We start from the raw sequence: 131,148 nt of genomic DNA, 5'->3' as shown, positions 1-131,148 counted from the left end.
GCAGCTGGCCCCTTTCCTGGAGCACCGCGACTTAGCAACGGTGATCCACGCTACAGTCACCTCGAGGATAGACTACTGTAATGCCCTCTACATCGGGCTACCTTTGACTCTGACTCAGAAACTGCAGCTAGTGCAGAACGCTGTGGCGCGGTTGTTAATGGGGCTCCCTCGATGGGAGCACATTCAACCGGTGCTGAGAGAGCTGCACTGGCTGCCTATTGTGTATCGAACCCGCTTCAAAGTGTTGGTATTGACCTTTGAAGCCCTATATGGCCAAGGACCTGTCTAAGGGACCGCCATTCCCCATATATACCCCAGAGAGCACCTCGTTCAGGAAGTCAACATCTGTTATCCATCCCTGGACCAAGAGAGGCCAGATTATACTCTACATGGGAGAGGGCCTTCTCGGTGGCAGCCCCTAATTTATGGAACGCACTCCCAGAGGCCACGAGAGCCCTGCAGGATCTCTCCCAATTCCACAGGGCCTGTAAAACCGACCTGTGTAACTAATGCATGAGGAGCTGCCACTGCTTTGCCGCTGAATACTGCCATCTATCTATATGACACCTAATAAAGTTATGCAGAGAATTAAAAACTGAAATGAAGCTGGGCCGCCTTTGTGAGGAATTTTATAGCACCATTTTTAAGTTTTAAATTATAAATTGTTTATACGTGTTGATTTTATAAATTGTTATTGTTGTATTATGACTGTGAGCCGCCCAGAGTCCGTATTTGGAGCGGGTGGCATACAAATTTAAAGCAAAGAAATAAATAAATAAAATTCTGATGACACTGAAGTGGGGAAAGACCCTCCAAACCAGGAAATCCCCTGCCCCCAACTGGGGATTGGCAACCCTAAGTCTTGCAAATATGAGGGCCCAAAGCCATGAAGGGCTTTGAATGTGGTAACTAATATATGCTCACCACTATATCATGTGCTATGCTCCCCGTCGATTTCTTTTTCATCGTCACAGGAACATACTGCAACCACGGTTGGATTTCCAATGAATTTACCAAGTGCTATCTCAGCATGCTTTATGACAGTGCTCCAAGAGAGATAACTTCTATTCGTCACTTGTCGCTGAAACACGAAGACTCTAGGTTAGATAGAGGCGGGATCTGGAACAGACGCTTTCCCTGCAGTTGAACATATGAACATACGAAGCTGCCTTATACTGAATCAGACCCTGGGTCCATCAAAGTCAGTATCGTCTTCTCAGACTGGCAGCAGCTCTCCAGGGTCTCAAGCTGAGGCTTTTCACACCTGTTTGCTTGGACCCTTTTTTGGGACCCAGGGATTGAACCTGGGACCTTCTGCTTACCAAGCAGATGCTCTACCACTGAGCCACCGTCCCTCCCCTTCTGCTTCCTGGGGCAGATGCCTGAATTTGCTTTAGCAAATTCACTGGCCCTTGTGGTTCCCCTACTCCCTTTGGGAGCACAGAAGAGTCTTCCAGCTGAATTAACCTGGACCGAGAACACTCTGTGACAGGAATGCAGGACCTGTGGGACCATCTCTCCCCATATATGCCCCGGAGGTCGCTTCATTTGGCCTCCCACAATCTTTTGATTGTCTCCGGCCCAAGAGATGCCCATCTTGCCTCTACCAGGGCCAGAACCTTTTTGGTCCTGGCCCCGACCTGGTGGAATCAGCCCCCTGTGGAGATCCGGGCCCCACCTGGCTTGTTAGCCTTTCATAGGGCCTGTGAAATGGAGCTGTTCCGCCAGGCTTTTGGATGAGACAGTGGGCATCTATCTGTTAGATTGGTTGGCCTCCCCTGCTGTACCATATTGCTGTACCATTTTACTATACCATCCTGCAGTAAAAAAGGTAAAGGTAGTCTCCTGTGCAAGCACCAGTCATTTCCAACTCTGGGGTGATGTTGCTTTCACGTTTTCACAGCAGACTTTTTAAGGGGTGGTTTGCCATTGCCTTCCCCAGTCATCTATACTTTCCCCTCAGCAAGCTGGATTCTCATTTTACCGACCTCGGAAGGTCCTGCTGTACTATTAACTAAATATCGTAACGGAGTTTATTGTGATTTTATTATTACCTATATTGATGTACTCCACCCTGAGCCCCATGGGGGAATTGGCAGAATATAAATAAACTAATAATAATAATAATAATAGGCACGAACCGATTTACAAACCAAAGTTCGTGACAAATTGGGCTGGTTCATTGGTTCACTTTTTTTCTTTTTTGGTGGCAGTTCACAGGTGTCTTTAAATGCTTTCCCTTCATTACCTCAGTGAGTGAATGAAGGGAAGGCATTTAAAAATACCACACACACCCCTCGGTAAAAATTATAATCTTCCCCAGTTGATTTTACCAAGATGGTAGTGGTATTAAATTATGCTTCTTTTTTTTCCCTCCAGGAAGGTTTAAGTAGATAGATATTTCCAGTAAGGAAATGGTGTGAGGTGTGAGAGGCTTGGTGTATTTTTAACATGTATATCCCACCTCTAATTGCGCTGCCAATTGTGAAAGGCAAGATAGCAAAAAACAACTGCCTTGAAGGAACGCATGAAGGCTCCAAAACCAAAGTGTTGCCTAAACATCAGAAAGGAAACATTAAAAAAAACCCACAGATCAGCGGACTCAAAATAGTAAGTGTTGCCTAAACATTAAAACACACACACACAAACATGATCCAGAGTCCCAACAAACTAGAAAAGAAATGAGCAGTTTGGAATTATGCAGCCTTATCAACTCCGTGGAGCTGAATCCAAATAAGGTCAGAGGGTAAATTCTTGTGAGGAGGCCAGTATTCTTATGGGCAAGCAAATGAACTTCCCACACAGAAAGAAAGAAACTCTTGAAAAGAGATGCTGGACTGATTGAAGGTGGCAAGCAGGTGAACAGGTGGGAAAACCGGACTACCTTTGGACCTGCTGAATAGGGCAGGGGATCCCCCAGTTTGGAGTCCCTCCCCCCACTTCAGGGTCATCAGAAAGCTGGGGCGGGGAGAGAAATGACTGCTGGGCACTCCATTATTCCCTATGGAGTCCGATTCTATAACGGAGAATTGATCTGTATCCGGGCAGCTCTTTTTTGAGTTTAGAGGCACCTAATTTTCAGCATAGTATCCAGTGCCTCTCCCCAAAGTACCCTCCGAGTTTCAAAATGTTTGGACCAGGGTGTCCAATTCTATGAACCCCCAAAGAAGGTGCCACTCATTATTTCCTATGGAGGGAAGGCCTTTTGTGCGGTCCCTTGAAATGTGATGGCCAGAACACCCTTTGGAGTTCAAGTATGCCTGTCACAAATTTGCTCTTGGCTCCACCCCCAATGTCTCCTGGCTCCATCCCCAAATATTTCTTGCATTGGGTTCGGCAATCCTACTGCTGAATGAGATCTGGGGCCAATATCAAGCCTGGCCTGACAGTGCCCTTTAGCACAGGCTGAAGGGAAAGAGCTCTTGGTGCCAGCCCACGGCTTGTGGAACTGTGTCTCTGAGGAAGGTGACTTAGTAGATCCAAAGCCCAGTTTCGGAGTGCTGTTATATTTTTTTGCCCATCTGGATCAAGGGTCCCCCAATCTTCTTGAACCTGTGGGCATCGCTGTAATTCTGATATGCAGTGGTGGGTGCAGAAACAAAATGGCTGCCATCAGAGGTGAAACCAGCCACAAAATGGCTGCCGGGGCTTACCTTTAGTCATCCAGTAGGGTTGCCAAGACCAATTCAAGAAATATCTGGGGACTTTGGGGGTGGAGCCAGGCGACTTTGGGGGTGGAGCCAGGAGACATTAGGGGTAGAGCCAAGATCAAGGCTGTGACAAACATAATTGAACTCCAAACGGAGTTCTGGCCATCACATTTAAAGGGACGGCACACCTTTTCAATTCCTTCCTTCCATAGGAAATAATGGATAGGGGCACCTTCTTTTGGGGCTCATAGAATTCGACTCCCTGGTCCAATCTTTTTGAAACTTGGGGGGTATTTTGGGGAGGCACTAGATGCTATACTGAAAATTTGGTGCCTCTACCCCAAAAAACAGCCCCCTCAGAGCCCCAGATACCCGCGGATCAATTCTCCATGATTTTCTATGGGAATAAATTTCCATAGGGAATAATAGAGTTCCCAGCAGACATTTCCCTCCCCTCCCCCCACTTTCTGATGACCCTGAAGCGGGGGGAGGGTCTCCAAACCGGGGGATCCCCTGCCCCCACCTGGGGATTGGCAACCCTATCATCCAGGGAAGATCCTTGTGCCGTGGCGGCAGCTGCTGCCAAAACAATGTTTTTAAAAAGCTTGCACAGCCAAGCAAATGTCCATTTAAAAAATGTTATTGCTAAAAACATGAAAGATACACAAGTAAGTAGGAATACAAGGTATCACCAAGACACAGATTATAATATAACTCAGCAGCTACAAATAAGTTGTTCGTCTTCCAGGAAACTTAAAAAAGTATAACATTTCAGTAAATAAAAAGGTTACATGGAATTACATCCTGTCTAGCTAAATATTCCACTATAGGAAACCAAAGAGATACAAAATAGGCTTCATATCTATCCGCAGAGGATAAAACCATAGAACTAGCAAGCTTAGCCGTAACAAAGTGTTCCCATAGGCGCTGCTGCCATTCAACAATCCTTGGTTTGGTCTGTGCTACTCATCTTGCTGCTATAGGCTCCAACCGCTTTCTAAAATCACTCAGTAGGCTCAAGAGAGGTGTTTGCAGGAACCCTTGTGCCCAAGGCATGATGTTGGGGGTCACATTTTTCGGTTTCTTTACAAGTCGCTTTTGTCTTTCAAAAGCAGGGAGAAAAGTGAGACAGAAATACTTAAATTCCATATACAGATAGAGACAGACCTTCCAGAAAGTGATCCTCTAGCTGTGAAGGACTTTAAAGGTTAACACCCCCCCCCCAACCCCATTCCACGGTTGCCAGTTTCAAAAGCTCCTGGAGATTTGGGGGTAGAGCCAGGCAAGAAGGCGGAGTTTAGGGGAGGAGTAGTTGCCAGCCCCCCTTGGGCACTAGGTGGGGAAGGAGGGGTAGGGTTGCCAGATCCAGGCCGGGAGGGGGTGGAATTTTAACAAGAGCTCCTTTGCATATTAGGCCACACCTCCCTGATGTAGCTAGGGTTGCCAAGTCCAATTCAATAAATATCTGGGGACTTTGGGGGTGGAGCCAGGAGACACTGGGGTGGAGCAATGGTGTGACAAGCATAATTGAACTCCAAAGGAAGTTCTGGCCATCATATTTTAAGGGACGGCACACCTTTTCAATGCCTTCCTTCCATAGGAAATAATGAAGGATAGGGGCACCTTCTTTGGGGGCTCATAGAATTAGACCCCATGGTCCAATCTTTTTGAAACTTAGGGAGTATTTTGGGGAGAGCCGCTGGATGCTATACTGAAAATTTGGTGCCTCTACCTCAAAAAAACAGGGCCCACAGAGCCCCAGATACCCATGGATCAATTTTCCATTATTTCCTATGGGAATAAGTCTCCATAGGGAATCATGAGTTCCCAGCAGACATTTCCCTCCCCTCCCCCCGTTTTCTGATCACCCTGAAGCGGGGGGAGGGCCTCCAAACCGGGGAATCCCCTGCCCCCACCTGGGGATTGGCAACCCTAGCCTTGTAAGCTCCAGGAGGATTGGCTACATCAGGGAGCTGTGGCCTAATATGCAAAGAAGCTCCGGCTAGAATTCCACCTTGTAAGCTCTTGGAAGATTGGCTACATCAGAGGGGTGTGGCCTAATATGCAAAGGAGCTCCTGATAGAATTCCACCCCAGAACTCCTGGAGATTAGGAGATGGGGCCTGGGGATGTCAGGGACCCTAGAGGGGTCCAGTGCCCTAGAATCCACCCCCTCAAGCACCCATTTTCTGCAGGTGAACTGATCTCTGTAGTCTGTAATTCCAGAAGGTCCCCAGGTCCCATCTGGAGGTTGACGTTCCTAACAGGGGAAGGAGCTCAGCAAGGTGTAACGCCAAGGAATCCAACCTTTGAAGCAGCCATTTTCTCCAGGGGAACGGTGCTCTGTCATCCAGATATTAGTTGTAAAAACTGAGAGCTCTCCAGGCCCCGCCTGAAGGTTATGAACCCAGCCTCCCCACATACGCAACGGTCCCTACTCAAACTGAAGCTCCAGTATATACATTTTATTCATGACAATACATTGATGGTTGTCGATTTTCTGGGCTGTGTGGCCATAGTCTTGGGCTTGGCATTGTGAGACCCGACATTTCGCCAGCAACTGTGACCGACATCCTCAGAGGTGTAACCCAGAAAACCGAAGTTCTCTCTGGATAAAAATTTTACAACCAATGGACTCCGCCGTGAAAGCCTTCGACAACATATCGCAATGACAATACAGTCCTTAAAAGGGAAACACAATCAGGAGTCCCACCCTGAAACCTCAGGACCAACTAACCCATTCCACAAGAGAATGGAGTGTTCTAGACCACTCCCAGCTGAAGTGTAAACACACAGGCCTGTTTCTCTGTCCCCTTTTCACCCCGAAACCATGGAATTAAGCTTTTCCCGGCAGAAAGACAAGCCGAAGGGAGTTCTGCCAGGCTGCTGGTACAGACATGGGAATCCCTTGACCCTTGAGGTCTTCTTCCCTTGCAGACTAGGCAAAAAGAGCCCTGGGGGAAGCTGGCCTCAAGTGACCCCAGTGATGTTGGCTCTGCAGGGCCTGTTTTTTTAGGTAGAAGCGCCAAATTCTCATGCTTAGCATCCGATATCCTACCAGGGGGGCCCTCCAGAGCAGCAACCTGCTGGGGTCTTCACTAAGAAACTGAAGAGAAAGTCTTGTCCCTCAGCATCAAACACCGTTGTTGTTTTTTAAATGGTGCAAAAGAATCCAGAGAAAAAGCTGCAGTTTTAACACCAGCAAAAGAAAACAAACTCAGCTCCTCCATCAAGTTTCTGACAAAATTTGCATTTGACCTCTTATGGATGCCACCCTCCACAAGTGGGGCCTGGAGATCTTAATGACAGTGAATTTCTGGGCTACAGAGAGAAGCTCCCCTGGAGAAGATGTCTGCTTTGGAGGGTGGATTCTATGGTGCGTTATTTTCTCACCCCCTCATCCTCCCCAGGCTCTACACCCAGATCTCCAGGAATTTCTGAACCTCACTATGCTGAAATCACTCTTATGGGCTTTCCATCCTTTTACATTTGTACCCCAAAACTTCGTTGTTGTTGTTCAGTCGCACAGTCATGTCTGACTCTTTGCGACCCCACGAACCAAGTCACGCCAGGCCCTCCTGTCTTCCACCATCCTCCGAATGCTCAAATTTGTATTAGTCACATCAGTAACGCTGTCCGGCCATCTCATCTTTTGCCATCCCCTTCTTTTGCCTTCTGTCTTTCCCTTTCTGTCTTGCCTTCTGTCGTACCCTAAAACAGGGGTGGCCAAACTTGCTTAACATAAGAGTCACATGGAATACACATCAGAGCCACAAGATGAGGGAGGGAGGGAGGGAGGAAAATAAATGGGGGAGAGAGGTGGAAAGAAAGCAACTTGAACTGTAATGCATTCTCCAAGCTTCCAATTGGCTTGACTTGGTGAAGTGATTTAAAGAGACAAATGCCTTCTCCAAGCCAGCCAGCAGGTGGGGAGGGGGGGCTTTGAGAGCCACAGAATATATGTGAAAGAGCCACATGTGGCTCCCAAGCCTAGAGATGTGAAGGCCCGGAAAAAAAACGGAAAAATTCGGGGGGGGGGGGGGGGGGAAACAGTTTTCTTCCGTTTTTTTTCCTGAAGCCCTTTTGAAAAGAAGAAAAGAAACTGATTATGGAACGTTTTATTTTAATATGATTGATAAAATATTTTAAGACAAGGTGTTCAAATATTTTCCAATTAATTTCTAAGAAATATGTATGGTATCAGATTATTCTAATTTCTGTGCACTGAGGACAAGCAAGTCCTAGGTCATGCCCATTCACTGAAACTTAGTCCTGCACTCCCTTCTATACACTTCCCCCATCTTCAGTTCTTTTTATGAGAATGAATTTTTTATTTTTTATTTAATACGCTGCAGCGGAAATGAATAATTGTTACTTCTGGATTTTTAAAAATTGTTTTGTGGAGGTTTTTTTTGTCCGTTCCACATAAATCAGTAAACAGTTCAGGAGACTCTTGCTCCGTTACAATAACAAATAAACATTATTTTAAAAGTAAATTATCAAAGATTTCAGGTTTTCACGGCTGGTAACATCATTAGGGTTTGTAGAATCTTTCGGGCTCAAGTGCCGTGTTCTACTGGAGAAAGTTTTCCTTCCAGACGTTTTGTTCTCAGCTGCGGAGAACATCCTCAGTGGCGTTGCAACCGGAGCAGGCGCTCTGACCTTCTTGGCTGCTGTGCATTGCACAATGCACTCAATGCACAGCAGCCAAGAAGGTCAGAGCGCCTGCTGCGGCTGCAACGCCACTGAGGATGTTCTCCGCAGCTGAGAACGAAACGTCTGGAAGGAAAACTTTCTCCAGTAGAACATGGCACTTGAGCCCGAAAGATTCTACAAACCCTAATAAAAAAGTAAATTATTTTTGTAAAAATTGTTTGGATACACTATATTTTTAATATGCTAGTTGTGATAATTTCATGCCAAGTAAAATTGTCCATAATCATATTTTATGTTCCTAAAGTAACAGAATGACTTTCAATCTGGAAAAGAAAAAAAGTCCTAATGTAGCTTTTTTTTCAATTTTTCAAAAACGTTGTTTTTCTTGAAAAAACCCCCCAGAAAAAATGGTTTTTTTCCTGAGCTTCAAAATTTCTAGAAATTTTACATCTCTACCCAAGCCACAGTTTGGCCACCCCTGCCCTAAACCATTATTTCTTGCAGGAGGCTGCATATCTATTTTCTAAAAACAGAATGCCAGCATTGAAACCAGTGCTCTTAAGGATAGTCAATTCTCTATGATTTTTACTGCTTGGAAACTGAGGTGGAGACCACAGGAGGGCTGGGTCTTCCCTGATAAGAGCAGGGCCTTTGAAGGCCATTCCAAATTTAGGACTCGGTCGGAACACTCTCTCCAGGTGCTGATATCGGTTTTGCTTCCATTTGCTTTCAGCTTCCTGAACTGGAAGAGAACCTAGGAGTGGCTTCAAAATGCAAACAACATTTCCTCCCTATCTGATTAGGCGGGATTTTGTGCCACTCGGTCCTCTGGGAAACCTCGATAAAAACGTTAAACTGGCGGGAGCCTGGAAAAGAAAGGCAGCGATTCCCAACGATTCTTTTCAAAGGATTTCAGTAGTCTGGAGAGTGAAAAAGAACATCTGAGGGACCGTTGCTGTGGTGCTGATGATCTCTGTAACATAACCTTCAGCTCACAACCAGTGTTCCCTCTAAACTGAGTTAGCATGAGCTAGCTCAAAGTTCTTTTAGCCTCTGGCTCACACATTTTTGCCTTAGCTCAGGAAAAACAGCCCCAAGGCAAACTGATTTAAGCAGTAGCTCAAAACTTTAATGCCGTTAGCTCAGGAGGTAGAATTTTGGCTCACAAGGCTCCACAGCTTAGAACAGGGGTGTCAAACACCCGCCTGCATCCGCCCAAGGCTTTGATCAGGCCCCCAGGGCCCTTTCCTCCCCGCCCCTTCTGTCCTTACTCTTTGAAGCTCCCAGGTTCTTACAGCTCCCAGGCTCTTTGAAGTTTGCAGGCTGAACTCTTTCAGTTTCAGCCTGGGAGCTTTAAAGGCTCTTTGAAGCACCCTTTGAAGCTTGCAGGCTGAGTCCCAGGCTCTTCCTGCTTTTTTTTCCTGGCTGCTGCAAGGAAAACCTGGGGTGGATTTAAAGATCCATTCTGCATTTTCCTTGCAGCTTTGTCTGTACTCTGCAGTGGTTTCAAATGGAGTGGAGATGGTTACATTTTCAGCGTTCTTATAGCTAGCTGAAACTCATGCTTCCTGCAGTTATACCCTTGCAAACAAGGGTTGATGCTTTCAGCCAGTTTATCTCTCCTGACTGGACCTAATCTAGTGAGTACTCTAATGCAGGAATCCACAGCCAAAAGGGAGATATTATACTGGAAAGGCTTTGCCAATCTGAGTAGACTGGTGGGGAGAAGTTTGCAATGCCATTTCATTGTTTCCACAGAGTCAGAGCCTTGGGCTTTTTCTTGACGTTTTATTTTAAAAACTGCATTACCAAATTCCACTAGTCCCCCATCTTTCCAACTTTAACTATTGGAAGAGTATTTGTTTTTGTCTTAATTTTACTATTGGAAGTTTTAAGCATGTTTGTATCTTAAGTTTTAAAAAATACCTTTAATTGGGTTTGTCTGTGTCCATTTATAAAGTTTATATCTCCACTACCTGGCATTATACTTTATGACACTCGTGGCCGGCCCCACAAAGTCCCATTTGTGACAGATCCGGCCCTCCTAACAAATGAGTTTGACACCCCTGGCTTAGAGGGAGTATTGCTCACCACATCTCTCTAACCCCTGGTTCTCCAATGTGCCTGCCGCCAGTACTTCCTTTGGGGCCCTCTGATCTTTTTGAAAAATGGCAGGCAGGGCTTGTGACTAACTGCTGTCATTCAAATGAGGAGGCATGTAAGCACTGAGGCTTTCCTTTAGTCAGTGTGTGGTTCCATTCCCCTGTCAGGTTTTCCTTTGGGGATTTTGCTGTCTCCCGAGGAAGCCATTTCTGAGGTAGATCCAAATGGGCAGATGTTTGGTCTGAAGCAGTTGAACAAAGCAGGAGTCAAGTTTCACCTTTAAGTCCAGCAAAGTTTTATTCAGAACGTACGCTTTCGTGTGCTAAAAGCATACTTCTTCAAACGAGGGGATCAGGTACAAGAGGCTGAAATACAGAGAAATTTTGTTTAGTTTCTGAGGTAACATTCATCACCTTCTCTCAAAGTGTCAAATGTGCCCACAGGGTTAAAAAAAAAAAATAAGTTGGGGACTTCTGCTCTATTTCAGAGCTGGCAACTGAAATGAGACACATTTTAAAAAGAAAAGTGCGTGTCTTCCTGAAGCAAAGAGCCAAATGTATGTAAACTGCAAATCCCAGACATTGTCTTTTATGCAGCTGAAGTAGGAGAAAGGGCAGGCTTATAGATCCTTCCACCCATCATTCTATGGCCCTGCTATTTCCCCACCTTTATGGGTCTGTTATTTCCTGGTTGTGAGCAGGTGTAGAGTTTAGACGTCTGAGTCCAGTGGCACCTTTAAGACCAACAAAGTTTAATTCTGGGTATTAGCTTTCATGTGCATGCACACTTCTTCAGATACATTAAAACAGACTTTGCCAACCATCACGTATAGGTGTTGCCAAGAAAGGCTAATTAGTCAAGAGACGCTTAAATAACTGAGCGATAAGTGTAGCTAGGTTTGGATAAAGCAGTTGGTAAAATCTGTGGATAGCAACAAATTAGCACAGAGAATAAAACAGCTCACAGATGCGAGTGACTTAGCATGTGTGCTGAGATAAGAACCCGATATCTCTCTTAAGCCCTGGGGGTTCCATTGTCCTGAGTGTTGTATCAACTTGCAGATCAGCAATCTCCCTTTCGAGTCAGTTTCTGAAATTCCTTTGCAAGGAAACAGCTACGCCCCTATTGAGGGAGGGGCAGATGTCTGAGGAAACGGTGAGAGAAGCCACGATCTTTTCTTCCACTTTGGCTACCAGGTTTAAGGGACCAGAGGCAGCTGGAAGATAGGCAAAGGAGTTCCTGCTGCAAAAAAAAGCCCTATTAGGCCACACACCCTGATGTAGCCCATTCTCCAAGAGCTTACAGGGCTCTTAGGACAGGGCCTACTGTAAGCTTCAGGAGGATTGGCTACAATCAGGGGTGTGTGATCTAATATGAAAAGGAGTTCCTGCTACAAAAAAGGCCCTGCATTCAGTCATGTAGGCCTGTACTGGAGGTCAGGAGAGACACCCATGGCCGGTGCGTGGGAGTAGGCCAAGTAGGCAGCCACCTAGGGTGCCACCTAGCCTAGGGGACACCACCAGGAACCCTCCCTCCCCACGCACAGCATGCGTTTCTTGGAGCCTGCCTTCCCCAATGGAAAGCGAGCTCCATGGAGCGCAGATGCTGCCTGGCGGGTTTCGTGTTCAGACCCAGGAAACGTGAAAGCGGATGGTGCCTGCACAGTGCTCTCCTCAGAGCCCGGCAGGGATAAGTTAACCAATTGTAAAAGCTGAAGAAGAGCCAATGACAGTTTCTAAAAACTGGCTCCTGTTGAAGTTGTCTGCTGCCCCTCATCCTTCCTGCTCTGCTTTCACAGAGCCATGGGGTGGGAGCCATAGCTCAGCGGTAGAGCACCTTTCTCGCATGCCCAAGGTCTTGTCCCTGGCACCTCCAACTGAAAGGATCAAGTCGAAATGGCCATGTGAAGGTCTTGTCCCTGGCACCTCCAGATAAAAGGATCAAGTCGCATTCTCACCATTTTTATTGCTTAATTTCACATTTCTTGTTTTTTAAAAAAATAAAATTTAAAATAAAAAAACCACTGTAAGTTACAAATGTAAATAGTTTCAAGTTTCTTAATTTCTTCTACAATTCTCCGTTTTAAAATTTGTGCAGGGGTGGGCAGTTTGTCTAGAGCACCAAAAACCCTCGCCCCAGCCCATACAGGCAAAGGGGAGCTCCTGTCTGCATGGTGCTTCTTTTAAGAGACACCCACTAGCAGCTTCCTCAAAGGGATTTTTTCCCCTGCATGGAATGCATGCGGGACACTCCCAAATTTAATGGGAACGTCCGCACAGCATTTTTGCTCACTCTGGGCACGACTACTGGGCTTCCCCCCTTCAAAGCAATTTTTTTAAAAACCCCTTGTGCGAGCCAGTTCAAAAGAGGAACTGCAGGGCAGCTTCAGGTGGGATGTTTATTCGGATGCTCCACCATGGAGCAGCAGGGGGCAGAGAGAGCTAGGCTCTGCTTTCAAAATGGCCCTGGGTAGCCCGTTTTTGGCCCTTTAAAGGGCTCCCCCCCCTTTTCCAACTGAGCCATTCAGAAGCGTTTACAGTGGGCGTCCCTGGCTTCCTTGAACCTAGTGTTGTCAAGTCCAACTCAAGAAATATCTGGGGACTTTGGGGGTGGAGCCAGGAGACTTTGGGGGTGGAGCTAGGAGCAAGGGTGTGACAAGCACAATTGAACTCCAAAAGGAGGTCTGACCACCACATTTAAAGGGACTGTGCTCTTTTTAAATGCCTTCCTTCCATAGAAAATAATGGAGGACAGGGGCACCTTCTTTGGGGGCTCCTAGAATTGGACCCCCTAGCCCAATCTTTTTGAAACCTGGGGGATATTTTGAGAATAGGCACCGGATGCTATGCTGAAATTTTAGTGCCTCTGTATAAAAAAACAGTCCTTCTGGAGCCCCAGATACCAACAGATCAATTCTCCATGATACCCTAAGGGAACTGATCTCCATAAGATATAATAGAGTGCCCGCAGACATCCGCCCCCGCTTTCTGATGACCCTGAAGCAGGGGGAGTCTCCAAACCGAGGGATCCCTTGCCCCCAATCTGGGGATTGGCAACCCAACTTGAACCTGTGGGCAGCTCTGGAATCTGGACACAGCTGCATGCCCAACACAACATGGCTGCTGCAGGAGCTGAAGCTGACCACAAAATGGCTGCCACAGCTTACCTGAGAGCCAGTCTGGTGTGGTGGTTAAAAATGTGGACTCTAATCTGGGAGAAACGAGTTTGATTCCCCACTCCTCCTCCACATGCAGCTGCTGGGTGACCTTGGCTCAGTCACAACTCTCTCAGAGTTCTTCTCTCCAGGCTTCCTGGGGGGGGGCTCTTCTTCTTTGGAGGTTTTTAAGCAGATGCTAGATGGTAAACCTGACAACAATGCTGACAAAGAACATCAGAGAAGCCCTGCCGGATCAGGCCAATAGCTCATCCAGTCCAACGAAACCCAGGTGCCATCAGGAGATCCACCAGCAGGGTCAGAACTCTAGATGCCCCCCCACTGCTGCCCCCCAAGCTCCAAGAATACAGAGCATCGCTGCCGTAGACAGAGAGTTCCATCTACACCAGGGGTAGCCAAATTTGCTTAATGTAAGAGCCGCATCGAATAAAGGTTAGGTGTTTGAGAGCCACAAGACATGAACATCAGATGTTCAAGAGCACGAGACAGGAAAGAAGGCAGGAAAATAGATTAGGAGCGAGCGAGGGGAGGTGGAAAGAAAGCAACTTTAAATGCCTTCTCCAAGCCGTTGACTGGCTTGGAGAAGTGATTTAAAGAGAGAAATGTCTTTTCCTAGCCAGCCACGGGGGGTTCGAGAGCCACACAATATGTATGAAAGGGCCACATGTGGCTCCTGAGCCACAGTTTGGCCACCTCTGATCTACACCCTGTGGCTAATAGCCGCTGATGGACCTCTGCTCCAGATGTTTATCCAATCCCCTCTTGAAGCTGTCTCTGCTGGCAGCTGCTGCCACTTCCTGCAGTGGCAGTGAAGTCCACGTGATAACAACTCTTTGGGTGAAGACTCGTTATGAATTTAGGCAGATCTTGAGAGCGAAGGCAGGAAGGGGTGAGCCAGTGGCCTTTTCTTATACACCCAGGGTAATACCGTTCGCCATTCTGGGGTCAGGAAGGAATTTTCATCCCAACCAGACTCACTAGGGTCTCCAAGTCCAATTCATGAAATATTTGGGGACTTTGGGGGTGGAGCCAGGAGACATTGGGGATGGAGCCAGGAGACATTGGGGGTGGAGCCAGGAGAAAGGTGACAAGCATAATTGAACTCCAAAGGGAGTTCTGGCCATTACATGGAAAGGGACCACACACCTTCTAAACGCCTTTCCTCCACTAGAAATAACGAAAGATGGGGGCACCTTCTTTCGGGGCTCATAGAATTGGACATCGTGGTCCAATCTTTTTGAAACTTGGAGGGTCTTTTGAGGAAAGGTGGGGTATACTATGCAGCAAATTTGGTGCCTCTACCTCAAAAACAGCCCTCCAAGAGCCCCAGATACCCACAGCTAAATTATCCATTATTCCCTATGGGAATCAGTCTCCATAGGGAATAATGAGTGCCCAGCAGACATTCTTTCCCCCCCCCCCGCCGCTTTCTGATGACCCTGAAGGGGGAGGAGGGCCCCAAACCAGGGGATCCCCTGCCCCCACCTGGGGATTGGCAACCCTAAGATTCACCCAGGGATCCTGGAGGGTTTTTTTGGGGGGTTGCCTCCTTCTAGGCATAGTGCAGGGGTTACAGAGGGGTTTAGACGGGGTAGCTGTGAATTTCCGGCGTTGTGGAGGTGGTCAGACTAGATGATCCTTGGGCTGCTTTCCAGTTCTGTTTTTCTAACCCCTAGATCAGGGGTGTCAAACTCATTTGTTACGGGGGCCGGATCTGACATAAATGAGATCTTGTTGGGCCAGCCATGTGTGTTCCTATTTAAGATTAGGTAGCAGAGATATAAACTTTATAAAAAACAGAAACACAATTAAACATTTTTAAAACCAAAAATATTAAAATAAAACAGGTATAAAACGTTAGTACCCGTTGGTCTTAAAGGTGCTTTCTTTGTATTTCTGCCACGGGATCCTGGGAACTGAGCAAAGGAAGCTCTGGCTTTTTCTTTCCTTCCCCAGGGGACTGGGGGAGTAAGAGCCTCGGCCAATAGAAGGAAGAGAGGCTTGGCTCAGTAATTCTGCTGTGACTGAGAGAGCCTGGAAAAACAAGCTCTGCCTCTCCCCCTTCTTCCCCAAGGGGGGAGCCTCAGCCAATGGAGAAAATAAAGGTTTTGCTCCATAGCTCCTGTGCGATTGAGCAAGCCTGGCAAAGCAAGCTGTCATGCAGAAGGAAGCAAGATATAGGGAGAAGGAAGCAGATGACAGCCAGTTGCTTGGGGGCCTGATAGCATGTTTGACACACCTGCCCTAGATGCTCCAGTTACTTATGTCATTGCTAACAATTTGGACCTTGGAGTGGAGTGCCCTGAAGTCAGGGAAAAACCTGGAAAGAATGTAATTAGAAGATGACATCATGAGAATACTCCAAGTTTGGAAAATGAGGCAGCCAAAAAAACTTATTTGTGGACGTAGCAGGCTGGGCAGGGTGGCAAGAACAGCTGCAGCTCTGCTTTGAGTAGTGCAGTTATTCCACACCCACAGAATAGCTGGGACTACCAATACCTGAAGAAGTGTGCGTGCACATGGAAGCTTATACCCAGAATGAAACTTTGTTGGTGTTAAAGATGCCACTGGACTCATGCTTTGTTAAGAACATAAGAAAAGCCCTGTTGGATCAGGCCAATGGCCCATCCAGTCCAACACTCTGTGTCACATAAGAACATAAGAGAAGCATGTTGGATCAGGCCAGTGGCCCATCCAGTCCAACACTCTGATTCACATAAGAGAAGCCATGTTGGATCAGGCCAATGGCCCATCCAGTCCAATACTCTGTGTCACACAGTGGCCAAAAAAACCCCAAGTGCCATCAGGAGGTTCACCAGTGGGGCCACGACATGAGAAGCCCTCCCACTGACTCCCCCCCAAGCACCAAGAATACAGAGGATCACTGCCCCAACAGAGAGTTCCAACAGTACCCTGTTGCTAATAGCTACTGATGGACCTCTGCTCCATATGCTTATCCAATCCCCTCCTGAAGCTGGCTATGCTTGTAGCCGCCAGCTCCTGTGGCAGTGAATTCCACGTGTTAATCACCCTTTGGGTGAAGAAGGACTTCCTTTTATCCGTTCTGACCCAACTGCTCAGCAATTTCATTGAGTGGCCACGAGTTCTTGTATTGTGAGAAAGGGAGAAAAGGACTTCTTTCTCTGTCTTCTCTATCCCATGCATAATCTTGTAAACCTCTGTCATGTCACCCCGCAGTTGATGTTTCTCCAAGCTAAAGAGCCCCAAGCGTTTTAACCTTTCTTCATAGGGAAAGTGTTCCAACCCTTTAATCATTGTTTAATAATTGTTGTAGATAATAAACACCATTCCTCATACCCAGAGGAAGCAGACAGAAAGCGCTGCACCTGTTGAGTTTTGCCTGTCCAATCCAAGTGGTAGTTATTGGCAGGGGGAGCTTTTGAGTCTTTAAGAACTGCAGGGCAGGAAGGAATTCAGTAGGCGTACAAAACCCCTCCTCCAATATTCTGAGATGAAAAAAAATGGACTTGTTGCAACCTGCTTGTTGCAATCTGATACAAGCACCAGAACCCTTCTTGCGGGTGGGGAGCAAAACATGATCATGAAGACAAGCTCCAAAGCTCATGCTTTGTCAGACATCCCTGCCCGCCACCATTGTGTGTGCCGGTGTGTGTGCATATCTATATCTATCCATGCCAATGAGTTCCTGCTGGGCTTTTTGTAAAAAAGCATATTAAGCCACATCCCGATGTCACCATTGTTTCACACAGGGCTTTTTTTTTTTTAGAAAATGCCCAGCAGGAACTCATTTGCATATTAGGCCACACACCCTGACACCACCATTATTTAGTCATTCAAGCATGTGCTGCATCAAGGGAGGGGTCTTACTTCTAGGAAAAGGGGCACAGAATCACGTAGTTGCAGCTGGAGGTTTTATCAAAAGCAAATACCACTGAAGAGACCGACAGTAAACGCTTACTCAGAGAGCCAGTTTGGTGTAGTGGTTAAGTGTGTGGACTCTTATCTGGGAGAACCGGGTTTGATTCCCCACTCCTCCACTTGCACCTGCTGGAATGGCCTTGGGTCAGCCATAGCTCTGGCAGAGGTTGTCCTTGAAAGGACAGCTGCTGGGAGAGCCCTCTCCAGCCCCACCCACCTCACAGGGTGTCTGTTGTGGGGGAGGAAGATAAAGGAAATTGTGAGCCACTCCAAGACTCTTCGGAGTGGAGGGCGGGATATAAATCCAATATCTAAATCTAAATATCTAAATCTCAGGAGTAGAACTTCCCATTCGCTGGGCCAAAATGCCACGGTTGTACAGACACAGGATTGCAGCCTTGGTCTCTGTACTTCAATGAGGATATTGGATTTATATCCCGCCCTACACTGAATCTGAGTGGCCACAATCTCCTTTACCTCCCCCCTCCAAGACATCCTGTGAGGTGGGTGGGGCTGAGAGAGCTCTGACAGAAGCTGCCTTTCAAGGACAACTCCTACCAGAGCTACGGCTGACCCAAGGCCCTTCCAGCAGGTGCAAGTAGAAGAGTGGGGAAATCTAACCGGGTTCTCCCAGAGAAGAGTCCGGGCACTTCACCACTACCCCAAACTGGCTCTCGCCACTTAACTAGCCACGCTACTTCCAAGTTGTACAGCGGGGAGTCCCCGACTTTTCTCAGCCTCTGGGCACCTTTAGAACCCCGGCGCAGGTTGGCAGTCGTGGCCACAAAACGGCCCTTCAGCCACCCCTTGCAGACTCTTGAAACTTCTGCACGGCTCATCAAATCTCACAAGGGCCAATGAGAAATCTCACTGGGGAGAAACCCCACCTACTTAAAAAAAAAAAAACTTGACGGGTGCCAGAAAAATGCATTAGGGCACATTAGCAACTGGCAACGCGTTGGGGCCTCCTGCTCTCCAGGCGCGCTCCGTTCCCTTTGCGCTTTTCTTGGCGCGGGCGCCTCCGCCCTGCCTCCGAGGGGCAGTGCCCGTTACTCACCACCAGGCCCTGCCCAGCTCGCCAACCAAACTCCACCCCAGCCGGGGAGCTCCCTCGCCAGCAGCCGCGCTTGACAGAGGGGCGGGCGACGAAAGCGGCGTGTCTCTCTCGCTCCGTTCCCGCAGCAGGGCTGCCCGGCGCCATGGAGTCCTCCGGCGGATCCAAAGGGTGCATGGAGCAACTGGTCACCTTCATCCGCACGCACAAGGGGATCTTACTCACCACCGAGATAGTAAGAGCCGCGCGATTGGAATCGGGGCGGAGGAAGGCGGGGGTTGCGCGCCTTGATCCGGGGTTGGAGGGAATCGGACCCCACTGGGGGCATGCAAGGCATATGGGTGCAAACCCCAAACCCACCCACCCCTGGCCTTTAGAGGCTGGGCAAATGTCGAGTTAGGTGGAAGGGGTAAAATTGCTGGGGTGGGGGTTGCTTTCTTTCTCTAAAAAGGAGCCCCTTCCCGGAGAGGAAAGGACTTTGGCATCTCTTAAACAACCCCTCCCCTGGGGGAAAAAAAAAAAAACTTTGCAACGTGCCGTGCCCTCTAAACTGAGTTAATGTGAGTTAGCTCACACCTTTTTGTCTCCGCTCAGGAAAAATGGCCCCCGAGCCAACTTAATCGATGCAGTCACTCGCAACGTGATTGCCAGTAGCTCACCAAGTAGAATTTTTGCTCGCAAGATCCCACAAGTTAGAGAGGCGGTATTGCTTGCATATCAAAGCAGCCTCTTCTGGGCTCCGATTCGACTCTAGCACGTGGCGCCCGGAGCGGGGGGAATTGGGAAGGGTGATCCTTCACTTGCTGTTAACTCCCCGTCCCTTTCCCCAAGGAGGTGGGAGTCCATAGAGGGGTGCATCATGAAACCCCCAGACGTCCGGGAACGTTTTGAATGCTGGCTGCTTTATTTTTGGCGGCGCTCCCTGGAGATCGCTGGCCGAGGAAACGCCCTATTTGGGGGGAAAGCCGGCGACGTTCTAGCGCGGAAAAGGTTAAAAAGGGGCGGACCGGCGGTGGAGACGGACGCGTGTCCCACCAACCGCGGGAACGGGGTTCGAATTCGGAGGGAGACGCAGCGGGCGGATCTTGGAAGCCTCGTTTAATGCGGAGTGAAACGGAGGGAGTGGGGTGTCGGAGGAGGCTTCCTGGACAGCTCAGAATAGGGGTTAAAGGAAGGGTGTGTTCATCCTACCCTAAATAAGGTATTTTGCAACTGGATTTTTGCTGTGTAAAAATAGCAAAAATCCAGTTGCAAAATGCACCAGTCAGTGTAGTGTGAACGCACCCGAAGATAAGGCGGGAGGGAAAGGGGGTACCCTTTGGTGTATCCAAACTGTTAGAAGAGGATGAACAAAGCAGGAGTCAAGCTATACCTTTAAGACCAACCAAGTTTTATTTCAGAACGTAACCGTTCGTGTCCTAAAAACACAATTCTTCAGACGAGGGGATCAGGTATAGGATCCCTTCGTCTGAAGTGTGTTTTTAGCACACGAAAGCTTACGCTCTGAATAAAACTTGGTTGGTCTTAAAGGTGTCGCTTGACTCCTGCTTTGTTCAACTGCTTCAGACCAACACGGCTGCTCGCTTTGGATTTATCTGTTAGAAGAGGAGCAAACGCCCGCTGGCAGGCTTTGGCAACTTTTCTTAAAGAGGAACAAATAGGCCCAGACACGCGTCTGCAGCTACCGTTTGACCCTGCCCTTTCCTCTCGGCCTTTCGTCTTCGGGAAGGTCCAAAACCCATTTTGTTGTGGCTCACACTGGTGGATCAATGCACAGGAAGCGAAAACCCTGCTGCGATTTCTGACCATCCCCCCCCTTCTGCGAAGGAGGCCCGGCTGGAAAAGTAACGCGAGGCCAATCACTTCCAGTCCTCCAAATGTCACCAAAAGCGCCTTTCATTTCCCTCCAAAGTATATAAAACTCTGCGGGACGATCCGTCAGTCTAACGCGCAGCCCGCCGGGACCTCCTGGTTTCCAAAGCCCATTTTTGGAGAAAGGAGGAGAAAACATCATGATGCAGTTTTAAGTGCCACTTCCTGTCAATGTACTTAGAGCAGCGCCCTCCATGTTCTCTCAAGACTTTCCTGAGTATTTTCCCCCCTCCTCTCTCCCTCCCTCCGGCCATGTTTTTGGGTGCGGCTGAACGTGCGCAGCGGTGTGTGCGCGCACGAATGACTCACCGTGGCTGGCCGGGCGCAGACAGATCGGGCTCTGTGTGGGGCTGGCCGGTGAATTGGAGGGCGGGCCTCCGTCTCTGGGGCCGGGAGGGGCTGCATGCCGTGGGGTTGATTTATTACACGCGACCCACCGTGGTTACAACCTCTGTTGCAATCGCTCCCGCAGGTGTGCTGTGCATGCAACGCCTCCGTATTTACCCTTGCATGCGAGAACGGGGCGGGATTCTCTGGGTTGCGAAGTCGTTCAGTTGTCCCCCCCCCCCCCAGGCAGGGCTCCAAATAAGTTAACTATTTTTAATTAAAGCTGCGTTTTGAGGCTTCTAGCGGCCCGGTGGCGCAGAGTGGTGAAGCAGCAGTGCTGTGATCTGAACTCTCTGCTCACGACCTGAGTTTGATCCCGGCAAAAGCTGGTTCAGGTAGCCGGCCCAAGGTTGACTCAGCATTCCATCCTTCCGAGGTCGGTAAAAGGAGGCCCCAGCTTCCTGGGGGGGGAAGTGTAAAAGACTGGGGAGGGCAATGGCAAACCACCCCGTAAAAAGTCTGCCGTGAAAACGTTGTGAAAGCAACGTCACCCTAGAGTTGGAAACGACTGGTGCTTGCACAGGGGACTTTTCTTTTGAGTCTTCTGCAGACCTTTACGTCATTTCTGGAGAACTCAAAAGCGTGCATAAAGTTTACGGGTGGGGGATGTCTGGGATGGACTTTGGTTTGGCACAGCTGCCTGCAATCTCGGCACTCCTGTAGCCGAAGCCACCACCTGTTGGATTTCTGCTCCCTTTCCTCCCCCCCCCCCCAAACCGCAACGGAGGCGAGCATGCTGCCGGAACAAAGCTTTGTCCCTTGCTCGCTCAGACACGGGGACGGAGCAGAATGTAGCTGGAATGGAAACTTTCGGTCCTTGCAGCTTGAGGAAGGGGGTGGCGCTTCCAGCTTGTCCTAAATAGCAAAGTCAGTCTGCACATTCATCTCAGGGCTGGATTAACATATAGGCAGAGTAGGCCCTATGGAGCCCCACGCCTTTAGGGGCTCTGGGGTGGCTCCCCCTCCTTTTCCTGGGTTGTTAATGTTTGTTTTGTGTAATAAAATTGGTTTACTACAATTGTTGGTAAAATTAAAAACATATTAGGGGATAATTTGCCATGCCCCCCCCCTGAGATTTTGACTGCCTAGGAGCCTCCACGGGCAGTGCCAGATTAAACCCTATGGAGGCCCCTAGGTGGTCAAAATTCCAAGGGCCTCCTCACAAATTATCTGAGTTGAAGCACCCATCCTGCCACCTGTGGCCCCATTGCAGCCTGCAGGCACCTTCTCAACAGCCCCTCTGACAAAGCTGCAGGGGAGAGGCAAACTTGGTGACGTCAGCAGCAGCCACGCCCGGCAAGTTGGGCAGAGGGTGGCTCAGGTGCAGGCTGAGTGTCACACCCATGACGTTGGGAGGGCCGCAAGCAGGGAAAAAACGGGAGGGGGAGAACTGGCCCGGGGCCCCTAAAGGCATGGGGGCCCATAGGCCAGTGCCCATTTTGCCTAATTGTTAATCCGGCCCTGTCCACAGGATTTAAACCAGCACTGATTCACATAGAACAGGGGTGTCGAATTCATTTATGAGGGTTGGATCTGGCATAAATGAGACCTTGCCCAGCCATGTGTCATAAAATGTAATGCCAGGTAGTGAAGATATAAACTTTATAAAGGATTCAGGCAAACACAATTTCTTAAAAAAATATATCCTTAAAAGAGTTGCACTCTTGCAGCATTTTGCCTGTTTAACCGTTTCTGATAACTGACAACTCTTGCTCTGAATTATTGCATCAAAATCAGGAGACCATGTCTGTGCTGTAGCAATCTTGAGTAGGCTGTTCAGGTGTGTGTCTGTAAATTGCAAACCTACTTTTGAGTTCCTGACATTCATCACAGAAAAAGCAAGAGAGGGAGAAGAAAGCAGTTGACAGTGAGTTGCTCGTAGGCCTGATAGGAGCCCTTGGGGGCCTGATCTGGCCCTTGGGCTGCATGTTTGACACCGCTGACATAAAAGTTCTGCTACTGAGGCAGGTGTGCTGGTTGTCCCTCCCTTTTGGATAAAACATAAAACCAGTCTGTTCTGGTGATTGCAAATTAGGGTATTGTCATTTACAATTAATTGTGGTTTAGTGCTCCTAGCTTATGCGGTTTACTGGGGTTTTGTGTTGCCTAATTAACCAAGCACCAGAACTTTATGATGGATATGGACAAAGGAGCTGATCTGAAATAAATTGAACACCGTTTGTCATCCGTCTTTCCTAGAACACCAGACTTGATCTTGACCCCAAAACAGCCAGTTTGGTGCGGTGGTTAACTGTGCCGACTCTTACCTGGGAGAACTGGGTTTGATTCCCCACTCCTGCACTTGCACCTGCTGGAATGGCCTTGGGTCAGCCATAGCTCTCGCAGAGCTGTCCTTGAAAGGGCAGCTTCTGGGAGAGCTCTCTCAGCCTCACCGACCTCACAGGGTGTCTGTTGTGGGGGAGGAAGATAAAGGAGATTGTAGGCCACTCTGAGATTTGGAGTGGAGGGCAGGATATTAATCTGATACCATCTTCTTTGAGGTTGCTGTTCCCCAGCGTTTTACAATGTTGTGAGAGAGAAAGAGTGTGTTGTGAATTTTACTTATTATTATTGACTCCCGGTTCCTTTCCCTGATATGGATGGCCCAAACTAGCCTAATCTCCTCAGATCTTGGAAGCTAAGCAAGCCCTGGTTAGTACGTACACGCAGGCCTCGGATTCAACAGGAGCTCACAGGAGCACAGCTCCTGAACCTTCCTGAGGGTTCCCCCTCTTCCTCCCCGCCTACCTTGTCCATTGAATAGTAGGTGCAGCTGCATAACAATCCCTGGATTAGGAGAGCGGGCAGCCAGCCAGCCAGACACCAGGGGCTTTGCCACGCCCCCCAGCAGCCCTCATTAACCCCTGGAGAAGCCAGCAACACCCTTTCTCCACTTCTTATGTGATTTGGGGCGGCAGGTGGCTTGCTGGCCTTTCGACTGTGGGGCGGGGCGGTGGCCAAGGAGAGCCCCAGGTGAGTGAGGCCTTCTTGGGCTGGCTGAATCTCTAGCCAGCCCAAGCAGGCCTCGCTGACCCAGGGTTCTCCTTTCTTGCATCGGGTTGCTTTTGGTGGGGAGGGGGGGACATATGCTAATGAGTTATGCTAATGAGCTCCACCACCTATTTTTCTACAATGCAACCCCTGCTTACATGGGAGACCACCAAGGAAGTCTAGTCCAGAGTTGCAATGAAGAGGCAGGCAATGGCAAAACACCTCTGGACGTTTCTTGCCTTGAAAACCTTAAAGGTAAAGGTAGTCCCCTGTGCGAGCACCAATCGTTTCCAACTCTGGGGTGGCGTTGCTTTCAAAAGGTTTTCACGGTAGACTTTTTATGGGGTGGTTTGCCATTGCCTTCCCCAGTCATCTACACTTTCCCCCCAGCAAAGCTGGGTGCTCATTTTACCGATCTCAGAAGGATGGAAGGCTGAGTCAACCTGGAGCCGGCTACCTGAATCCGCTTCCGTGGGATCGAACTCAGGTTGTGAGCAGAGGGCTCTGACTGCAGTACTGCAGCTTTACCACTCTGTGCCACGGGGCCCTTGAAAACCTTACAGGGTTGCTATAAATCGGCTGCAACTTGAAGCTTCCACCACCTCAGCTCTCAGATCCTGCGCACGACAACGTGCCAGAAGCAGTGTTCCCTCTAAGCTGTTAGTGTGAGGTAGCTCACAGGTTTTTAGCCTTTAGCTCACAGACTTTTTGTCTTAGCTCAGATACAATAGCCCCAGAACAAACTAATTCATGCAGTAAAAAAGGTAAAGGTAGTCCCCTGTGCAAGCACGAGTCGTTTCTGACCCTGGGGTGATGTTGCTTTCACAATGTTTTCACGGCAGACTTTTTACAGGGTGGTTTGCCGTTGCCCTCCCCAGTCTTCTACACTTTCCCCCCAGCAAGCTGTAGTTAACGCCAGTAGCTCACGAAGTAGAATTCTTGCTGACAAGACTCCACAGCTTAGTGGGAGTATTGGCCAGAAGGCGTTGTTGACATTGCGGAGAGAATATCCATTTTATAAATATTAGATAGGCAACTGCTTGTAGTAGCTGCAGCCTTCCTCAGTACACATTTGTGTGGCTGTGTCTTTTCATGACCTGCCCATTGTTTGCACGTTCTTTTTATTGGTCTGCACGCCGACTGTTGAACATGCAAGTAAAGCTCATTATAACTTGTGTAGATAATTTGCAATGCGTATAGGTAATTTGCAATGTACCACTTATGTACAGCAGATGAACGTACGGAATGCGTATTGCAGTGCCCTACTGTGGTTCTGGGCAAATGTGTCTTAATTATATCTGAGGCAGCGTACAGGCATGCGAGTATTTTGGACGTCCCGCCCCACCCCTGGGAAGAGGCATTTGCTGCCGCTTTGCCCAGACAGGCGAAGAGGAGAACAGCCTGTCCCTGTTTCAGTTAGAGGCGCAGCTGCGGCTCTGCCCACTGTGCAAGGGCGGTCAGCTGGGCCCGTCCATAAATCTCTCCGCTTGCGTTAATGATTAAACCTCTTCCCCATCCAGGTGCAGGTCTGCAGGGGCACTGCAGAACCTTCGTCTAGCTTCTTGGGAAGGCAGTCAGGTTAGAATGGATAAAAGGAAGTCCTCCTTCACCCAAAGGGTGATTCACACATGGAATTCACTGCCACAGGAGGTGGTGGCGGCTGCAAGCATAGCCAGCTTCAAGAAGGGATTGGATAAACATGGAGCAGAGGTCCATCAGTGGCTATTAGCCACAGCGTATTGTTGGAACTCTCTGTCTGGGGCAGTGATGCTCTCTATTCTTAGTGCTTGGGAGGGGCAACAGTGGGAGGGCTTCTAGTGTCCTGGCACCACTAGTGGACCTCCTGATGGCACTTGGTTTTTTTGGCCACTGTGTGACACAGAGTGTTGGACAGGATGGGCCATTGGCCTGATCCAACATGGCATCACTTATGTTCTTATGTCTGGAGCAGTGAAGCTCTGTATTCTTGGTTCTGGGGGGCACAGTGGGAGGGCTTCTAGTGTCCTGGCACCACTGGTGGACCTCCTGGTGGCACTTGGGGTTTTTTGGTCACTGTGTGACACAGAGTGTTGGACTGGATGAGCCATTGGCCTGATCCAACATGGCTTCTCTTATGTTCTTATGGCTGGGGCAGTGATGCTCTGTATTCTTGGTGCTGGGGAGGGGCAACAGTGGGAGGGCCTCTAGTGTCCTGGCCCCACTGATGGACCTCCTGATTGCACCTGAGGTTTGGCCACCGTGTGACACAGAGTGTTGGACTGGATGGGCCATTGGCCTGATCCAGCATGGCTATTCTTCTATTCTTACGTTGTGGGCAGTGCCGGATTAAACCCTGTGGAGGCCCCAGGCAGTCAGAATCTCAGGTTCCCCCTTGCAAATTATCTCAGAGTCAGAGGATCCACCCCACCACCCGTGGCCCCTGCTGCAGTCTGCAGACACCTTCTCAAAAGGCCCTTTGAGGGGGAGAGGGAGAGAGAGGCAAATTTGGTGAGGATGCCAGCAGCAGCCTCACCAGGCAAGTCAAGCAAAGACTGGCTCAGTTGCTGGCTGAGCATGCAGGCTGGGAGGGCTGCAAGCAAAGGGGAAACGGGGAAACCCAGCCCGGGGCCCCTAAAAGCGTAGGGGCCCATAGGCCAGTCCGTACTTGGCCTAATTGTTAACCTGGCCCTGGTTGTGGGATCCTCTTGGCCTCCATCTTGGAACGCCATTAGCAAGCCCTTTCAGATGAGAACTGGTCCCACCCTGTCCGACTTCACAAATTGGAATTGCAAAGCGGCGGGTGGCTCCTTTAAAGGTTGGGTGTGTGATATCAGCTAGGAATGATAGATTATTTTTTTTTATTGGATTGTGAACAGCAGGTCCCAACAAGACCCATGAGGACAGCGAAGAGGAAAAGGGAAGGCATGCTGCCTATTATGCTGTACCACACCCTTTTGCTCAGAAGACTCTGGGACCAGTTTTGCTCCAGACCTTTACTCCTGGTTTAGCCCTGTCCCCAAGCTGACATTCTACACTAAAATCTCAGAACCATAGAGTTGGTTTCTCTGATTCTAATGTAGAATGTCCGTTTGGGGACAGGGCTAAACCAAGATTAAAGGTTAGTGCAAAATTGGTCTGGGCTTTGCAGCTAAGGGTGCTGTGTATTCTCTAAATCACAAAGACCACTCTGTCTGTCTCTTTTTTTAATTGCAACCCTTGCTCTAAGGCAGGGGTGGCCAAACTGTGGCTCAGGAGCCACATGTGGCTCTTTCACACATTTTGTGTGGCTCTTGAAGCCTCCACCACCATTTTGGCTGACTTGGAGAAGGTATTACTTTGCCAAGCCAGCCGGTGGCTTGGAGAATGCATTTAAAGTTAAAGTTGCTTTATTTCCATCTCTCCCTCCTCCTCCCTATCTATTCCCCTTCCTTCCTTCTCTCAAACATCTGACGTTGATGTCTTGCAGCTCTCAAACATCTGATGTTTATTTTGTGTGGCTCTTACATTAAGCATGTTTGGCCACCCCTGCTCTAAAGCATGGTTCCCCAATGTGGTGCCCATGGGCGCCATGGCTCTCGCCGGTGCTTCCGTTGGTGCCCACCAAGCTTTTCAGAAAGTGGGTGGGGCCACTGTAGGGCAGGGCTTTTATTGGCTGCTCTCACTCAAATGTAAAAGTTTTTCTAGGGAGGCAGAGGTGAGCTGATAAGCATCTGGGCTTTCCTTAGTCAAGATGTCATTCCATTCCCCCTATTAAGATTTCCTTTTTCCTAGGAAGTATGAGGAGAAAGGCATTTCTGAGGTGAACATGTTGAGTTTGGCGCCACACCTACGGCAGCCATTTTGGGATAAAACTCATCATCCTCTCAAAATTCCAGAGGTGTCCATAGGCTTAAAAAGGTTGGGGACGCCTGCTCGAAGGGCTTAGGCTGCATACACGGGTTCCCCTTGTCCATTATATGACAGCAGTCCTGTGAGGTAGGTTAGGCTGAGAATGCGTGACTGGCCCAAAATCATCCACCAAGCTTCAGGGATGAGTGATTTGAACTTTGGTCTCTCATGTCTTGATGCTGTAATGGCTGTACCACACTTGGTCAGCTTCTGTTGTGCCAAGAATTGTGAGGTGAACAAGATGATCATCCTTGAAGACTGACCCATAAAGACTTTTATGAGTTGGCCCTCAGCTACCTGAAAAGAAATCCCTTTGTTAACTCCAAACTAATTAACTGTAAATAACTATCATTGGGTTGGGTCCCACACAGAATGTCCACAAGACAGGATTTCCTTCAGTGGAGCAGGACTTCCCTGACCCCCATCTTCCTTCAAAAATGTCCACCTAAACGCTTCTTCTTCTGGATGGGGGTGTTCAGGGACAGCACAAAGGACGGAACTGGCCAAAATAATCTCTTCCATTTGTTACAAGCTCTGGTAACTAAAGGGCACCTCCATGTTTAGAGGTAGTCAACCTTTGAATCCCAGTACCAGGCAGCAAAATCAGGGGAAGGTCTCATCCTCTCTGCTCTGTAGATGGCCATCTAGAACAGGGGTGACCAACGGTAGCTCTCCAGATTTTTTTTGCCTACAACTCCCATCAGCCCCAGCCATTGGCCTTGCTGACTGGGGCTGATGGGAGTTGTAGGCAAAAAAACATCTGGAGAGCTACCCTTGGCCACCCCTGATCTAGAGGAACTGGTTGGCCACTGTGTGAGACAGGATGCTGGACTAGATGGACCACTGATCTGATTCAGCAGATCTTCTGATATTCTTAGAAGACTTTGACCTCTCTACCCTGTTGTTGGTCCTCCAGAGGACCTGGTTGTCCCCTGTATGAGACAGGATGCTGGACACTAAATGGACCACTGGTCTGATCCAGCAGAGCTGTTCTGATTTTATGAAGTCCTATGCCCTTTTATTGGACCTCTATAGTAGCTGGTTGGCCGCTGGCTGGACTAGATGAACCACTGCTCTGATCTATCAGGGCTCTTCTGATGTTCTTATGAAGGCATCAGCCTCTCTGCCCTTTTGTTGGTCCTTGAGAGGAAATGGTTGGCCACTGTGTGGGGGGAGGATGCTGGACTGGATGGACCACTGGTCTGGTCCAGCAGGGCTTTTCTTATGTTCCACTGGATCCAGTATACTTTTTATTCCGCAATTAGCAGTTCAGAACTGATTCCTTCTTCACACGTTTGAAATGGACAAAGCGGGAAAGTGGAAAAGCAACTCTCTTAGCTTGGCTTAAAACCCCTTTAACTCTTTGCTCATCCTTTCCTGAATCTATTTTGTGTACGGGTGTCACTGAGGGCAGCTCTGAAGCAATCAGTGTCTGGCCTCCGCTCTGTGTCTTGTTTTATCACAGGGGCTCCTACAGTAAGCTGCCTTGCCTGAGCAGGGTGGTTTTTCTATCTTCCTGAGGAAAAACTAATCTTGCAGAGGAGTTTTTGTTATTGATTTTAAAGACAGCACACAGTGGTTTGCCCCGACCTGGCTGGCCCAGACTAGCTCAATCTTGTCAGATCTCAGAAGCGCTAAGTAGGGTCGGCCTGGTCAGGATTTGGATGGGAGATCACCAAGGAAAACTAGGCCTGTGACACAGAGGCAAGCAATGGCGAATCACCTCTGAACGTCTCTCACCTCGATAAAGCTGTGGAGGTTGTCATAAATCAGCTGTGACTTGACAGCAGTGTTCCCTCTAAGCTGAGTTAATGTGAGCTAGCTCACAGTTTTATAGCCTCCAGCTCACACTAGTTCAGGAAAAATTGCCTCAGTGAAAAGTAATTTATGCAGTAGCTCACAGCTTTAATGCCAGAAGCTCATGAAGCAGACTTTTTGCTCACAAGACTTCACAGCTTGGGGGGGGGGGGAGTATTGCTTGACAGCACGACAAAAACAGGGCAGTCCACAAGAGAATAGCCTTAGTGTCTTCATATCGCCTTCCCATTGAGAATAATGTGCGTTTCAGATATAAAGCTACAATCTGTTGGGGGGTTTTTTTTTGGGGGGGGACCCTTGCTCCTTAGGAGTGTGCTGGATTTCTCCTTCAGACTCAGACCCTGCCAACACCCATTGTACTACACTCGCTCAAGTTTGATCTACCTCACAGGGTTGTTTTGAGGATAAAATAGAGGAGAGGAGAAGGATATAAACCATTTTGGGTCCCGGCAGGGGAGAAAGGCAGGGTATAAATGAAGTAAATAAGTAAATATCCTGTGAGTGTTAGGGCTCTGATTCCATCCCCTGTGCCCTAACACACACAGGATATTTATTTATTTACTTCATTTATGTGGGTGTGTTTGTATGTATTCAAATGTATCTTTTAGTCAAAATACGTGTGATCTTGTACATACACCTCTCCAGCACTTTCGAGTTGGGAGGGGAAGAAATACGGGAAGAATAAGGACCATGTAAAGCCATAAAACCAAGAGAACAGTCCAGTGTCACCTTTAAGACCAACCAAGTTTTAACACACACTTCTTCAGATAGTGAAACAGAATTTCCTCAACCATTAAATATTTTTTTTAATTTTTATTTATTTATTTATTTATTTATGATTTGTATCCCGCCCTTCCCACAAGTGGCTCAGGGCGGCTCCCAACAAATAGTCATACATAAAATTAAACAAGTATTTAAATATATAAACAATTAAAACATTTAAAACAGTTAAACCTTAAAACCATTAAACATTACAAACATTATAAATGTAGGAAGAGAGAGAAGAAGACTGCAGATTTATACCCCGCTCTTCTCTCTGAATCAATCTCAGAGCAGCTTACAATCTCCTATACCTTCTCCCCCCCGACAACAGACACCCTGTGAGGTGGGTGAGGCTGAGAGAGCTCTGACAGAAGCTGCCCTTTCAAGGACGCCTCTGCGAGAGCTATGACTGACCCAAGGCCATTCCAGCAGCTGCAAGTGGAGGAGTGGGGAATCAAACCCTGTTCTCCCAGATAAGAATCCGCACAGTTCTCCACTACATCAAACTGGCTCTCCAGGAGGGGTGTTTAGTTGCCTGGAAAGGCCAGTTAGAATCAGAGAACCACAAAGTTGGAAGGGACCTCTGGGGTCGTCTTGTCCAACCCTGTGCACAATGCAGGAAATTCACAAATACCTCCCCCTGCACACACCCTGCTCCAAACCCAGAAGAGCTCCCCCCCAAAAAACCTCCCCCCTCTCTAGGATCCCTGGCAAAACTGGCCTAGAGAAGAATTGCCTAACCCCAAAAACTCGAGTCAAGACAGAAACAGAAACTGCAATAGAAAGTACCAGTCTATACACATAGGTGGAGGGTGAATTGTAAATTATCATACAGCGTAATGGATCTTTCAGACCAATACTTGGAACTGTCTCCAGGCCTGTCCACCTCGATCTGTCTTCATAAAACCAGGAGTTAGCACTATGGTTTCACAGAAACTGGTTTGGTGTTGAGTAAGTTTACACATGGGAGACGCAGATGTATCGATAAGAGGGTACGAGGAGATTCATTGCGGAAAGGAATTTGGGAGCAGTAAAGCTGCAGTCCTGCAGTCAGAGCCCTCTGCTCACGACCTGATTTCAATCCCAGTGGAAGCTGGTTCAGGTAGCTGGCTCCAGGTTGACTCAGCCTTCCATCCTTCCGAAGTTGGTAAAATGAGTACCTAGCTTGCTGGGGGGAAAGTGTAGATGACTGGGGAAGGCAATGGCAAAGCAACCCGTAAAAAGTCTGCCGTGAAAACATTGCGAAAGCAACGTCACCCCAGAGTCAAAAATGACTGGTGCTTGCACAGGGGACTACCTTTTTTTATGTATTGCTTTTGCAATAATTATAAGTATCCCAAACGTACGATATCACAATCACGAGTTAATGATTTTTTAAAAACGCTTTCTCTTAATCCTAATTAATGTAAAATGCTCATTCCAGCAGTTGCTGAATTAAATCAGTTTCTGAGCCAGGTGTGCTAGAGGGAGACGCTTCTCCCATGAACTTCGTTAATTTATCACTTTACACCAGTGCTGAAACTTTAACCAGTCCAAGTGTTCTTTGGAATCAAGAATCATTCCATTGTCTGACCCAGACTATTTTTGCGGCAATTAAGTTTTAATATAAGCAGGCTAGAATTAGTTTGATCTGCATTGCCAATTCAGCAAAATGGAGATCGAATCTAGCTTCAGAAAGTACTTTGCAGCCTGATTATGTTAGTTTCTGCCTGGGCGAGATGTATTAGATTGCACCAAGGCTGGGAGAAAAATGTAAGAGATACTCCTCTTTTATTTGAAAAGAGAATGCCAGTATTATGTTATTACCTAGTGGCTAGAGAGCACAGAAACCCCTGGCTAATACAATCTTGCCAGATCTTGGAAGCTAAGCTTGTTTATTCTACGTGGCTCTTCCCCCAGACAAAAACCTGATAATAACACATCTGTACCATTATCCCAGGATCAGATTTAGACAGGCAAAGTTCAAGAGGCAGATACAACAAGACAATATGATCAAAATAAAAAACTGCAAAATAAATGCACTATGTAAAGAATACATACTGACGAGTTCAGCTTATGGAATGCACAGGGTGAACTAACTTCCCAGAAAAGGAAGGGAAAAACGGAAAACAAACAAACAAAAATATATACACAATAAAGCCAAAATGCAACAGTAAAGGAATGTCACTGCTTTTAGAAAAATATCAGATTATGATAAAATTTGTGGGGTTTTTTGGCAAAATGTCAAGATCAGAGAGGAATGTAACCATAGGAACCCATAGCTGAAAGCGTAAAAGTATTATTGTTTGAGCCAGGGGGTGGCCAAACTTGCTTCGTGTAAGAGCCACGTAGAATCAACATCAGATGTTTGAGAGCCACAAGACATGAACATCAGACGCTCGAGAGCTGGAAGGAAGGCAAATGGATGGGGGAGGGAGAGGTGGAAAGAAAGCAACTTTTAACTTTAAATGTATTCTCCAAGCCTCCGGCCGGCTTGGCTTGGAGAAATGATTTAAAGAGAGAAATGCCTTCTCTAAGCTGGCCAATGGGGCAGTGGGAACTTTGAGAGTCCCGCAATATGTGTGAAAGCACCACAGTTTGGCAAAACCTGGTTTAATCCCCCTCTCTCTCACACACGCGCGCACACCATCCAGGGAGGGGGGGGGAAATCCCCCTTTATGATTTCTAACATGATAAGCAGCTACAAAGAAGAGAGAGGCTGGGCCGTTTCTTTGAACCTAACTGTCCAAAAGAGGCCAGGATACAACTAGGAATGCTAAGTTTAGTTACCGCTGTTCCGCTGCTTTGGAAATGTCTCTTCTGTCTGTGGACCCACAAATAGTCAGTCCTTCTGTGAAACATCCATCCCTTAACAGCTCGGAATCTCTGTTGGAGGACAGACCAGCCCTGGCTAACACAACAGTAGTACCCCTCCTTCTTTGTTTTGTTCTTGCTAGAAATATGCATAGTCTTTGTACAGTAAACAGGAGTGGACTTGACTGTTCATCCTGCTACAGGGAAATTTAGCCATTAACCTAGGGGGCTTCCAGTGTCCAGGAGCGAGTGTAACTGAGCCCTAGCACAGGGGATGGGGTCCCCCCAACCTTTATTCCCCGGAAGAAAGAGCCAGCCCCATTGGGCTATTTCCAAAGCAGACGGCTGTGTTGAGGCCAAAGCAGAAAATCCAAACCCCAAAGAAGAAGACGACTGCAGCTTTATACCCCGCCCTCCTCCCTGAATCAGAGATTCAGAGCGGCTTACAATCTCCTTTATCTTCTTTCCCCACAACAGACACCCTGCGAGGTGGGTGGGGCTCAGAGGGCTATCACAGCAGCTGCCCTTTCAAGGATAACACCTGCTATAGCTATGGCTGACCCAAGGCCATTCCAGCAGCTGCAAGTGGAGGAGTGCGGAATCAAACCCGGTTCTCCCAGATAAGAGTCTGCGCACTTAACCACTACACCAAACTGGCGCTCTGCCTGAGATCAGTTTGTTCCAGTTGGTTTGGTCCAGTTTGCCGTGTGCTGCAACTCTTGATAACAAGAGGTGTTAGAACAGGGGTGTCAAACATGTGACCCGAAGACCGAATCAGACCCCTCCCCCCAGAGGGCTCCTGTCAGGCCTCTGAGCAAATGGCCATAATCTGTTTTCTTCCTCCTCTCTCTTGCTTCCTTCTGCACCACAGCTTGCTTTGCTGGGCTTGCTCAATTGCACTGGAGCTACAGAGGAAAGTCTCTGTTTTCTCCTCTGGCTGAGGCTCCTACCTTTGGGAGGAAGGGGGGGAGGGAGAGCTTGCTTTGCCAGGCTCAGTCACCCAGCCAAGCTACTGAGCCAAGCCTCTCTTCCTTCTATTGGCTGAGCCTCCTCCCCCTCCTGGTCCCTGGGAAATGGAGGAAAGAGCCAGAGCTTCCTTTGCCCAGTTCCCTGCAACCCCACGTGAGAGATACAAAGAAAGCACCAGTAAGAACAACAAGTGCTAACGTATCAATAATGTTTTATTTTAAGGTTTTGGTTTTTTAAAAAAATCTTTAATTGTGGTTGTGTCCTTTATAAAGTTCATATCTCTGCTACCTGGCATTATATTCTATGACACACACGGCCCGGCCTGACATGGTCCCATTTATGTCAGATCTGGCCCTCATCACAAATGAGTTTGACACCCCAATTTTAGAAGGATGACATCTGCCTGAGATCCTGGAAAGCCACTGTGCAGGACAGGCAAATAGAATCCGCCCTTAAGCCAGGGGTCCCCAGTGGGGTGCCCACAGATGCCGTGGTGCCCACCGATGCCCTTCCTGACGCCCATGAAATGTTTTGAGAAAGTAGGTGGGGCTTTTGCCCAGCAAGGCTTCAGTTTGGCCACTAGGGATTTTGCTTGGCTGTGAAAGTTTTTAAACATAGTTTGGGTAGCAGTTGCTACCAACGGCACAGGGTTCTTCACTGTCCCCACCAGGGCTGGCCCCAGACTGTCTGGCACCCTAGGAAAGGCTAACTTCTGGGCCCCCCCCTGCACTGATAAAGTCACTGAGTCATGTGGGGGGGAGTGCCCAACTTAGCACCCCCAGAAGGCTGGCGCCCTAGGCAGTCACCTAGTTTGCCTAGTGGCAGGGCCGGCCCTGGTCCCAACCATTTTGTGGCTCCACCTCCTGGGGCATTCATTCTGTGGCAGCCATTTTCTGGCTGTGCCCACCACCCTGAGCCAGTCACTGCTCTCTCAGAGCTCTCTCAGCCCCACCTTCCTCACAGGGTGTCTGTTGTGGGGAGAGGAAGGCAAGGAGACTGTAAGCCGCTCTTAGTGAAGGGCAGGATATCCAATCTCTTTTCTTCCTGTTCTTTTACTGTGTTGGAATTCCCAGGGTGCCCACGGGATCAAAAAGCTTGGGCATTGGGCAACCCCAGATTTGCCCCCTCAGCTATTCATTCATTATAAGAACATGAAAGAAGCCATGTTGGATCAGGCCAGTGGCCCATCCAGTCCAACACTGTGTCACACAGTGGCCAAGAAAACCAGGTGCCACCAGGAGGTTCATCAGTGGGGCCAGGATACTAAAAGCCCTCCCACTGTGCCCCCCTCCCAAAGCACCAAGAATACAGAGCATCACTTGCTCCAGACAGAGAGTTCCATCAATACACTGTGGCTAATAGCCACTGATGGACCTCTGCTCCAGATGCTTATCCAATCCCCTCTTGAGGCTGGCTATGCTTGTAGCTGCCACCACCTCCTGTGGCAGTGAATTCCACATGTTAATCACCCTTTGGGTGAAGAAGGATTTCCTTTTATCCGTTTTAACCTGTCTGCTCAGCAATTTCATTGAATGCCCATGAGTTCTTGTATTGTGAGAAAGGGAGAAAAGGACTTCTTTCTCTACCTTCTCTATCCCATGCATAATCTTGTCAACCTCTATCATGTCACCCCTCAGTCGACGTTTCTCCAAGCTAAAGAGCCCCAAGCATTTTAACCTTTCTTCACAGGGAAAGTGTTCCAAACCTTGAATCATTCTAGTTGCCCTTTTCTGCACTTTTTCCAATGCTATAACATCTTTTTTGAAGTGCGGTGACCAGAATTGTACACAGTACTCCAAATCTTTCCATGCTGCTCTTGATTCCTTCCCACCTTGCTGTTTTGCTCTGCTCTCCTATGATGTGCGTTCCTTCTCTCCCTTTCCCTCTGCCGGCTAAACCGTGCCTGTCCCTTTAAATCTTTCTTCCAGGCCTGAGGATCTTTGGCTGCCACCTCCTCGTTTGTTTAATGGTTGCCTAGCAATGCCTCCTCTCCTGCTCATGTGTGCTGTTTCCTCTCTTAGGCTCCGCAGACACTGCTGGGCATTTGTCTCTGCAGCTGATATTTTTAGCTGCCAGGTGTTGTAGACAGAACCAGTGTTCCCTCTAAGCTGCAGTGTCTTGTGAGCAAAAATTCTACTTTGTGAGCTGCTGGCATTAAAGTGGTGAGTTGCTGCGTCAGTGAGGGTGCTCTGGGGCCATCTTTCCTGAGCTAAGACAAAAAGGTGTGAGCTGGAGGCTAAAAATCTGTGAGCTGGCTCACGCTAACTCAACTTAGAGGGAACACTGGACAGAACCAGTGGTGGACTAGCAAGGGTGTCAGCTTTCCCGATGGCAAGTGGGTCCCTGATGAAGTGGGCCCCCTTAAACATAAGAACACAAGAGAAGCCATGTTGGATCAGGCCAGTGGCCCATCCAGTCCAACACTCTGTGGTACACAGTGGCCAAAAAACCCAGGTGCCATCAGGAGGTCCCCCCGTGGGGCCAGGACACTAGAAGCCCTCCCACTGTGCCCCCCCAAGCACCCAGAATACAGAGCATCACTGACCCAGACATAAGAACAGAAGAGAAGCCATGTTAGATCAGGCCAATGGCCCATCCAGTCCAACACTCTGTGACACACAGTGGCCAAAAAAAAAAAAGGAGGTTCACAAGTGGGACTAGAAGCTCTTCCACTTTGCCCTCCCCAAGCACCAAGAATACAGAGCATCACTGCTTCAGACAGTTCCAATAATATGCTGTGGCAAATAGCCATTGATGGACCTTTGCTCCATATTTTTATCCAAGCCCCTCTTGAAGCTGGCTATGCTTGTAGCCGCCGCAACGTCCTGTGGCATTAGGCAATATGTTAAAAATGTTAATGTCCTTTCAGTAGCTTGAAAATGTAATAGAAGTTCCAGTATTATTACTGTAATGCAACTAAAAATGACAGTAGATCTTAAATATTTACATCTAATACCTACTGCATAGGAAAGGAAAGGTCCCCTGTGCAAGCATCAGTCGTTTTCGACTCTGGGGTGACGTTGCATCACGACATTTCCACGGCAGACTACTGCCAGTGAAATGTACAATATATGTACACTGTAATTACTAAAAATACATATACATTTATTTTGCAAAAGTTTTAATTGTACCTTTTTTCCACTTATGTATTTTTTTGAAAAATTTACTTATTTCTTCTAAAAATCAAATGATAGCCTTATAGTTGTGGGTGGCACCCCCTTTGTCTCCTGGCAACCGATATTTTTAGACCCAGTCTGCCACTGGACAGAACATTCTCATAGCTGCCCCTCTGTTTCCCAGGAAGCAGCTTGGGAGACAATGCCAAACCTCTTCTCCACCATCACCCAGTTACCTTGGAGGGGAATGGATTACATAACTCCCACCAGCCTGGCTTTCCACAATCCAGGCAAACACAGAATTATTCGAGAGGGCTTCTTGCGCAGGTTACATGTAGGACTGTGCTGTAATGAAACGGCCAAAAAGTTGCCTTGAGGAAAGAGGCTATATAGCAGGGGTGGCCAAACTAGCTTAATGTAAGAGCCAGACAGAATAAACGTCAGATGTTTGAGAGCCGCAAGACAGGAACGTCAGACGTTTGAGAGCTCCAAGGAAGAAAGGAAGGTGTAAAGAAAGCAAATCAGTGGGGGGGGGGGGGGAGAGGTGGAAAGAAAGCAACGTTAACTTTAAATGCATTATCTGAGCTGCCAGCTGGCTTAGCTTGGAGAAGTAATTTAAAGAGAGAAATACCTTCGCCAAGCCAGGCTGGCAGGGTGGTGGGGGCCTTGAGAGCCACACAATATGTGTGAAAGAGCCACATGTGGCTCCCGAGCCACAGTTTGGCCACCCCTGCATATAGCTGTGGCTGCAGTTCTGGATATTGCTCCCGATCAGTGTTCCCTCTAAGCTGAGTTAGTGTGAGCTAGCTCACTGTTTTTTTAGTCCCCCAGCTCATGCATTTTTGCCTTAGCTCAGGAAGGAGGGCCTCAGAACAATTTGGTGCCAGTTCGGTGTAGTGGTGAAGTGCGCGGACTCTTATCTGGGAGAACCGGGTTTGATTCCCCACTCCTCCACTTGCACCTGCTGGAATGGCCTTGGGTCAGCCATAGCTCTCGTAGGAGTTGTCCTTGAAAGGGCAGCTGTTGTGAGAGCTCTCTCGGCCCCACCTACCTCGCAGGGCGTCTGTTGTGGGGGAGGAAGATAAAGGAGATTGTGAGCCACTCTGAGATTCGGAGTGGAGGGCAGGATATAAATCCAATATCATCGTGATTTATGCAGGTAGCTCACCGCTTTATTGCCCGTTGCTCACAAAGCAGAATTTTTGCTTGCAAGAATCCATAGGAGCATTGCTCCCGATTATAGCAAATATGCTTTAGACTGGGTAGTTTCTATACCACATAACAGATCATGTTTAGAAGCTCATGTTTTGTTTAAGCTATTTTTGAGATTTCAGTGGTTAAGGGTTTCGGACTGGTATTTTCAGGTGGCCGGCTGTGTTGGCCTGAAACAGGGGTGGCCAAACTTGCTTAATGTAGGGTTGCCAAGTCCAATTCAAGAAATATCTGGGGACTTTGGGGGAGGAGCCAGGAGACTTTGGGGGTGGAGCCAGGAGACATTGGGGCGGAGCCAAGAACAAGGGTGTGACAAGCATAATTGAACTCCAAGAGAGTTCTGGCCATCACATTTAAAGGGACAGCACACTTTTTAAAATGTCTTCCTTCTATAGGAAATAACAAAGAATAGGGGCACCTTCTTTTGGGGCTCATAGAATTGGACCCCCTGGTCCAATCGTTTTGAAACTTGGAGGGTACTTTGGGGAGAGGCACTAGATACTATATTGAAAATTTGGTGCCTCTACCTCAAAAAACAGCTCCCCCAGAGCCCCCAAAACCTCCAGATTAATTCCCCATTATACCCTATGAGAATTGATCTCCACATAGGGAATAATGAAGACGTTTCCCTCTCCTCCTCCCTCCCCCCCCCCCTTTCTGGCAACTGAAGCGAGGGACTGGCCTTTCTACTCACGAGTTGCTGCCAGCTTCTTTACAGCAGCAGTCACACCATCCCAAAGTGGAGCCTTGCAATCAAGCCTCCGGAGGTGCAAAGGCACATGGTCCTTTGCAGGCGGGGCTTCTCTCCTCCCCCCCCCCCCCCCCAGCCAGCTGACTGGGCGCGGGAAGCAGCTTGCGAAAAGGAAGAACGGCTGCTGCAACGGGGCTGGGTGGGAAGGGAAGGGAGGAGGAGAAGCATCGGGCATTGGAGTCCGTCAAGACCCGCCTGCGTTCGGCAGCCACCTCCACCCGCTCGCTGGCGAGCCAGCCTCCCTTCTCAAGATTTCCCTTGCCAGGCTCAGCACCTCCTCCCCGGACGACGCAAATGCTCCTTGGCGCCATTCCCCCCTCCTCCCCCCGCTTCCAGAGTTATGGAAAGCGGGAAAAGAGGCTGAAAATCCAGTATTCTCCCGCCAGGGCGGGAGGCTTGGGAAGGCTAGCTTAATGTAAGGGCCACACAAAATAAACATCAGATGTTTGAGAGCTGCAAGGCATGAATGTCAGATGTTTGAGAGCTGCGAGGAAGGAAGGCTGCCAGTAGTATACTGGATTCGCTACAAGGTGCTGGTTATTACCTTTAAAGGCCTATATGGCCAAGGACCTGCTTATCTTAGGGATCATCTCTCCCCACACATTCCCCAGAGAGCACTTAGATCTGGATCCCAAAACCTATTAGTGATCCCTGGGCCGAGGGAGGCAAGACTAAAATCCACCAGAGAGAGGGCCTTCTCGGTAGCAGCCCCCTACTTGTGAAACCAGCTACTGGAGGAAGTGAGGGCCTTGTGGGACCTCGCCCATTTCTGCTAGGCCTGTAAAACCACACTCTTCTGGTTGGCCTTTAACCGATCTAGAGTTACCATCATTGTGGGAGAAAATGTGGGAATACTGAAGCCATCAGAAGTGATACAACTACATATGATATCAGCACCAAATTGTTTTAATGATTGTTTTAATTATTGAATTTTACATTGTCGTATTAATGTTATGCGATTTTTAAAATGATTGTTTTCATTTGTTAGATGTGAGCCGCCTTGAGCCTGCTCCGGCGGGGAGGGCAGGATACAAATCAAATCAAATAAAAAATAAAGGAAGAGAAAGAGAGGTGGAATGAAAACAACTTTAACTTAAATGTATTCTCCAAGCTGCTGGCTGGCTGGCTTAGCCTGGATAAGGGATTTAAGAAGAAGAAGAATTGCAGATTTATACCCTGCCCTTCTCACTGGATCAGAAACTCAGAGCGGATTACAATCTCCTATATCTTCTCCCTCCCACCCCCCGCCACACACACACACAACAGACAGCCTGTGAGGTAGGTGGGGCTGAGATGGCTCTTGCAGCAGCTGCCATTTCAAGGACAACTCCTACGAGAGCTATGGCTGACCCAAGGCCATTTCAGCAGGTGCAAGTGGAGGAGTGGGGAATCAAGCCCGGTTCTCCCAGATAAGAATCCGCACACTGAACCACTACACCAAACTGGCTCTCTTTGTCTCTTAAGAGACAAATGCTTTCTCCAAGCTTGCCGACTGGGCAGTGGGGGCTTTGAGAGCCACACAGTGTGTGTGAAAAATCCACGTGGGGCTCCTGAGCCAAAGTTTGGCCACCCCTGGTCTGAAGTAACAAAAAATTATTTGCCCAGTGGCACTGTTAAGACCAACGTGGTTTGGCATCCAAACTGGAGTAGTTTTAGGGGGAGGGGTTTGCGGGGGAGGGAGGAGGGGGACATCCACATAGTATCATGTTGGTCTCCATATTTTCCTCTGCTTTGCTGCACTCAAAGCGGGTTTGCAAAGACGATCTTTTTGAAAAGATTGACATTTGCATGTCATGTAGGCAGGAAGGTGTGAATTTTTACAGCACGCAGATGGGTACTATCTTTCCCTGCCCCCTCCCCGCCTGTTGGCTGTCATTTCTCTCCCCATCCCCACCCACCACTAGAAGTCTTTTGGGAGACTTTGCTTAAAATCAGAAATTCCTGGGTCTCCATAGTGTTACGGCAGTCTCTTGCTGTGCTCTTGCTAGTTCCTAGCAGTTTGGAGAGCCAGTTTGGTGTGCGGACTCTTATCTGGGAGAACCGGGTTTGATTCCCCACTCCTCCACTTGCACCTGCTGGAATGGCCTTGGGTCAGCCATAGCTCTGGCAGAGGTTGTCCTTGAAAGGGCAGCTGTTGTGAGAGTCCTCTCAGCCCCACCCACCTCACAGGGTGTCTGTTGTGGGGGAGGAAGGGAAAGGAGATTGTGAGCCCCTCTGAGACACTCGGGGAGTGGAGGGCAGGATATAAATCCAATATCATCTTCTTCTGAAATCTCGCCTTTTGTTTTGTTGCATCAACGGAAAAGATCTAAAGAGAGTCACCACTTCTGCATAAGTTATTCATCCTGGCTTCAGTGCTGTTGAGAAGCAGGTTTTTCCTGCACATCCCCATTATGGTACATTGTGCCCCTCTCGCGCTTTCCCATGGCTTTTCTCCAATTTTCACCCAGCTTTACTACGAAGTTTTCAAAAAGATTACCAAAAAGCCTATAGGGCTACCATGCGGGTGGAAAAATTTAGATCTTCCTGGTCCCGTCGACATCTCAGATATATTCCCCTGCCCCGTGACAGCCATGTCCCTCATCAGGCTTCTTCATAGCAGCACAGAATCATAGAGTTGGAAGGGACCTCCAGGGTCATCTAGTCTAACCCCCCCTGCACAATGCAGGAAACTCACAAATACCTCCCCCTAAATTCACAGGATCTTCATTGCTGTCAGATGGCCATCTAGCCTCTGTTGAAAAACCTCCAAGGAAGGAGAGCCCACCACCTCCCGAGGAAGCCTGTTCCATTGAGGAACCGCTCTAACAGTCAGGAAGTTCTTCTTAATGCTGAGTCGGAAACTCTTTTTATTTCATTTCAACCCATTGGTTCTGGTCCTACCTTCTGGGGCGACAGAAAAGAATTCCACACAATCCTCAATATAATAGTTCTTCAAGTACTTGAAGATGGTGATCCTATCACCTCTTAGCCGTCTCCTCTCCAGGCTAAACATGCCCAGCTTTTTGTTTTTCAAAAAATCAGCAATTAAATATCATTATAACAATTGGTATGTAAGCTCTTCTGAATTCTCAGCTTTCTTTTTAAAAAAAAAAAAAAAAAAGCAAGTCTCTAGTGTTACACTAGTTCCTTTTGTTGCAGAGACATGCCTTTCCACTTATATCTCCATAATAAAAAGGGACTAGATGTTTACTTATTTAAAAAAAGAAAGCTGAGAACTCGGAGAACCTGATTCACAGGTTGGTGTATTATTGTAACTATTCAATTGCTAATTTTTTAAAACAAAAAATGTGCCATGGCCTCAGTGGGAAATGGTTACTTCTAGGGGACCGTGGCAGGGAAAATATGGGGCAGCCTTCCACTAGTGAGTGTGGGAGAAGACCTGTAGCCAGGAAGGAAAGTGCAGGAAAAACTACCATGTGGATACTCTGTTGCAGGGGTCCCCAACATTTTTCAGCCTGTGGGCACATTCTGAATTATGACACAAGGTGATGGGCGCAGCCACAAAATGGTTGCTGTAGGAGATGCAGCCAGCCACAAAATGGCTGCTGCAGCTTTCCTTCAGACACATAGTGAAGATCCTCGTGCTGTAGTGGCAGCTGCTGCCAAAGTAACCTTTTTCAAAAATCTGCCCAGCTATTCGAATCTCAGCTGCCAGTCAGAAGCCCTGAGGGAAAAAAGCCCCACCTGGTCCCTCCTACTTTCTAAAAACATTTCCTGGCTGTGGTGTGGGCAGCGCCATGACACCAACGGGTACCATGTTGACGACCTGCTGTGTTCTCACCGCAAATGCCAAAGTGTACTATGGGTATTTTTTGAACATGTCAATTGAGTCTTGGCTATGCTGAGGGGGTGGGCAGCGCTAGAATTTGCTCGGCTACCCAAGGGGTGGCATAAGTTTGTCAGGGCGTCCTATGAGCAGAAAGTATGTCTTGCCTGGCAGAGTGGGGCTGTGGAATCCATTGGAGCTGCATTAATAATACATTTATATATTTTTGAAAAACGTTTATCTCTTTTGATGGATGGTTATGTTTCCCTTTCCCCCTAGGCTCTGTGTATCCTCATCCTGATCTGCTACGGAGCTTCGGTAACCCTCGGCTACGTCTCCCTGGCCATCTTCGAGCTGATCTACACCATCGTCATATTTATCATCTTTGCTTTTGACTTTCATCTCCAGATCTCTTTTATCCACTGGGGGTGGACGGTAAGGCTTTCGTTGTGTACTGATAGCGGAGGGGAAAGTAGGGTGTTTGCGCATCCCTTTTTTAATGTGCTGTGATGCTCAGGACGGTGTGAGCGTGTGCCAGGGGAGAAAAGTTAATCCTTTTGCATCGCGGGAGCCTGAATTTTGAAAAACTTGTATATATTGTACTTGCCCTGCCCTGAATAGCCCAGAGCAAAGTCAAGCACCTTTAAGACCAACAAAATTTTATTCAGAATGTCAGCTTTCATGTGGTCTAAGCATCAGTAGGATGGAATGGCAAGCAGTCCTAAATATAGAGAAAATGGGCAGTGAATCAGCATGCAGAATCTTAGACGTGTTCCTTAGCAGATTAAAGAACTGCTTGCCATTCCATCCTACTGTCGGATGAAATGCGCTTAGAGCACACGAAAGCTGACATTCGGAATAACTCTGCTTTGTTCTACTGCTTCAGACCAACACGACTCCCCACCTGGATCTGAATAGCCCAGGTTAGCTTGACTTCATCAGATCTTAGAAGCTAAACAGGGTCAGCCCTGGCGAGTAGCTAGGTAAGAGACCACCAAGGAATCCCAGGGTCATGCTGCAGAGGCAGGCAACGGCAAATCACCTCTGAACATCTCATGCCTTGAAAACACTATGCAGAGGTGTTGAACTCATTTGTTTAAGGGGGCCAGATCTGAGACCTCCTACCACCCATGCTCACAGCGGCCTTCACCACCCACGGCGCTCTCTCCCTTGTGGGACTGGGAACTGTGTGCTGCTCGGAGCACAAGTGGTAGATCTCTAGCATAGGGATGTCATACTCATTTGTCATGAGGGTCGGATCTGACATAAATGAGACCTTGTCAGGCCAAACCATGTGTGCCCTAAAATCTAATGCCAGGTAGCAGAGATATAAACTATATAAAGGACACAGACAAAAACAAAAGATTTTTTAAAAATTTAAAACATGCTTAAAAGAGTAGCACTCTTGCAATATTTTGTTTATTTCTTTCTGATAAATGACACCTCTTATTCTGAATTATTGCATCAAAATCTGGAGACAATGTCTGTGCTGTAGCAATCTTGAGTATGCTGTTCAGGTGTTGCTCAGGTGTGTTGTCTGCAAGTTGCAAAGCTACTTTTGATTTATTGACATTCGTTTCAGAAAACTCACGGTCAATGCTTTGAGCCTAAGAACTAGGGGAAACATGAAATGGCTGAGCATTGTGAGGTTTTGTACATAAGTTGCTTCATGTGCTGATCAGCCAATGCAGAAAACAGGCTTTGCTTTGTAGCTCCTGTGCGACTGAGCAAGCCTGGCAAAGCAAGCTGTGATGCAGAAGGAAGCAAGAGAGGGAGAAGGAAGCAGACGACAGCCAGTTGCTCGGGGACCTGATAGAACCCCTCCAGGGGCCTGATTCATCCCACGGGCCACATATTTGACACCCCTGCTCTAGCAAGTGATCAGGAAAGGGTGGGGTTCTCAAGAATGGGCCTTACTAGAAGTTCTGGGTCCTGGCATATACTGATGCTGGCCCCGACCTGCAGCTCCACTCCTTCCCCTGCAAATGCCAGGATGTGTTCTCCCTCGGTGCATGTCTCCTCCTCCTCCATGTAGGGAAATGTTTTCCAAATATCCTGCCTGCATTGCACAGACAAGACTGGGTTGGCTCTGCAGCTTGGCAGCACACGTCAAAACAAAGTCTGTTTTTCATGCGTTCTGACTAATCAGGGCGGAGCTGCACTTCCTGGGTGGAGGGGGGAACCCCCCTTCTTTGAGAGGCCGGAGGTAAAGTTGGATGGCAGAGAAGGAACCAGGCAGGAATCTCTTCTGCTCTCTGGAAGCTCCAGGAATTTTTGTGGGGTTTTTTGCCATCTTGTGGACGTGTCAAATCTTAAGAGTTCCCTCCCTCCAGCGTCTGATGTTCATGTCTTGCAGCTCTCAAACATCTGACATTTATTCTGTGTGGTTCTTACATGACGCAAATTTGGCCACCCCTGTATTTCATTGAACCTTAAGCAAAATAACAGGAAAGCTTAGAGCAGGGGAATCGAACTCATTTGTTATGAGGGATGGATTTGACATAAATGAGACCTTATTGGGCTGTGCCATGTGTGTACTTATTTAAGATTAGGTAGCAGAGAGATAAACTTGATAAAGGACACAGACAAACATAATTATTTTTTTAAAAAAAACTTAAAACGTTAGCTCTCATTGGTCTTAAAGGTGCTTTCTTTGTATTTCTTCCATGGGAGCCAGGGAACTGGGCAAAGGAAGCTCTGGCTCTTTCCCTCCCTCCCCAGGGGACCAGGAGGGGGAGGAGCCTCAGCCAATAGAAGGAAGACAGACTTGGCTCAGTAGCTCTGCTGTACAATGGAGAGAGCCTGAAAAAACGAGCTCTGCCTTCCCCGCCTTCCTCCCAAAGGGAGGAGCCTCAGCCAGTGGAGAAATAGACATTTTGCTCTGTAGCTCTGCTGTGTGATTGAACTAGCCGTGCAAAGCAAGCTGTGATGCAGAAGGAAGCAAAAGAGAGAGAGAAGGAAGCAGATGACAGCCAGTTGCTTGGGGGCCTGATAGGAGCCCTCTGGGGGCCTGATTCGACCCTTGGGCTGTGATTTTGACACCCCTGTCTTAGAGCATAAAATTTAAAACACAGTGTACGCTGGATAACCTTAAGCTAAAAAATAGAAATCTCTTGACCGCCTTTCAGTGACCCCTGAAGGGGCAGTTGGGAGGTGGTCCCATACAACAGAACATTGACAATATTTGTACCTTTTTTGCAAGATTATTTATTGATTTATTCACATTTCTATCCCACCCTTCCCAGATGGGCTCAGGGGAAGTCACATCAAAATAAAACAAAGTACATAATTTCTTAAAATGTCTAAAAAGACGTACATCAGTTGTTCCTGTGGAAATGTCATGAGCTCACCAGAGCCACACCCTTTCCCTCGATGGCACCATAAAACCCTAACCTTGCCCACCGTCAGGTTATCAGACTGGTGGAAAGCCTCTGGCCAGACCAAGGGATGCATAAATAAAAACCTCTAGAAATTCAACCTTGAGGCTGAGTGTATTTGGCTGAAGGAATGTGAGGTATGTGTGGGAAAAGGGCTTAGGAAGACAGCATTGGACATAGCACAGTGCTTCATGGGAAGAAACCAAAGTCTACTTTTCCTAAAATTTGTTCAATATACCTTATATATAAATGGCGAAGACTCCATCAATCCAAAATTCTGCCACAGATACCCAATTTTCGCCCTCTTCCATTTTTTCCTCAGAAAATAAATTATTGTACATCCTTGTGTGAGGTATAGCCAGGAGATCCTAGAATTGTATGGCAACCTGAAGCTCTAGCTCTTTTTTTAGCATTAAGCAGCGAGCTAGGCTTATTTTGGGGGGCTGGGAGAACTGTGACTGACTAGCTTGGCCAGATTAGAGTCCGTCACTCTTAAAGACGATGAACAGCCCTGTGAGGTAAATGGGTAATTTTGTAGAAAAAGAGATACCAGAGGACAGTTCATTCACATATGCCACAGACCCCTGACATCACTCGGAAGATATCCTAAATTATATCAGCTCAGCATCTACCTTAAAATGACAATTAGAATTGTCATAATAAAACCTTACTCCCATCCAATGCTCCCTCTACGCTGTGGAGTCTTGTGAGCAAAAATTCTACTTTGTGAGCTATTGGCATTAAAGTCATGAGCTGGTGTATAAATGAGTTTGCTCTGGGGCCGTTTTTCCTGAGCTAAGACAAAAATGCGTGAGCTGCAGGCTAAACAACTGCGAGCTAGCTCACACTAACTCAGCTTAGAGGGAACACTGCTCCCATCATATTTTTAAAATTATTTTCTCCTCTGTGGCCACATTGGCATGACAAAGATTTCCATCTGTCTGCTTAATATGTTTTTGTTATTTCCCCATTTTTTGTAGAGTCAGTTTGGTGTAGTGGTTAAGTGCGCCGACTCTTATCTGGGAGAACCGGGTTTGATTCCCCACTCCTCCACTTGCAGCTGCTGGAATCAGGGGCAGTGTGCACAACAGTGCTGCCACACCACCGCTTTCCCCCTGCAGTCAGCTCAGCGCGCTTCACTTTCAGGTTAAAAGCAGCCGAGCAGCTCCTTCTAAAGGCGCTGCTTGGCTACTTTGAACCCAAAAGCGGCCAGCCTCGCTAAAACAGTGCGCTGAGCTGACTGCAGGGGGAAAGTGCTCCTCTGATCCTGCTTTCAAGGCACGGTTGGAGGAGTGCTCTGCATGGGTAAGGGGTAGCGCCCGAGGCTGCGGCCTTCCCCACCTACTCCTACGCACCAGCCCTGGCTGGAATGGCCTTGGGTCATCCATAGCTCTGGCAGAGGTTGTCCTTGAAAGGGCAGCTGCTATGAGAGCCCTCTCCAGCCCCACCTACCTCACAGGGTGTCTGTTGTTGGGGGAGGAAGATAAAGGAGATCGTGAGCTGCTCTGAGATTCGGAGTGGAGGGTGGGATATAAAAATCCAATATATAAAAATATTAGAAAGTTTTGTCTGTCAAGAAACTGAGAGACACCTAAGTGTTTGTGTACTCAAGTGTCTATATGTGTTGTAAGTGTTTCAGGATTTGCACCAACAGTATGTCAAAGCTAATAGGCACTTAAGTAGTCCCAGGTGGAGACAAACTGGATGCACCTATGAAGTCAGCCCACAAACGACAAAGATTGTTTAGATCTAGCCTTGACAGGTTAGAATCTAGAGTGGAGGCTAGATGACAGCTTTTGAATTAGATCTCGTCAGTGATTGGCTGACCAATCAGCCAGCCTGGATAAAATTAGGCTAGGTGCCCCCTAAAGGAGGAGCTTCTACTTTTCCAAGCTAGAAGCCTTCTCCGGGAGATCTAGAAGGTAACAACACAACCAGGGGAATGAGGACGGGACTTTGGAAGACATCTCTCTGGTGTTGTGGGCCTGACGGCAGAAAAGTGTCAGTGGGTATTAGCCTAGGGAATTAGCCAACTACTACACAGTCCAGTGTAGGGAAATAGACAAATTGCCTTAAGGTTTTGTTTAGTGTTCCTTTGTGCACAGTATGTTTGTTTTATTGGTTTTTATCATCCTTTTTTTGTGTTTCCCTTTCCCTCTTATCTGATGAATAATGTTTATATATATTTCTATAAGTTTGCCTTTTACTTGATGGACCTGGGACCTGATAACACCCTGGCCAAAGGAACCTACATAACATTTTATTGAGTTTATATTATTATAAATCAGCAGGCTGGGCATTTTAGGAACAATAATAACAACAGCTGTGGGTTCTCTTCTTGTGTGTGTCTTGACATTGTCAAAATCTTAGTTCAGCAAAATTCTCACAGGGGGGGTTGAACAATGAAGCCTAGAAGCAAGTATTGGGGGGAGGGGGAGAGAAGGAACAGCACAAGAAAATTTAGAGGTTTCGGAGCTCTGTTCCTGTGAACTCCTTGCCCAAAATGAGGCCTGCATGAAACCACTGCCCCACACGAAAATGATGTCCCACACTAGCTGTCCCTCCCACTACCTTGCCATGTATAAAGTTTGGCCCTTGTGGTACCGTAGCTTGGCCCACCAGCGTTGAATCTTGGCTTTTGTTCTGTTTGTGTGACTTGCTTCATATTTCCTCGAGCACGAGGCATCAGTATACAAGATTTGGCGGAACACCACTGGATTCACTTTTAATTTTGTTTTAATTGTTGTTTTTAGGATTTCCTCAGGGCTCTCATTGGAGCTGTGGCCTTCATCATCACCTCCCTTATCGTCATCATAGGACACCACGACGGAGCTGGCGTTGCTGCGGGGGTAAATGCCACCATGGATTTCCTGGAGGGTGGGGTCGGGAAAGTGGGATGCTGATTTGGTAGTGAGCTTGGGGGTACGGAGAAATCGTAGCAAATTGGCTGAGGTGTTCTCAGCATCAGATCTGAGTGAACCATTGGATGTTGCAGAGCCGACAATAATGGACAAAGGCTTGCTGCGTAGCCTCTTGGTTGGAGCACAAAATGCCTGGTGGTACCTCAGAGACTAACCGGTGTTTGTATCCAGCGAGATCTCCTCAGAGAGCAGACCTCGCAGAAGGAACGTTTCTCTCAGTTAACGTTGCCAGACTCCAGCTGGTACCTGGAGATCTCCTGGAATTGCAACTGAGTTCCAAATGACAGAGATCAATTCCCCTGGAGAAAATGACTGTTTGGAGCGGGGGGACTTTAGGGCCGTCCATCTTGCCTTCTGCAGGCTCCAGCCCCAAAAGCTGCAGGAATTTCCCAGTCGCTAACTGAACCCTCTTACATTATGTTCCTGAAGGTCAGCTGAAACATTTCAGGCCGAAAGAAACTATTTCAAACAATGCCTTTTAATCAGCACAGCCAATCAGAAGCCCTGATAAGCAAAGGCCCCATCTATCCCCTCCCACTTTTTAAAGGCACGATAAGCACAGAGAAAGGTTTTGGCGGGCACTGCAGTGCCCGTGGGCACCATGTTGGGGGTCCCTGGTACAGTGGTACTTTGAATACCACTGTATGGGTGCATAAAAAAAAGGTAGTCCCCTGTGCAAGCACCAGTCTTTCCTGACTCTTGGTTGAGATTACTTTCACAACGTTTTCACAGCAGACTTTTTACGGGGTGGTTTGCCGTTGCCTTCCCCAGTCATCTACACTTTCCCCCCAGCAAGCTGGGTCCTTATTTGACCTACCTCAGAAGGATGGAAGGCTGAGTCAACCTCGAACTGGCTACCTGAACCCAGCTTCCGCCGGGATCGAACTCCGGTCGTGAGCAGAGAGCTCGGACCGCAGTACTGCAGCTTTACCACTCTGTGCCATGGGGCTCTTATAAGGGTGCATACACAGCGCAAAAAGCCGACACGGATATTCCAGCTGATTTTGACCCTCCTTTCCAACAGGTGTTTGGGTTGCTAGCCGGACTCGTCATGGGCTATGATGCCTACACTATCATCCCGCAGCTAAGGAAGCAGCATGCATCAGTCCCAAACCCTGGTGAGTTTTTCCAGTTGAAGGAGATGGCGGGTCCTCGCGCATGGCTGTCCCTCGTTCCACCCCCTCACACATACGTCTGTCTGCTTCAGTCTCGCATCAGGGAGTGACGGTTCTGTTTCAGAAGTTTTTTTTAGGTTTTCAAAATAAGGTGGGGGGAGGTCTAAAGGGAAAAAAGGGGGGGAAAGCATACAATAAGTATTGTAAATAATTACTTATTGTATGGGGTTTTTTTTCTTTTTTCCCTTTTGACCTTCCCCCCCTTATCTGAAAACCTAGCAAAACTTTTGAAACGGAACCGTCACTCCCGATTATTGTAAATAAGTTTATATTTCTACTAAATAGCATATTTCTATTAAAATCTATGATCTATTCAGTCAACATATAAAATAAAATTTGCGTGTTACTCTAATAATCATCTACTAGCTTTATGTCTCTAACATAGTATCATCTTACTGTAGCTTTCATCCACCAATAAGGTTAATATCAATAAATTCATTTCATAGTTAATTCAAGAGTATGTCCATCTTCTCTTCCTATTATCTTATTCAGATTTCAGTCTCCTAACACTTTTAAGAATTATCAGGAGACAAACCTATAATCTCTCCTCACCTCTGGAAGGAAAACTTTCTCCAGTAGAACACGGCACTTGATCCCGAAAGATTCTACAAACCCTAAATCTCCTCACCTCCTTTAACATTCCATATTCTGTAAAACAGGGGTGGCCAATCTGGCTGAGGAGCCATGAGTGGCTCTTATTGTGTGGTTCTTGAAGCCTCCACTGCCTTGTTGGCCGGCTTGGAGAAGGCATTTCTCCCTTTAAGTCACTTCTCCAAGCCAAGCCAGCAGGTGGTATGGAGAATATATTTAAAGCTAAAGTTGCTTTCTTTCCACCTCTCCTTACCTTTCCCCATCTCTCTCCCTCCCTCCCTCCCTCCCTCCCTCCCTTCCTCCCTTCCTCCCTCCCTTCCTTCCTTCCTTCCTTCCTTCCTTCCTTCCTTCCTTCCTTCCTTCCTTCCTTCCTTCCTTCCTTCCTTCCTTCCTTCCTTCCTTCCTTCCTTCCTTGTCTTGTGGCTCTAAAACATCTGACATTTATTCTATGCGGCTCTTACATTAAGTAAGTTTGGCCACCCCTGCTCTAGAGATTACCTCCATGTTGTAGACGTATTTTTCTCTCTAGTAATTTGCTATTCTGGGGAAGTGACTGTTCTATTTGTGATTGCTTTGGGCTTTTTTGTGTAGCAGGAACTCCTTTGCATATTAGGCCTCACACCCCTGCTGTAGCCAATCTTCCAAGAGCTTACAGGAAGGGCCTTTTGGAGCCTATGAGTGATAGGCTTCGAGAGAGGCACCGGAGTTGTGGTGGAGCCTGCATTTCACATAGTAACCAGCTTAGGCCTTGGCTTTCAGGTTTCAGTTTATTTCAGTTTTTTGCAATCGAGTCACGGCTGACTCACACTGACCCCGCAGGGTTTTCAAGGCAAGAGACATTCAGAGGTGGTCGGCCATTGCCTGCTTCTGCGTAGTGACCCTGAGGTTCCCTGGTGGTCTCCCATCCAAAAATGACTGACCCTGCTTAGCTTCCAAGATGTGATGAGATCCAGCTAGCCTGGATTTTGTAGTAGTGTGTCCATCTCTCTCTTTATAGGAAACAGCTGGAATAGCATAAGAATATAACATAAGAACATAAGAGAAGCCCTGTTGGATCAGGCCAGTGGCCCATCCAGTCCAACACTCTGTGTCACATAAGAACATAAGAGAAGCCATGATGGATCAGGCCAGTGGCCCATCCAGTCCAACACTCTGTGTCACATAAGAACATAAGAGAAGCCATGTTGGATCAGGCCAGTGGCCCATCCAGTCCAACACTCTATGTCACATAAGAACATAAGAGAAGCCATGATGGATCAGGCCAGTGGCCCATCCAGTCCAACACTCTGTGTCACATAAGAACAGAAGAGAAGCCATGTTGGATCAGGCCAATGGCCCATCCAGTCCAACACTCTGTGTCACATAAGAACATAAGAGAAGCCATGTTGGATCAGGCCAGTGGCCCATCCAGTCCAACACTCTGTGTCACATAAGAACATAAGAGAAGCCATGATGGATCAGGCCAGTGGCCCATCCAGTCCAACACTCTGTGTCACATAAGAACAGAAGAGAAGCCATGTTGGATCAGGCCAATGGCCCATCCAGTCCAACACTCTGTGTCACATAAGAACAGAAGAGAAGCCCTGTTGGATCAGGCCAGTAGCCCATCCAGTCCAACACTCTGTGTCACATAAGAACATAAGAGAAGCCATGTTGGATCAGGCCAGTGGCCCATCCAGTCCAACACTCTGTGTCACATAAGAACAGAAGAGAAGCCATGTTGGATCAGGCCAATGGCCCATCCAGTCCAACACTCTGTGTCACATAAGAACAGAAGAGAAGCCCTGTTGGATCAGGCCAGTGGCCCATCCAGTCCAACACTCTGTGTCACATAAGAACATAAGAGAAGCCATGTTGGATCAGGCCAGTGGCCCATCCAGTCCAACACTCTGTGTCACATAAGAACATAAGAGAAGCTATGATAGATCAGGCCAATGGCCCATCCAGTCCAGCACTCTGTATCACATAAGAACATAAGAGAAGCCCTGTTGGATCAGGCCAATGGCCCATCCAGTCCAACACTCTGTGTCACACAGTGGCCAAAAAACCCAGGTGCTATCAGGAGGTCCACCAGTGGGGCCAGGACTACTAGAAGCCCTCCCACTGTTGCCCCCCCCCCAAGCACCAATAATTCAGAGCATCACTCCCCCAGACAGAGAGCCTTACTTAACGTTTCCTTTTGGTGTGTCCACTCCTCACAGACACTACAGGAGGGATCTGAGGCCGTCTCTACACTCCGATGAAACTCCGCACTGGACCCTTCACCTCTCACCTCCCGCTGCATCGACCCAAGGGAGACGTCCCCCAGTCTTTAAATTTCGAGCATCCCCGTTTCCATTGGGAGACCTACCGATCCTTCAAAGAGAATTTAATCCCCCTCTTCACTCGTCACCAACTTTGATCACCAGCTGCAGTTTCTTCTTTCCCACTGTGTCGGGGAAAGGGAAGGCACCTTACGGGAAACAACAGGGAACGTGGGAGGAGAGGAGGTTAGAGAATAAGCCCATTCAGTTTCCAGGACCTGGATGTGCCGCCTCTCCACACAGGTTGAGGTTCACAAGTTGTCCTCATGGGTGTTTGGTGGCTTTGGCCACCCTTACAATGCTGACAACTGAAGATGCTTCTGAGATATAAAGGGAAGATTATTTTTGTTGCGAAAACTTCACGTGAGGCTTAGAATGGTAGGCGAGCTTTTCTGCTTCTGGCAGATACGGGTGGGGAAATGGGACCCCTGGATTCTACCCCCAGTTCTAAGAGATGAGGCTGATGAGTGAAGGCGACGGCTGGGTTCAGCCTCATGACGCTGGCTAGGAACTGCTTTCTCTTTTGATGTGCTTCAGTTTCCCCCATTTAAAATGGGGAGAGGAGACTGGTATAAATAAATAAAAGTGGGGAATGAGACTGGTTGGTATAAAAAAATATGTCTATGCTGGGTGCTTATGTATATATTAAGTCTAGCTCTGGTTCATTCTAAAGCAGTGGTCCCCGACGTGGGTGCCATGGTACCTGCCAACACCTTTTCTGGTGCCTACTAAGTGTTTTTAGAAAGTGGGCATGGCCAGGTGAAGCTTTTGCCCACCGAGGCTTCTGATTGGCCATTGGAGATTTGATCAGCTGTGTGAATTTTTTAAAATATTGCTTTGGCAGTAGCTGCCACCACAGCATAAGAATCTTCACTGTATGACTGAAGGTAAGCAATGGCAGCCATTTTGTGGCCAGCTCCACCTCCTTTGGCAGCCATTTTGTGTCTGTGCCCGCCACATCATATCAGAATTCCAAAGGTGTGCCTGCAGGCTCCAAAAAACATTGGGGACCCTCATTCTAAAGCCTTCATTTGAGAGATCATTACTGTAAGGAATCAAGTGTGTGTAATTTTTCTAAATCTATTTTAAACGTTTGGAAGGGGCAAAAGTTTTCTCAGTAGCCCTTTTTTTTACATCCTATTTATATGAATCCCTTTTTAAGAGGGATGGATTTTTTTGTCATACCTTTTTTTACCAGTTGGAACGCCAGGTATCAGGGTTATGGGCAGACCTGCCTGAAAGCTGTAGTTTCAGGAATGCAAAAGAGGTGCTTGCAAAGATGCTCAAAACCATCCTTGGCGATACTTAGTGAATTCTCAGAGGCTGGAGGGCTTCTTGGATAAGATTTTCAGCAGTCAGGAGGTAGGACTTCCATGCCCTGATGAGCTGTTCCTCATTCTTCGGCATAATTAACAGGAAGGGAGTATTTTATACCACAAAAATAGGCTTTTTTCAGAATTATGGGTGATAACTATGCAAATTTATACAGGTCATGTTCTTAGGAAAGAATTTAGGTTACCAGGGCAGACTTCTGATCTTTTTAAAAAAATATTTCACTGTAGGGAGGGGGGATTGGGACATAAGCTGTTTTGTTCTAGGGAGACTGAGGCCACTGGACGGTCACTCCCTAGTAGGCCTTCTCCCACCCATCTGGATTAGGCCCAGAAGAAAGAAATGGGGAGGAAAGGAAAGTTGTGTCCAGTATCCCAAATAGCCATGCCACCGAACTCTCTGTCTATTGCTTTTATCCTGCCATCAGCTTCAATCTATGTGTGCTTTATGGACAAGATGGAATAAACCGATTTTGCAAAGTATCGTTTTGTGTTGGTCTTTAATGTACACTGGGTGTGAGCCAATTGGCTTTTCCAAAAAGGATAAAGCAAGCATCTAGCCCTCAGTGATGGATAGACTTGATCTTGTACATGGGAGCCCACATTGCCTCCCTTCACAGTGCTAACCATTTCCCCAGGGCCTCATCTTGGTCCCCTACGCCGGGGTTCCCCAATGTGACACCCACAGGTGCCGTGCCACTGTGCCCATCAGTACTTAACCTGGTGCCTGTTGAGCTTTTCAGAAAGTGGGCAGGGTCATTGTAAAGCAGGGTTGCCAGCCTCCAGGTGGGGCCTGGAGATCTGCTTTTAGAAATGATCTCCAGCTGACAGAGATCAGCTCCCCTGGAGAAAATGGCTGCTTTGAAGGGTGGGCTCTATGGCATTGGACCATGCTGAGGCCCCTCTCCCAGCTCCACCCCCAAAGTCTCCAGGTATTTAACAACACAGGCTTGGCAACCCTACCTCATTTGAATAAAATGCTGCAGCCATTGGAATATCAGGACTGGTGACACCCGAACTTTCCTTAATCAGGTTGGTTCTTGGTTCCATTTTCCCTTCAGGCTTTTCATTTTTTTCCCCTTCAGTCTCTTGATGCCCCCCTGCAGTCTTTCTTTTGTTTCGTTTGTAATCTCCCCCTTTCCCCCTCTGGCAGCCATTTTGAGTTTGGCTCTGGCTCTTGTGGTAGCCATTTTGCGAGCAGTGCTAAGCACCCTGTGACCATGGGCCGGGGGAGGGGGGCACTGCTTTATATCTTGAATAACCAAATGGTGGCCTGTAGCAGCACCAGAAATATACATATTTATTACAAAGTAAATTCAAATCAGATATTGACCCTGGTGATAGCCTCAGTTAAAATCAACAGTGACAACCCAAAATGACCATTGTTGGCCCTGACCAGACGCCCTGGCTATTACATCACCGTTGGCTCCTGGCTGCATTAAATTTTTCTGACCAAATGAGAAAGGTAAATGTTATGTACTGAATTAATGCCTAAGCTGAAGCAAACATCCATTGTAGGCCAGGATTCTGATGCCATTATGCTAGAATCTGATTGGCCATTATGCTAGAATCGGCCAATCGGGAAGTGAGGCATTTTGGAGGGAAATGCAAATGAAGGATCCAAGGGTGCAGTGGGATTGGTGAGTGCCTGCCTGAGGGGGTGTGGTTTTCTATGTTCTGACTATATATTTGTGCACTGCTAGTTGTGTGCTCAGTAAACACGTTCTTGTTGAAAAACTGACAGCCCACTTCAAGAGTAAATAATTGAACCATTACTATAGGTAAGTGTACCTGATCAGTGTAGCAAATTATCCAGAGTGAGGCTTCTGATTAATATCCATTTCTGCTTCCACCCCCCTTCTGTGAGATAGCAGCATCACTACAATTGGACACCATCTTGTTTTTAGAGAAGTGTAACGTACTGTTTTAAAATTTATTGTAATTATAATTTGTGAACTGCCCTGAACCCGATTTCAAGAAGGGCAGGCAAAAATTCAATTAAATAAGATCTTTGCCTTTGGCCACAGACAATAATTATTAGAAATGATGGTTGTATAAGAAATGATGGTGGTTTTGTAATGTCAGGAGCACAGCATATTTTCTGGGGGGGAAATGCTGGAACTCCCAAGAGGAAAATGAAGGAGAAACACAAAGGTGTCCCTCATGAACTTAAAAAAAAGGGGAGGGGAGTGTTGTTTGTTTTTTTAGAATTTTGTTTCCATGATTTGATTCTGCTGCGTTCCCCCAGGAAAAGAGCCCTGGTCAAGAGCCATTTTGTACTTTGTTTGACCACAGAGAAAGGCCAATGGGTTGAAATGTATATGATCAGGGTAAACAATGGTCATTTTTGGTTGTCACTGTTCGATTTTTGAGTTGATTTGATTCTTAACTGAGGTGATCACCAGGGCTAATGTCTGTTTTTTTTATTTGCTTTGTAATAAATACATGTGTATTTTTGTAGATCTGTCATCAATATTTAAGGTTTTCAACTTGACTAACAGAACTACTAGGCCTATACACTCAGATCTTCTTAACCTTCTTAATTCAGGTTGGGTTAAGTTCCCTCCCTTTTTTTGGTTCTATTTGTTTACAGCCCCTGAAGTAACTGTGCCTAGACTGATGTTGCAGCCTTAACAGATTAAGCCGTTATAAGCCTTTTTAAAAAGTGTCCCACAAATAAAAATGGTAGGAAATGGCTTTTTAAAAATTGGAAGTTATTTTAATATAGGAACTCCCAGGGTGACACCTTGTGCCCATATTCAACTGGGGGAGGAGGGAGCTGTTCCAGGAGGGGCATTTAACCATCCTTTGTCAGAGAGGTGGGGAATCCTTCCCCTAAGATGGTGACTACTGGGGTGATGCATGTACATCTTCTAAAACAGCAGAAAATAGGCCTTTTCCCCTTTAGAAATATGATTTGCATGCAAATATATGTAGATTTAAGTAGGGTTTTTTTTTGTAAAAGGAATTCTTTGCATATTAGGCCACACACTCCTGATGTAGCCAATCCTCCAAGAGCTTACAGGGCCCTTAGGAAAGGGCCTACTGTGAGTTCTTGGGGGACTGGTTACATCAGGAGTGTGTGGCCTGATATGCAAAGGAGTTCCTGATACAAAAAAAAGCCCTGGATTTAATTAACTGAGCTTTGGTTAGACTTTGGGAACAAAGTGAGGTATGGAGCATTGTGTTGAGTTTTGAGCACAACATTTTAAGAAGGATCTAGACAAGCTGGAACAGGTCCAGATGAGGGCAATGAAGATGGTGAGGGGGCTGGGGACCAAGTCCTATGAAGAAAGGTTGAAGGAGCTGGGCATGTTTAGCTTGGAGAGGAGGTGGCTGAGAGGTGATAGGATCGCCATCTTCAAGTACTTGAAGGGCTGTCATATAGAGGATGGTTTGGAATTGTTTTCTATGGCTCCGGAAGGTAGGACTAGAGCCAATGGGTTGAAATTAAATCAAAAGAGTTTCCAGCTCAACTTTTGGAAGAACTTCCTGACTGTTAGAGCGGTTCCTCATTGGAACAGGCTTCCTCAGGAGGTGTTGGGCTCTCCTTCCTTAGAGGTTTTTAAACAGGCTAGATGGCCATCTGACAGCAATGTGGATCCTGTGAATTTAGGGGGAGGTATTTGTGAGTTTCCTGCATTAAGCAGGGGGTTGGACTAGATGACCTTGGGGAACTCTTCCAACTCTATGATTCTATGAATGCTAACAACTTACCGTTGCCCTCTTTGTACAGTGCCACACCTTTTGAGTCATTGAATAAATCAATGGCTTCTCCCTATCCCAAATACACTGAGGGCAGAACTCGCACATGTTCTCACTCGCCCTCTGCTGGCTTATTCCTACCAATGTGTCACAATTCACTGAAACTAAAAGCTTTTTCATAATTTTTTTTTTATTTAAAGTTTGCTTAAATTAAAACCTTAATTAGAAAAAAAAACAATTTTGCATTTTTTTAAAAATTGCAAACATGAGAGATGCACAAGTTTGGGGATCCAAAGAAGGGGAGGGAATTCCAGTTGCATTCAGAGGACACTCAGTTGTGGGCTCTGCCCCGTAACAGACACCTTGTGCCCATATTCAACTGCGGGGGGTGGGGGGGAGCTGTTCCAGATGAGGATGGGCGTTCAACCCCACCCCACACACACGTACAAACATTTATATATTAAAACACGGCCAAACACCTTTATAGAGAAAAAAGCACCCCAAAAGCTTTAAACCATGCAACCTTGTTAACAGTCTAACATTAATAATGGCAACTTGAAAAACTGAGGGTCAAAAAGATCCTCTGGGAGACGTGGCGAAAGATGAGAGGTCACAGTGGACACGTCACGACCAAAGTTCAAGGGTTACCAGGTAAGAAGCTCATACAGTGCAGAAGTTAAAAGGCTCCATCAGTCTGAAGCAGGGATGCTCAACACAGTGCCCATGGGCGCCATGCTGCCTGTCAACACCCTTCCGGGCGCCCACTAAGTGTTTTGAGAAAGTGGAAGGGGCCAGTTGCCAAGCAAAGCTTTTGACTGGCCATTGGATATTTTTGGCTGTGCTGATTTTTAAAAACAGTGCTGTGGTGGCAGCTGCCACCATAGCACAAGGATCTTCACTGCGGGACTGAAGGTAAACTGTGGCAGCCATTTTGTGGCTGCACCCCCCCCCCCCACACACACTGTATCAGAATTCCAAAGGTGCCCACAGGATTAAAAAGGTTGAGGACCCCTGCTCTGAAGGTTCAAGAGGAAAGGATTAATCAGTGTTCAAAAGGTCACAGTTGAAAGGTCAAAAAGGCCACAATGGAGAAATAAACACAACTCAGGTCCAAACCACCACCACAGATACGAGTTCAGTATTCTTCCCGGGAAAGTTTATGTCTAAAGATCAAAGGTCACCATGAAAAAAATGCCAGCACTCAAGTGTCCCTGAGGAAAAGGTTAGAAGATTTTCAGTGGTGTTGTGAAGAGGTCACTATTGGAGGTTACCTGGCAACTAGTCATGAGTCAAAGGTGAGAGTGGAAGAAGCAAAAGTCACGAGTTCCGGACTCAGTTTCAGCAGCACCCCCATAGAAAGTCAACACTTAGCGGTTCGATAAACTCAAAGTCCTGAGTTCACAGTGGGATCATCATAGCCAAAGTCTCAAAGATGGAACGTTTATGCCACAACACAGTTCTTGTCCCGGACACGTAGTCTTCGGCGCTGCTGTTTCCGCAAAGAGTCAGTGGGTGGCATGGTCTCTGTGGGGTTAGCCCCGCCTCGTAGGTGTGGGGGCAGGGGAATAGGCTCTCCCAAAAAGTAGCCTTCCTCCTCCGAGGAGGAATCAGAAGAGTCAGAGGAGCTGAAATCCCATCCCCGGGGAGGGTAGCGGTGATGCCAGGCAGGAAAAGCTCCCTCAGAAGCTGAATAGGAGAGACTATTTCCCCTGCGCTGCCCTGCCCCCTTTCTGGGTCTCCATCCCTGGCCCCCCAGATTAAGCGAATTGTCAGAAGTGGAACGGAGGTGTTGCCGGCTAGCCCCTCCATTCTGAAGCAGCTGGGGGTTCAGGGTGGGCTGCTCAGGGCAGGAAGGGCTTGGCTCTCCAGAGACGAGAGGTTCCCGGAAGCTCACCCGTGGGGCTCCTGACCGGGCAAAGCTCTCCACCCCTAGCTCGCTTCCCTTGCTGCATCGCGACTGGCCAGGTGCTTGGAGTTTGGATGCTGAACTGCAACTCCAATCCGGGATTTTGGAAGGGGGCATCCCCAACTCTGGCATGGAATGGCGCAAAGGAGAGGCTCGCTGGAAACGAGGCCGGATCTCAGTGCCTGTGGGAGAGAGAAAAGTGTTAGAGCAGGGGTTCCCAACACAGGGTGACTGTGGTGCCCGACACCATTTTTTCCAGGCAAAGCTAGGTGGGGCTTTTGCCTACTCAGGCTCCTGATTGGCTCTGCAGATTTTTATAGACATTACTTCAGCAGCAGCTGCCCCCACAGCATAAGAATCTTCACTGTGTGAATGAAGCTGTGGCAGCCATTTTGTGGCAGCACGTGCCACACTGTGACTGATTCCTCACTGGCATTTGCTCTGCCCCTGGACTTCTTGCGCCAGCTCAATGGATTCCCCACTAGTTGATCTGCTGGTGTCTCTTGCTTCGCGGCGCCTTCCCATTACTGTCGCGGCAACAGGATGCTGGGTTTTTTGGCGTTTCAGTTGCCATGATGGGAATGGGAAGGGGCCACGAAGCAAGAGGCGCCGCAGAGCGATTGGTGGAGAATCGATGGCCTGAGTCAACATGAAAAGCCTTAGGGCGGAGCAAGTGCGATGGCGAATTAGTGTATGAACATTCTTTTTTTTTTTAATTTTTTTTTAAATTTAAAAAAAACTTTTTTAAAAAAAAAGGAATGTTAACACAACATGGTACTCCAAAAGGGCCTGCAGGCTCAAAGGAATGTTCACACAACATGGTACTCCAAAAGGGCCTGCAGGCTCAAAAATGTTCGGTTTCCAGGGAGACCCAGAACCCAAACCAGAGGGAATTCCTCAGTTAACCCCATAGACAGGCCCGGCGCTAGGGGTTTTGCCGCTCCAGGCAGACCCCTGCACCGTGCCCTCCCCTTCAAGCTCCCTTAACAAAGTTTATTTCGCGTGTGGTGCAATGACATCACTAGTGATATCACTGCGCAGGGTGGCTAGTGGGGGGGAGAGAATGATGGGCGGTGCGCAAGCGTGCTGCCACGCCACTGCTTTCCCCCTGCACTACGCTCTTCAGAGACTTTCTTGGAAGCCTCTGAAGAGCACGGCGGCCACTTTTGGGTTGAAAGCGGTCAGGCGGTGCTAAAACACCACACTCTTCAGAGGCTTCTAAGGAAGCCTCCAAAGAGCGCAGCGGCTGAGCAGCGCCTTCCCAGGAAAGGGCAAGGGGAGTAAGGGGGCACCTCCTGGCGCCCCCAGGTGGGGTAGCACCCTAGGCAGCCACCTACTCCCACCCACCGGCCCTGCCCATAGATCTATGATCACCAAGCAATCTGGATTTTCTCCCCAATTCACCATCGTCTTCAGCTTTACTTTACCTGTGCCTTGCTCCTGTTGAGTGGCTGGTGGAGGGCAGGTTGAAGTTCCCCGGGAGGTGCATTTCACAGGCTCCTTGTCACTTTGGCTGCAGCCCGAACCGTTGCTCTCCTGATCCGAGAGCTCCTTTGTCTCCGTGGGCATCTCCTCCCCGGGCAAGCCGCTCCAGCTCCTTCGGATTCTGGGGGTCGAGTGAGACGGCGCAGGCTGCCCTCCGAACGAAATGGAGCGGGCGACATGGGAGGACGGCGGGCGCTGGGCCTGAACCCGCCGCTGCTGCCAGCTGACCCGGCGAGAATCCTGGGAGCGGGCGCTCTGGAAGGCCGAGTCGCAGGAGTCCGAGCCGTTCGGGTCTTCGCCCAGGCTGCAAGCCCGAGAGCAGAAGATCTGGCCCTGCTTGGGCAGGAAGGGCTTTCCCAGCAGCGGTTGGTGGCAGCGGGAGCAACTGAAACAGGTGTCGGTAGCATGCCAGTGCTGGCCTTCATAGGTCATCTGGCCCTGGTCAATGCCTGGAAAGGAGGGACAAGCCAAGACATTCAAGAGCAGGGGTGTCAAACATGCAGCCCAGGGGCCAAATCAGCCCCCTGAGCAACTGGCTCTTGTCTGCTTCCTTCCCCCCCCCTCTTGCTTCCTTCTACATCACAGCTTGCTTTGCAAGGCTTGCTCAATCGCACAGGAGCTACAGAGCAAAACCTCTATTTTCTCTATTGGCTGAGTCTCCTCCCCCTCCTGGTCCCCTGGGGAGGGAGGGTAAGAGCCAGAACTTCCTTTGCCCAGTTCCCTGGATCCCATGGGAGAGATACAAAGAAAGCACCTTTAAGACCAACACGTGCTAATATTTGAAGCATGTTGTAAGTTTTTTTTTTTTTTAAATCATGTTTGTGTCCTTTTAAAAGTTTATATCTGTGCTACCTAATCTTAAATAGGTACACATACGGTCTGGCCCAACATGGCCCAGCCCAACAAGGTCTCATTTATGTCAGATCCAGCCCACATAACGAATGAGTTTGACACCCCTGTTCAAGAGAGTCTGAGAGACTTGGGAATGTTCAGTCTGGAGAAGAGGGGGTGGGGGGACATGGCTGCTCTCGTGAAGTATTTGAAGGGCTTTCGCTTAGAGGAGGGCAAGGAGCCGCTCCTGTTGGCACCAGAGGAGAGGACTCGCAATCATGGGTTTATATTACAGGCAGAAAGGTACTGGCTAGGTATTATGAAAGAAGCGTTTACATTAATAAGGGTGCTTTCACACATGCTTAATAAGGGGTGGTCAAACTGTGGCTTGGGAGCCACATGTGGCTGTTTTACACATATTGTGCTGCTCTCTAAGACCCCACTACCCCATCCCGGAGATGGCATTTCTCTTTTTAAAACACTTCTCCAAGCTGAGCCATCCTGCAGTTTGGAAAAATGAATATAAAGTGAAAGTTGCTTTCCTCCCACCTCTCTCTTCCTCCCCCGTCTATTTGCCAGCCTGCTTGCCTGCCTTTCCTCCTTGTGGCTCTCAAACGTTTGACGTTCATTCTATGTGGCTCTGATGTTAAGCAAGTTTGGCCACCCCTGTGCTAAATAAAGCAGTTTCAATCCACTTCCATGGCTGTCTGCGAGTGCAGTTTGCACAATAAAATCTAGTTGAAAAGTACATTGGAAGTGCATTATTTAGTGTGTGTGAATGCACCCTAAAAGTAGTTCAACTGTTAAATCGGCGGCCTAGGGAGGTGGTGAGCAGTGTTCCCTCTAAGCTGAGTTAGTGTGAGTTAGCTCACAATTTTTCAGGCACCAGCTCACACATTTTTGTCTTAGCTCAGGAAGGAGGGCCCCAGAACAAACTAATTTAAGCAGTAGCTCACAAAGTAGAATTTTTGCTCACAAGACTCCACAGCTGAGAGGGAGCATGAGTGGTGAGCTCCCCCTCATTGGCAGTCCCGGAGCAGCGGCTGGACAAACAGACACCCTGTGAGGTGGGTGGGGCTGAGAGAGCTATGACAGAAGCTGCCCTTTCAAGGACAACTCTGCGAGAGCTATGGCTAACCCAAGGCCATTCCAGCAGCTGCAAGTGAGGAGTGGGGAATAGAACCCGGTTCTCCCAGATAAGAGTCCGCACGTTTCACCACTACACCAAACTGGCTCTCAAAGTCTCTGCAAAGACCACTCCAACCTCTGACCTCCAATCCTCAATCCCCTGGCCCAGAGAATGTGCCTTCTTACCGATGTGCTCCCCACAGGCATCACAGTACTCTGCATAAAGGCTCTCATAGCAGCGGCAGCAGTACGGGCGGCTCTGGCGCATGATGTACCGTTGTCCGCCCAGCGCCTCCTCACACTCAAAGCAGCAGAAGTGGCGCATGTGCCAGTGGCGCCCCTCGGCCTCAGTACACTCATCTGCAAAGATTATCTGACAAATCAAAAATAAAAGTAAAAAAAAAATTAAAAAGAAGAAGACTGCAGATTTATATCCCGCCCTTCTCTCTGAATCAGAGACTCAGAGCAGCTCACAATCTCCTATATCTTCTCCCCCCACAACAGACACCCAGTGAGGTGGGTGGGGCTGAGAGGGCTCTCACAGCAGCTGCCCTTTCAAGGACAACCTCTGCCGGAGCTATGGCTGACCCAAGACCATTCCAGCAGGTGCAAGTGGAGGAGTGGGGAATCAAACCCGGTTCTCTCAGATTCACACAGTTAAGAAGAAGATGATGATGATATTGGATTTATATCCCACCCTCCACTCCGAAGAGTCTCAGAGTGGCTCACAATCTCCTTTCCCTTCCTCCCCCACAACAGACTCCCTGTGAGGTGGGTGGAGCTGAGAGGACTCTCACAGCAGCTGCCCTTTCAAGGACAACCTCTGCCAGAGCTATGGCTGACCCAAGGCCATTCCAGCAGGTGCAAGTGGAGGAGTGGGGAATCAAACCCGGTTCTCCCAGATAAGAGTCCGCACACTTAACCACTACACCAAACTGGCTCTTAAAGATCAGCAAAGGGGAGGAGAGGGGAATACATGACTTGGAAAGTTTGGGTAGGGGGAGTGTTAGGCAGGGGCTGGGAGAGAAGCACATGATGGCAGGACTGGGGGACGTATGAGGCAACAGGAGGGGTGGGGAGGAGAAAGAGCCAGAGGGAGAGAAAACAAAGAATTTTTTTTAAAAAATTAAGGATCAGCCGAGAAGAAGAAATTGGATTTATACTCCGCCCTTCACCTGGAGTCTCAGAGCGGCTTACAATCACCTCCTCTGTCCTCTCTACAGAACAGACACCTTGTGAGAGAGCTCTGAGAGAATTGCTCTTGAGATAACAGCTCTGAGAGGACTGCGGCTGGCCCAAGGTCACTGCTGCATGTGGAAAAGTAGGGAATCAAACCCAGTTCTCCCAGAATAGAATCCATGCACTTAACCTCTACACCAGCGGTGGCCAAACTTGCTTAATGTAAGAGCCACATAGAATAAATATCAGATGTCTGAAAGTCACAAGACATGAACATCAAATGTTTGAGGGAAGGAAGGAAGGAAATAGGTGAGGGAGGAAAAGACAGGTGGAAATAAAGCAACTTTAACTTAAAATGCATTCTCCAAGCCACCAGCTAGCTTGGCTTGGAGAAGTGATTTAAAGAAACAAATGCCTTCCCAAACCAGCCCATGGGGTGACGGGGGCTTCAAGAGCCATGCAAAATAGCGGAGGGACGGTGTCTCAATGGTAGAGCATCTGCTTGGTAAGGAGAAGGTTCCAGGTTCAATCCCCGGCACCTCCAACTAAAAAGGGTCCAGGCATGAAAAACCTCAGCTTGAGACCCTGGAGAGCCGCTGCCAGTCTGAGTAGACAATACTGACTTTGATGGACCAAGGGTCTGATTCAGTAGAAGGCAGCTTCATATGCTCATATGTGTGAAAGAGCCACATGTGGCTCCCGAGCCACAGTTTGGCCACCCCTGCTTTACACCAAACTGGCTCTTTCCAGTCACCTCTCCAAGGGGAGGCGATGGGAATAGATGACTGGGAAAGTTTGGAAGGGGAGGAACAAGTGTGAGAGAAGGGGGGGGGAGAGAGAGTTTGTGGTAGGAGTGCAACAGAAGGGAGTGGAGAGGAGACAAAGAGGGGGGGAGACACACAAAAAGGCTTTTAAAACATTAAGAAGAAGACAGTAGATTTATATCCTGCCCTTCTCTCTGAATCAGAGACTCAGAGCAGCTTAAAAAAGGTCAAGGTAGTCCCCTGTGCAAGCACCAGTCATTTTCGACTCTGGGGTGACGTTGCTTTCACAACGTTTTCATGGCAGACTTTTTACAGGGTGGTTTGCCATTGCCTTCCCCAGTCATCTGCCAGAGAGCCGGTTTGGTGTAGTGGTTAAGTGTGCGGACTCTTATCTGGGAGAACTGGGTTTGATTCCCCACTCCTCCACTTGTACCTGCTGGAATGGCCTTGGGTCAGCCATAGCTCTGGCAGAGGTTGTCCTTGAAAGGGCAGCTGCTGTGAGAGCCCTCTCCAGCCCCACCCACCTCACAGGGTGTCTGTTGTGGGGGAGGAAGGTAAAGGAGATTGTGAGCCGCTCTGAGACTCTTCGGAGTGGAGGGCGGGATATAAATCCAACATCATCTTCTTCATCATCATCTACACTACATACAAGCTGGGTACTCATTTTACCGACCTCAGAAGGATGGAAGGCTGAGTCAACCTGGAACCGGCTACCTGAACCAGCTTCCACTGGGATTGAACTCAGGTTGTGAGCAGAGGGCTTTGACTGCAGTACTGCAGCTTTACCGCTCTGCGCCACGGGATTTACAGAGCAGCTTATAATCTCCTTTACCTTCCTCCCCCACAGCAAACACCCTGTGAGGCAGGCAGGACTGAGAGAGCTCTCCCAGAAGCTGCCCTTTCAACGACAACTCCTGCAAGAGCTATGGCTGACCCGAGGCCATTCCAGCAGCTGCAAGTAGAGAAGTGGGGAATCAAACCTGGTTCTCCCAAATAAGAGTCCACGCACTTCACCACTGCACCAAACTGGTGCAGTGTCACTTAAGGAAGGTGACGAGAATACATGACAAGGAAGGCTTGGAAGAGGAGGAACAAGTGTGAAGGAAGGGCTGGTAGGAAGAGCGCAGAGGTCAGTGAGACAGGACGGGGTGGAGAGGAGGCAGAGCAAGAGGGGAGAAAGTGGGAGGGGCAACAGGATGAATGGGATTCCCCCCACACACACACATTGCAAGTCCTCCTGGAGAACAATCGCAGGCAGGGGTGGAATTCTAGCAGGAGCTCCTTTGCATATTAGGCCACACACCCCTGTTGTAGCCAATCCTCTAAGAGCTTACAAAAAAGAGCCTTGTAAGCTCCAGGAGGACTGGCTACATCAGGGGTGTGTGGCCTAATATGCAAAGGAGCCCCTGCTAGAATTCCAACCCTAATTCCCAGGCATGAGCCCTCACCTCGTCACAGGCCTCGCAACGCGGTTTGAGACGCTCGGCGTGATGCCGCCCACAGTAGATCTTGCCATCCTGGTAGAAGTAGATGAGGTCGACAAGGAGCTCCCGGCAGGTACTGCAGACGAAGCACTGCGGGTGCCAGCAGGCCCCGTGCCCGGCTCGGCTGGCAAAGACCGCGATGTCCCCGCCGCATATCTGCTTCCCGCACTGCCAAGGAAAGAAGACCGACCCTTAGTACTTGCACGCTTCGGCAAAATGCTTCAAACGCGACGCTAATACGCTCCTGGTAATGCCGAAGGACAACCCTGCAAGGTAGGCCAGGATTACTGTTGCCCAAGAAAGGCGGCTTGGGGCCTCTCCGATCGTCTTTGATGCCATAAATGCGCTTTTGCCATAGAAGAGCCAGGCAGCATTCCTCAAAGCTGCTGTTCTGTCATGGAGAGCCAATATTTCCCCCTGTGCTTACACCACAGCATTTAGGGGGCGGGGCTCCGAGTGTGACTGAGGGTTCTCTCTTGATCTGCTGCAAAAAACATAGTTGTCTTATTGATTAATGCTGTGAAACATTTGTTCGTTACTTACCTGCCCCCCCCCCAAAACCCACTGGCATGTCATCAAACATTTTGGCAGGGCTTTTTTTTTTTGTAGAGGAACTCCTTTGCGTATTAGGCCACACACCCCTGATGTAGCCAATCCTCCTGGAGCTTACAGGGCTCTTAGCTCAGGGCCTACTGTAAGCTCCAGGAGGATTGGCTACATCTGGGGTGTGTGGCATAATATGCAAAGGAGTTCCTGCTATAAAAGAAGCCCTGCATTTTGGAATGAGTTGACTGCAGCGGGGCGGGGGGGGGCAGGGAATGCGCAGTTCTCCCTTCCCAAAAGTATATGCAGTATAAGGCCTGGGACCTGCCTACCTTCGGGACCGCCTCTCCCCATATGTGCCCCAAAGAGCACTCCGTTTGGGGTCTCAAAACCGCCTGAAGATCCCCGGACCGAAAGAGGCTCGACTGTACATCACCAGAGCCGGAACGTTCTCAGTAATAGCTCCTGCTTTGTGGAATGCCCTCCCTGAAAACATCAGGGCCCCGAGGGACCCGCCACAGTTCCGCAAGGCCTGTAAAACCTAATTATTTAAACTAGCTTTTAACGGTTGAAGGGAAGTAGCTATTAATCCGCGGCACCGATAATCCCGCTGAATCATCTTAACTGAATCAGGAACGTCAGAGTAATCAGAAACGCACATCTCGGTCTTAATGACTGTAAACTGTATGAATGATTTTATTGTGTCTTTTGTTTTTGTTTTTTTAATGTTTTATGCGGTTTAATCCATCGTCGTTAGCTGCCCTGAGCCCGTCAGGGGAGGGCGGGATATAAATCTGATCAAATAAATAAACAAACAAACGAATCAAGGTGGTGAGACACCTGGAATAGTACGAACATTAGGTAGGTTGAAATCCGGGCGGGCGGGATATAAATCTGATCAAATAAATAAATAAGCAAGCAACCAAGCGGTCAAGGGGGTGAGGCGCCTGGAATAGTACGAACATTAGGTAGGTTGAAATCCGGGCGGGCGGATGGGGAGGAGGCGGGCGGGGTGAGAGAGCCAGTTTGGTGTAGTGGTGAAGTGCGTGGACTCCAGTCTGGGAGAACCGGGTTTGATTCCCCACTCCTCCACTTGCACCTGCTGGAATGGCCTTGGGTCAGCCATAGCTCTGGCAGAGGTTGTCCTTGAAAGGGCAGTTTCTGGGAGAGCCCTCTCAGCCCCGCTCAGCTCACAGGGTGTCTGTTGTGGGGGGAGAAGATATAGGAGATTGTAAGCCGCTCTTGAGTCTCTGATTCAGAGAGAAGGGCTGGGTATAAATCTGCAATTCTTCTATTCTTCTTCTTCTGGGGTGACCTTGGCCCACCTGTCCTTTCTATACTCCCTCACAGGATTGGTGGTCGAAATTGCCATCCAGTCACAGCCGACTTATGGTGACCCTGTAGTGTTTCCAAGGCAAGAAACATTCAGGGAGAGTTTGCCATTGCCTGTTCTCTGTGTAGCAACCCTGGACTTCCTTGGTGGTTTCCTAAAATGCTGGCTGCCGACTTCAAGCTACGGTCGGACAGTTCCTTGAACTGTAGTCCCTGAAGCAAGCAGCAGAGAGTGCAGGTGCCCAATTACATTCAAAAAGTAACAGAGGGGTTCTCTGGGGCAAAGTTATCGCTACTTCCACAATTATCGCCAGGGCTTTTTTTGTAGCAGGAACTGCTTTGCATATTAGACCACATCCCCACGATGCAGCCAAACCTCCAAGGGCTTACGGGGTTCTCACAGGGCCTACTGTAAGCAGACTCAGGGCTAAGGGTTCTTGCACCCCTAGGCCGCGGCTGTTTCTGCTGGGGCCTTCCCCCCCATGTCCTCCGCGCAGCCCATCAGACTGCACGCTCAGCTGGGAGCATAGGCCGGCGGACGGAAGACAGCAGCGGGGAGACTGATTTCAGCGGGTGGGGAGATGCGGGCGGACGGGCGTGGGGGAGGCGGGCGGACGATGGCAGCAGGGAGACAGGAAGGGGGAGGTGGGCAGACGGGGCGAGACGGATGGGGAGGAGACAGGCGGGGTGAGACCAATGGCAGCAGGGAGAGTGAGACAGACTTCAGCGGGTGCAGGGGGACTGGCAGCGGGAAGGTGGGCGGACAGGGCGAGACAGACGGGGGGGGGGAGATGGGCACGGGCAGGCGGCAGTGGGAAGAGGGGGCGCCTCATGGCGCCACTAGGCCAAGTGGTGCCCGAGGTGGCCACCTACTTGGCGTACTCCCACGCACCGGCCATGACTAGTATGCTCCAGGAGGATTGGTTTATATCAGAGGTGTGTGGCCTAATATGCAAAGAAGTTCCTGCTACAAAAATACCCCTGGTTATCGCCACTTCCACAGCTCAATAAAGACAGGGTATCATTCAGCCTACGGTAAGGGCCATCCCTGCCACTAGGCAAAGTAGTTGATGGGCTAGGGCGCCAGCCTTCTGGGGGCACCAAATTGGGTGCCCCCCCATGTGACTCCGCGAAGGAGGTCTCCCCTCCAAATATTTGCCAGAGTTGGCCCTGCTCAACGTCCCACATCTGACAAGATCAGGCTCATCTGGGCTATCCAGGTCAGGGAGAGAGTCCAAGTTTCGTGATTTTCATATTTCCCACAATTCATCTGGTTTTGAAAACTGGCTATCCGTGGGGGGGCGGGGGGCACCAGAAATAAGCCTTGCCTAAGATGCCAGATATTCTAGGGCTGGACGTGCCTACGGGCACCAAATTGGTGCTACGGAAAGAAGCACACTTCCAGGTTTGGGTTGTTTTCTTTTAAAAAAAATGCAATCCGACACAAAATGTGCAGTTCCAGGAAGCGGGGGCGGAGGGGCGGGGAGGGAATGTGCAGTCTCAGAGAAGTTCAACGATTTGTCCAGGCTCTTCTCAAACTCACAGCCTGATAGAGTGTGTCCATTTCCTCCTCCCCTCTGAGGCTTGCTGTACTGTCTTCACGCATTTGTTATTTCTTCCGGGACTTTTTGGGTAGAAAAAGCAGGAGCTTATTTGCATATTAGGCCACGCGCCCTGGTGACACCATTGCTTCACACAGAGCGTTTTTGTAGAAAAAGCCCAGTGAGAACTCATTTGCCTATTGGGCCACACCTCTGATGCCAAGCCAGCTGGAACTGCTCTCCTGTGCATTCCTGCTAAACCCCCGCCCCCGGATTTCCCTCCGTATTGTTCTTAATTTTGTTGGCGTTCATGATGCGTCTTTTGAGACGCCCGACTTTTCTTCATTAGTGCCGTCAAATTATCAGTTCTGAAAATTTTCTCTCACTCCACGTAAGCTTTTAAATATCACAGGGTTGCCAGGTCTAAGCAACAATGTGTGCGCGCATGCACATGAGGGAAATTTACAGGCGTGCTGCAGCAGCTTGGCTGATGAACACCAATTAAGATCATGCACCTGGCCTCCCGTTCCTATTTTTCTTTTCAGAAAGCCCATTGCAATTCCACCGCCTGCTTTTTACTAGGCTGGGTCATACAGAGACCATAATAAACCGGCTCTCCATCCTTCTCCACGCTCAGTTCAAGGTGCTGGCTTTATTAATTTACTTATTAAAGCAATTATACCCCACCTTTCCTCTTGGCTCAAGTGCCTGTAACTCACAGCATGAGTCCCTCAGCCACAGGCTTTGGGTGTGTCCGGTCATTCAGTTTTTCTGGGAAGAAGTTATTACTCAGTTGTATCAATTCTATATTAGAATGTTCATTGAGCTTTATTTTTATTTATTTTATTTATATCCTTCCCCCCCCCACCCCGATGCAGTATCAGGGCGGCTCAGAGCATAAAATCCCAACATACAGTTAAAATCAATAAGAATTAAAAATTACACATTCACCAATAAAACAAAATTCAGTAGTTAAAACAGTTAAGAACAGAATACAGGTTTGGTGCTATTTCACAGGCGCCATGTTGGTTAAACGCCAGCCGGAAGAGAACAGTCTTGCAGGCCCTGCGGAACTGTGCAAGGTTCCGCAAGGCCCTCACTTCATCTGGCAGTTGATTCCACCAGCAGGGGGCTGCAATCGAGAAGGCCCTGTCTCTGGAGGTTTTTAATTTGGCCTCCTTCGGCCCGGGGATTACTAGTAGATTTTGCAATCCCGATCTGAGTACCCTGGAGAATGCTGATGTGCTTTTAAATTATCTATCCACCTATCTTGAGAGTCCCTTGGACTGCAAGAAGATCAAATCAGTCAGCCCTAAGGGAAATCAACCCAGACTGTTCCCTGGAAGGTCAGATGCTGAAGCTGAAGCTCAAATACTCTGGCCACCCAATAAAAAGGGAGCACTCCCTGGAGAAGATCCTGATGCTGGGAAAGACAGAAGGCAAAAGGAGAAGGGGACGGCAAAAGAGGAGATGGCTGGACAGCATTACTGATGTAACTAACACAAATTTGAGCAGACTTCGGAGGATGGTGGAAGACAGGAGGGCCTGGCGTGACTTCGTTCACGGGGTCGCAAAGAGTCGGACTCGACTGTGCGACTGAACAACAAAAACCCACTTCTTGCATGCTAACTGACAGGGTTGCTGGATTCCCCCGGCCACTCGTGAGGAATAAGGGGTTAGGGCTGGCAGATCCAGGTTGGGAAACTCCTGGCGATTTGTGGATGGAGCTTGGGAGAAGGCAGGGACCTCAGTGGGGTGCCACGCCACAGAGTCCACGCTCCACAGCATCCACCTTTTCCAGGGAAACTGGTCTTTGTAGTCTGGGGATGAGCTAGAATTCAGGGATCCCCAGGCCCCACCTGGAGGATGGCATCCCTATGGACCCTCTGCACCCTCAGCACAGCTTAAAGACTCTTATTACACCTTGGGGAGATAAACATCCATCTCCTTAAGACCCTACAACTTGATCAGTATTTGAACATACAGCATATACCGTAGATGATGATTACATATGGACATATTTGGAAATGTCTTCTAGAAGCCTACGCATAGATCTGGCACAACTCTGAATTTTTGTTTCCACTCTCTCTATGAGACTTTTCAAAATCAGTTACTGGGTTTCAAGGCTTTATATGTAGGGGGGGGGGGAAAGCCCAGCAGGAATTCATTTGCATATCAGGCCACACCCCCTGACATCACTACCATTCCACACAGGGCTTTTTTGGTAGGAAAGGCCCAGCAGCAGCTCATTTGCATATCAGACCACACCCTCTGACACCAAGCCAGCTGGGACTGCGTTCCTGTGAGTTCCTGCTCAAAAAAAGCCCCGCTGGGTTTCAATTTTCCCCTCTTCTTGTTCTTTTTCTCTTGTTTTGTTTTGTTTACATCTCCCATATAAATCAGGACAGAACTCCAAGGTCTTAAGGTTGCCAGATCCAGGTTGGGAAATTTCTGGAGAGTTGGGGGTGGGCCCTAGGGAGGACAGGGAACCCCAGTGGGGGACAATGTCATACAGCCTAGTCTCAAAGCAGCCATTCTCTCCAGAGAAACTGATCTCTGCAGTCTGGAAATGAACTGTAATTCTGGGGCTCCTCAGGTCCCACCCGGATGCTGGTGTCCTCATCTTGTGGAATCTCCACTCCAGGTCTTAGTGTCTTGATGGGCTTGGGACAGCGTCTTCTCAGGGGTGGCCCCACAATCGTGGAATGCCTTTTGTGAGGAAGACCATTAGCCACTCCCGTACTCAAATTTAGGCCATTAATAAGAATGGCTTGTTTTTTTCTACTCATTTTAAGGGCCCTGTGCATTACCATATTATTATTGTTCTTTTTCGCTCTTTGGAAAAATATCACTTAAGTTGCTATTTCAACATCTGCGCTGAAAAGGAACTTTTTTTGCCATCAATTCACAGCTGGCTAATGGTGACCGCACAGGGCTTTTGAGACATTCCGAGGATATTTGCCACTGGCTGCCTCTGCGTCACAACCTTGACATTTCTTGGTAGTCTCCCATCCAAGTACTAACCAGGGCTGACCTGCTTAGCTTCTCAGATTTGACAAGAGTAGACTAACCTGAGTCACCCAGCTCAGGGCAAAATGAAAAGAGATTGGTAACAGTCAGGGGTGGAATTCTAGCAGAAGTGCCTTTGCATATTAGGCCACGCCCTTCTGATGCAGCCAATCCTCCAAGAGCTTACAAGGCTTTTTTTGTAAGCTCTTGGGGGATTGGCTACATCAAGGGTGTGTGGCCTAATATGCAAAGGAACTCCTGTTAGAATTCCACCCCTGGTAATAGTAAAAGAAAGGGCTCTCAAGTCACAACTAACTCATGGTAACTCCAGGACTATGTGGTTTTGAAGGCCACAAGTGAACGGTGGTGGTTTGCCGCTGCCTGCCTCTGCATAGCAACCCTGCACTTCCTTGACGATCTCCTATCTAAGTACTAACCAGGGTTGAACCTGCTTAGCTTCTGAGATCTGACAAGATCAGACTAGCCTGGGTGATCAAGGTCAATGTAAAAGGCAATTGATGCATTTTGAATAGGTAGCTATAAATAATAGAAGGGTGTCCCTCCACCCCAATCCCTAATTATCCCTAATTATATTTGGAAAGGCCACTTCCAGCTCTATGATTCTATGAAATGGAAATTAAGAGAGGGTGGCATACCTTCCATGGGCTCTAGGTGTCGCTGTTGCTCCAGCATAACCTGTCCTGCAGCTCAGACCTGACTAGAAGATCCAGATCGCCACCAGGTCTGGTTTTATGCCATCATCCCAACTCTTAACACCCCCACACCCCCAGGTGGATTGGTACTGCCTTGAGTAGGACTCTCCTACAGTGCTGAGGATGAGGATGTGATCAAGAGAAAATACAGACTGAAGCCTGGTGTAGTTGGGAGAGACTCCACCCCAAGGGTTCTCACTCCCACCTCCTCACATCTAACCTTTCCAAATCATCAGCTCTCAGTGCAGAATCAGAAATCCCACAGGCAGTGTAAATCATGGCCAAAATGCCTCCTGCTGCCAGTTTCTGAAGTCATTCATAATTTTGTGTATTGGGGAAGGCTTATTAAAGTAGGACCACTCCATAAAAACGCAAGAAAACTGGCTCAGACCAACAGCCTATATCTGGACCAGCATCCTGGTTCACACAGCAGCCAATTGGTTGCCCTGAAGGGCCAGCAAATAAAGCATAGAGGTCAAGAGAGAACAGATCTATCAGTGGATACTAGCTATGGTGACTGAGGGAAACTTCCACATTCAGAGGCACTCAGTCTCTGAATCCCAGAGCCAAGAGGCAACATCAGGGAAAGGCCTCATCCTCTGTGCTCTGTTTTCGGACCTTCAGAGGAACTGGTTGGCCACTGTGTGAGACAGGATGCTGGACTAGATGGACCACTGGTCTGATCCAGCAGGGCTCTTCTGATGTTCTTATGAAGGCCTTGGCCTCTGTGCCCTGGTGTTGGTCCCTCAAAGGAACTGGTTGGCCACTGTGTGAGACAGGATGCTGGACTAGATGGACCACTGGTCTGATCCAGCAAGGTTCTTCTGATGTTCTTACCAGAGGAAGGTCAGGGCCTCTATGCTATGTTGCTGGCTCTCCAGAGGAACTGGTTGGCCACTGTGTGAGACAGGAAGCTGGACTAGATGGACCACTGGTCTGATCTTGCAGATTTCTTCTTATGTTCTTATTGGCCTCTATGACCTGTGGAACTAGTTAGTCAGGTGTGAAACAGGATGCTGGACTAGATGGACTACTGGTCTGATCCAGCAGGGCCGCTAGAAGGAAGCTCAGCAGGCAGTTAAACTGTTGGGATGAAGCTCGCCAGGGGCGACCGCAGTGGCCATCAGAATGGAAAGCTACTACTAGGGATGGGCTCGAGCCAAGTTTCGAACCAGGTTTTATCATGAACCGAATTGGTTCAAAGTTTGCAATCCGCCCGCAAACTGCAGTAATGGTTCGTTCAGTTCGTGGCCCGTATCCCATTACCTTCACTCCTGGAGACGTGCCACCGTTGTGGTGCAACTCAGGGTGCGAAGGGGAGGCCTTTTAAAATCCCCCTTTCCCTCACCAGTTTGGGAAACAGAAACGTTCATGGAGATTCATCAACCGTGATTTGTGAAGAAGAAGAAGAAGATATTGGATTTATATCCTGCCCTCCACTCCGAAGAGTCTCAGAGCGGCTCACAATCTCCTCTCCCTTCCTCCCCCACAACAGACACCCTGTGAGGTGGCTGGGGCTGAGAGGGCTATCACAGAAGTTGCCCTTTCAAGGACAGAGTCTCAAAGCGGCCTACAATCTCCTTTCCCTTCCTCCCCCACAACAGATCCCTGTGAGGAGGGTGGGGCTGAGAGGGCTCTCACAGCAGCTGCCCTTTCAAGGACAACCTCTGCCGGAGCTATGGCTGACCCAAGGCCATTCCAGCAGGTGCAAGTGGAGGAGTGGGTTCTCTCAGATAAGAGTCCACACAGTTAAGAAGAAGATGATGATATTGGATTTATATCCCACCCTCCACTCCGAAGAGTCTCAGAGTGGCTCACAATCTCCTTTACCTTCCTCCTACAACAGACTCCCTGTGAGGTGGGTGGGGCTGGAGGGGGCTCTCCCAGAAGCTGCCCTTTCAAGGAGAACCTCTGCCAGAGCTATGGCTGACCCAAGGCCATGCTAGCAGGTGCAAGTGGAGGAGTGGGGAATCAAACCCAGTTCTCCCAGGTAAGAGTCTCCCCTTTCAAGGACAACCTCTGCCAGAGCTATGGCTGACCCAAGGCCATTCCAGCAGGTACAAGTGGAGGAGTGGGGAATCAAACCCAGTTCTCCCAGATAAGAGCCTGCACACTTAACCACTATACCAGACTGGCTCTCCGTCTTCCTGATTCATGCCCATCTCTAGCTACTAAAAAGGTAAATATAGTCCCCCATGCAAGCACCAGTCATTTCCGACTCCTGGGTGATGTCGCATCATGACACTTTCATGGCAGACTTTTTACGGGGTAGTTTGCCATTGCCTTCCCCAGTCATCTACACTTAACCCCCAGAAACCTGGGAACTTATTTTACCGACCTTGGAAGGATGGAAGGCTGTGTCAACCTGGAGCCGGCTACCTGAACCCAGCTTCTGCCAGGATCGAACTCAGGTCATGAGCAGAGAGCTCCAACTGCAGTACTGCAGCTTTACCACTCTGCGCCACGAGGCTCTTTTCCCTACCGTCATTCAAAAGATTCTCAGTAAGTGCGTTTTTTTTTTTGAAGGAGCTTGTGCTGATAAAACCCTACACGAACAAAAGCGGAGTTGTGAAAGTGGGTGGAGAATGGAGTTCCTTCCCATCAGACAACGACCTGAGGATGAACCAAGATAGCAAGCAAGGGAGTGTCCTGGAATCACCCTGGAATGCCTTGGTGTTGCCAACAGATTACAGCAGCTGCTCCAACAACCGCTGCAAACAACTTCGGGTTCCCCACTTGAGTTAAGCAAGCCAGAGCAACTCCAAGATTGGATCCCGGCGTTTGAAGTCACCCAGGTGTTTCTTGGCTCTCAAGGTGTGCACACCAACACAGGTTGCTGACTCTTCTTTTTACTCGCCTGGGATCTTAGCTGTAAATGGATTTGCTCCGAAGGAAACCCTGATCGTTCCAATAGGCTTTACTCTGTGCTTAAATTTGTGGTCACACAGAGCTGAACAGCATCGGGCACATCTATAGACACGGGGGGGAGGGGGGGGGGTAGAAAAAGCTCAGCAGGAACTCATTTGCATAGTAGGCCACACACCCTGACATCACCAGAAGTGATGTCACCCATTCAGTAGGTTACTTTCCACATATTGACACAGAAAAGTACAGTGCCTTGGTTTCTCACACAAACCAATGAAAGACTGTATCCCCCCCACTCTGAACACAGCCAGAGATAGACAGCCATGTACAGTGTAGTGGGTAGCAACAGGCCCAGCATCTTCTGGGATGCATGCACTTAACAAGCCCATTGGAGGCTGTAGGCAGCAGAGAAGACGGAGCATGTGGACTGGAAGCATGTGATTGCCTAGTGCAGGGGTGTCAAACATGCAGTCCAGGGGCCTAATCAGGCCCCCAGAGGGCTATTATCAGGACCCCAAGCAACTGGTTGTCATCTGCTTCCCTCTCTCGATTCCTTCTGCATCACAGCTTGCTTTGCAAAGCTTGCTCAATCGCACAGAAGCCACATCCTTTATAAAGTTTATATCTCTGCTACCTAATCTTAAATAGGTATACATATGGCCTGGCCCGACATGGCCAGGCCCAACCTGACACAGCCCAGCCCGACAAGGTCTCATTTATGTCAGATCCAGCCCTCATAACAAATGAGTTTGACATCCCTGGCCTAGTGCCTTCCCTCTGCCAGAGACCTTTTTTTGAGCCAGAGCCAGGAGTGGAATTCTAGCAGGAGCTCCTTTGCATATTAGGCCACACACCCCCGCCCGATATAGCCAATCATACAAAAAAGAGCCTTGTAAGCTCTTGGAGGATTGGCTGCTTCAGGCAGGTGTGGCCTAATATGCAAAGGAGCTGCTGCTAGAATTCCACCCCTGGCTGGAGCCCTGGCCAAGCCAGCCAGAACTGCGTTCCTGTGCGTTCCCACTCAACATAAGCCCTGTCTGTAGACATTTCTTGAGGAAACTATGTGCTGATCCCCTATGTGGGTCAGCACAGAGGCCGTGAAGAATAACTCACGTGAGACCTATTGCCACAGATCTTCTCTACAGCTACTTCCCATACCAATACTAGCAACAGAAGTAACTGTGTAAACCAGAGCACCCCGTACAAAATTGTGTTTGCGTAACATGACCCTTGTGGCATGCACTTAATGACACAAGTGGGTGTTTTTCAACGGTTAATGGGCAATAATTTTTTTAAAATTAATGAGCAGTAGGCTTTGAAATGATAAAAGGGACTTCTTCACCTAAAGAGCAATTACCATGTGGAATTCACCGCCGCAGGACGTGGTGGCAGCTACAAGCATAGACAACTTCAAGGGCATGGGAGCAGAGGTCCATGAGTGGCTGTTAGCCACAAGTCTAGATGGAACACTCTGTCTGGGGCAGTGATGTTTTGTATTCTTGGTGCTTGGGGAGCAACAGTGGGAGGATTTTGGCCCCACTGGCAGACCTATTGATGGCCCCTGGGTTTTGGCCACTGTGTGACACAGAGTGTTGGACTGGATGGGCCACTGGCCTAATCCAACATGGCTTCTATTATGTTCTTATGTCAGAGGCAGTGATGCTTTGTCTTCTTGGTGCTGTGGGGGGCAAAGACTGGCAAAGGCAAACCGTGCATTTGGCCGACTGCATAAAAGAGTGTGGAGCAACAAGCATCTGAAAAAGGGCACAAAGATCAATGTTTACAAAGCGGTTGTGATGACAACCCTCATCTACGGCTCCGAATCGTGGGTATTATACCATCATCATCTGCGACTCCTTGAGCGCTTTCATCAGCACTGCCTTCGCACCATCCTCAACATCCACTGGAGTGACTTTGTGAACAACACTGAAGTCCTCAAGCGGGCGGATGTTACAAGCATCGAGGCTTTGATGTTGAAGACGCAGCTGCGCTGGGCAGGGCATATCTCCAGGATGGAAAACCACCGCCTTCCCAAGATTGCCCTGTATGGCGAACTTTTCACCGGCCATCGAAATAGAGGGGCACCAAAGAAGAGGTACAAGGACTCCTTGAAGAAATCCCTTGGTACCTGTCGCATCAACCATCACCAGTGGTCTGACCTAGCCTCAGATCGCAAAGCATGGAGGCACACCATCCACCAGGCTGTGTGGAGAAACGCCATCTGAGAGTGTTGGTGCTTCATCCAAAAAGGCAGGGATCAGTAAATCCATTCAGCCGGCTTTGTAGCCTTCCCCTCACTCCCCCCCTCCCTTCCAGAGCCAAACCAACAACGCTAGGGGGAAAGTCTCCTAGAGAGGCAGGAAGGGCTGTTGTTCTTGCCATGTGTTAGGCAGGAAGAGAGGGGAGAGTTGAGCCAGCGCTCGAGCAAGCATGTGGTGAGCAATGGAGGCTCCTGCCGGGGGGGGGCCCCCAGGCAGGCAGACAAAGTAAGTCATTTTCTTAGGCAGATCAAGTATAGACCAGGGACAATACGATGCGTTTAAAAACCACCTTTATTTTGTTATGCTGTTTGCTGTGCTTTGCTGTGCGGTGCTAACTTTTTAAAGGCAACTGTTTTTGGGTTTGTTTTTCTTTTCCTATCTTTTTCTCTTTTTAAATAAATATATTTTTACTGTTTAAATGCTGGCAATCAATCTCTGTACCACCTAGATCCCCAGATCGCTTTAGACCACGCTGTGTTGAGAAGGGGGCCCCGGGGAAGGGGGAAGGCATGCAGTTGGATAAGGTGCCAATCCTCCAGGGGTGCCCCAAAGAAGTGCTGAGGTCTCTGTGAAACCCAAGTGCAGGGTGGCAGAGGACCTGGAGGCCTAGCCTCACAGCTGGAAAGGGGGATTGGGAGTCCTGTTCCTCTCAATCTGGATCCCGGGACTGAGCAGGTGGTGGCAGCGAGCCCAAGGGGCAGGAGGAGAAATAGCTCCCTCCAGGAGTTGGCGACTCGATAGGGAGCTGACGGGACCGGGCCTGAAGGCAGAATCGGGCCGGTTCCGTCACACTTGGCGGCAGCGGTGGGATGAGAACAAACAGAGAACTTGATTGGCCAGGCATTTTTGCTTTTTGATACGTGCAAGCACCCAGAGGAAGCAACAGCGGTTTTGTTTTCTTTTCGGGTCAACTGGAGTAGGGAAAGTTTAGCTAGTTAGGATGGAGCGTGCTAAGAAACTGGAAATCCTGAAGATGACAAAGCCACAGTTCCAGGAAGAGTGCGCAAAGCAAGAGCTGGAGTGTGACAACCTGACTGTAGTAGATATGCAAGTCCTCCTGTTGGAGCATCTTGAGCATGCAGGGGCACCTGCAAAAGTGGCCCCCACCCAGTCAGAAGCAACCTTGCGGCTACAGATGGAACTGGAGAGAATGCGTATCGAGGCGGACCGAGACCGCAGACGGGAGGAAGCTGAAGTCCGCAGACAGGAGGAACGAGAGAGAGAGGAACGACAAGCAGAGAGGGATGCAGTCCGCAGACGGGAGGAAAGAGAGAGAGAGGAACGACAAGCAGAGAGGGATGCGATCCGCAGACAGGAAGAAGCAGAGATCCGCCGGCAGGAAGAAAGAGAGAAAGCTGATATCCGCAGACGGGAGCTGGAAGAGCAACGTCGCCATGAGCTTGAGGTGCTACGTATGGAAGCTGAACTAAGCAAAGAGATCCAAGTCACCCCCAAGGACTTTGCAGTGTACCAAGAGGGAGAAGACCCCTCCATATACCTCTCCAACTTTGAGAGGGCAGCCAAACAGTGGGGGATTGCAGAGGAGGACTATATGTCTTACCTCTGTAGCAACCTGACTGGAGAGCTTTCAGCCATCTATTACAGCATGCCTATGGAAGATGGGGGGATAACTTTTGCGGCCTATAAAGCCACTGTATTTAAAAGGTTTACACTGGGGCCAGACCACTCCCGAAAGCAGTTCAGGGGTTTGGCTCCACAAGAAGGTAAATCCTATTCTGAATGTGGGGTAATGAAGGAACAAACAGTTCCAGTGTTACTGGGCCGGGATTTGTTGGTTGGCCAGTACTCTATCAAGGCTGTACCCCGCAGCCAACCCCCCAGGGGAAAGTGGGAGGAGGGAGGCAACTTTAAGGAAGCCACCTCACCACCAACCAGGGAGGGGGAGGTAGCCCAGGTTACTGAGGACGAAGAGAGGGCAGTCACCCAGGAGGGGGAGGACCAGCCTGTCTCAAGCCCTGGAGTAGGGTGTTCTCAAGGGGAGAAGGGGTGTAGCTTTCCCCAAGTGCAGCAAGAGGCTGTGGATGTTCCTAGCGAGGAAGGGAACCTGTCTAGCGTAAAGGATGTGCAAGCTGAAGAGACCAAGGTGGAGAGTGGAGATTTCACAGGAGGTTCTGAGAGCAGTAAGGCTAATGTGGGCTCAGAGGAGCACATAGCTGAAGGCTTGGGGGAACGGGAGCAGTTCCAGAAGGGGGTCTGGAGCGGCCTTAGGTTGGAACCGGTTCACCAAGTAGCTGTGGATCAGGAAGTGGGATCGTCCGAGACGCTCTCAAAACAGGTCGTCTTGAAGCAGGGCAGACAGGAGTCCTGGGAAGCTGTGGGACCTTCCAGGCAGGAAGGGGGTCAGTTGGGTAGTGCTGAAAAACCAACCGAGGGGACTGAGAACCCAAGCCAAACCCTCAGGGGAAGGTGGGGGGAGGAGGGCAACTTTAGGGAAGCCACCTCACCACCAACCAGGGAGGGGGAGGACCAGCCTGTTTCAAACCCTGCAGGAGGGTGTGCCCAATGGGAAGAGGGGTGCCAAATTCCGCAAGGGCAGCAGGATGCGGTGGAGCCGTCCAGGCAGGAAGGAGCTCAGTTGGCTGACACTGAAAAAGCAACTGAGGGGGCGGAGAACCCAGATCCAACTTTGGCTAAGTGTTCTGGAAACAGTGGGACTAGGGGTGGCTTGAAGGAACAGATGATAGGAAGTCTGGGGCAGCCAGAAATGTTCCTGTCTGAGGTTCAAAGTGACCCTAGGCTGGATCCACTGTGTGAGATGGCAAGGGACCAGAAAGTGGAGTTCTCAGAAGCTGAGACAGGGGATAGGGTGTTGGCTTTCCTGCCACTTCATACTGGTGAATGGAAAGTGGAATGGGAGGGACCCCATATGATTGTGGATGATCTAGATGATGCTACCTGTGTGGGGGCTATGGAGAAAATGGGAAAGGCAGCTCAAGTGGTGCAGGTGAATATACCACAGCCATTCTCTGAGAGGTCCATGGTGGTGCATATAGGTAGGAAGGAAGGAGACAAAAAGAAGCTGGGACAGCAATTGTTTGGAGCACCAGAGGTAGTTTTCTGGGAGGACAGAGTGGACAGAGGGAACATTCCACCAATGAGGGATAAAGAAGAAGCAACTGTGTGGGAACTGGGCAGTTTCCAACCCCATATGTGGGGCCAGGGATTTCCTCCTTTGATGGACCCCTCACCCCAGCAACAGCAGCAACGAAGGGAGAGCACCAAACTCCAGAGGTGGTCCTGGGAGATGGAGGAGTACATCTTAAAGACTGGACATTCCTGCTGCATGCAGCCATGCAACGTTTTGTCCAGAAAGGACATGGGCACCTAGGGTGCTGGACTTTGTGTATTATTGGAGAAATACCTGAATGTTTGTGTAATGTTTTGGTTAACGGGTTTCTCCTTGTTTGTTTGGATTCTGCTACGGGGTCACCTCTGTAGGAGGCAACCCCTCCGGCTCAGAATTTAAGGAGGGGGACGTGTGGAGAAACGCCATCTGAGAGTGTTGGTGCTTCATCCAAAAAGGCAGGGATCAGTAAATCCATTCAGCCGGCTTTGTAGCCTTCCCCTCACTCCCCCCCTCCCTTCCAGAGCCAAACCAACAACGCTAGGGGGAAAGTCTCCTAGAGAGGCAGGAAGGGCTGTTGTTCTTGCCATGTGTTAGGCAGGAAGAGAGGGGAGAGTTGAGCCAGCGCTCGAGCAAGCATGTGGTGAGCAATGGAGGCTCCTGCCGGGGGGGGGCCCCCAGGCAGGCAGACAAAGTAAGTCATTTTCTTAGGCAGATCAAGTATAGACCAGGGACAATACGATGCGTTTAAAAACCACCTTTATTTTGTTATGCTGTTTGCTGTGCTTTGCTGTGCGGTGCTAACTTTTTAAAGGCAACTGTTTTTGGGTTTGTTTTTCTTTTCCTATCTTTTTCTCTTTTTAAATAAATATATTTTTACTGTTTAAATGCTGGCAATCAATCTCTGTACCACCTAGATCCCCAGATCGCTTTAGACCACGCTGTGTTGAGAAGGGGGCCCCGGGGAAGGGGGAAGGCATGCAGTTGGATAAGGTGCCAATCCTCCAGGGGTGCCCCAAAGAAGTGCTGAGGTCTCTGTGAAACCCAAGTGCAGGGTGGCAGAGGACCTGGAGGCCTAGCCTCACAGCTGGAAAGGGGGATTGGGAGTCCTGTTCCTCTCAATCTGGATCCCGGGACTGAGCAGGTGGTGGCAGCGAGCCCAAGGGGCAGGAGGAGAAATAGCTCCCTCCAGGAGTTGGCGACTCGATAGGGAGCTGACGGGACCGGGCCTGAAGGCAGAATCGGGCCGGTTCCGTCACAGGCTGTCTCTTCCTTTTAGAATGCACGCATAGCTGGTCATGAGGACAAAAGGAGATTGAGGAAGAATCGTACTGCTACAGCACCAACCCCAAATCAGACTTTTCCCTGCAGCCACTGTGGCCGGACCTGCCTGTCCCGCATTGGTCTTGTCAGCTGCCAGCGAGCCTGCAGCAGACGTGGACTACTGCACCCTTCTTAAATCTTCGTTCACAAAGTCAAGCCGAGAGCGAGAGAGAGCTGGGGGAGAGGCAACAGTGGGAGGGCTTCTAGAGTTCTGGCCCCACTGGTGGATCTCCCCATGGCTCCTGGATTTTGACCACTGTGTGACATAGAGTGTTGATCTGGATGGGACACTGGCCTGATCCAACATGGCTTCTATCAGGGGTGGAATTCTAGCATGAGCTTCTTTGCATATCAGGCCACACACCCCTGATGTAGCCAATCCTCCAAGAGCTTACAAGGCTCTTTTTTGCGAGCTCTTGGAGCATTAGCTACATCAGGTGGGTATGGCCTAATATGCAAAGGAGCTCCTGCTAGAATTCCATACCTGGCTTCTATTATGTTATGCCAGGGGCCATGATGCTCTGTATTCTTGGTGCTTGGGGGGCAACAATGGGAGGGCTTCTGGAGTTCTGGCCCCACTGGTGGACCTCCCAACGGCGCCTAGATTTTGGCCACTGTGTGACACAGAGTGTTGCACTGGATGGGCCACTGGTCTGATTCAACATGGCTTCTCGTATGTCCTACTGTAGCTGCCCCACAGTAGGCACATGAATCAGAACCAAGTCCAATCCTATTATGCCCCTCAACTGATAGAACATCTGACTTCTACTCCAGGTTCTGTGGATGTCTCTAAGGTTTTATGGTGAGTTCCACAATCCAGAATTAGGCTGGCCTTCCAAGAATCCAGTATTGTAAAAGCCAAACTAGAAATTCTGGGTAGAAGACCTGGGTTCGGGAATCCAGGTCTCTGCCAAACATCTGAAAAGTGATGGGGGATGCCCAGGGGATCCCAAAGAGAGGTTTGTTACCCTTTTCTTTTGCTGCTATTTCTCTCATGCGCACCCACTCCCCCCACATGACTTGGCAACAGTGATCCATGCGATGGTCACCTCGAGACTGGATTCCTGTAACGCCCTCTACATGGGGCTGCCTTTGTGCCGAACCCGGAAGCTGCAGCTGGTGCAGAATGCGGCGGCTAGGCTCCCGAAGTGGGAACACATACAGCCGGAGCTGCACGAGCTGCACTGGCTGCCAGTTATATACCAGCTTCGTTACAAAGTGCTGGTCATTACCTTTAAAGCCCTATATGGTCGAGGGCCTGCCTACCTTAGGGACCATCTCTCCCCATATGAGCCCCAGAGAGCACTGAGATCAGGGGGAAAGAACTGGTTGACGATCCCCGGGCCAAAAGAGGCCAAATTGAAGAGCACATGTGAACGGGCCTTTTCGATTGTCGCTCCACGCTGGTGGAATCAACTACCGGATGAGGTGCGGGCCCTGCGGAGTCTTGACCGATTCCGTAGGGCCTGCAAGGCCACTCTTTTTAAAATGGCCTTCACCTAAATGAAGGCTTAATGTAGACCTGCAGTAGATATAATCTACTATATCCATCCGCCACACCCACTGAGGAAAGTATCCGAGATGTAGCACCGAAAATATTAATTTTAATTGCAAATGATGGTTTTAATTGTATTGGTTTTATTTATGAATTATGTATTGAACCGTATTGATGTTTTATATTGTAAATTGTAATTTTATATGTTGTAAGCCGCTCTGAGCTTGCTTCGGCGGGGAGGGCAGGATATAAATAAAATGTATTATTATTATTATTATTATTATTATTATTACACCCTCCAGTGATGTCGGAAGAGCCCCATGGTGCAGAGTGATAAAGCTGCAGTACTGCAGTCCTAAGCTCTGCTCACGACCTGAGTTTGATCCCCGGCGGAAGCTGGGTCCAGGTAGCTGCCTCGAGGTTGACGCAGCCTTCCATCCTTCCGAGGTCGGTCAAATGAGTCCGCAGCTTGCTGGGGGGAAAGTGTAGATGACTGGGGAAGGCAATGGCAAACCACCCTGTAAAAAGTCTGCCGTGAAAACGTTGTGAAAGCAACGCCACCCCAGAGTCGGAAACGACTGGTGCTTGCACGGGGGACTACCTTGACCTTTTACCAGTGACGTCAGGGATGTGTGAGTTATGCAAATGAGTTGCGCTAATGAGCTCCAGCACCTCTTTTTCTACAAAATGACCCTATCGCATTGCACCCCAAGCACTGCAAACTGAACTCCTCTCGACCTGTTTGGAGACGCCATGAGAGAGAATGAAGCCCAGTACCTGCTCGCAAATGGCTCCGGTGATGGTGACAGGGAACAGTCGGACCGTCCCGCGGCCAAGGTTCTCGCGCTTCCGTTGCTGAGAAAACAACTTCAGCTCCTTTGCCTCCTCCTCCTCTAGCGAGCTGCAGTACTGAGCCTGGGGGCGAGAAAGAGAGTCACTTGCGAGAGACCCACAGAATGTCTGTCCTCAGCGCCTCTGGGGCTGCGTTGCTGTTCCTGTACTAGGAGATCGCAGTATGTGTCCAAGGCCCCTTCCAAACAATTACCTAAGAGAACGTAAGAGAAGCCATGCTGGACCAGGCCAATGGCCAATCCAACATTCTGTGTCAACAGTGGCCAAAAAAACCAGGTGATATCAGGAGATCCATCAGTGGGTCCAGGACATTAGAAGCCCTCCCACTGTGCCCTCCCCCGCAAGCACCAAAAATACAGAGCATCACTGCCTCAGACTTAAGAACATAAGAGAAGCCCTGTTGGATCAGGCCAATGGCCCACCCAGTCCAACACTCTGTCACACAGTGGCCAAAAAACTCAGGTCCATCAGTGGGGCCAGGACACCAGAAGCCCTCCCACTGTTGCCCCCCCCCCCAAGCACCAAGAATACAGAGTATCAGTGCCCCAGACAGAGAGTTCCAACGATACCCTGTGGCTAATTGCCACTGATGGACCTCTGCTCCATATGTTTATCCAATCCCCACTTGACGATGTCTATGCTTGCAGCCACCACCACCTCCTGTGGCAGCGAATTCCACATGTTAATCACCCTTGGGGTGAAGGACTTCCTTTTATCCGTTCTAACCCAACTGATCAGCAATTTCATGGAGTGCCCACGAGTTCTCGTATGGTAAGAAAGGGAGAAAAGTACTTCTTTCTCTGCCTTCTCTATCCCGTGCATAATCTTGTCAACCTCTATCATGTCACCCCTCAGTCGATGTTTCTCCAAGCTAAAGAGCCCCAAGCGCTTTAACCTTTCTTCATACCTGGAATCCATCTAGTTGCCCTTTTCTGCACTTTTCCCAATGCTATAATATCTTTTTTGAGGTGTGGCGACTAAACCTCCTCCGGTGTAATGAACAGAAGATTCATTTGGGTTCACTCTTACCCTAGTCGCAGCCCGCAGGCAGAAAGATCAAAGGAGAGGGAAGGGGGTGGAGTCACATATCTGTGCGCCAGTCACCCAGGAAAACTGGAATGTCATTTAAAACAAGGTTCCTTGCTAGGGGAAAACAACAATAACATGTTGAAGGGGAGGGGCAGAGAGAGTAATTAGATATCTAGCAAATGCACAGCTGGTACCCACACTGAGGCAACCAGGTATAGCTCCCTCTAGTGTCACAACCATTGCTGGCAAATCCAGTCTTCTTTTACACCAGGAGTGGCCAACGGTAGCTCTCCAGATGTTTTTTGCCTACAACTACCATCAGCCCCAGCCAGCATGTCGTTGTAGGCAAAAAACATTTGGAGAGCTACCGTTGGCCTCCCCGTTTTACACAACGAAGCCTCACCAAGCTGCTAGCCCTCATGAAGGCAAAGATTCGTTTGAAGGTTCTGCGGCCATCCTTTCGGAAATCTGACTCGTATGCTGTTGAATTTCAGGTAGTCTTTCAAGGGTGCTATTACAGCTCCTTTGCACAGCTAACAAAGCCTGAATAAATGATGCAAAAATAGGAGAACGGGGTTCGCTCCAAGATTTCAGCAATGGCATTCTAAGGACTTTGAGTTCCGGCTTCTGTTTCCTGATGCCAGCCAATTGGGTTCGCCTCGTCCAACTTTGGAAACCAAGCTCCGTCGGAAGTTTGGGTTGCCAAATCCGGGTTGGGGAAATCCTGAAGATTTAGGAATGGTGCTTGGGGAGGACAGGGACCTCAGTGGAGTACAACACCAATAAAGGCCACTCCAAAGCATCCCTTTTCTCCAGGGGAACTGGTCTCTGCAGCCTGGAGATGAGCTGGAATTCTGGGGCTTACTCCTAGCCAGTTTGGTGTAGTGGTGAAGTGTGCGGACTCTTATCTGGGAGAACCGGGTTTGATTCCCCACTCCTCCACTTGCACCTGCTGGAATGGCCTTGGGTCAGCCATAGCTCTCACAGAGCTGTCCTTGAAAGGGCAGCTGCTGTGAGAGCCCTCTCAGCCCCACCTACCTCACAGGGTTTGATTCCCCACTCCTCCACTTGCACCTGCTGGAATGGCCTTGGGTCAGCCATAGCTCTCACAGAGCTGTCCTTGAAAGGGCAGCTGCTGTGAGAGCCCTCTCAGCCCCACCTACCTCACAGGGTTTGATTCCCCACTCCTCCACTTGAACCTGCTGGAATGGCCTTGGGTTAGCCATAGCTTTCATAGGAGTTGTTCTTGAAAGGGCAGCTTCTGGGAGAGCTCTCTCAGCCCCACCCATCTCACAGGGTTTGATTCCCCACTCCTCCACTTGCACCTGCTGGAATGGCCTTGGGTTAGCCATAGCTCTCGCAGAGCTGTCCTTGAAAGGGCAGCTGCTGTGAGAGCCGTCTCAGCCCCACCTACCTCATAGGGCTTGATTCCCCACTCCTCAACTTGAGGCTGTGTCACGGCCCGAGTCTCTGACACGAAGCTGCGGCTGCTATCGTCCTGGCAACGAGCCAGGACCTCTCGCAGACAGCCCAGGCGAAGCACAGGGAGTGGTCGTAAAACAGTCCAGTTGATTGATAACGTAAACAGGCAGGCTGGAGGGTGAGACGGAAGCTTGGTCAGGGAAGCCGAGAGTCAGAAGCCGGGGAGCCGAGCCGAAAGTCAGAAGCCGGGAAACAGAGCCGAGAGTCAGAAGCCGGGAAGCAAAGCCGAGATCAAACGATACCTAAGCCAGTCCGATAAGCAAAGCCAGAGTCCAGAATACCAGTCTATGGGTCAGGCCGGGTCAGGAATGCACAGGTTCTTTCCGAAGCAAGGGGTGCGAGACGCAGACACATCCAAGGGTGTTCGCTTGTTGCCAGCACAGTTTGGCCTGAGGCCAGGATCCCAGATATACTGCTGGCTAATTGGCTCGTTAGAACTCCGGGCTCAGATCTCTTCTAGCCCGCATGCGCGCCTCTCTACGCCTGTTCCTGAATTCCAGGCGTCTCCTCTCGCGCAGGCGGGCCCCAGGTGTTGGTGAGTCTGGGGGAGATGAGCTAGTACCTGGTGTGGCCAGATTGGTTTCAGGTGGCCCCTGCTGCTGGCTGGCTCCTTCAGGACTTACGTCCTCTGTTGCTGAAGGCATCTGCACAGCAGGGGCGGGGTCAGAAGCAGGCACCTGCTCTGAGTCAGCAGGGGCAGGCATGACACTATCCCCCCCCTCAGGCCCCCCCTCATCCAAGCCGCCTGGCTTATCTGGGTAGGCCTCATGAAACTGCCGGAGCAGGTCAGGGGTATGCAGGTGGGCAGCCGGTTCCCAGGAGCGATCCTCGGGAGGGTAGCCTTCCCAGTCCACCAGGTACTGGAGTTGACCTCGGTGCAGCCGGGAGTCTAGGATCTGGTGGACTTCAAACTCTTCCTCATCGTCCACCAGCACCGGTGGCGGAGGCGGTGGTGGAACGTCCCTGTTTGGGTCCGGCGCTGCCGCTGGTTGGAGGAGGGAGCGGTGGAATACGGGGTGTATCCGGAGGTGGGCCGGAAGGCGTAGGCGGAATGCCACGGGGTTGACTTGCGCCTCTATGGGGAAGGGCCCGATGAACCGATCGGTTAGCTTGGAGGACCGGCCAGGAGTCCGGAGGTACCGGGTCGAGAGCCAGACAGAATCTCCGACCTTGAGGGGGGCTCCGTCCTGGCGATGTCGGTCCGCGGCCAGTTTGTAAGCGTCCTTGGCGCGCTGGAGCTGAGTGCGCAGGAGGGCGTGGAGCGCGTGGAGTTCCTCAAGTCGGTCGGTGGCTGCGGGAACGTTGGCGGAGGGGCCGAGCGGAGGGAAGAATCGGGGGTGCAGTCCATAGTTGGCGGCAAACGGCGTGGTCCGCGTAGAGCTGTGGACTGCGTTGTTATACGCGAACTCTGCCAGGGGTAGCAGAGTGGCCCAGTTGTCTTGCTGATAGCTGGTATAGCAGCGCAAGTACTGCTCCAAGGTGGCGTTGGTCCGCTCGGTCTGCCCGTCGGTCTGGGGATGGTAGGCGGAAGACAGGTGTAGTTCTGTCCCCAAACCGTGCTGGAAGGCCTGCCAAAAGCGGGATGTGAATTGTGGGCCCCGATCCGAGATGACCTGCGTGGGTAACCCGTGCAGGCGGAAGACGTGGTTTAGGTACAGCTGGGCAGTCTCCGGCCCGGATGGTACTCTGGCACAGGGGACGAAGTGGGCCATTTTGGTGAACAGGTCCACCACAACGAAAATGCAGGTGTGGCCCTGGGATCGTGGCAGGTCTACGATAAAGTCCATGGACACCACGTCCCAGGGACCGGCGGGAGTCGGCAGGGGTTGCAGGAGACCGGAGGGCTTGGCCGGTACGTTCTTGGCTCGGCGGCAGACCTCGCAAGAAGCCACGTAGCGACTAACGTCCGCTCGGACGCGAGGCCACCAGAAGTCCCGGGTCAACAGATGGGCGGTCTTGTGCTGCCCGAAGTGCCCAGCCGGGGGGGCATCGTGGGCCAGCCGGAGGATGCGGGATCGGAGAGGCCCGGGAGGGACGTACAACTGCTCCCGATGGTAGAGCAGCCCATCCCGGGTGGATAGTTCTCCGGCAGGGTCTTGCTGCGGTTCCTGCAGGTGTTTCTGCGCCCACGGGTCGGTGTCTTGGCTGGCCTGTATCTCGGCCACCAGGGCGGGTGCGGTCAGAGTGGCGGCAAAGACCGAGGGTGGCAGAATACTAGCCCTGGGGGCTTCGGTGGCACTAGAGGTGTTATAGTCCGGCCGGCGGGACAGAGCGTCGGCTCTCTGGTTCTGGGAGTGCGGGACGTAGGTGATGGTAAAGTCAAATCGTGAGAAGAACAGGGACCACCGGATCTGCCGCTGGTTCAGCCGGCGGGTGGTCTGCAAATGTTCCAGGTTACGATGGTCGGTGAAGACTTGGACCGGATGCCTGGCCCCCTCAAGGTGGTGGCGCCAGACCTCAAAGGCCACCTTGATAGCCAGGAGCTCTCTCTCCCAAATGGTGTAATTGCGTTCGGCAGCCGAGAGCTGCCGGGAGTAGTAGGCGCAGGGCTGCCATGGCTGGCTAGGCTCGTCCCGCTGGGAGAGCACGGCTCCGAGGGCCACATTGGAGGCGTCCGCTTCCACCATGAAGGGCAAGCTCGGGTCAGGGTACCGCAGAAGGGGACTGGAGGAAAAACTCTGCTTGAGCTGGCGGAAGGCCCGGTCGGCTTCGGGGGTCCACTGAAAGGGCTCCTTCGGTCGGAGGAGTCTGGTCAAGGGCTTGGTGAGGTCGGCGTAGCCCGCGATGAATTGCCTGTAATAATTGGCGAAGCCCAGGAGGCGCTGGATGTCCTTCCGACTTCGAGGGGCCTGCCATTGAAGGATGGCGTCGACCTTCCGCGGATCCATCTGGGTTCCCTGGGGGGAAATGATGTGCCCCAGGAACTCAACGGACTGGAGGTGGAAAGCACATTTCTCCAGCTTGGCATACAGGCGATTGGCTCGGAGTCGCTGTAGCACCTGGCGGACGTGGTGGATGTGCTCCTGTTCGGATGCAGAGTAGACCAAAATGTCATCTAAATAAATGATCAGGAACCGGTCTAGCAGGTCACGGAAAACGTCATTCATAAAATGTTGGAAGACGGCGGGGGCATTGGTGAGCCCAAAGGGCATGACCAGATGTTCGTATTGGCCATACCTGGTGCCAAAAGCGGTCTTCCACTCATCCCCGGCTTTGATACGAACCAAGTTGTAGGCCCCGCGAAGGTCGAGCTTGGTGTAGATCGTGGCCCCTTTGACGCGGTCGAGGAGCTCAGGGATCAGTGGGAGCGGGTAGCGGTTCCGAATGGTAATCTTATTGAGGGCCCGGTAGTCGTTGCAGAGTCGCAGGTCCCCGGTCTTCTTCTTAACGAACAGGACAGGTGAAGACAGGGGCGAGGTGGAGGGTCTAATGAACCCTCGGGCCAAGTTCTTGTCCAAGTACTCCCGGAGGGCAGCCAGTTCCGGGTCTGCCATGGGGTACAGGCGGCCTGCGGGTAGCGGAGCGCCGGGCACCAGGTCGATGGCGCAATCGTAGGGCCGATGTGGGGGAAGCTGGTCTGCTTCCTTCTCATTGAAGACGTCCGCGAACTCCTGGTAGGGAGTTGGGAGTGTGGTGGCGGCCCCCAGGAGGCTGGTGGTGCGTGGGGAACCGGGTTGGTTGACAGGCGGCACCTGAGTCGAGTCGGGTGGTAGCGGGGAACAGGGTGCGAGGGTACTCGAAAAGCTCAGTTCACGTTGCACCCAGTCCACATGGGGGTTGTGGGCTTGCAGCCAGGACAGGCCCAAGATAACAGGGAAGCGTGGCATGCGGGCCAAATCGAAGGTCTGCTTCCCTTGGCGCTGTTGGACCCACAAAACGAGTGGTAGAGTTTCGTGGCGGACCGGCCCCGAGCGCAGCAGACGACCATCCACTGCCTCGACCAGTGTAGGAGTTCCCTTTTCCCGAACGGGGACGCCATGCTCCTTGGCAAAGTGGCTGTCCATGTAGCAGCAGGCAGCCCCTGAGTCCAACATGGCATGGACGAAGATCCACCGGTCGTCGGGAAGCTGCAGGCGGATCGGGACCAGGAACGGGGTGGGTGGTGGATGGACGGAGCTAGAGGACCTCAAGGAGTGCCCCAGGCCAGGAGATCCGGCTAGACCTGGGGCTGGCCTTTTACCGAGGCAGCGGAGCTCGGGGTGCGCTTTGATTTGGCCGGGCAGGAGCTTGCAAAATGCCCGTCCCCTCCACAATACAGGCACAGGTTGTGGGTGCGCCGTCGGTTCTTCTCCTCAGGGGTCAGGCGAGGGCGGGCGCCGCCCAGCTGCATGGGTTCTACAGCCGGCGGTAAAGCTGGGGTACCTGGAACGGGAGCCGCCGGGGGGGGCCTTGTTGGAGTAGTGCCCCTCTTCTGCCTCTGGCGCCGACCTTGCAGTCGCCCATCAATGCGTAGACACAGCAGGATCAGGTCCTGGAGGGCGGCTGGGCGGTCGGTGCGTGCCAGTTCGTCCAGGACGGCATCGGAGAGGCCTTCAGTGTACTGGTCCACCAAGGCAGCTTCATTCCAGGCCAGGTCTTGAGCCAGCAGCTGGAACTCTGTGGTATACTGAGACACAGAGTTCTGGCCTTGGTGCAGAGCCCGTATCTTGCGATTAGCTGTCTCAGCACGCACAGGGTTGGCATAGGCGGCCTGGAAGTGTGCCTTGAACCGTGTGTAGTCTGCTAGCAGCGGCGAGGGCTCTAGCAGCAGAGGAGTGGCCCACTTGGCCGCTGGCCCTTTAAGCAGGCTCAGGATAAAACAGACTTTTGTTTTGTCTGTAGGGAAGTCGCCCTGCCTTATCTCCATGTATAGTTCACACTGGGCGAGGAAGGCAGGGAACTCTTCCAAGTTTCCTGCGAATTTCTCAGGAATGCTCACCGGGCAGCGAGAGCGGGGAGCAGCGGCGGCAGCCAAGGCCACGGCATTGGACGCAGTCTGCTGCTGCAGAGTAATCACCGCTTGGGTTAATTGCTGCACCTGGTCTAGGAGCCCCGGCAAGGGGTCCATGCCTCCTGCCGCTTGGTCCGTCATGAGCGTGCCTGGTGAGTTTTGGGGTGCTGGCAAGCTGTCACGGCCCGAGTCTCTGACACGAAGCTGCGGCTGCTATCGTCCTGGCAACGAGCCAGGACCTCTCGCAGACAGCCCAGGCGAAGCACAGGGAGTGGTCGTAAAACAGTCCAGTTGATTGATAACGTAAACAGGCAGGCTGGAGGGTGAGACGGAAGCTTGGTCAGGGAAGCCGAGAGTCAGAAGCCGGGGAGCCGAGCCGAAAGTCAGAAGCCGGGAAACAGAGCCGAGAGTCAGAAGCCGGGAAGCAAAGCCGAGATCAAACGATACCTAAGCCAGTCCGATAAGCAAAGCCAGAGTCCAGAATACCAGTCTATGGGTCAGGCCGGGTCAGGAATGCACAGGTTCTTTCCGAAGCAAGGGGTGCGAGACGCAGACACATCCAAGGGTGTTCGCTTGTTGCCAGCACAGTTTGGCCTGAGGCCAGGATCCCAGATATACTGCTGGCTAATTGGCTCGTTAGAACTCCGGGCTCAGATCTCTTCTAGCCCGCATGCGCGCCTCTCTACGCCTGTTCCTGAATTCCAGGCGTCTCCTCTCGCGCAGGCGGGCCCCAGGTGTTGGTGAGTCTGGGGGAGATGAGCTAGTACCTGGTGTGGCCAGATTGGTTTCAGGTGGCCCCTGCTGCTGGCTGGCTCCTTCAGGACTTACGTCCTCTGTTGCTGAAGGCATCTGCACAGCAGGGGCGGGGTCAGAAGCAGGCACCTGCTCTGAGTCAGCAGGGGCAGGCATGACAGGCTGCTGGAATGGCCTTGGGACAGCCATAGCTCTCGCAGAGTTGTCCTTGAAAGGGCAGCTTCCATGAGAGCTCTCTCAGCCCCACCGGCCTCACAGGGTTTGATTCCCCACTCCTCCACTTGCACCTGCTGAAATGGCCTTGGGTCAGCCATAGTTGTGGCAGAGGTTGTCCTTGAAAGGGCAGCTGCTGTGAGAGCCCTCTCAGCCCAACCCAACTCACCGGGTCTCATTTGGAGTACTGTGTGCAGTTCTGGTCGCCGCACCTCAAAAAGGATATTATAGCATTGGAGAAAGTCCAGAAAAGGACAACTAGAATGATTAAAGGGCTGGAACACTTTCCCTATGAAGAAAGGTTGAAACGCTTGGGGCTTTTTAGCTTGGAGAAACGTTGACTGCGGGGTGACATGATAGAGGTTTACAAGATAATGCATGGGATGGAGAAAGTAGAGAAAGAAGTACTTTTCTCCCTTTCTCACAATACAAGAACTCGTGGGCATTCGATGAAATTGCTGAGCAGACAGGTTAAAATGGATAAAAGGAAGTATTTCTTCACCCAAAGGGTGATTAACATGTGGAATTCACTGCCACAGGAGGTGGTTGCGGCCACGAGCATAGCCACCTTCAAGAGGGGGTTAGATAAAAATATGGAGCAGAGGTCCATCAGTGGCTATTAGCCACAGTGTGTATATGTGTGTATATATATATAATTTTTTTTTGGCCACTGTGTGACACAGAGTGTTGGACTGGATGGACCATTGGCCTAATCTAACATGGCTTCTCTTATGTTCTTAGGGTGTCTGTTGTGGGGGGAGGAAGATAAAGGAGATTGTGAGCCGCTCTGAGACTCTGAAATTCGGAGTGGAAGGCAGGATATAAATCCAATATCTCCTCCTTCTTCTGTTAGCAATGGGCCTCGGATATGATTTGGAGCAGGGGAATCAAACTCATTTGTTATGAGGGCCGGATCTGACATAAATGAGACCTTGTTGGGCCAGGCCACATGAGTCATAATATGGAATACCAGGTAGCAGAGATATCAACTTTATTGAGGACACAGACAAACACAAAGATTTTTTTAAAACTTAAAATAAAACATGCTTAAAGCATTAGCACTCGGGCTTAAAGGTGCTTTCTTTGTAACTCTCTCATGGGATCGAGAGAACTGGGCAAAGGAAGCTTTGGCTCATTCCTTTCTTCCACAGGGGATCAGGAGGGGGAGGAGCCTCAGCCAATAGAAGGAAGAGAGGCTTGGGTCAGTAGCTCTGCTGTGCAATTGAGAGAGCCGGGCAAAGCAAGCTATCCTTCCCCTCCTTCCTCCCCAAGGGAGGAGCCTCAGCCAATGGAGAAAACAGAGGTTTGCTCTGTAGCACCTGTGCAATTGAGCAAGCCTGGCAAAGCAAGCTATCCTTCCCCTCCTTCCTCCCCAAGGGAGGAGCCTCAGCCAATGGAGAAAACAGAGGTTTGCTCTGTAGCACCTGTGCAATTGAGCAAGCCTGGCAAAGCAAGCTATCCTTCCCCTCCTTCCTCCCCAAGGGAGGAGCCTCAGCCAATGGAGAAAACAGAGGTTTGCTCTGTAGCACCTGTGCAATTGAGCAAGCCTGGCAAAGCAAGCTATGATGCAGAAGGAAGCAAGAGAGAGGGAGAAGGAAGCAGACAACAGCCTGATTTGGCCCCTGGGCCCCTGATTTGGAGTCTTCAGACAGGGTGCAGGAAAAGACTAACAGAACATCTTGGGGCTTTATTCTGCCATTCTTGATTGGTTGAGGTTGCGCATGTGACAGTGGCCTCCCCAAGTTGCACCATGCTTCCCGTGGACAGCTCCTCCGCTCTCTGCAGCTCACTTCACCTTCCTGCCTCATGACCTCACCTGACTTCTGTCCCCCTTGCCTCACCTCCTTCCTCACCTGGAGGACCACTCCCCAGCCTTGGGCTCCAGCCCAAACTCAGTAATAACTCAGTAAGGTGCGCCCTTGGGACAGCCACCCGGCTTTACTTAACACTGCACCTGCCTGATCAGGATTGCAATATTGGCTTTCCTGGAGCAGGGAGTCTGGCGCAGGCATTCTCAGCACACACACCCTCCCCCCCCGCCCCCGGCACAGCATTCTGTATCCGTACCAGCCCAAGAAAAGCTTCCTGGTGTCCTCACCGCCTGTTCATTCCATCCAGCGCCTCCTCCTAGTCCTCTTATTATTATAAGGAAGGATAAATGACAGCCCCGCAGTTGGTTTCTCGGCACTAATCATGATCCTGGCATATATCTCTATCCTCCCTTTTCTTACCGAGCTCAAGAGCCCTAATCGCTTCCAATCTTGCCTTTCTCAGAAGCCCTTCCAGACATTTTCTAGCTTTTCTTACATTTGTTTCTGGAATGGAGCCCAAAAGAAGACGACGGCATTGGATTTCTACCCCGCCCTTCACTTGGAGTCTCAGAGTGGCAGACAATCTCCTTTCCTTCCCCTTCCCACAACAGACACCCTGGGAGGCAGGTGGGGCTGAGAGCGCTCCTTTGAGAACTGCTCTTGAGAAAGCTGCTCTTTCAAGCACTGTGACTGGCTCAAGGTCACTCCAGCAGGTGTGTGTGGGGGATTCAAACTTGGTTCTTCCAGATTAGAATCCGCACAGTTAACCACTACACCACACCGGCTCATGCTTAACCATTACACCAAACTGGCAATGCAGAACTATTCTGGAGCCCTTCACAGGCCTGAAAAGAAACCATCGTTTTCTGCCTCATCCTCCAGTTTTCTCACTTCTGCAAGTTTTCTGCAAGCAGGCCTACCCCTAGAGGGCCTACCCACGTGAAGCACGTGGACTCTTATCTGGGAGAATCAGGTTTGATTCCCCCACTCCTCCACTTACAGCTGGTGGGATGGCCTTGGGTCAGTCATAGCTCTTGTAGGAGTTGTCCTTGAAAGGGCAGCTTCTGGGAGAGCTCTCTCAGCCCCACCCACCTCACAGGGTGTCTGTTGTAGGGGGAGAAGATATAGGAGATTGTAGGCTGCTCTGGGTCTCTGATTCAGAGAGAAGGGGGGTATAAATCTGCAATTCTTCTTCTTCTTCCCTTTATGGATTCTGTGCTCCTCCAGCAGGAGTAGGGTTGGAATGTGAGATGGGAAATTCCTGGAGATTTAGGGGGGTGGAGCTTTGGGAGAGCAGGGTTTGAGGAAGAGAGGAAACTTTGTGGGGCACAGGGCCATGGAATCCAACCCCCACCCCCCAAAAAAACCCAGCTAATTTTCTCCAGAGGAATGGATCTCTATGGACCGGAGATCATTTGGAATTCCAGGAGAGCTCCAGGCCTCCCCTGGAGGTTGGCAACTCCACATAGGAGGCCTGTCCTCCAAGTGTCCGAGGAAGCATGTTCACAATGTGGCCCACACAGGTGCTCCCCGTCTCATACAGAGCTGGTTTCCAGTTCTGGCTTCCAATCTAAAGCGAGCCCATTTAAACTACAATAGATTAAACGCCAACATCATCCTAAATATAGAGAGAATTAGAGTCTCATTGGCAACTTTCAGTTTGTACTTATTGGTTTGTGTGTGTTTCGGGGTTCCTTCCCCTATTTTTATGGGCCTCACAGAACCCTAGAATTCAAATGGAGAGCGAAGGAGGAATCCACACAAATCAGCCCCTTTTAAATTGGATCAGGCCAATGGTCCATCCGATCCACACTCTGTGTCACATAGTAGTCAAAACCCAGGGGCCGTCAGGAGGTCCACCAGCAGGGTCTGAACTACAGAAGCCCTCCCACTGTGCCCCCGCCAAGCACTAAGAATACAGAGCATCACTGCCCCAGACGTAAGAACATCAAAGAAGTCATGTTGGATCAAGCCAATGGCCCATCCAATCAACACTCTTGTGTCACACAGGGACCAAAACCCAAGTGCCATCAGGAGATCCTCCAGTGGGACCACAACTCTGGAAGCCCTCCCGCTGTTGCTCCCCCACCCCAAGCAGCAAGAAGACAGAGCATCACTGCCCCAGATAGAAGGTTCCTTCTATACCTTGTGGCTAATAGCCACTGATGGACCTCTGCTCTGTATATTTATCCAGCCCCCTCTTGAAACTGCCTGTGCTTGTAGCTGCCACCACTTCCCGCAGCAGTGAATTCCACATGTTAAATCCCTCTCTGGGTGAACAAATACCATTCCGAGAGAACGGTGACTAGCCCAAGGCCATCCAGCATGCTTCATGGGGCGGAGCAGTGGGGAATCAAACCAGTTCTCCAGGTCAGAATCCATGACTCTTAACCTCAACACCATGCTGGCTTTCAAGCATCCAACCTTGCGTGAGACCAGGGGTGGAATTCTAGCAGGAGCTGCTTTGCATATTAGGCCACACCCCTTTGATGTAGCCAATCCTCTAAGAGCTTACAAGGCTCCTTTTTGTAAGCTCTTGGAGGACTGGCTACATCAAAGGGGTGTGGCCTAATATGTAAAGGAGCTCCTGCTAGAATTCCACCCCTGCATGAGACTGTGGGAAAGGATTCTCAGTCTTACACCTGAGCACGAAACGCCCCCTCACCTCACTGTCATGGGGGGGAAGCTGGTGCAGCAGCTGGCGGATGCGGTATCGTTCTCCGGGGCTGTTGACATACGGGACCTTGTCTTCAGGGAGGCAGCTGAAGAACTGGTACACCTGCAAGGGGAGGGGGAAAGAATGACAAGCGGGTCAAAAACTTTTTTCCAGTGAGAGCTGTTCGACAGTGGAATCAGCTACTGAGGGAGGTGGCGAGCCCCGCCTCGCTGGCAGTCTTGAAGCAGTGGCTGGACAAACACTTGCCAGGGATGCTCTGGCCATCGGCAGCCAGACTGGCTTAATGTAAGAGCCACACAGAATAAACGTCAGATGTCTGAGAGACGCAAGACATGAGCGTTGGATGAAGGAAGGAAGGAAGGAAGGAAGGAAGGAAGGAAGGAAGGAAGGAAGGAAGGAAGGAAGGAAGGAAGGAAGGAAGGAAGGAAGGGAGGGAGGGAGGGAGGGAGGGAGGGAGGGGTGGAAATAAAGCAACTTTAACTTTCAATGCATTCGCCAAGCCACCAGCTGATTTAAAGAGACAAATGCCTTCTCCAAGCTGGACAACTGGGCAGTGGGAGCATTGAGAGCCACACAATATGTGTGAAAGAGTCACATGTGGCTCCCGACCCACGGTTTGGCCACCCCTGCTCTAGGCTGATCCTGCATTTAACAAGGGGTCAGACTAAATGGCCTGTATGACCCCTTCCAGCTCGGTGATTCTTTGATTCAAACAAAATGCTTTACGGCGGCTGGATCGGAAGCCCAGAAATATGTGTCTTAGTTTTTAACCTGTAGGAGACATTGTGCTGTCGTGGTTAAGAGCATCGCACCAGGATCTGGGAGACCCAGGTTCAAATCCCCGCTCTGCCATGGAAGCTCGCTGGGCGACCTTGGGCCAGTCACACATTCTCCACCAAACCCACCTCACAGGGTCATTGTGCAAATAAAACTGAGGATAGGATAACGACGGAAGCTACCTTGAGTCCCTCTTAGGGAGAAAGGCAGGGTATGATAATGATGATATTGGATTTATATCCCACCCTCCACTCCGAATCTCAGAGTCTCAGAGCGGCTCACAGTCTCCTTTATATTTTATTGTAACCATGGTACTTACCATGCCTTGTTAGCCGCCCTGAGCCTGCCTTTGGCGGGGGAGGGTGGGATACAAAAATAAATTTATTATTATTATTATTATTCCTCCCCCACAACAGACACCCTGTGAGGCGGGTGGGGCTGAGAGGGCTCTCACAGCAGCTGCCCTTTCAAGGACAACCTCTGCCAGAGCTATGGCTGACCCAAGGCCATTCCAGCAGGTGCAAGTGGAGGAGTGGGGAATCAAACCTAGTTCTCCCAGATAAGAGCCCCCGCACTTAACCACTACACCAAACTGGCTCAAACTGCAAAGTAAAATTTTAAAAATAATAATGTCATCCTGTCCATCCTTCAAGGGATTTAGGGAGTCAGACTTGGTTCCCTTTGTACATTTTCTTCTCAGAACAACCCCGTGAAATCGGCTAGGCAGAAAGAGAGTCACCCAGTGCCTTTCCTAGCTCAAATCCAAGCCCTGGGCTACTGCGACATGCTGGCTCGTCAACTTCCACTCCTCTCTCATGCAAGTTTTCCAGGAGTCCCAAGTGACATAAAACAGAGGTCCCCAACCCCCGGTCCGTGGACAAGTACTGGTCCGTGGCCTGTTAGCAATTGGGCCGTGAGTTGTATAATTATTTCATTATATACTACAATGTAAGAAGAATAAGACATTGGATTTATATCCCACCCTCCACTCTGAGTCTCAGAGTGGCTCACAATCTCCTTTATCTTCCTCCCCCTTGTGAGGTAGGTGGGGCTGAGAGAGCTCTCCCAGAAGCTGCCCTTTGAAGGACAACTCTGCGAGAGCGATGGCTGACCTAAGGCCATTCCAGCAGCTGCAAGTGAAGGAATGGGGAATGAAACCTGGTTCTCCCAGATAAGGGTCTGCACACTTTATCACTACACCAAACTAATAGAAATAAAGCACATTTGTGTCATTTTGAAACCATTACGCCCCCTCCCCCAGTCCATGGAAAAATTTACTTCCACAAAACTGGTCCCTGGTGCCAAAAAAGGTTGGGGACCGCTGACATAAAAACACAACAGACCTCCAGCAGCACCTTCAAAGTCAAATACAGCAGGGGTGGCCAACGGTAGCTCTCCAGACTTTTTTTGCCTACAACTCCCATCAGCCCCAGCCAGCATGGCCAATGGCTGGGGCTGATGGGAGTTGTAGGCAAAAAACATCTGGAGAGCTACCGTTGGCCACCCCTGAAATATAGCACAAGCTTTCCCAGATCAAAGTTCATTTAATTAGGTGCGCGTGGAGCATGTATCCAGAGCTGTCATCGGTAATCCAGAGTTACGAGCATCACTCAGATACGCCGCACGAAGCGAGCTCTGACTCATGCAGGTTTACGCGAGGGATAAATTTGGGGCCACCGGACAGCTGTTTCATTTTGCCACATCAGATGAACACGGTGCCATCCCTGGGATTACTACTGTCGAAGACTATTGAGCAAGCAGGGGGAAGGCCAATTAACTGGATGCTGGAAGCCAGTTTCAGAGTTACCCAACGCTCTCGGTCAGGAATGTATTATTCGGTCCTGTGGCTGGTATCGAGTTTGTAACTCAGTTTTGCTGATCCTTTAAAACAGAGAGGCTCTCCGGATGTTACCGCTTGAGGCCATTGCTACCTCTGTACTTGGGGAAATCTATGGGGTGGTCTCAGGCCTTGAACTCGGCAGGAGCTCACAGGAGCGCAACTCCTGAACCTTTCTGAGGGTTCCCCCTCTTCCTCCCCACCTACCTTGTCCACTGAATAGTAGGTGCAGCTGCATAACAATCCCTGGATTAGGAGAGCAGGCAGCCGGCCAGCCACCAGGGGCTTTGCCATACCCTCAGCAGCTGTCATTAACCTCTGGAGAAGCCCGCGCCACCCTTTCTCCACTTCTTATGTGATTTTGGGTGGCGGGTGGCTTGCTGGCCTTTTGACTGTGTGTGGGGGGGGGGGCGGTGACGGCCAAGGAGAGCCCCAGGGGAGCGAGGCCTGCTTAGGCTGGCTGGATCTCTAGCCAGCCCAAGCAGGTTTCACTCACCCGCAGCTCTCCTTTCTTGCGTTGGGTTGCTTTTGGCTAAGGGGGAGCAGCATATGCTAATGAGTTATGCTAATGAGCTCCACCACCTATTCTTCTACAAAACGACCCCTGGATCGTCTTGTGATTCCCCACACATCATGTAGAATACCCAGATCAGGAGACGCCACAATAATCTTCCCTACCCTGAATCTTGAATCCTATTCCCCCCCCCCCCAAAAAAAAATGTGGCTGGTCTCTAAGACAGTCCTTTTTGAGCCTATAGGCCCCTTTGGAATCTTGACAAAGCGCTGTAGGCGCTGCCACACAACGGCTGCCACAAAATGGCTGCCGCAGCAGGAGGAAGACCCAGACATGAAATGGCCGCCTCAGCCTATCAAGTCATGCTGGGAAGATCCTTGCGCTGCGGTGGCAGCTGTTGCCAAAGCAACATTTTAAAAAATCTGCACAGCCAATCAAATCTCCAATAGCCAATCCGAAGCCTTGCTGGGCAGAAGCCCCACCCACTGTCTCAGAACACCTGGTGGGCACCAGGAAAGGTTTTGGTAGACGCCCTGGCAACCATGGGCATGACATTCGGGATCCCTAGTCTAAGATAAGGAGCCCCGTGGCGCAGAGTGGTAAGCTGCAGTACTGCAGTTCAATGCTCTGCTCACAACCTGAGTTTGATCCCAGTGGAAGCTGGGTTCAGGTAGCCGGCTCAAGGCTGACTCAGCCTTTCATCCTTCCGAGATCAGTAAAACGAGGACCCAGCTTGCTGGAGGGAAAGTGTAGATGACTGGAGAAGGCCATGGCAAACCACCCCGTAAAAAGTCTGCCGTGAAAACGTCCTGCTGCGACATCACTCCAGAGTTGGAAACGACTGGTGCTTGCACAAGGGACTACCTTTACTTCTTTTTTTTAACTCTAAGATATGAATGGACTCAAACAGGGGTCATTTTGTGGAAAAAGAGGTGCTGGAACTCATTAGCATAACTGCTTTGCATATAAGAACATACGAAAAGCCATGTTGGTTCAGGCCAGTGACCCATCCAGTCCAACACTCTGTGTCACACAGTGGCCAAAAAAGAAGCCACACACCTCTGACATCAGCTCAGCATCTAGCTTAAAATGCTTCTTGAATTACAATTGTTATAATAAAACCTTACCCACATCGTACTTTTAAAATGACTTTCTTCCTATGTTGCCACAGTGGCATGAGGAAGATTTCCATCCATCTGCTTCATATGTTTTGGTTATTTTCTGTTGTTTTTGTGTGTGTTTTTTGTGGGGGGAAATATTAGAAAGTTTGTTGAATTGTAGAGTTCAGCAAAATTTTCACAGGGTGGGGGAGCCCAGAAGCAGGTATTGGAAGGGGAGTTGTTAAAAAAGAAAGAGCACAACAAAATTCAGAGGTTCCAGAGCTCTGCTCCGGTGAGCTTCTGCCCAAAATGAGGCCTAGACTCCAACACAGCAACTCTTGGAAACCATTTCTCTTGCTCAATCCAACGATACCAGAGACCTTCATACGAATCAACCAAATCCAAAGGGTCTCCAACGGCACAGGAAAAACAAACAAGAGAGAGCTCAGGTTTGTTTCCTCCCGGCTAGCTGGCTAGCAAAGCACTTGCGCTCAACCCACACTAGTGTGTCACAGCTCTAAGCTCCTGCACTGGCTGTAGACCCAGCCGGTTTGGTGTAACAGTTAAGAACAGCAGACTCTAATCCGGAGAACAGGGCTTGATTCCCCACTCCTCCTCCACACACAGCCATCTGGGAGGCCTTGGGTCCAGGCACAGCTCTCTCAGCCCCACCTATCTCGCAGGCTGTGTTCCCTCTATGCTGAGTTAGTGTGAGCTAGCTCACAGTTTTTTAGCTTCCGGCTCACACTTTTTTGTCTTAGGAAGGATGGCTCCAGGGCAAGCTAATTCAATGCCAGTAGCTCGCTAAGTCGAATTTTTGCTCAGAAGCCCCCACATCTTAGAAGGAGCATTGCTTGCAGAGTGTCTGTTGTGGGGAGAGGAAGGAAAGTGATTGTAAGTTGGATAGTGAAGGGTGGGGTATAAAACGTCCTCCTCCACCTCCTTCTTCTCTTACTCCAGTTTGGTGTAGTGGTTAGGTGTGCAGACTCTTATCTGGAAGAACCAGGTTTGATTCCCCACTCCTCCACTTGCAGCTGCTGGAATGGCCTTGGGTTAGCCATAGCTCTCGCAGCAGTTGTCCTTGAATGGGGAAGCTTCTGTCAGAACTCTCTCAGCCCCACCTACCTCACAGGGGTGTTTGTTGTAGGGGAGAAAGGTAAAGGAGCTTGTGAGCCACTCCGATATTCAGAGTGAAGAGTGGGATACAAATCCAATTTCTCCTCCTCCATGGGGAATGATGTCAGGGCATCCCCAGAGACGGGAAAGATAAATCCCCTGTCAGCTGCTGGGAGAAAGACCCGGCAGCCCTACAAGTTCAGAGACTAACAAAAGTTGTTCCAGCAGAAGCTTTCAAGAGTCAGAGCTCAGATTCTCCAGCTGCATGGACATTCCTAAGGTCGAATCCATGGGACTCTTTGTTTTATTTGCCTGCTACAGACTAATCCAGAGACTCACTGGAAACCAGCTCAAAGCAAGGGACTGGTCCCTTCCCACGTGACCACAGCAGCTATTTTTTTAATCCACTTTGCCTCCCACCCGCGCAAAATGGCCATTTTGTGACACTGTCCACATTTTGCGGCAGGGACCACGACCCTCTCTTTCAAAATCCCCAAAGCATCTCTCGGGACCGGGATAAGTACAGTGAGCACTTCCAGCAATGAAAAGCACTAGATTCCCTGTAATCTGCTTTTGAGAAGGGCTTACTAATCCAATCACAGTAGGGAGGCCTTGTGGAAAAGATCAGGTTACACAACACACGTACCTGATAAGCCGCAGAAGGGCCGGCAATTAAATTAAGTCGATACTTCTTTTAAATTCTCCATCACTGTGCTTTGAAAAACCCTGTTTTATTAATTCAACAGATAACTGATATCTCCTCCCCCCCTTTTTTTAATGGGACAGAGTTTTCTCTCTTTTCTTTTTTTCAGGGTTATGCCTTAAATACCCAGGGCTTTTTTTGTAGCAGGAACTCTTTTGCATATTAGGCCACACACCCCTGATGTAGCTTATAGAGGACCTACTGTAAGCTCTTGGAGGATACATCTGGGGGGGAGGCCTGATATGCAAAGGAGCTCCTGCAACAACAAAAAAGCACTGTAAATACCTCTTCCTAAATAACAGTTCTGTAGAACTTGAGAATTTAGAACTTGTAGAACTGTGAGAGCTGGATCATAAGGAAGGCTGAGCGCAGAAGAATAGATGCTTTTGAGATGTGGTGCTAGAGAAGACTCTTGAGAGTCCCTTGGACTGCAAGAAGATCCAATCAGTCAGTCCTAAGGGAAATCAACCCTGACTGTTCCCTGGAAGGTCAGATGCTGAAACTGAAGCTCCAATACTTTGGCCACCCAATGAGAAGGGAGCACTCCCTGGAGAAGACCCTGATGCTGGGAAAGGCAGAAGGCAAAAGAAGAAGGGGAGGGCAAAAGAGGAGATGGCTGGACAGCGTTACTGATGTAACAAACACGGATTTGAGCAGACTTCGGAGGATGGTGGAAAACAGAAGGGCCTGGCGTGACTTTGTCCATGGGGTTGCAAAGAGTCGGACTCAACTGTGCGACTGAACAAAAAGAACTTGACAATTTGCTCCCAAAACTAATAGGATCCAGAGTCAGAGGTCAGGGTGGAACCTTGCCAAAATGTTAAAGGCTAGAGTCAAGGTTCCAGCTCCCAGCTGAAAAATTCCTGGAGATTGGGGGGGTAGAGCCTGGAGACAACAGAAAAAGGAGAGCAGAGGAGCCTGGGTGAGGTATAATGCCAAATACCCCACTCTCTGTGGCAGGTTTTTTTCTCCAGAGGAACTGTTTTCTGTCATCCAAAGATCAGCTGCGATTCTGGGAGAGATAGCCAGGCTTCACCTGGAGGTTGGCAACCTGAAGATGGGGGGGGTCACAACTGGGTCAGGACCAATATTCCCTCTAAATTGCAGAGTCCTGTGAGCAAAATTCTACTTTGTGAGCTACTGACATTAAAGTTGTGAGCTACTGCATAAATTAGTGTGCTCTGGGCTCATCCTTCCTGAGCTAGAACAAAAAAATCTGTGAGCTGGAGGCGAAAAATCTGTGCGCTAGCTCACGCTAACTCAGCGTAGGGGAAACACTGGTCCTGACCAGTGTTTCCTCTACGCTGAGTTAGCGTGAGCTAGCGCACAGATTTTTCGCCTCCAGCCCTGTTGTTGGCCCTCCAGAGGAACTGGCTGGCCACTGTGTGAGACAGGATGCTGGAGTAGATGGGCCACTGGTCTGAACTGGCAGGGCTCTTCTGATGTTCTTATGAAGGCCTCGGCCTCTCTGCCCTGTTGCTGGCCCTCCAGAAGAACTGGTTGGCCACTGTGTGAGTCGGGATGCTGGACGGGATGGACCACTGGTCTGATCCGGCAGGGCTTTTCCTATATTCTTATGAAGGCCTCAGCCTCTCTGCCCAGCTGTTGGCCCTGCAGAGGAACTGGCTGGCCACTCTGTGAGACAGGATGCTGGACTGGATGGGCCACTGGTCTGAACTGGCAGGGCTCTTCTGATGTTCTTATGACTTCAGTGACCAAGCTGGAGATAAATGTGATTCTTTGCTTCCTTGTATCTATCCCCCACTCTTCTTCTCAAGAGAACAGAACAACATACTTGGACCAGATTATCTGGTCCATATCCCTGAAAACAGCCCTTTGAGGAAGGCTAGGCTGAGAGAAAACAGCCAACCTAAGATCACCCAGTGAGATTCATGACCGGAGCAGAGATTTCAACCCCGTCTCCTCAGTCCAAATCCAACACTCTAACCACACCGCAATGGAGAAAGGACTGCAACTCTCTGTCCTTCCACCCTCCCCGATCATTCAAAATGACAGGTCTTCAACCAGTTCCTAAAACTCTGTTGGATGCTCCAAGAAACAGCTGTCATTCCTGGAGGTTGCTATAGGTCTGCTCAGAGCCAGTTTGGTGTAGTGGTTAAGTGCGCAGACTCTTATCTGGGAGAACCGGGTTTAATTTCCCACTCCTCCACTTACAGCTGCTGCAATGGCCTTGGGTTAGCCATAAGCTCTCGCAGAGTTGTCCTTGAAAGGGCAGCTTCTGTCAGAGCTCTCTCAGCCCCACCCACCTCACAAGGTGTCTGTTGTGGGGGAAGAAATATAGGAGATTGTAAGCTGCTTTGAGTCTCTGATTCAGAGAGAAGGGCAGGGTATAAATCTGCAGTCTTCTTCTTCTTAATCTTCTTTGTTGGTGTTTTCAAGTGGTTCTAGAGACCCCAGGGTGCTGAAGGGGCCAGGACTAAAACCCTAAAGAAGAGCACTTCTATAGCCACATCATGACCGCTTCTGACTCACTAAGATCTTTGCTTTTCCTCCCTCTTCTCGTAGCTGGCGCTACCAACCCAAAGGGAGAATAGCTTGTGGCACAGCTGCTGAAATGCTATGATTACCTCTGCCGTGACGTGACTAAGAGTGTAGCGTAGGATAGGTTCTGGGTCAGAAAGGCCCGGAGGGGGTTCATCTGAATTACCACCTCTTGACTTAATAGGGCCCTAAAGTCACTCTGCCTCTTATTTTTATCCCTTCCACCTCCCTCCTGCCACAGCCCAAGTTTCACTAATTATTTGCTCTCTCCTCCCCCATGATTAGCACTTCCGCATTCCTGGCCCTTTCGCCACCCGGTCATCCTCTGGTTTGGATACCACCTATGTCAGAGGTGTCAAACATGCAGCTCAGGGGCCGAATCAGGCCCCCGGAGGGCTCCTATCAGGTCCCTGGGCAACCGATTCGTCAGCTTCCTTATCCCTCTCTCTTGCTTCCTTCTGCATCTCAGCTTCTCCCCACCCTTCTCCAGGAACCACAATTACCGAGAGAGGCCCTCTTGACTGTCCCTTCAATTAAAGAAGTTTGTCTGGTGGGGACACAAGACAGGGCCTTCTCGGTAGCAGCCCCAGTTACAAAACAACCTCCTCAGGGAACTGCACCCAGACCCCTCGCTTTTGATCTTTAGCAGGCAGCCGAAGACAGTTTTATACAAGATGGCGTTTGATCATCTCAGCTACCTAACAGCAGTTTTAAATTAAAGTCTTTAACTGGAGAGCCAGTGTGGTGTAATAGTTAAGAGTGTCTGGGTGCCAACTTGTTTGGGAAATACCTGTTGATTTTGGAGGGGTAGTCTAGGAAGGGCAGGGGAATAATGCCACAGACACCACCCTCCAAATCAGCCATTTAAACTGATCTCCGTCACCTAGAGATCAGCTGTAATCCTGGGAGATCTTCAGCTCCCACCAGGGGAGGGGGCAAAGGTGGTTCTCGTTCCTGGTTACTCTCCTGCTTACTCATTGCTGGGAGGGCTCACTTCATGGTGGAGCAGGCAGCCGCTCACTTGCCTCACTCTGCCAAGCACAAGTTAAAGAGCCTCACAGAGTTGTCGAGGGGATAAAATGGAGGAGAAAGGAATGGTGCAGAAGAAGAAGACCACAGATTTATACGCCGCCCTTCTCTCTGAATCAGAGCCTCAGAGCGGCTCACAATCTCCTTTATCTTCCTCCCCCCACAACAGACACCCTGTGAGGTGGGTGCCTGAGAGAGCTCTCCCAGAAGCTGCCCTTTCAAGGACAACTCTGCGAGAGCTATGGCTGACCAAAGGCCATAATAAGTTGCTTTGGGTCCCCACTGGGAAGGAGACAGGCGATTGATTAATTGATTGATTAACACAACTAAATAGATGCTATAAGGCAGGGGTGGCCAACGGTAACTCTCCAGATGTTTTTTGCCTACAACTCCCATCAGCCCTAGCCAGCATGGCCAATGGCTGGGGCTGATGGGAGTTGTAGGCAAAAAACATCTGGAGAGCTACCGTTGGCCACCCCTACTATAAGGCAAGGGTGGCCAAACTTATTTAATGTAAGAGCCACAAAGAATAAAGGAAGGAAGGAAGGAAGGAAGGAAGGAAGGAAGGAAGGAAGGAAGGAAGGAAGGAAGGAAGGAAGGAAAGAAGGAAGGAAGGAAGGAGGGAGATGGAGAGGTAGAAAGAAAGCAACTTTAACTTTAAATGCATTCTCCGAGCTGCCAGCTGGCTTGGCTTGGAGAAGTGATTTAAAGAAACAAAATGCCTTCTCCAAGCCGGCTGATGGGCCATGAGAGCTTTGAGAGCCACACAATGTGTGAAAGAGCCACATGTGGCTCCTGAACCGCAGTTTGGCCATTCCCACTATAAGTTCTCTTCACACATATGCTCCAAAGGCAAAACTACAATTGTATGCCCTACCAATACTAGAGAATCTAAGCGGAGAACTATCCTACATATTTAACCTGGTTTAACAGTCATTGCCAGGCCTCAGGGAACACTGAGAATGACAGTGGAAACACGGAATGTCAAAAAACATTCAGCCCCCTCACCAGGCAATGATGCCTTAGAAAGAAAAAGTCATGACAGTTACTGCTCTAAAACAGATGCATGTTTACAGAGTAGACATGTTAAAAAAAAAAGTAGTAGAGAGTAAACGTGCTTCTTTCTGGGTTTGCCCCTAGTTAGAAAATACAAGAATCACTGCATTCCATAAATACATGGGAACACATTATAATTTCCCCGACTGCTTCTTTACAAACAAGGTTGTTTTTTGCCTCCCAGTCTAATGTCAGGGCAGTTCTGTATTTGCTAAACTCAAGTGATATAAGCAGATATTCTGAAAGCACATGGAAAACCTGGATTTTTTCCTCCTAAGGGATTTCTAGAAATTAAGATAGAAATTCTGGGAGAAACCGAATCGATTGCTGTTAACTTGTTTAACTATCGATACCAGACTGGCATTGGAATGGATGGTTAATTTTTATTTACATATTTTATTTAAGCATTATAAGCAGAGCTTTTTTTTGGTAGCAGGAACTCCTTTGAATATTAGACCGCACACCCCTGATATAGCCAGTCTTCCAAGAGTTTACAGTAGGCCATATAAGAAGAGCTCTTGGAGGACTGGCTACATCAGGGGTGTGTGGCCTAACATGCAAAGGAGTTCCTGCTACAAAAAAAGCACTATTATAAGTATTTCTATCCCACATTTCGATCCAGCAGGAACAACTTCAAGCAGCTATCAAAATGCATAAATAATTTTTAAACAAACTGCTATTCAATTTTTCTGTCGACCTCTAAGAAAACCAATCCAGAACGTCAACCTGCGCTTTTGACAGCTCTATAAATTTCAATGCCTCTTGTGAAAAACACATCCTTTCATTTCAGTCAATGAATGAGAGTAACAACCAGGGCTTCTTTTGTAACAGGAACTCCTTTGCGTATTAGGCCACACACCCCTGGTGTAGCCAATTCTCCAAAAGCTTACAGTAGGCCCTGTACGAAGAGCCCTGTAAGCTCTTGGAGGATTGGCTACATCAGGGGTGTGTGGCCTAATACGCAAAAGAGTTCCTGCTACAAAAAAAAAAAAAAAGCGCCATCTTTCCAATTCAAAGAGTTCCCACACTCCCGTTCTCTTCGCATCACCTGCTCGGGCTTGAGTCCGGGGGGCACCCAAGCGTACTCCTCCGAGGCACAGCCCGAATCGTCATCCGAGATGGAGTGGCGCTGAAAGTCAGAGATGAGCCGGCACATCATCCTTTCCAAGTCAACGGGCACGATCCGCACCGCGTGCTCCTCCCTTGGGCATTTGCAGTGTTGGCAGATCTTCCTGCAGAGGAAAGGGAAACATCAGCAGTAATACAATCCTGGAATCCCTTAGCCCTGTAACCAAGACAGCTCCAAATCAGTCTTGAGAGGTCCTGTAACACAACACAACAACCAGTTCAGTTGCTCAAGACCTGACTAAAACTCATTCCACCCGTCAAGTCCTAAGAGATCTTGAATGTACACTTAGCGCACCGCCGACTGCTATAAACAATCCCCTTTAGGTTAAAAAAAACCAGACACACCAAAACACTCTTTTACACTGCAATTAGTTTGCAAAGCCTCAAGAAACCTCTCAACTACCAGTTATTAAGGGGAAAACAGGGTTCCGTCCACAACTAATAATAGTGTGGTGTCTGGGAAACGGCTGAAAGTTAGAGGTCATTATCTCTTTCTGCCTTCATAACAAGTTCCCAAGGATGTGACTGAGATGGACCTTGAATACCTTGAATCCTGAAAGGGAAAGTCATTTTGATAAACTAGGTCTAACTCTCATAAGAACATACGAAGAGCCCTCCTGGATCAGACCAGCAGTCCATCTAATCCAGCATCCTGTCTCACACCAACCAGTTCCTCTGGTGGTCCAACAACAGGGCACAAAGACCAAGGTCTTCATAAGAATATAAGAAGAGCACTGCCTCATAAGACTGACACCAGTGGCCTATCTAGTCCAGCATCCTGTCTCACAGTGGCCAATCAACTCTTCTAGAGGTCCAACAATAGTGCAGGGAGGCCGAGGCCTTCATAAGAACATCAGAAAAGCCCTGTCTGATGAGACCAGTCCAGCATCCTATCTCACAGAGTAGCCAACCACTTCCTCTGCAGGGTCAACTACAGGGCAGAGAGGTCGAGGTCTTCATAAGAAGAGCCCTGTCAGATGAGACCATTGGATATCCTGTCACACACAGTGGCCAACCAGTTCCTGTGGAGGACCAACAACAGGGCATAGAGGTTGAGGCCTTCATAAGAACACCAGAAGAGCCGTGCTGGATCAGACCAGTGGTCCATCTTGTCCAGCATCCTGTCTCACAGAATGGCCAACCAGTTCCTCGAGAGGGCCAACAGCAGGCCAGAGAGGCTGAAGCCTTCATAAGAATATAAGAAGAGCCCTGTCAGATGAGACCAGTGGTCAACCAGTCCAGCATTCTGTCTCACATAGTGGCCAACCACTTCCTCTGCAGGGCCAACAACACAGCACAGAGGCCAAGGCCATCCCCTGACATTCCCTCCTTGCACTGGGATTCAGAAGCCGACTGCCTCTCCCTTCTCCCCATGGCCCACGATCTCCTGAACCCAGTGTGAGGACCATGCCAATACTACAAAAGTGCATTGGGGAACATCCATCAGGTTAATGGTGAAGGGCCACCAATCTGGGGTCTTATATAATGGACTCAGCAGTTTATAAGAGATGGAGGAGGGAGAGATTTCCAAGCCCCACCCCCACAGGCCACTACCGTCTGAGCAGGTAGTCCAGGCAGAAAGACAACCTTGGTAAAGTTCTAACACAGAATGGTAGCCGTGGAGAGAGCAGAAATACAGAGGCACAGTTAAGAACGCAAGATAGGGACCGCTCCAGAGGGGGAAATGTGGCGAGTGATGGGAAGTGACAGAAATGAGAGGCGCTTCCACTCCAATGGCTTTCCTGTCAGGGCGGAAACGAAAAAGAGAACATTGTGGACCAATTCTGAAAGACAGAGGGGAGAAAGGATAAATCTGATGAGGAAGATTGGGGTGGGGGAATAAAGATCTGAAAAGAAAAGCAAGGGACGTAAGAACATGAAGAGAAAGGGGATTGATAGTGACGGGAGCTCAAGGGAGAAAAGGCCGAGCGGGAGAGCATTTTAGCTCACGGAAAGAACGGAAGGCGTGAACGTCAGACTGAATCACCTCAGCGAGAAAGACGGAGCAGAAAGGAGGCAAGGCAAAAACAGGATAAATAGCGAGTGAAAGTGAGATAATAAACAGGATAATACGAGCGCAAGGAATAGATAAACTGGGAGGGAGCCAGATGGTCGGAGAAGATGGAGGGGGTTGGTTGGCTGGAGTGAAGGAAGGTCAGTATGTTCTCCTACCTCCATCCATGCACTAGGAAACCTGGACACTGATCCCCGCAGGCTTGACACGGCTGGCCCCGGTCAGGGTCCTCAACCTCAGGGAGCTGATGTGGGACAGAGAGGCAAGGAATCAGCCACCGAGATACCATCATTCAAAGATACCTACGTCACCAATGGGCCCCACCACTCCGAAGCAAATTAAATGTGCCTTCACCCAGCAGGTGGCCAAGAAACATTCACCAAGTATGTCACTGCTAAAACGGCCCGTACCTTCCATACAACTAGCTCGGCCACTTTTACATTACTGTTCTAAACCAGGACCGATTTCCCACTCACCCTACTCCACTCTGACGTTCCTCTTTTTAGCACGGCGTCCTTCCGATTTCCCACTATCTTCCCCGGGGCTTCAGTTTACGTCGGCATTTTTGCGTGGCAAAGAGAAACTGGTTTTTAATGGTTTTTCTTTGCCAAGCAAATATACCAACGCAAGCTGAAACCCTGGGGCAGTGAGTGGGAAATCGGAAGGACGCCGTGCTGAAAAGAGAAATGTCAGAGTGGCTTAGGATGAGTGGGAAATCAGTCCAGGTGTTATCCATAGTTGGCTTGGTTCTGAGTAAAGTGAGGGGCTTCATACAGCAAATTTCCTTCTATTAATGAGCTATCGCAGAAGCACTACAGCCATTTCAAACAGTATGGCTTTTTTCTCTGCCTTTTTTAGCAGCACAATCTTCCTCGATTTAACATTTAACATTCTAAGTTGAGCGCTATAGCGCTAGACCAATAGTGTGGCGCCAAGGCATCTCAATGGTACCATTGCAGGACTGAAGTGCTACATCAGTTTAGTGCTATAGCACCCAACTTAGAACTTTAAAAAAAAGTTTGTGGAAGATTGTGCTGCAAAAAAGGGCATTGTCGGAAGCATCATGGACATTTTAAACCAGGGATGTCAAACTCATTTGTAGCCACAGATGGACCAGTTTGGTGTAGTGGTTAAGTGAGCGGACTCTTATCAGGGAGAACCAGGTTTGATTCCCCACTCCTCCACTTGCTCCTGCTGGAACGGCCTTGGGTCAGCCATAGCTTTCGTAGGAGTTGTCCTTACAAGAGCAGCTGCTGTGAGAGCCCTCTCAGCCCCACCCAACTCACAGGATGTCTGTTGTGGGGTGGGGGGGAGATAGAGGAGATTGTGAGCCGCTCTGAGATTTGGAGTGGAGGGCGGGGTATAAATCCAATATCTTCTTCTTCCTTCCTGCGATCGACCTATCCTCCATGAAATTAGACCCTGTGTCAATGGTATCATATGCCCCCAACCAATACCCAACATCCACCTATCAGTACCACACAACACTACCAGTAGAGCTTACTATTAATGCTTTACTACTAAAGCAGAAGATACATCTTTGGGGTCCCTTCCAGCCCTCTGTTTCTATTAGCATTGCCAGATTCCCTCTGGCCACTGAAGGGGGAGTAAGGTTGCCAGATCCAGGTTGGGAAACTCCTGGAGATTTGGGGATGGAGCCTGGGGAGGACAAGGATTTCAGTAGGATACAGTGCCAAATCATTCACCCTCCAAAGCATCCATTTTCTCCAGGGGAACTGATTTCTGTAGTCCTGAGATGGGCTGTAATTCTGGGGGATCCCCAGATGCCGTCTGGAGGCTGGCATCCCTAGGTTCTGTCTGTCTAGTATCCTCTGTCTTGCTCTTCCTCCAAAGAGTGCAACGAGATGTACATAAGAACATAAGAGAAGCCATGTTGGATCAGGCCAATGACCCATCTAGTCCAACACTCTGTGTCACACAGTGGCCAAAAAAACCAAGTGCCATCAGGAGGTCCACCAGTGGGGCTAGAAGCCCTCCCGCTGTGCCCCCCCAAGCACCAAGAATACAGAGCAACACTGCCCCAGACAGAGAGTTACAACAATACGTTGTGGCTAGTAGCCACTAATGGATCTCTGCTCCATATGCTTATCTGATCCCCTCTTGAAGTCTGGCTATGCTTGTAGCAGCCACCACCTCCTTTGGCAATGAATTCCATGTGTTAATCACCCTTTGGGTGAAGAAGGACTTCCTTTTATCCGTTCTAACCTGACTGCTCAGTCATTTCATTGAGTGCCCACGAGTTCTCGTATTGTGAGAAAGGGAGAAAAGTACTTCTTTCTCTACCTTCTCTATCCCATGCATTATCTTGTAAACCTCTATCATGTCACTCCGCAGTTGACGTTTCCCCAAGCTTAAGAGACCCAAGCGTTTTAATCTTTCTCCATAGGGAAAGCACATGGTTTTCTTCTCCCCATTTTACCCTCACAACAATCCAGTGAGGCAGGTTAGGCTGCGAGTATGTGGCTGGCCCACAGTAACCCACCAAACTTCCCAGCAATTTGAGGATCTTAGCTCAGGAGTCCAAGATCCTAGTTTGATGTGATGCTGTAACCATTATACTACACTGTTTCAAAGAGAGGGCTGTCTTGTGGACGCAGGTCTCTTAAGTTTACTAGGGGAAGGGAGAACGGAAGTGCGGCAGACTTCCAAAACCTACGGCAGCACTTTCTTAGGCTTGAAGATTTATTTTACAAGGCCTCTTGGCTGTTGCCATAGCTACCCAGGCCTGCACTGACATGGGGCACTGAGGTGTTCCCACACACACACACACATGCGTGTGTGTTTCTTGGCGATGCAACGCACACATTGGCCATTTGTGTTGGTGATGGACATGGAAACTAATGACTTCCAGGTCTAGGGCTCTGGGGGTAAAATCTTGCACTCATTTAGGTCTAAACTAAACTGTAAAAAGTACAAATTCCAGGCTTGGCCCAGTAGGGAATTGTGGGAGATAATGCAGCTTCGTTGGGTGCCGGAAGCCAGCAGCAGGCTGGGACTTGTCCTGGCTCAGTTCAGCAAGGTATAAACAGCAGATGTTGGCTCCGTGCCACCCCAGGTGGCTGAGAGAAAGCGGGCAGTAAAAAGTACGGATGAGGGGAGGAGGCAAAGCAAGGAGGCCATATCAAACGTGACATTCAGCGGAAGAGGAATTGTCCTACTTCTCTCCGTCTGTAGCTTTTCATACCTTTTGTCTCACTGGTTTGAATTCCATTCTATACTGAGACTTGGGAAAAGCGAATCTTTACTAACTGTTAAGAAATGTATAAAAAGGTCTGGATCTCAGTTACACGAGCTCAGAGAGTAAGGCCTACTCACTTTTTTGGCATTTCTCCATCTCTAACCACCTCAGCCAGTGTAAAAATGTTAACAGTTCCTCACTACGTTAGAGCATTTATGCTCGCCCTGCCCCTTCAGTTGCCCTTTATGGGAGATACTAAGACAGGCTTTGCCAATGCGGCCTGAAAACGGCTGACTCCTTACCTCACATGATACTGAAATGTCTTTATTATAATTTCTGTTTTGAGTTATGGATCCCTCCTATTCTAACAAAATCACCTCCTCCCTTATCAAAAGTCATCCCTCATCTCTTGGGGGACAGAGACGTAAGGATCACACTGAATGTGGCCAAATATCTCTCCACCATATTTTCGTTAAAGGCTCCTTTTTCATCGCTCAATGATTGGATCAAAGGAGCTTGAAAGAAAGGAAAGGAAGGTATGAATTCCATCATGCCAACGAACAGCTAAGGATACAATACATTGGAGGGGGTAGGGAAGGTGCCTGGAACGGCTCCCATTTTCCCACCAACAAGAATTATTACTTAATTTTACCACCGCCACCATTTATACCAGGTTTGGCCAAAATTACTTAAGGCAAGAGCCATAAAGAATAAACACCAGATGTTTGAGAGCCACAAGACATGGAAGGAAGGAAGGAAGGAAGGAAGGAAGGAAGGAAGGAAGGAAGGAAGGAAGGAAGGAAGGAAGGAAGGAAGGAAGGAAGGAAGGAAGGAAGGAAGGAAGGAAGGAAGGAAAACAGATGGGGGAGAGGTGGAAAGAAAGCAACTTTAATTTTAAATGTCTTCTCCAAGATGATCAACAGGGTGGTGTGGGCTTCAAGAGCCATACAATATGTGTGAAAGAGCTAGATGTGGCTCCCAAGCCACAGTTTGGCCACCCCTGATTTATACCATGACTTTATCCCCAGTGGGTCCCTATCAAAGTGTCTCCCCACCAAAGTGTCTGACATCATTCTCCCAGTCTCCATTTTATCCTCACAAGAACCCTCTGAGGTATGTCAAGCTGAGAGCATAACACTGGCCCCAGACCATCCAAGCTTCCTGGCACAGTGGGGATTTGATCCTGGGTCTCCCAGATCCTCATCTGACACTCTATCCCACTGCACCACACTGGCTCTTAAAGCAATCTCTGAACCATGTTGTGTGGGGGCATCACAGGGCCAGTTTCGTGTAGCAATTAAATGCACAGACTCTTATCTGGGAAAACCAGGTCTGATTTCCCACTCCTCCACTTACAACTGCTGGAATGGCCTTGGGTCTGTCATAGCTCTCTCAGCCCTACCTACCTCATAAGGTGTCTGTTGTGGGGGGGTGGGGAGAGAAGGTAAAGGAGATTGTGACCGCTCTAAGACTCTAAGATTCAGAGTATAGGGCAGGATATAAATCCAATATCTTCTTTTTTTAAATAACAAAAAACATAGGCTAGTAAACGGAATAATCACCAAGCCAGGATGTTGTGCTCAAGGGCAGCTCAAGAGTACCGGAGCAGGCAGTACAGCCAGTAAATCTGTGTGTTACATCACCATCTTCTTGTCTTGCTGCTTTCTAAAGAATATAGTGTCCTTCGTGCTACGAAATGCTTGACACATGCTCTCAGGGCACTGCCCTAACATTGATTGTTTTTAGCAACTATATGTTGTTCAAAGGAAAGGTATTCAGCCCATGTTCTGAGGCACTGGGACAGGGGTGGCCAAACTTGCTTAATGTAAAAGCCACATGAAATACACATCAGAAGTTAGAGAGCTGCAGACATAAACGTCAGATGTTTGAGAGCCGCAAGACAGGAAGGAAAGAAGAAAAGGAAGGAGGGAGAGAGGGAGACAGAGAAGCAGAGGTGGAAACAAAGCAACTTTAACTCTAAATGTACTCTCCAAGCCACTGGCTGGCTTGGCGAAGGGATTTAAAGAGAAAAATGTCTTCTCCGAGCTGGCTGACAGGGTGGTGGGGACTTCGAGAGTCACACAAAGTGTGTGAAAGAGCCAGTTTGGCCACTTCTGCATTAGGAGTTTTTTTTTGGGGGGGGGGTGGAGCAAGCAGGGCACCTCTAGCTTTAAATACCCACTTCCCAAGGGTATCCCCCCACGAAAAGAGGCCAGATCTGAATCTAAAACTTCTTACATGGTATTAGAGACAGCACACCATTTCCCCGAGCTAAATTATTCCTTTCCCTTCACATCTGTCAACTGCTGCTGTCGCTGGAGCAGATATCTCCCCACCCCACCTCCTGCTTCCAGCTTAGAAGGGATTTCTAGGATGGGGGGAGATCTATTTCACCAGATGCAGCTTTGGAGAAATCAAATCCACCCAGACTGACGTCATCGTCAATCTTCCCCCATGCTCAGATTTGAGATCCACCATATGTAACCCCTACGCTTTTCCTTCCAACGTGACAATTCCTCTCAATAATTCCTTCCCTGCTTTTGCCCTTCCCCCCCTCCCCCCCAAAATTGTTCAACATGACCCAGAAATGCCTTAAATAATCCAGCAGTTAACTGAAATGGACGATGGCTATCGAGAGTTCCCAATGATGGCACGTCAAAGATGGAACTGCAGAAACAGAACACGACCCTGAGCTGTTCCCCTCTTGCAAATGCTTAAATCCCAGAGCTCATAGGTTTGAGGCTTCCCCAACTAATTCTAAGAGAAGATTAAACAAAACAGGGAAGAGTGGACAGCCAGCCATCACTCATAAGAGAAGCCATGCTGGATCAGGCCATTGGTCCATCCAGTCCAACACTCTGTGTCACACAGTGGCTGAAAAACCCAAGTGCCATCAGGAGGTCCATCAGTGGGGCCAGGACACTAGAAGCCCTCCCACTGTGCCCCCCTCCCAAGCACCAAGAATGCAGAGAATCACTGCCCCAGGCAGTTAGAATCATAGAGTTGGAAAAGACCTGTAGGGTCATCTAGTCCAACCTCTTGCACAATGCAGGAAACTCACAAACACCTTCCCCTAAATTCACAGGATCTTCATTGCTGTCAGATGGCCATCTAGCCTCTGTTGAAAAACCTCCAAGGAAGGAGAGCCCACCACCTCCCAAGGAAGCCTGTTCCACTGAGGAACCGCTCTAACGGTCAGGAAGTTCTTCCCAATGTTGATCCAGAAACTCCTTTGATTTAATTTCAACCCATTGGTTCTGGTCCTACCCTCCAGGGCCACAAAAAAACAATTCCACATCATCCCCTAGATGACAGCCCTTCAAGTACTTGAAGATGGTGATCATATCACCTCTCAGCGTTCTAACGATAAATTGTGGCTAATAGCCACCGATGGACCTCTGCTCCATACCCAATACCAACCTTGGCTAAGTTTGATGCAGACATCAAGATGTCCTTTGCTCTTGTCATTCTGCATCAATCCTAACTCCCTACCCTGCCCCCCCACCCCAAAAGAGGCATGAAGCTACCAAGAACTGCTCTGGAACCCAGGTAATCTGGGCTTCTTGGACAGTTAATAGCCTCGTCTAGGGTTGCCAGGTCTAATTCAAGAAATATCTGGGGACTTTGAGGGTGGAGCCAGAAGACATTGGGGGTGGAGTCAGGAGCAAGGGTGTGACAAGCACAACTGAACTCAGAAGGGAGTTCTGGCCATCACATTTAAAAGGACCACACACCTTTTAAATGCCTTCCCTCCACTGGAAATAATGAAGGATAGGGGCACCTTCTTTTGAGGCTCATAAGAAGAAGAAGAAGAAGATATTGGATTTATATCCCGCCCTCCACTCCGAAGAGTCTCAGAGCGGCTCACAATCTCCTTTACCTTCCTCCCCCACAACAGACACCCTGTGAGGTGGGTGGGGCTGGAGAGGGCTCTCACAGCAGCTGCCCTTTCAAGGACAACCTCTGCCAGGGCTATGGCTGACCCAAGGCCATGCTAGCAGGTGCAAGTGGAGGAGTGGGGAATCAAACCCGGTTCTCCCAGATAAGAGTCTGCACACTTAACCACTACACCAAACTGGCTCTCCTGGTCCAAACCCTGGTCCAAACTTTTTGAAACTTGGAGAGTCTTTTAAGCAGAGGTTTTGGATACTATCCTGCAAATGTGGTCCAAATCCTGGTCCAAACTTTTTGAAACTTGGAGAGTCTTTTAAGCAGAGGTTTTGGATACTATCCTGCAAATGTGGTGCCTCTATCTCCAACCCCCCACCCCAGAGCTTCAGATACCATGGATCAATTCTCCATTATACCCTATGGGAATCGGTCTCCATAGGGAGTAATGGAGTGCTCAGCAGACATTTCCCCCCCCCACCCCGCTTTCTGATGACCCTGAAGCGGTGGGAGGGCCTCCAAACCGGGGGATCCCCTGCCCCCACCTGGGGATGAGCAACCCTAGTGTCGTCCCCATCCACCTTATCACCTTACGGCCACTTCCAGTGACTGCACAAAACAAAAACTAAGCAGCCCCTTTCTCAATAGAGACCTACAATAAACCTGTCTACAGAAGGACCCAACATAAATCTCCAACAGCCTTTCCCTTTCTGCAACAGAAGTTTCTGTTGGCTGACTGCCCCCTCCGTTCCCCATGTCGACAATCCTTCTCATATTTCCTGCACAGCGATGGAACGTCTGCAGCACTAGCCCAGGGGTGGCCACACTTGCTTAACATAAGAGCCACATAGAATAAACATTCAGATGTTTGAGAGCCACAAGATATGAATGTCAGATATTTGAGAGCCTCAAGAGGAGGGAGGGAAGGAGGGAGGGAGGGAGGGAGGGAGGAAGGAAGGAAGGAAGGAAGGAAGGAAGGAAGGAAGGAAGGAAGGAAGGAAGGAAGGAAGGAAGGAAGGAAGGAAGGAAGGAAGGAAGGAAGGAAGGAAGGAAGGAAGGAAGGAAGGAAGGAAGGAAGGAAGGAAGGAAGGAGAGGGAGGGAAAGCAAATTTAAATTCTTTTTCTAAGCTGCTGGCTGGTTTGGCTTGGAGAAGTGATTTAAAGAGAGAAACGCCTTCTCCAAACTGGCTGATGGGGTGGTGGGAGCTTTGACAGCCACACAATATGGGTGAAAGAGCCACAGTTTGGCCACCCCTGCACTAGCCTGTTTATACCCCTTACTTTCACTGGCTTCCGATCCCCTTCAGCATCCAGCACAAACTGCTCCTCGTTACCTTCAAAGCTCTCTGCAGGCTTGCCCCAGATTATTTTACGGGTCTTGTTTCCAAATACCTTCCCGTCTGTGACCTCCTTCATTTCTACTACCCTCTGACACCCCAAAAAAGCACCTCCTTCCTTTAAAACTCCACCTATCCACCTCCCTTGCTCCTTACAGCTGGAATTCCTTCCCAAAACTGCCGTGATGCCATTCTGTCTTCCTTCAAATCCCTCCTCTGCACCACCTCTTCCAAGAACTTCTTGGCCCCAACCGAAAGGAAGTCAAAGGCCACATAAGTGCTTTCAGGTATGAACGGCTCCCATCGTTTCAAGTTGCCAGCTTTCAGGTGGTTGCACAGAAAAGGGGTTTCAGCATTAAAGTAGTCAAATAGAAAACCACTGAAAGAACAATTTATATGCTCAAACAATTACATACATTTTTTACAATTCAAACCAGTGTATACAAATTCAACATCGCTTTTCTCTTTCTTCCCTCCAAAAAACAAAGTCCTTTTTCAGCCTTCATAAGACGCCCCATCTAGATTCCAAGACGTTTCAATTCTGGTCTTCTTCAGTTATCAGGCTATTAAATCAGAACCCATTTCAACAAGTTCTCATACAGAAACAAGGTTCATAGCTATACAACGTTGTTAGGGCTGCCAAGCCCCCGGTCTGGGCATGAGTTCCCCCGCCTGCGAGGTTCCCAACCCACCGACCCACATCGGGCCGGCGGGCGGAACCTCCCCCGACATGACGCGATGACATCACCCGGAAGTGATGTCATTGCGCTGGCAACATCACGTGGTGACCACTCTAGGCGTTTCCAGGAAAACTCTATGGTTTTCCTTGACGCTCTAGCCATTTGGGAGGGGAAACTCTATGGTACAATAGGTATCATAGAGTTTTTCCCCTCCCAAATGGCTAGAGCATCTGAGAAAACCAAAGTTTTCCCAGAAATGCCTAGAGAGGCCACAAGAGGCTGTGCTGCGTGATGACGTCACTTCCAGGTGACATCATTGCATCGCGCTTGGCAACCCCAAATGCTGTATAGCCAGGGCTTTTTTTGTAGCAGGACCTCCTTTGCATATTAGGCATTTGATGTAGCCAATCCTCTTGGAGCTTACAGGGCTCTTCGTACAGGGCCTACTGTAAGCTCTTGGAGGATTGGCTACATCGGGGTGTGTGGCCTGATATGCAAAGGAGTTCCTGCTACAGAAAAAGCCCTGTGTGTAGCTATGATCCTTGTATCTATATGAGAAGTTGTTGAAATCGGGTTCCAATTTAACAGCCTGATAGCTGAAGAAGACCAGAATTGAAACGTCCTGGCATCTAGATGGGGCGTCTTACGAAGGCTGAAAAGATTTCCTTGATCCCTCTATTGTAAAGAATTTCAGGACACGTTATTGACTGTCTTATGGACTTTATTATTTGGAGGGAACAAAGAGAAAAGTGATGTTGAATTTATATACACTTGTTTAAATTGTAAAATATATATATATAATTGTTTGAGCTTCTGGGGGTGGCTGGAGAGCTCCCAGGATTACAACCATCTCAAGGTGACAGGGATTGGTTACTTCAGAAGATAAATTCTATCACAGAGTCTATGGCATTATACCCGGCTGAACTCCCTCTCCTTCTCACCCATTCCCAAATTTCCAGGAATATCCCAACCAAGAGATGGCAGCTCTACATATAAACGCGTTCTGCTAAAAACAGCCACCAAAAATTAGATTTTCAACTCCTCACAGTCAGTACTGTCTACTCTGAGTGGCAGCCGCTCTCCAGGGCCTCCAGGTAGAGAGGTCTTTTCATTTAATCAGTTACCTGGTCCTTTCAACAGGAGATTGAACCTGGGACCTTCTGCATGCCAAGCAGAGGCTCTTCCACTGAGCCAGGGTCCCGTCAAGCTCTTTCCCATCACCTCCTGCCTGGTCCTTTTAACTGGAAATGGCGGGGATTGAACATGGGACTTTCTGCATGCCAAGCAGAGACTCTTCCACTGAGGCAGGATCTCAGGTCAAGGTCTTTTACATCACCTCCTGCCTGGTCCTTTCAATGGGAGCCAGCAATTGAACCTGGGATTTTCTGCAGGCCAAGGAGATGCTCTGCCACTGATGCTCAGCAGAGAGGGCCCCAAATGCAAGCTGCAAGCCCTACAGAGCACAGTAGGACTTACTTCTGAGCAGGGGTTTTTTTGCAGCAGGAACTCCTTTGTCTATTAGGCCACACAGCCCTGATGTAGCCCAGTCCTGTACCAAGAGCCCTGCAAGCTCTTGGAGGATTGGCTGCATCAGGGGGGAGTGACCTAATATGCAAAGGAGTTTCTGCTAGAATTCCACCCCTGGGCCACACACCTCTGATGCAGCCAATCCTCCTGGAGCTTACAGTAGGCCCAATACGAAGAGCCCTGCAAGCTCTTGGAGGATTGGCTGCATGAGGAGTGTGTGGCCTAATATGCAAAGGAGTTCCTGCTACAAAGAAAGCCCTGCTTCTGAGTAAATGTGCAATAGAGTCAGGTGGCCTCAGGTGTGTTGATCTGTGGAGCCCGAGGAACAGAAGGAGACATACTTGTTGCAAGTTTGATGCTTTGTAAGAAGACATTGGATTTGTATCCTGCCCTCCACACAGAATCTCAGAGCAGCTCATAATCTCCTTTACCTTCCCCCCCACCACAACAGACACCCTGTGAGGTAGGTGGGGCTGAGAGAGCTCCCCCAGAAGCTGCGCTTTCAAGGACAACTCTGCAAGAGCTATGGCTGACCCAAAGCCATTCCAGCAGCTGCAAGTGGAGGAGTGGGGAATCGAATCCGGTTCTCCCAGATAAGAGTCTGTGTGCTTAACCACTTCACTCTCTTGACTATAAGCAGGGCTGGTCCTGCGACTAGGCAAACTAGGCGATTGCCTAGGGCGTCGGCCTTCTGGGGGCATCAAATTGGGCGGACCTCCCTGTAAGGCATGGTGAAACCATGTCTGCAAGTGGGCAACCTGAGCCACTCAAGAAGTTTGCACCAGAGAAAACTGATCCTCAGAAACCAAGATCCTATTCAACCCCTTACAGGAGGGGTCAGTGGACTTGAGCCATGGATACCCTCTTATTCTTTTTTAAAGTTGTTTTGTTTTGCATTTTGTATGGGTGTTTATGCATGCCTGGAAGGCATGGTGACTTCTGGCAACCCTACTGGGGCATGGAGAAGTGCCCTGATACAGTCTGCCTCTGCCTCCGTCTCCTGGTATTCCAAGGTGGTCTCCCATCCAAGTATTTGCCAAGGTCGGCCCTCCTTAGCTTCCAATATCTAACGAGATCAGGCTTGCCAGGACTATCCAGGTCAGGGTGATACCCTCATAACCCAAGAATCTCAGCTGAAGGAAGCACTTCTTCACGCAAAGGGTGATTAACACATGGAATTCACTGCCACAGGAGGTGGTGGCGGCTGCAAGCATAGCCAGCTTCAAGAGATGATTGGATCAACCTATGGAGCAGAGGTCCATCAGTGGCTCTTAGCCACAGGATATTGTTGGAACTCTGGGGCAGTGATGCTCTGTATTCTTGGTGCTTTGGGGGGGCACAGTGGGAGGGCTTCTAGTGTCCTGGCCCCACTGATGGACCTCCTGATGGTGCCTGCTCTTGTTGCTGTTGTTTTGTTTTTTGCCCCTGTGTGACACAAAGTGTTGGACTGGATGGGCCATTGGCCTGATCCAACATGGCTTCTCTTATGTTCTTATGTGACACAGAGTGTTGGACTGGATGGGCCTCTGGCCTAATCCAACATGGCTTCTCCTATGTTCTTATGTGACACGGAGTGTTGGACTGGATGGGTCATTGGCCTGATCCAACATGGCTTCTCTTATGTTCTTATGTGACACAGAGTGTTGGACTGGAGGGCCATTGGCCTGATCCATTATGGCTTCTCCTATGTTCTTACGTGACACAGAGTGTTGGACTGGAGGGGCCACTGGCCTGATCCAACATGGCTTCTCCCATGTTCTTACGTGACACAGAGTGTTGGACTGGAGGGCCATTGGCCTGATCCAACATGGCTTCTCCTATGTTCTTACGTGACACAGAGTGTTGGACTGGAGGGCCATTGGCCTGATCCAACATGGCTTCTCCTATGTTCTTACGTGACACAGAGTGTTGGACTGGACAGGCCATTGGCCTGATCCAACATGGCTTCTCTTACGTTCTTATGTGACACAGAATGTTTGACTGGATGGGCCATTGGCCTGATCCAACATGGCCTCTCTTATGTTCTTATGACCACCCACGGGTGTTTAAACGTTCAAAGATAGAGCACCTACCTCACTCTCTCTTAAAGCCAAACTAACCTGTGTTGGCCTGAAGCAACAGAATTAGAGACCAGTGGCACCTTTAAGGCCAACAAAGTTTTGTTCAAGGTATGAGCTTTCATGCACGCGCACACTTCCTCCAATAAGGAAACACTTGTTGGTCTTAAAGGTGCCACTGGACTCTCAGTTCTAATCAGGGGTGGAATCCTAGCAAGAGCTCCTTTGCGTATTAGGCCACACTCCCCTGATGTAGCCAATCCTCCAAGAGCTTACAAAAAAAAGAGCCTTGTAAGCTCTTGAAGGATTGGCTACATCAGGGGGTGTGGCCTAATATGTAAAGGCGCTCCTGCTAGAATTCCACCCCTGGTTCTAATCTGTGTCAAGTGATCCGCAACACACATTCTTGCCTAAGAACATAAGAGCATTAGACCAAAGTCTTCACTGTGCAAGTACGTCAGCAGAAACTGGGCATTAAGCAGTGCCCTGGAACCCAGTCAGTGCACCACGCTCAACCTACCTCCCACCCTGGCTCCAGATTACGAAAAAGGGCCCTGGTGCGTCAGAGCATTAACACGCTGTTTCTTATGGTACACCGACATTACAATTGCTTCTGGGACAGAAGCAGTGAGTTCTAGCAACTTCCCCTCAACTGAGTGCCCTACAAAACACATCCCCCTATAGACTAAGAAGATTTGTGAAGTGAGCTATGTGAAGAAGTCCCACAACAGCTCATCCCTTGTCGCAAATTTTTGTTACTGTCTAAGAACATAAGAGAAGCCATGTTGGATCAGGCCAATGGCCCATCCAGTCCAACACTCTGTATCACACAGTGGCCGAAAATTTATATACACACACACCACACTGTGGCTAATAGCCACTGATGGACCTCTGCTCCATAAGAACCCACTCCGTCTTTACAAAGAATGCGCTAGAGCCTTGTGAGGAAGAGACAGGATTCTTGAGTTCCACTTAAAAGCTGTCAGTCTTGATAAAGTTTGACACCGGCTAACGTGGACTGGCTTTATGTAGATGAACTTATTATTTACCCTAACACCTCATTGAAACAATAGTGGATTGAACGTGCAAGACTGTGAAGTGGGATCGTTTGTTCGGTAAAGTGCCTGCGTGCCATCTGGATGCAAGAATTCATCACAGACGGTTTTCTAATGAATCACATGTAGACTCTTAATCTTTAAAAAAAAGTGCTTGTGTGCACTCTGATTTATGTTTCTGCAGACTGTTTGGATTCATTTTGTGCAGACTGTTTGGGGAAAGAGGCATATATGTGGCATATGCAAATGAGCTGTGCTAATGAGCTCTGGCACCTCTTTTTTTCTACAAAATGACCCCTGATTTTATGTATGCTCTAAAACAGGGGTGGCCAAACTGCGGCTTGGGAGCCATTTGTGGCTCTTTCACACATATTGTGTGGCTCTTGAAGCCCCCATCACGTGCCCAGCCTGCTTGGAGATGGCATTTGTCTATTTAAATTGCTTCGTCAAGCCAGCCAGTAGCTTGGAGAACTCATTTAAAATTAAAGTTGCTTTCTTCCCACCTTTCCCACCCCCCCCATCTACCTTCCTTCCTTCCTGTCTTGCAGCACTCAAACATCTGATGTTTATTCTGTGTGGCTCTTACATTGAGCAAGTTTGGCCACCCCTGCCGTAGATCTTTGGGGGCCCAGTATTCTACGGCATCGCCTGTGGCCATTCTTTAATGCACTTGGCAAGACGACGTACCACTAAAGGTTCCTGTCATCCACGGCACACCTTTTTTTACCTTCCGAGGCCTCAACCATAAATGAAGCTATTAATAACAAAGCCACCTTCTCCTGGCATGTCCCCAGAAAAGGGGGTGGGAAATTCTATCGGAAAGATCTTCAGACGTCTTTTATGAAAACCCACCACACAGGGGTGCCAGGAAATACCTGGAGACTTTGGGGGCGGATCTGGGAGAGGGCGGGGCTTGGAGAGGGGAGGGGCCTCTGCCTGGTCCAATGTCACAGAGCCCAGTGCCATTTTCTCCAGGGGAGCCGATCTCTGCCAGCTGGAGATCAGTTGTCAAAGCAGGAGAGCTCCAGGCCCTACCTGGAGGCTGACGGTAAAAATGGACAGGGAAAAACAAAGCATAAAGCTGCTGTGATATTCAATCTCCAAAAAATTAAACCAAGAGTCCAAAATTATGCAAAAGTACCAAATATAATTGTTTTACAGTCAGTGAAGGCAATCGCTTTCAAGCCCTCCAAGGAACAACATTTCATCAGGAATCCAATTTCTTCTTCTCAAGCAAATGAATGCCAGAGACAAGAAAACTGATGGTATAATACTATGCAGTCAGCAATCCATAAGGCGACAGGATTGTACTATTGTTCCTGTTTCGCGTTGTTAGCTTCTTCAAGCTTCTCACAATTGACATTTATACACTGGGTAAGAACACCATGAATTTCAAACACAGAGTAACACTCCAACAGTGTTACCCAGTATATAAATATTAATTGTGAGAAGCTTGAAGAAGCCAACAACGCGAAATAGGAACAATAGTACAATCCTGTTGCCTTATGGATTGCTGACTGCATAATATTATACCATCAGTTTTCTTGTCTCTGGCATTCATTTGCTTGAGAAGAAGGAATTGGATTCCTGATGAACTGTCGTTCCTTGGAGGGCTTGAAAGCGATTGCCTTCACTGATTGTCAAACAATTATATTTGGTACTTTTGCATAATTTTGAACTCTTGGTTTAATTTTTTGGAGGTTGAATATCACGGCACTTTTATGCTTTGTTTTCCCTGCCTACCTGGAGGCTGGCAACTCTACAGCAAACCAGGTCTCCACAAAACATGGTCCAGTTTAGCATCCTACAGGGCAAAAGCAGAGATCCTCACCGCACTTTTATGCCTTAAACTGGCCAGTTTGGTGTAGTGGTGAAGTGCGCGGACTCTTATCTGGGAGAACCCGGTTTGATTCCCCACTCCTCCACTTGGCAGTTGCTGGAATGGCCTTAGGTCAGCCAGAGCTCTCGCAGGAGTTGTCCTTGAAAGGGCAGCTGCTGTCAGAGCTCTCTCAGCCCCACCTACCTCACAGGGTGTCTGTTGTGGGGGGAGAAGATATAGGAGATTGTAAGCAGCTCTGAGACTCTGAGATTCAGCGGATAGGGTGGGGATATAAATCCAATATCTTCTTCTTCTTCTTCTATGCCACCGGACCAGAGCATCCAGCTGGGAAACCTCCCTCTGCAGCCCAGAGCCTTAGCGGCCCCTGCCATTGCATATGGGAGCCCCCCTCACACGCCCTGCAGTGCCCCACAGAAAACCTGGTTGATGTGTCCCTTAGAAACACTTGCAACACACATTTCTTAGCCTTGGAAGGAGGCGTAGCCATATACTCTCCGGCTCCCTAACTGCTCTCCCCCAGCCATGCCCTCTGGCCCCACGGCTGCCCCCGAGCCGTGCAAGCCGGCACCCCGACTGGCACGCCCCCTGGCACCCTCACTCGCCACCCCCAGCCTGGCATCACAGCGCGCCCTAGCGCGCCCTCCGCGCAGCGCCGCGCCTTCCCCGTGCGCCATATATCCATGGAGAGGGCCCCGTCGGTCCGTCTCCAGCGGCTGCCCACGGCCGCCCCACCCTCCCTCCTTCTCGCCCCACCGGGAGACTCACGTTCCGGGTGGATCGCCGGCGCCGCGAGCCGCGGTTGAACATGGCCCCGATCCCTCCGCCGCCGCGGTCTTTCAGTGCCCGGGCGGCGACTCCCCAGCCTCCAGTTCGCCCCCCTTGCGGCGCCCGGGCGCTGCCGCGGCGGTTGCTGCGTCTCGCTTCCCTTCTCAGGAGAGGAGGAGCAGCCGGGCCAGCCAGCCAGCCAGGCCCGCCCCCTTCTCTCCTTCGCTCTGGCCCGGCCCTCCTTCTCCTCCTCCCCCAGGATCCCGTGCTGCTCCCTCCCCACCCACCGGCTTCCCCAGGGCCGGGGCTGGTTTCGCTTCTCTCTTGGAGAGAAACCGGGGCCGGGATCCCGGGAGGACGTAGGGTTGCCAAGTCCAATTCAAGAAATATCTGGGTACTTTGGGGGTGGAGCCAGGAGGCTCTGGGGGTGGAGCCAGGAGACTTTGGGGGTGGAGCCAGGATAAAGGTTATGACAAGCATAATAGAACTCCAAAGGGAGTTCTGGCCATCATATTGAAAAGGACAGCACGCCTTTTAAGTGCCTTCCCTCCATTGGAAATAATGAAGGATAGGGGCACCTTCTTTTGGGGGGCTCATAGAATTGGACCCCCTGGTCCAATCTTTTTGAAACTTGGGGCGGGGGGTGTCTTTTAGTAGATGTGTTGAATGCTATGCTGCAAATTTGGTGCCTCTACCTCAAAAAACAGGCCCTCCAGAGCCCCAGATATCCACGGATTCATTCTCCATTATTCCCTATGGGAATCGGTCTCCATAGGGAATAATGGAGCGGCCAGCAGACATTCCCTCCCCGCCCCCACTTTCTGATGACCCTGAAGCGGGGGGAGGGCTCCCAACTCGGAAAATCTCCTTCCCCCACCTGGGGATTGGCAAACCTAAAAGGATGGCTGCTCTTGCGAGCTAGGGAGGAGAACAGGCTTGGTTGAGGTGGTATCCAGCGCTAGCCCCCTAAGAAGGGGCCGATCCACCCCCTCAAAGGGCGCAGCCAGATCCTCGAGAGGGTTGGCGCACGTGGCCTTGTTGCGCTGCACCCTGGGTCTCGTTGGCCCCAGGTGACCCTCTGACCGGCCAACCTGCTCCTATCATCTCCCATCCATCCCCACAGCCCCCTTCCCTCTGCCCTGCCTGTGCCCTCTCCACATGGAGGCCAGCTGCTGCCACGGCAGCGCAAGAGCCTCTCTGGCTCCGTCATGTCAAACACTGTTCGCGTAGACGCCTCGGACTCACTTGCAGCAGCCACCAGTTGCGAAGGCGCAAATTAATAACAGTCCATTTAACGCGATTAGATAAACACCGATTGAAATGCACGAGTTGCAAATTGGAAAGCGCTCCGGGTTTAAAACGAGACACGCTTGTTAGCAGACTTAATTAAAATTAAAATATGCAGAGAGAGAATGAGAGAGTGAGAGTGAAAGAGTTAGAATAAACACAGCCAAATCTGCTAAAACTATTTACCGGTCGCTAAAGCCTCTCTCCAGGTGGGGTTTGGGGAAACTCCTGGAATTACAGCTCATATCCAAAACTACAGAAAATCAGTTCCCCTGGAGAGAATGGCTGCTTTAGAAGGTGAGCTATATGGGATTATGTCCCACTGAGGGCTGGTCCTCCCTGGGCTCTGCCCCCAGATCTCCAGGAGCCTCCAGACCTGGAGCTGGCAACCCTACCACCCCACCCTGGCTGGACCTGGCAACCCTACTCGGGAATAAGACCATTTGCTTGGGTGCTGGAAAATGCTGTCTTATGGCAACTCCATAGGGTTTTCAATGCAAGAAATATTCAGGGGTGGCCTGTTCCTGCGTCACTGCCCTGGTATTCCTTGGTGATCTCCTTTCCAAATACTAGCCAGGGTCAACCTTGCTTACTTTCTGAGCTCTGACTTGCCCAGAGCTGGTGCATGGGAGTAGGCGGGGTACACAGCTGCCTAGGGCGTCACCCCACCTGGGCATGCCGCTGGGTGCCCCCTCTTTCCCCCGATGAGCCGGCCCAGGGGCTTGCATACCCTGAAGCAAGAAACCTGAGTGGGGCTGGGGCTTGTTTACCGCCTTCCTCGCCCCTGGCCTGTCTGACG

General features: G+C 49.5%; 2 protein-coding genes across 4 annotated transcripts; one reads left to right on the top strand and one right to left on the bottom strand.

The window, feature by feature from the left end:
- Window positions 1-18,428: 18,428 nt before the first annotated feature.
- On the top strand, window positions 18,429-50,367 carry PLP2 (proteolipid protein 2). The gene is made up of 4 exons (XM_060253264.1): window positions 18,429-18,772; window positions 43,124-43,279; window positions 48,975-49,070; window positions 50,167-50,367. Exons 1-4 carry the CDS (start codon window positions 18,683-18,685, stop codon window positions 50,365-50,367), a joined length of 543 nt encoding a protein of 180 aa, XP_060109247.1. The 5' UTR covers window positions 18,429-18,682.
- An 8,052-nt stretch (window positions 50,368-58,419) lies between these two features.
- PRICKLE3 (prickle planar cell polarity protein 3) lies at window positions 58,420-129,149 on the bottom strand. 3 transcript variants are annotated; one of them, XM_060252748.1, is made up of 9 exons: window positions 129,063-129,149; window positions 112,873-112,958; window positions 110,621-110,804; window positions 98,927-99,040; window positions 85,969-86,106; window positions 66,989-67,192; window positions 63,784-63,970; window positions 61,581-62,087; window positions 58,420-60,335 (listed from the first exon to the last, which is right to left on the bottom strand). In XM_060252748.1, exons 1-9 carry the CDS (start codon window positions 129,102-129,104, stop codon window positions 59,689-59,691), a joined length of 2,109 nt encoding a protein of 702 aa, XP_060108731.1. In that variant the 5' UTR covers window positions 129,105-129,149; the 3' UTR covers window positions 58,420-59,688. The 3 variants fall into 3 exon arrangements, with proteins under 3 accessions (XP_060108731.1, XP_060108732.1, XP_060108733.1); XM_060252749.1 differs by lacking the exon at window positions 129,063-129,149 and adding an exon at window positions 121,136-121,198; XM_060252750.1 differs by lacking the exon at window positions 112,873-112,958 and having other exon boundaries at window positions 129,063-129,125.
- Between the last annotated feature and the right edge of the window lie 1,999 nt (window positions 129,150-131,148).

This window comes from Heteronotia binoei, chromosome 13, assembly GCF_032191835.1.
Source record: "Heteronotia binoei isolate CCM8104 ecotype False Entrance Well chromosome 13, APGP_CSIRO_Hbin_v1, whole genome shotgun sequence".
Classification (NCBI taxonomy): Eukaryota; Metazoa; Chordata; class Lepidosauria; order Squamata; family Gekkonidae; genus Heteronotia; species Heteronotia binoei.
The sequence above is the reverse complement of the archived record's forward strand: the minus strand, read 5'-3'. Positions and strand labels throughout refer to the sequence as shown.

Excerpts from the sequence above, each read along its gene's own strand:
- PRICKLE3 (XM_060252748.1), bottom strand. The coding sequence starts at position 129,104 with ATGTTCAACCGCGGCTCGCGGCGCCGGCGATCCACCCGGAAC. Across the intron at positions 110,805-112,872 it reads TTCCTAGTGCATGGATGGAG|GAAGATCTGCCAACACTGCA; the intron begins GTAGGAGAACAT and ends TTTCCTCTGCAG. Across the intron at positions 62,088-63,783 it reads TGCCTGTGGGGAGCACATCG|GCATTGACCAGGGCCAGATG; the intron begins GTAAGAAGGCAC and ends CCTCCTTTCCAG.
- PLP2 (XM_060253264.1), top strand. The coding sequence starts at position 18,683 with ATGGAGTCCTCCGGCGGATCCAAAGGGTGCATGGAGCAACTGGTCACC. Across the intron at positions 18,773-43,123 it reads TCTTACTCACCACCGAGATA|GCTCTGTGTATCCTCATCCT; the intron begins GTAAGAGCCGCG and ends CTTTCCCCCTAG. Across the intron at positions 43,280-48,974 it reads TTATCCACTGGGGGTGGACG|GATTTCCTCAGGGCTCTCAT; the intron begins GTAAGGCTTTCG and ends TGTTGTTTTTAG.